General features: G+C 46.1%; 2 protein-coding genes and 1 pseudogene across 2 annotated transcripts; all 3 read right to left on the reverse strand.

Moving 5' to 3' along the window:
- Window positions 1-717: 717 nt before the first annotated feature.
- Window positions 718-49,639, reverse strand: LOC144168175 (phospholipid-transporting ATPase ABCA3-like). Its single transcript, XM_077697211.1, has 10 exons — window positions 49,379-49,639; window positions 48,259-48,412; window positions 45,181-45,306; window positions 35,307-35,567; window positions 31,117-31,361; window positions 16,747-16,905; window positions 15,972-16,153; window positions 5,170-5,343; window positions 3,825-4,047; window positions 718-1,002 (listed from the first exon to the last, which is right to left on the reverse strand). The coding sequence occupies exons 1-10, from the start codon at window positions 49,637-49,639 to the stop codon at window positions 754-756; spliced, it is 2,034 nt and encodes a 677-aa protein (XP_077553337.1). The 3' UTR covers window positions 718-753.
- LOC144170910 (uncharacterized) lies at window positions 37,797-42,069 on the reverse strand (annotated as a pseudogene).
- A 2,453-nt stretch (window positions 49,640-52,092) lies between the features above and the next one.
- LOC144168177 (phospholipid-transporting ATPase ABCA3-like) lies at window positions 52,093-94,419 on the reverse strand. The gene is made up of 8 exons (XM_077697212.1): window positions 94,306-94,419; window positions 90,996-91,150; window positions 89,471-89,626; window positions 85,285-85,457; window positions 82,921-83,131; window positions 59,882-60,044; window positions 55,448-55,707; window positions 52,093-52,293 (listed from the first exon to the last, which is right to left on the reverse strand). Exons 1-8 carry the CDS (start codon window positions 94,313-94,315, stop codon window positions 52,093-52,095), a joined length of 1,329 nt encoding a protein of 442 aa, XP_077553338.1. The 5' UTR covers window positions 94,316-94,419.
- Between the last annotated feature and the right edge of the window lie 49,760 nt (window positions 94,420-144,179).

Raw genomic sequence — 144,179 nt, forward strand, 5'->3', positions numbered from 1 at the left:
CTCCGGTTTTTATGAGTTATCGCACTCCTCAAAATGAATGATTGCTTTATACCACCGCACGCACTTGCGTGCAAACAATATTATTATTCTGCTCACCTCACGTAATGCACACATACACATGAACCACGTACCTGGCTTGAGAAGCATCATAACGCCTCCAGCTTTAGAAGGGGCGCCGTCGCATTCACAATCTGCGAACCAGCCCCATTCGACACTGAGTAGACAAAGGAAACTGTTGTTAGAGCGTTGTATACTATCCTTGTTCTCGCCTGTGCCTCGAAACATTATACATATTTTATCATTCAGCTTTTTTCGACACACTATTAAACGGTCATTTTTTCTTGTTAAATAGAAAACAGTCAGCAGGCCTGTTAACTGTGTTATCCATAAAGCTAAATAATAGCATGTGCTCCACACCGTTCTTCGCTTCCCTGTCTTTTACTCCCATTTATAAATAGCATCTCTATTCCTGCCAACGATTGCTTGTTTTAATCTACCTCTGTGCTCACCTAAATTCTTCCTTGGATCTTAAACGAACCAAGCTGTCGAAATGAACTGGTGGAAACGCTTCCCAGCTTCGAAAGCGTGTCGTCTACTCTGGGGCTCCCGTCTTTTTGTGTGTAATTGCATACGCGCGCATGTACCAAGAATTGAACGCCAAAAACATCGTCCCATAGAATGCTTTATTATCGAGGCAAACTACGACACACTCCGAGTGAAAGTCCAGAGGGTCAATGTGACCGAAATGCAAGCCTATATTCCAAGAGTGGCGGCCATAATTGGCCGCAGGGAACCAGCTCGCGCAGAAGCGGCACCGGCGGCTGTGGTGGCTGCGGCTTTGTCGCTGGCCTTTTTCCGCGAGACGCTCAGGAAGATCTGCTCGAGAGAAGTATCCGTGATGAAGAAATCCTGGAGCTTGAAGCGCTTCTTTATGCACGCCATCCGCGTGAACATTATGCTCCAGGGAACCCGCACAACTGTCACGCGGAACTCCAGCAAGTCCTGCGTAAGCGGCCAGCAATACCGACCATGGAGCACCAGTGCGCCTTGTTCTAGTTATCTCGTGATAGCTTCGCACGAGCCAAAAAGCGTGAAGAAGCTCACTAGTTAGACTCCATAGGGCTTAGAAAGCAGAAAAGCGCAATCACTTTGTTCACTTTCGCTCTTAAGGTATCGTTGCACATAACCCCTTAACAGCAAACCCGTAACGCTGCTCTTAGACAGACATTAAGTGATTCGGAAACACTGCACTATTAACAGTTCAGATTAGACTCACATGTCCTATTTCGCGTTTCCAACCCTGTGGGCGAGTTTTTGTGGGTTTATCAAAAACCAATTCCACAGCGTTGTTGATCTGTTCTTATATTCCTTCGAGATTTCGTGTTATTTTCTGTGACGCTCCAAAATTTATTTTTATTACGTTCCCGCGGCCCGTGGAATCGGCACGCCAGCTGTCGGCTGACCGGTGGTGAAATAATAACTGAGCCCCGACTGGATTAGTGACGTGATACATGTGGCTCTACGTTGTTAGTTTGTTGAAAGTGTTAGGCTTAGTAAGGTCAGTACACCTAAAATACCTCCTCTTTAGTGCATACGCAAACCGTAAATTGACTTACCCCGCTTCATGACATTGAGCCATTGGAGTGGTAGTCTGCACGTGCGTGTACTGCTCGTACGCTTGCAGAAATTATAAAATTTTTAGCGCAGGAGAAAAGCTACCGAAGTTATTCTACGCACTAAAGAATTAAAATAAACTGAAGCTTTTCACATATAACGAATTCGATAGAAGCACTTGCTGCACTGGGTTGGTTTTCTGGCCGTATGCATGGCGACCACCCATTTTTCAGTCGCTCATTCTGTCTTCAGGAACGCAACCCCCGGTGATGAGTAATATGTGAGGTCTCAGGAAAAGCGGGAACGTTGCTTCACCAGCGTTATTCAGGAAATAGTCAGATAAGGACCCCAGAATGCTGCAATCTCAAGTGGAAACAGCAATCCGAAGCAGCAGTGTTTGTTCTTGGAATATTACCTTGGCGAGGTATTCACTAAAGTAAATACTCTTCCTTGCGAAACAAACTAAGAAAGGCCACTGAAATACAAGAGTAATGGCGCCAAAGCGATGGAAATCCGAGCGTAGGTAACAAAGCACTCTGCGTTTGCGCGGACGTCTTAATTTGGCTGCATGACGCTTCTACAGCGATCCTGGTGCAACTGCGTGAATACAAGGACCGACGCAGCCTACATAGAATAACTAACAGCGTGGCATACAACAGCAGCAAAATTCGAGCCATTCCGAAAGGCACTCTGCTTCCGCAAGCGCTAATTCATCGCAAGCAGCGTCTAAGGCAATAACCGTTGTATACTTTTGTGCCGCTAGTACAGGGTCACTCAAAGACATGTGCTGGGGAGATGTAGCCCTACTCACTGTATCGATAACGCGTGAAAACGGCCACTGAAGAAAACTGGCATACAAAAAAAACACCAGTTTCATTCATTCGATAAATTGACACCAAAAAATACCGATCACACCAACTATATTATAATTATTCATATAATTAGGCCAAACAATTAAAAGAGCAAGTGAATGGTTGACGAATCACGGGCAGCGTTCTTGATGCTCATCTATGATGTAACAAGAAATTGTTTTGTGCATTGACAACCGCTGATTGCGATATGACTCAGACGTGTGCATATCCGCTCTCTTGCCGTTGAAGCGTTTTATCTTTTATTTCTTTTGTCTCCAGCTGCAGTCTTCTCCACGTACTCTTAAGGAGCTGATTAGGAGCACTGTATCAGTAGGCTCCACCAGCTTCTCTCTCTCAACGGTGGCTTCATCGTTTCTTGTAGCATGCCCACGTATGATGCCCGCAACATTGGTAACCTGTCGTCCATGTAGCTCGACAGATTACAATTGCGGCCCTGCATCACCAGCCACTCCCTACCACGACAACTTCATGCATGCTCACGAGCATTCAAATATTTGTTCACTCGCCGCAGTTACTCAGTGGCAAAGGCGTTGTGCTGCTCAGCCCAGGGCCGTGAGTGCGATTCGGCGAAAAGCGAAAACGCCCACGTGTTCGAGATTTCGGTGCACGGTAAAGAACCCCGGTACTCAAAATTATTCCGGAGCCCTCCACAATGGCGCGCGTCATTGCTTGTGTAGCGTCAGTGCGTTAAACCCCACAATCAAAATCAATAAATAATTCTGTGTTGATATATTTGCGTGGAATATATTTACGCCAGAAAGCAGGGAAGCGTCTTACGTTTCAAAACCACTGTGCTACTTTAGCTTGATGGCCTTTACTATGGGCTAGAAATTGCATGCTTTCTTTGATTACGCTACACTCTGTCAAAAAAGAAGCTTGTACAAACGAATCCGCACCCACAACCATTTGATCATTGTACAGTGCACAAGAAAATAGCAATTTTAGGGCAGCAACATTGTGCACCGAGCGCCAATGACACCTGATTGAATTTGTTCTATAAATAATTATTTGAAGGAAAGTTTGACATCCACCTAAATGCAGCCATACGGCTACAAAGGAAAGCTATACAGCTTTCTCAGAAACTTCGCAGTTGAAGAAAAATTCGTCCTGGTCCAGGACGAATTTTTCTCCAACTGCGAAGTTTCTGAGGAAGCTGTATAGCTTTCCTTTCTAGCCGTATGGCTGCATTTAGGTGGATGTCAAACTTTCCTTCACAGAATCTTACTCCACCTTGGGGATTTCCCCTAAATCTGGTCGATAAATAATTCTTGTGCAACACAACAAAAGGGGTTTCATGAAACTGACTTTTTTAACTGCTCGCAAAGAATTAACAAGCACCTCGTATGCATGAACGAGCTCAGCAGTGCGGAAACGTCGACACACAGCGTCCACCAACTGTAGCTGGTATAAGCCGTCTCCCCTGCGGTCAGGAAGCGTCTTGACGGTGATGGTGTAGCCCTTCCCGAACTTCCTCTTCAGGTGCGCCAACGTCCCGAGACAGTGCAGCCGGCCCTCAGCCATGATGGCGATGCGATCGCACTGGAACTCGACATCGTGCAGACTGCACGCCCCCAAATGAGCGTGTAATGTGGTCAGGGGACAGATACCCACTACGAACACATTTGATTTCACAATTCGCACCGTTATCGAGCCCCTGCAGTAGAATGAACCACGCTAAGCTTTAAGGCATCTAAATTTTTAAGAATTCAATCATACGTTTACAATACCTTCCCCTTCTCCAGTTACCTAAATCACTAAAGCACACACAGCCGCTCATTAGCATCAACCGTACCAATGTAGATGTTTAAAAACTTTAGCTTCATGCGTTAACTTTTTTTCAAGCACTTAGGATGCATTTTTGCCCCCAGCGTGTGCACCATTTACAGAATATTGTTACGTGGCGACAAGACAAAGATGAGACGAACATTGGACTATGGTACAGCGATGTATTTACAAGGATGATCTTTGTACAAGCGGCCATGAAAGAGCTCGGGCAAGCCACCCCCTCTTCGTCGTCTTCGGTGACGGGTTATGGCGCTATGTACTGTGTCCAGGTAGATGTTCCGTGATGTTCCGTCCTGCCACCACGGAACTAACTTTAACTTGAAACGAACTATGACACATCATGTGTTTCATTACTGACTAAGCGTTTTTCAAAAATATAAACGGTGAAATAATCTAGACACAAACCACTGCGTGTTGTGCGTGTGTAGTTTAGTTAGGTAACCATTTCATTCATAGAACTTAGTGTTAGCTTCCCTCTCAGACTCTTTAAACACAGCGAATAACTTGCCGCAAACTACTACAAGTGCGCGAAATCAGAAAGCTCATTAAATCTGGGTAAATGATATCCGTTTTTACGTGCTTCTGCTGTGTATTATACGACCAAAAAGTAGTATGTTCACGATTCTATTTTATCATATCGCTTTCTTCTACCTCCACCTACACGACCAAAAAGGTATACTAAGGGCGACCTATTGCACCACCGGCTCTGTCAATCTTTTTCAAGTTTTTACTTTATATATACTATTTGCGCACGCCCCAATGAATGAGCTGAACCATCTTTTTCTGGAAACAGCATCGCGAAAGCTGCTCAGTAAGTCATATCCTACGCGGGACTCAACTTAAGAACTCAATAAAAAACAACGGATAAAGCCTTACTTTAAAGCCTTATGAAATTTACCTTTGCGAGCTCATCAAGATGGACATTTTGGAAACCTTCTGGAGGGCGCTGATGTAGTTGGCTATGCGTTGACGTGCGGTGGCTCCGATGCCGACGTACGGCTCGTCAAGCAGCAGCATCTCGGGCTGTCCAAGCATTGCGACGCACAGCGATAGCTTGCGTTTGTTGCCGTCACTGCACGTTGCAAACAGACCGGCTCACTAAAAGCCTGATTTCCTATACGCAATCTGAAAGGCTGAACAAATTCACCTGTCAATAGTGGAACTTTATCTACAAGTATAATTGGTAGAGCTATGTTTGTAACTATCTACATTGACGTTAAATGCGCAATACATGGCAGCCAGCCAAGAAACTCTTTAAAACTAGCACTTGTATTGCTCTGAAAATAAAAGTCCCTCAAACTGCCAAACTGTACGAAAAATACGCGCTTGCTGTTCTATCGGCATCACTTACGAACGGCATCAGGGTTTGAAGGATATTGTCAAAAGATGTGAACGTGTAAGCCACAATGCGGATTTCATTCTTTACTTCGCAGTCAACTCCGAACGTGCTGCGTTTGTCCATACATCCACGCTAACAAAACACCGTCGACACCCCACTCCATGTTTTAACGGAAGAAGCTTACCTGAATTACATTTGCTGAACGGTAACTATCTGTAGACTTCAGCATGACTCCCTTAGGATTGGTTTCTTGCCACTACACGCGTGTTGGTCAAACGTAAACGAATGGAGTCTCTATTAGAGAGAAACAGATAGGTGTTCTGACAGAGCTTAACCCCGTACATGCTTCTTGGCGGGAATGTGACGCGGGTTTAAAAACACCAGACAAAATATGGCGGACGAGAGTGATATTACACTCGTCGATATTAATACCAGAACGAGTTCGCTATTTAAGTCTTTCAGAGACGGTGTTTGCAAACACAATGTAAATTGCACCCTCCTAATAACAAAAAAAATACAAAATGAATTATGGAAGCTTATAAAATGGCAAGCAAGAAACAAAAATGTGTATTCCTGACTTGTGTCTCTCTAAAGTGTAAATAAATTTGCTATCTTGACTGTTTGTATAGGGACCGCGCAGCTGGACAGGTGGCGCCACCACTCGGCGCTCCCCTCTTCAGTGGAATGAGCCGGTGCATTGGACTACACAGCCTCCCGTTGTTCTTGCCGTGTTTGCTTCGGTGCTTTGACTGTTTTGGTGGTGTTGTGAGTGGACATGTGAGATGAAACGAAGTCTAGACAGATGTGTTTGGTTCTTAGATGCAGTAACGACTATGTAAAGTTGTCGGACGCTTCTAAAGCGGGGTGTCAGCTGCAATGGCATGAGCGCTTTTTGCAGCGATCTGCGCTTGGCTTCACCCATTCGGAGTACGAATAAAACTACTATTATTAGTATTCATTTCTTCTTAAATGCACTAACAGCTACGCAAACGTATTGGATGATTCTAAGGTTGCGAATGGGCTACATCGACATGAGCGCTTCTTGCAGCTCTCTGCACCCATGGCTTCGCGCGATCTGAGTAGGAATAAAACTATTAGGAATATTAGTATTCATTTCTACCACTTTAAATTATCTTCGCTGGTTTCAGTGACTACGGTTTCCGCGCCAGCCTTAGCGCTGGGATACCTCGACACGTGTGCTTTGAAGAGAAAGGCACTTGCGTATGATATGGATTACCGTGTAGCCGTAGAAAGTTTGCGGTAGTTTACACTTTTTGTAACCGGGCGCTTTGTGCCTTCGGCTTTGGTGAGCGATTCTGTGACAGAATGGGAGCCTGAAAGCCGAAGTGGAACTCCCACGTTGGTGGTGGTCATTTTATCAAGTGCCAAAGTTATTCACCCACCCAACAGCCCACGCCACAAACCATCCCTCCTGCTCTTCCCGTTTTATCACCTGCGTGGAATAAAGGCTGGCACCGATAGCTAAAAAATGTGGCAGTGTTAGCGTCAGCCAGTGTTTAATGCTTAAGCATTCTTTACAGAGTACCTTAAAAATCGTGCAATGCCTTGTGAAGCCACCAAAAACGCGTGATTAGTTGCCTCAAATATGCGTGCATGAATCCGAGTCCTCCAGCACAGACATTTTCGACAAGCTGGAAAAAGTTTATATTTGGAGATGGGTGCATGGACGTTCAAAATTAAACAGCAAAATCATCTAACCCCTCGTCTGATGATTACGATGGTTGAACGCGAAGCTTTTTTCGTGCGAATGAATGGGAAATGGTCAAAGTCAAAGACGACGCGATCAGAAAACCAAACTGCGTGCTGGTCAAATTAGAAGTTAACCTAGTTAAAGTTTAAATCCAGGAGGCAACCAAGGAAACCCATACGAAAAAGCTTTGCGATAAACCATCATCGTCGTTAGACGGAGGAGTGCATAATTTTTCAAGCATAGGTGGCAGCTTGTAAACCGACCGCAGCATTCAGTTGTGAAGCTTAGTACAGGCTTCGGGCACCCTCCTCTCTTGCGTCCTTCAGCCACGCAGGAGTTGGTTTTTGAAAAACCATTCTAGCCAGCACCCATTGCAATTCTTGTAAATCAGTGCTTCTCCACGACAAGCAATAACGTTCTACTATCATGCGGTATTTATTCTATCAACTATTTCCTATGACTGTAGTAAGAACATTTCTGTGAAATTAAACACGTTTCAGACGTAGGTAATGAAGTTACGGAAGCGTCGTCCATCACAATTTCTGTTTTGAGGTGAATCTTAGAAGGCACCCCCCAACTTTGTCTTTCGCTTGTGCACGACGTCGACTCCGTTTCGTCATCAACTGGCAAAGGCCAGCGCCGCAGCATTCCTGGATCGGTTGCACACACCGGCTTTGTGGGACCATTAAACTGCAATATACTCCTGGATACGCAAAACTGCATGCAGGCATGAAAAAAATTGCATGAAGGAAAGGACTTTCACTTCCAACTTGAATTCCAGCTTGGCGCATTGAGCGTCGTCTGCTATTTGTAAATACTGAGTATGGGCGTAAATCACACACATGGCATGCCTTGTAAAGGTCACATCCACGCTCAAGTTTTACCTATCTGAAAAGTCCTTGTGGTTATGTACGCTTTGCAAGCTGCGCCGCAGAAAAACGACAGTAAGCCATGCACAATAACGCTCCGCTGACCGCCACCGGCATTCCACTGACGAGCGGTTCGCCACGGGCGGCGCTGTTCGCTGTAGCGACGGTGGTGCCATACAATGGCCGGCCGGTCCCTATGGAAGCTGTGCCAGCGTTGTTATGGCAGTTTTTTGTTGTCGCGTGCATTGTTTTCCTTTCATTACTATTACTTCAGTTGACAGTCAGCGCCTGTGTGTCTCGTTCTCCCTTTCGTAATTTTGGGTGTGCTGTATATTTAACAATAAAAAGGAACTATAAAAAAGACGAAATGGCAATAAAAGAAAACGTATTTATAGCTTTGACCATGCGACATCAAATGTCCTAGCGGCATGACTATATTCACTATAGGAAGTTATAAGCGACATTGATTTCTTGAGGAAAATCAAATAAGGTTCTTCCGCTCTAGGGTTTCTAAGTTCAATTTACTACAGAACACAAGTGAGCATTCAAGCGGAGGCGTAATAAAGATGGCCATAAAAGTGCGTCCGCAGGCACGCGCTACGCCTCAAAAATAGACCCTAACAATAGCAGTGCGTTGTGTTGCTAGGCAACGCAGGGCAACGCAGAGTGCACTATAGAAGCGGTGAATGTGGCGCTGACAGCGGCTGGTATGCCGAGTTAAGGTTCTGGAAGAGACAACGTTGTTCACCCACCACTCCTCTCGATAGCACACCTGGTCAGCCGGTTTCGCCGGGCTAGGTTGGGTTCTGAGCGAGAACGAAGGTTTAGAGCGGAAGCCCTGCATGAGAAACTTGCAAGGTTCCCGCGCCAAACCACGGGGAATATCCGCGAAAGCGCAGTCGCAGCACCTGATAGCTCTTTGTGCATGTAAAACACGATGAGGCACTACTCAGAGAAACTGCATCTTCAGGAACAGAATGCTTGGCAGTACTCCACCTTAGGACACGTAAGTATTTCTGCCAAACTCACTTTTGATTTTTTGTGCGCTACTTTAACGGTCGTAGCCGTTTGAGCGCTAAAGGGTATTTGTAATTTTCTCAACATTTTTCCTCTGGATAAGAATAACGGAACAAATAACACAACAGGGTGCGGCCAAACGCTGTTTGCAAACATAAAGCTTATCTCAAAGCATAGTTTGTGGCACTACGCCTTTCTAACAGCGCATCGACCAGACGCAAAATTAAAGCAGATTTTGCAATAGAAAGTCTTGTATTGCGCGGCATGGCTTGGAGGGAACTACAAGGTGGACCTCGGTGTGCGGACGTCGTCAAGATGTTTCGCGGTCGCCGTCCAGGACGACGTCGTATATAAGTTTGCCAGAACGCCTTTGAATTCTTTGTGGTCCGAAATACTGCCACTGAAGCATCTCGCGCATGCTGCGTTGTCCAACGCTTCACCCAATTACAAGGATGATACTCGTTGATTTCGGTATCAAATGTTGTAGCGTTCGGCGTCCAGCCGCTGCTGGTCCATTATACTGGTCCGTTATACTCTGGTGAGCACAGGTGGTAAAGTAAGGTAGGTCTGGCGCCCTATTTGGTGGTAATTCGCACTTTGGAAGACGCAGCGTTTGGAATACCTTCCAAGACGACGATCTACAGTACGCTGTGACGGCGCAGCAAAAGTATTTTCCTTCCTAGAGCCATTGCGCGTTTGCTGGGGAAAAATCTGATGCTTGATTACTGATTTCCCTGAGGAGTATTAGCATTTAAAAAGGCCACATATTCACGTTTCCCGACTAAATACAGCAAGCTAGTGATATGATCGCTGTAGCCTACATTTAATGGGAACATGACGACCCCTCCAGGCGTGAAGATCCCTTCACTGTAAACCAGACGGTAGTGGAAGTAGAGCACTGCACGGGCCTGATTTTAAAGCCCGGGCCCTGCCCGAGGCCGCTTTATGAAGCCCCAGCCCGACCCAGGCCCGTAACACCAAGCCCGGGCCCCGCCCTGGCCCGGGCGTTTGTCAGTGAGCCTGGCCCGGGCCCAGCGCGGGCCCGTGTCTCAAGCCCCGGCCTGGCCTGGTCCCGGACATTTATTTTTAAGCCTAGGGAGGGCCCGCGTGTGCGTGACCTTGTCAGGGCTTAGATGCGAAGAAAATTTATTTGGTTGAGCGTCATTGTAGCGGGCAATCACACCGAGCATCTAGTCTGTACGAGCTCGTCATGAACTGAAATGCAAAACATTTCGGTTCAGAAGTGCAGGTACCTTAGCTTATAGCTGTGATGCACGAGTGTTTGAATGGGCATTTGAGTTGAGTGCCCTTGGGAACTTCAAAAGCCATTTGAACTGGAAGGAGTTCCGCCTATTTACATGGCAATTGTCGAAGGCAGTTGAAAGTTTCCGCGTTCACCCGCCTTGTTTTGGTGTCGCCACTAATGCATTTCCATTCCCGCAAAATCCCCCACAGTTTAATTTTAGTGTTAAAATGGGAAAAAAAGTTATTAGTGATAAAATTGATTATAACCTACACACACGAGCAAAGCATGGGCAACGCGGCTGTTTTTTTCTTTTTTTGCACCGCTGGTGGTAGGAGTACTTTGTAATCGTAGACCAAGTGATAGTAAACAAAAACAAAACAAAAGTGATTAACAGTAAGCCCGAAAGTGGCACATGAGTCAAATTACATTCCGTTCAAAGGCCTTCTAAACGCTCGTGTAGCACGGGTATTACGCCGCCTGCAGTTCATGTCACTGTGGCGTAATATTAGCTCGTATTCTTACGCGAGGGACACCACCTTTGATGACAATATTCTTGGCAACTTCACGTAGTTGTCTCTGCGACAAGTTCGCATCGCTGGAAGCGAATATTTCAAGTGACCACTAAGAAAGCACGGTACATTTAAATATTTTACCAGGCGTGGTTGCTTAGCGGTTGTGTTTGTCTAGCACGCGAGTTCGATTTCCGGCCATGGCAGCTGTATTTCGATGAGTGTGACACCTAAAACGCATATTTACGAAGACATAGTTGCAGCAGGTTGTCTGAATTAACCCCTTCTCCGTTAAGGCTTTCCTTGTAAACGTCTTTTGGCATGTCATACCCCAAAATATAAAATCTTGATGCAGTATATGAAATGTCATTCAAATGAAGGTATAGCGAATACAAGACCTAGAAAAACACGTTTTTAAAACACTGCCTACAACTAACATCAAGAAGCGCGTAACAATAAACTCAGAACATTACTTTTAATGCTCTTTTCTACAGTTCCCGTCACAACTTTTAACAGCCAGGCCAATAAATTCAAGCCCGAGCCCGGCCCGGGCACATGGAGTCGATCCTGGGAACGCAGTACGAAGCCCCGGCCCGGGCCTGACGCGCCAATATTCAAGCTCGGCTGCCCAGGCCACCCCACGGGCCAGGCCGGGCCTGGGTTTACGGGTTAACCCGGGTCCGTGCAGTGGTCTAAGCGGGAGACAAACAGGAACATTTAAGGGCACGGATTAACCCTATTTTATGGGCAGCCGGAGGATAGGCATAATACAATGTAACATCTTTTTGCAGAATTCAAAAGACCACATCAGGCATTATATTGTCAGAATGCCTGTAAAATTCATAATATTACAACAGACCGATTTCAAATTTAACCCTTCGCCGAAAATTGCGTCAAAAGACGATGGCCTTCCGCCGCCCCTGCCACGTAAATGCCTGCCTTTTCTACTCCGCCCTCCTCTCATGCTTTTCCCCTCTATTTTTTCTCTCCCTTGGTAAACACTACGGGACATTTGTTAGTTTATTTTCTCGCGTTCCACGGCTCGAAGCATCTACCCAACCTTTTGTTACTGATGAACTTGGTACACTGCACGAGGACCGGGCTGGGACGATCACTCTGTATTTCGGGGTCAAAACATTGCTTTCAACGCACATTTTTCGATTTGCTATCAAAAAAATCTAATTTTGTGCCTCAAATATGGCAAATATGTTCTTTTTCCCGATCAAGGTTGGCAAGTATGAAGTGGTATTCCAGATTTACTTGTTTGGAATTGTTTTGCCTATGTAAACCTGTCATTGAAGTATTCTTCTAACTTTCGCCGGAAGGCTGATTCGCCGGACTGACGGACGGACGGATGGGCTGACAGACAGACAGACAGACAGACAGACAGACAGACAGACAGACAGACAGACAGACAGACAGACAGACAGACAGACAGACAAACAGACAGACAGAGAAAAAGGCAGGCAGGCAGGCCGGCAGAAAGTCAGACAGGCAGACAGGCAGACAGAGAGATATGCACAGCAAAATTTTAGGGTTTATGACAAGAAAGACTGCCGTCTTCAAATCAAAATATATAAGCGACGGTATTTCAAGCCTGAACGAAATTAGGCATGCGCAATCGAGGATTTGAAAAGCAGAAGACTCCAGCACGTATTCGCAAACGAGAATTGTAATATCATTAGGTCAGGCAATGTATCTGTAAAGAAGTAGAGATCAGCCGGTTCTTAATGAAAAAGCCGCCTCTCAAGACACGAACTTACTTTCTCCGGTCACTTAAAGCAACTCGGAAGCATTTGAAATAGCGATTGCACTCCATTTCAAGCCGGGAAGCACGGCGAAAAGTACAGTTCTTGCTGAATGGAGCGGCACTGCCTGATTTACGCGCCGTAGCGTATTCTTGTTTCTGCTTTTGTTTATGCTTTGCTTTTGTGGCTTCCTTTACCAGCAGATCTGTTGAAGCTCTTGGTTTAGCCGTCAATGAACATAAAAAAATACCAAGAAAATTCTCAGCGCACCTGAGGATGCCTCTCATGATGTTCCTTGTAACATGACCCACACCCGCGTGAAGAACTGGCGAGGAATAGGCTGCAATTAAGGAAGGCTAATATGCCCGCTACACAAAACGAAATTAGAAGCTTGAGCATTTGAATGCAGGAAGAGCATATAATCGCAATCGGGAATTGGTTGCGCTCTCATACGATCGAAACACGCGCGGCACCTGTCGTCTGCTACTAACGTCACAGAGCACGCTAAATAGCCGAGAGTTATTAGTTGGTACCACCGCCAAACGGACCTCTCTCTTTAAAATCAGAGTGTCTCGGCCTACTCCGCTGTGTGGGCTTCATTTTTATCCTTCCGGTTCTTCTGCGTGAATCTTCTCTTTTAAAGAAGTTCCTTCCGCAAGGAAACGCCTCATTCTTGCGAGAGTTGGCGGTGGCAGAACTCTTCGACGCTGTGCCGCACACATAGGATATGGGCCGCCCAAAGAAGAACCCGACTCCAGAAGAAGACGTGGTTGATCAGGAAGCGCGCTGCGCTGAGATGCGAGAATGTAATCAGCGACGACGAGCGGAGGACGACTTACTGATGCGGACAAGTCTGCGTTTGAGCAAACAACGTCTCCGGAAACCAACCCCACCTGCTCAGTCATGGAGAACTTTTGGCGTCAGGTCCGCCGATCCAGGGGCGGCGCTACGAGTACAGGCAACAGCCACATGGAAAAGTTGTCCAATCTACCCGTAAGCATATGCGTTCACGCCGGTGTCAGCGGTCAGCGGAAGACGACCGCAGGAAACGCTTTTGGGCGTTATATCGGCCATCATCTGGAGGCTCAATTCCACGGTCATCGCTCGTTTCACCTTTCGCCCGTAAACAAATCCCCTAAACCATATTATATATATATATATATATGTATACATATACATACAGAAAGAAATGACGGCAATCTACAACGCCAAAGAAGGCATAGGGCGTTGTAGACTGCCGGTATTTCTTTCTGTATTTCCTAACGAGCCCCTCATTTCCAAACCCTATATATATATATATAAATAAATATATATATATATATATATATATATATATATATATATATATATATATATATATATATATATATATATATATATATATATATATACATACAGGATAAATAATTCTCCGTCATTTATAAGGCGCTCGTACAGTTTACTTTCGTGATTCGAACACAGCTCTGCTGTGACATCAACATTGCACCGTTATGCAAGCTGGTTTACATTTTTGAGAGGGGCAATGGGATGCGCTCATTCCTGCAACTAAAATGAAGCCGGCCAATACCCGCTACAAAGCTGAAATGACGTAATTCCAGCGGTCGAAGAACACCAAGACCGGGAAAGATTGAAAAAAATTTTTAGAAGGTTTTTAAGTAGTGTGATTAGAATACAGCAGTGGTTTGTGGCTGAGATACTTTGCGACCCTCTAGTTTAAATACTGAATGTGTTGGTTGATTCCGTTGTGCAAGCATTTAAGGTTTCCAAAAAGGTGAAAAAAGTGCTGCAGTAGTGTATTTTAAGTCTGCTTACATGCTTTGAAGGGGAAAGCCTTACTGGAGTTATCACGCCCAATCCACGGGAAGGCTCATGTTCTTTCTGTATTACTGTAACCGGCGCATTATACTACACGTAAACTTGCCGGCACAGCATCCACGGAGTTTTACCCTCTCATTATTTTACCGTTTCAGTTGATATTACCCCCCTCGCACCTTTGTTCCGCCATGATCGACCTTAATCCTTTTTTAAATATATTAGTGGAAATTATTCCATGCTAATCCGTACAAATGTCAGCTTACTATAGTTCAATTGTAAATTTATCGTAATTTATCTAAACCCTCCATAATCAGCCGTAATTCGCCAGCATTTGTTTTATTCAGGCGTTACTAAGCATTAGCATCAATTACTAATAAATTATTGGTGTACTTTGGTAATTAATTATTCATTATTTTGTAACACAGTTCCCTGCTTCGGTTTCTTTTCGGCATTGGTTGGGTCACGTGGCAATTTTTCCTATTGGTATGAATGCCGGGGTCATTCAAGGTTACATTTCAATGAGTTATAAAACTTTCGTAATAAAAGAACGAGGTAAGGTGACTTCATGCTTTAAAGTGGAGATGTAAAGCGGGGCGCAATTAGGATAGTTCATTAACTGTGAACGCAGCATCGGGAGTGCTGCTCATTGGACCATTTCGCTGCAAATAGAGAAAAATCAGCAAAATCACCCATCAATTCTTAGAAATTCAGACGTAGGGCCTTCGTTTGTCTCGTCATTCCGTACCCTCGTTTCGTCCTTTTAATGTTACTTGTCCAGAATTCATTCTTAGTGTTACTCTACTTGATGATATATATTAAACAAATTCGGATACTTTGGGTCCGATCCCAGGAGTTGAAACTAAGCGCCTGTCTTTGGCATTATGTCCTCACATCCGTGTTCAGTAGAGGCTTCCTATTCATTGTAGCTGTGCGGATAGTATAACGCCGAAAGTTGGGAGACAATTTTTATTGCCCGCTTAGATTGTGTCTCCGCATGCTTTTCTCGTAACGCGAAGGTATACTACCTCGCACATTCACGCTCTCGACTTGCTTGTCAGGTTCATTGCTTGTCAGGATCGTTGCTTGTCTGGTTCATGGTTGGCTTGTCAGGCTTAGATGTTCATGAGGTTTATCAGGCTTTTTGCAAGCGCGGATAATGCACCACGGAAGAAGACTGTTCAAATGAACCTTTAGTACCACGATTTTATTTCCTACGTGTTTTGCTTTTGTGTTCCCGTGATTTTTTGTAAGTAACTGCAATCTTGCTAAGCCATTCACAAAAATATTCACTAAGCTCCTGATAGGAACCACCAGGCTATAACTTTTATGCGGCCCAAAGAGACGCGAAGAATTCCCTACCGCAGATTTCCACATGCGAGCGCAGTTTCAATTATTACACATTGTTCCGCGAAAGAAGTGCCTCATGCACCTAAAACACTACCTCACCTGTACGCAGCGATTAGCTGGTCCGCGATTTCCCGCAGCAGGAAGATGTCAAGTACAACGTCAATGTATTGGGACGTCATAGGCACACCCTTGAGGCGACCGAAGAGCCACAGCGTCTCCGTGCCTGTCATCATATCCAGCAGGCCATCCTTCTGAGGACAGTAGCTCAGGTACCGTTGGAACTGAGAAGTATGCAGGATATACCACAATTTTATGTTGAAACAGAGAGAAACCACTTGTTTAAGAAAGTACGATATGCAAGTATCAGCTCTCTAATCGCCTTAGCGGCTCTGGGTTAGTAGCATTGCGCTGCACACCATATTACCGAGGGTTTCACTCGTCAAGCTCTACTTTGATGAAGACAAAATACCAAAACAATAGTTTGTGTATGATTTTTTCTGTTGCGCTAAAATGATTCATTTACTCTGCAACAGTATTTCTCATACCCCAAATACGGCTTCGAGAAACTTTGAAGTCAGTATTCATTCGCATAAGCCTCGTTAAGTGCAAAGCCGATTATCAAATCATGTCCTTCCGGACAGCTGTGATATGGTACCTCACTCTGTGTCGCGCATTGCTCTCAAATGGTAATGAATCAAACACTTTAGCAAGTACAGTTTACAAAGTACGCGGTAGAAAACCCGCTTACCCGACCGGGCTGGAAAAGTGCGTGTTGAACAGGTCTACAGGCGCTGCAGCTACGCTGCACCTACCCCTATGCTTAAGCGAGAAGTGCAAATTAAGCAAGAAGGACCCATTTATCGGTGAAACCTACACCTCGAAGAGACTGGGTGAGAGAGATGCCGGCAATGAAGGCGTCGCCCTCGTGAGGCAGCACCTCTCCCGTCAAAATGCGGAACACGGTTGTCTTTCCCATGAGGCTCGCTCCAAGCAACCCGAAACACTCGCCCTTGCGCACGCTGAAGGTCACGCCCTGTTGAAAATGGAAAAATAATAAACTTAAGTAACACAATACACAAATAAACAATTTAAAAAGATAAAGAACCCCCCGCTTCACAAACTATTGAACGGGAAAAACCTCTGACCTGTGGCAGCAAATCCTAGTGAGGCGTACACCAACTATGAGAAGTGTAAAGCATTCTTCTTTCGCGATTGGCTTGAAGAAATAAAGCGCACGAATCTAGTGGGATGCCAACAGTTTGCGCACTTAATATGTAGTCTGCCGATGCATAAGAAACTTAAGAAGGCAAAAGGAATATATCACTTTGAGACCTGCAAGCTAAGGTGGCATTACCTTAACAACCACGCAGGAGGGGTTTATACAAGAATGCGCAAATGCAGTGCTGTTTCTGCAGCGTAAAATAAATATTTTTCTCAAAATCTGCGTGATTTTTTGGCGTGGGTATGCGCACAATTGGGCTCCTCATTGGTCTTATCGTATTTGATAAAATACACAAATGCGCTATTAAGTATTAAAAATTAGGAAGCATATAAGCGTACAAATATCTGTCCTCCTAAACTGTCTGAGGCTCACACCTACATAATTCTTGAATATAGCACTAAGCGAATGATAACTGCCTAAGAAAGAAAAACACACGCTCTATAATGTAATCTTGCCGCCTTTCAACCAAATTATGAGCTCAACGGTTCGTTGGGCTTGCATTATATATCTAGAAAGTGTATCAAGTGCTTCTAACAGTCCAAATTCTGGGCATATTTTAAGGGTACCTAGCAAACTATTCAACGTTTTTTAAAATCATAAATGATCTCGCAACATACTCAACAAACCCATCTAGTGCTTAGAATAGGGTTCACAACGTACCTCAGCCACATATCACTGCTCTATGCCCATCAGGTAACTTAGAAACTCGCTAAAAACGTTTTTCTCTTTTTCTCTGGCCTGGCGTTCTTCAAGCGCTTGAAATAAGTCGTTACAGCAGGGCAGGAAGTTTTGCTGACTTCTTTTCAGTAGCAGAAATAAACGCTATCGATAGCCACTTTAGAAAAAAAGCCACAAAATCAAAGAAGAAATGAAAGGCGGCTCTACTTCGACGGGCAAATCCCCCGGTTCCGCTCCGTGCTGGCGATAAATAAAGCTATCACAATGCCTCCAGAGAAGAAGGAAACAGTAAAAGCAATTACTAGAAATGTTGCAGAGTAAGCGCCTTATTTATTTATTTGGGTAGGTTGAAAAACATGTAAGCGCTCGGTGCAATACCTTTATCTTTTGTCAAAAGAGGTATTTACTGATTGTTCTTGTAAACCTTTCTATCCGTTAATCGTTATCAAGATCCGGACATGTTCTCGGCTGTGTCGCACATGCCTAGTTATCCACCGCGCCAATTATAGGGCCGTTAAAACAAGCCCACTGATAAAATGGCAGCTCCCATGGCGAGGACATTAAAGCTCTATCGGACGCAATTATACTGCCACATCGAAATAAAGTAAGTGGTATTGCAAAAACCTTAGAATGTTTACGTATGAAGGCTATATAACGCCTTTGCGTGTTTTAAGGCGATAGCGTTATTAGGCTCATTTTTCGATTTCGTCGTGACTCCTAGCCGTCAACTATTAGCCGTACTCATCAGGCATCTACGGAACTAAGTCACCGCTGCCACCCGGAAGCTCCGACTGAGGCAGCATGATTTGACGTCTACGCTGAACCGGTAATGTGGCGCTACGGCAACAGAAGTTTGTAAAGGAGGACAATAATACAATGTCGGACACTACAGAAAGGACACGCGTTTTCACCAGGGGCCGTGCTAGCGCAATGAAGTTTGTTGTCTGCCCAGTCGGTGGTAGCATGTTCTGCAGACACGGTCTCCAGCCGTGCCCGCAATTTACGCCATCACAGCAAAGCGTGTTTCCACCTGAGAATGAAACATAAATTTCCGGTAATTCATGCCCCGAACCTACCGGAGGACTACAAGGTATGCCGTAGTGGAAGCCTCCGGGAAAAGTTTGACCACTTGAGGGGCGCTATTCTCGGCGCCACAAATTCCCAGGGAAACTGGGAATGTGGCAGAAGTTTTTTTCTGTTTGGCTTTAAATGTTGGTCACGTGCTTCCTGTTGACAAAGCGGTTGTGTGTGCTTTTGTCATTTTGACGTTTCATGACGTTTACGGCCACCAGTTCTAAAGTTCCCGCTATTTCTCTTTACTGAAAGCGCATAATTATTGGCCGGCAATGAAAAACTAGACAGAATGCACCAAACTTGACAACGTAGGTCTCTCTTTGCTATTCAACAACAATACTGCTTGTAGAACGCGCCCTTTCTGAGATTGGCTGGGAAGGCGTGACGTTATTGAAACAGTTGGTGGGAACGACACGACACACATTAGCAACTTCATGCTGCGTAAAAGTGACGTCACATTTCGGAACAGCTTACAAAAGGCGGCTGCTTTTGCCGTGAAAGAGGGCAAAACATTTCCCCGACCTTCGGCGCCGCCAAATGTCCGTGAATTTGCAGCAGGCAAAGATTCGCATGACGCGTGATTTAAAGCATGTTTTCTACCGAATAAAATAGTAGTTTTATCTGTTTCCAAGTTAGCGATAACGGTCATACAAATAACGTGCTGTAGTGTGCTTTTATGTTTGACAATAAAATAAGAATAATTTGTTTAGCGCAACAGCTACATTAGAGGGCAGTACGAGCCTCTCCATGACAGAGAACCCAATGCATGGTATTTCTCCACACTCCTCCTAGTTAGCTGCTCGTCACATGATCGAACTCAAAAGAAAAATAACAAAAAGTGACTCTTTGGTTCATTACAGCTCTCACTGAAGTCGAGATTGACCAATGAGTTCCTCTGCAAAATTGGTACGCTATGCGGTTATCAGGCGTAGCGCTTCGTTGCCCTGATGCGTCCTACAAGCGATGGTCGCTAGTGTTCTTTTTATGTGATCACGCCATTAACTTGAAACATGGCAGCAGACGATTTCGTCGCGGCGGTGGTGGCCGGGAAAGTGAAAACCCAACGACGCACGTATTGAAGCAGAGATCTCAACTATGTAACTAAAATTTATTGATAGAAATTGATAGATACGGTAAAAAAGATTGTGTGATGTTATTTAGCTCAACATTCCCCTTTCTCTCGCTTTTGGATCAACGTTACTCGATCGCCGTGGGGTGTTGACGCCAATTTTGACCTGCAGAAATGCGTTTCTCTTGCCAACCTCAGCTACCTGTCTTACTTGTATAATACACGCCAAGGGTTTTTAATCTCGTATGCGCAATATTTGATACTTTAGTTGTGATCTTTATGAGTGAAGCGTACACTTACACTGCATGTCGTCAGAGCTATACGTGCATCTCGTCACTGATTCTTTACGTTGTTTACGCAAGAAAACATGGCGAATTCCCTGGGAATTTGTGCAGTCAAGAATAGGTCCCTAGGATCTTTAACAAGTGCCGAAATCTCGACATACTGGTGGTTTTCTTTGCTGCTTCCATCAGAAAAACAGCTGCTTCCATCAGAAAAAGGAACCAGTGTCCTTGGGCTCAGCAACGCAACGCCTGATCCACTGAGCTACTGCGCTCAGGTTTCCACCGGGACGTATGCCGGTGGGTGACTTAACTAAAACAGGGGACAAAAAGTTAACGCCGGTCCCCTCAGAAATCAATTAAGGCATATATTATAAGCCGAAAATAGCTAAAATAAAGCCCACTATATAGCGTGCAATCGCAAAGGTTTTCAAAATACTTTTCACTATTCGCAAGGTTATGTGTCCGCTCCCACCTCGGTTTGGTAAACGACAGATAGGCCGCCAAGTAAAAATCACCCTAAAAATAGGTACGAATATCCTCCCTGAGAAGATCCACATAAGAATGCTCGGCGGGATTCTAGACAAGCGTGCAGTTACCAACTCACAATCGCCAAAAACAGAAAGTCTTTAAGCAACTTTTGCCGACACACAAACCATCCAACCAAGAAAAGAGCAAGAAAAGGAGAAAAGAAACCATAAGACTCACGCAACCACTGATAATGACCAGAATACTGCACAGCCTGCCACACCACAAATTTACCCGCACCAAAGAAATTGAAAGAAACGGCATCATTAGGACAGCATACAGGGAAGTTCTCAATCTTGTAACTTTGACCGTGAGACGAACTAACAAAGGGTGACCACCGGGTAGCAGAGGGAACATTCTTTCACGAGGCTTGAAGATGGAGACAGCAATTAACTCGATACAGGGACGAAATAACAAATTTCGGAGCAAAGATTGGACCCCAGAAGCGGCGGAAACAGTGAGTGAAGGTCAATGGGAGATGCCTTCCCGGTGCAGTCATCCTAAATAGGATGTTAGTTATAATGGGAAGGAATTGGTCCACAACATGTGTCTTCCTAGCGCATTTCAAAATATTGGAGAAGCCACTCGCCTAGCACTAAGAAAGCGAATGTAAGAACCAAATCGGGAAGGGCCAACTTATACCCTTTGAAGAGAAACAGGCACCCCCAAACAGAAAATATAAGACAGGCACCCCCCGCCATTTGAAAGAAAACCACTGCACGCAATGATTAACACGGCACCGATTCAGCGAACCCGCACAAAAACTCTCCTCTAGCAAAAAATATGGATACAATCCTACTGAAGAAGGGGCGATATGGCAGGCTCAAGTTCATTCGGGGAAAGGTTCATTATCATGAGACCACAATATACACTGACTTTGGGATGTGCGGAAGCACAAGGCCCCAATTGTCGTAGTTGACTTCTCTGGCGAGCTTTGTGCATGCATTACCCTCCAACATACAGGAACAAAGAAGGGGAAGTTGGATCCATCCTCTTGGCGATCCGAATAACAGGATCGTAACTCACACAGAACATTATATAGTTTTCTGGGGGCAGCATACCAAGCGCTTCGGTAAGATATTTCCATTCATAATACAGAAACTTAACGTCACCTGTACAGCCGGATCCAATGCTCTGAAAGGGAACGACGAACTATATATGCGGCACACGAATTCGCAAACCGCACTCATTGTGACTACGACTACCACACAACCTATGAGAAACGTTAAGAACGAATTTTCATCCTATGCCTACAAAGCAGCGATGGCGTAGAGGTAGAACACCCGCCTCGCGTGCAGAAGGACCGTGGTTCGAATCCCGGTGCTGGACAATTCCCGCCGGAAAAAAAAACCGCGTATTGATGGAATTGCACAAAGGGGCTTCGGGTGCGGCCTGACCCTGGCGACCATTGCCGGTAATGCACTCCCACACCAGAGCAGGATTGGCCACCCTGGTGTAGTAACGGCCACAACCTCCCATGAATACGCCAATTAACCCTCGGCCCTCAGTCCCCAGCGACTGCGAAGCAACTGACCACGGCGGCGGTCGGACCTGTGACGCAGCAGAGGGTGCTAAGATCCCTGGATCCGGACAGGCCGCCAATGGAATCTGAACCTGGCAACGTTTAACGCGCGAACCTTATCTAGCGAAGCAAGTCTAGAGGTGTTGTTCGAGGAATTAGAGGGCTATAAATGGGATGTAATAGGGCTTAGCGAGGTTAGGAGGGCAGGTGAAGCCTTTGCGGTGCTGAGAAATGGACACGTCCTATGTTACCGGGGCCTAGAGGACAGAAGAGAGCTGGAAGTGGGATTTCTAGTCAATAAAAGCATAGCTGGCAACATAGACGAATACAATAGCATTAACAAAAGGGCAGCAGGTCTTGTAATTAGGCTCAATAAGAGGTACAAGCTCAAGGTGGTGCAGGGCTACGCGCCCACATCCAGCAACGACGACCAAGCAGTGGAACGCCTCTATGAAGATGTGGAATCGGCAATGGCTAAAGTAAAAACACAGTATACCGTAGTTATGGGGGACTTCAATGCTAAAGTAGGCAAGAATCAGGCTGGAGACAAGGCAGTTGGGAACTACGGTCTGGGCTGTAGAAATAGCAGGGGGGACCTACTAGTTGAGTTTGCAGAACGGAATAACCTACGCATAATGAACACCTTCTTCTGTAAACAAGAGAGTTGGAAGTGGACCTGGAGGAGCCCGAATGGGGAGCACAAAAATGAAATAGACCTCATATTATGCGATAACCCTGGCGTCGTGCAGGATGTTGAAGTGCTCGGAAGGGTAAGGTGTAGTGACCACCGTATGGTAAGATCTCGAATTAGACTAGATTTGAGGAGGGACCGCAACAAGCTAGTACAAAAGAAGCCGATAAATGAGCTAAGAGTAAGACGTAAAGTAGAAGAATTCAGGATCGCGCTGCAGAACCGATATTCCGCTATTAACGAGGAAGCCGAGCTTACGACACAGGAAGCCAGCGACAACCTTACACGCATTATCACGGAGTGTGCAGTAGAAGTCGGGGGCACTATGGCTAGACAGGATACTGGTAAACGCTCACGGTAGACGAAAGATCTAATTAGGAAACGGCAAACTATGAGAATCTCTACCGCTGCTGACAGAATAACACCAGCCGAGCTCTCGAAGTTAATCACTACGCGTAGGACAGCTGACATTATGGAGAAGATCGAATACGCTGTAAAGAACGGAGGTAGCCTGAAAGCAGTGAAGAGACGTCTTGGCGTGGGGAAAAATCAGATGTATGCACCTAAGGATAAGCAAGGCAATGTCATCACAAATAGGGATAAAATAGTCACAGTGGCCGAGGAGCTCTATAGGGATATCCACAGTAGCCGGGACATACAGGATAATGCCGAACGAGACAGTAGTTCAGAGGAGATAGATATCCCACCAGTAACGACCGAAGAAGTAAGGAAGGCTTTGAAAGAAATGAAAGGGGGCAAAGCACCTGGTGAGGATCAGATAACAGCAGACCTCTTGAAGGATGGCGGAGAAATTGTACTTGAAAAACTGGCAAACCTGTATACGCAATGCCTAATGACCACAATGGTACCAGAATCTTGGAAAAACGCGAACATCATCCTAATCCATAAGAAAGGCGACATGAAGGACTTGAAAAATTATAGGCCGATCAGCTTACTGTCAGTCGTCTACAAGGTATTTACCAAGGTAATCGCCAACCGAATCTCTGCAACCTTCGATTTCAGTCAACCTAAAGAACAAGCAGGGTTCCGTAAAGGTTATTCAACAATGGACCATATTCACACGATCAATCAGGTGATAGAAAAGTGCGCTGAATATACCAAACCCCTGTATATAGCCTTCATAGATTATGAGAAAGCATTTGACTCGGTCGAAACTCTAGCAGTCATTCAGGCATTACGGAACCAGGGGGTAGATGAGCATTATGTAAGAATACTAGAGGATATCCAATATGTTTCTACAGCTACCATCATTCTCCATAGGGAGAGCAGCAAAATACCTATAAGGAAGGGTATCAGACAGGGAGACACAATCTCTCCAATGTTATTCACAGCATGCTTACAAGAAGTATTCAGAACGTTGGATTGGGAACAGGTGGGAGTAAGTGTTAATGGAGAATACCTCAGTAACCTCAGATTTGCTGATGACGTTGCCTTGCCAAGGAACTCGGGGGACAAATTGCAAAGCATGCTTTCCGCACTGGGCGAACAGAGTAGAACCGTGGGCCTGAAAATTAATATGCAGAAAACTAAAGTAATGATCAATAACCTCGGGACAGCACAGCAGTTTGAGATAGGTGGTGAGGCAGTGGAAGTGGTAAGCGAATATATCTACTGAGGCCAAGTTGTGACCCCAGATCCCAACCATGAGGCAGAGATAATTATAAGGATCAGAATGGGGTGGGGTGCATATGGCAGACATTCTCAAATAATGAATGGCAGCCTACCATTGTCGCTGAAGAAGAAAGTGTATGACAGCTGCATCTTACCGGTACTCACCTACGGGGCAGAAACTTGGAGGCTCACCAAGAGGGTTCAACTTAAATTGAAAACGACTCAGCGGGCAATGGAGCGGAAAATGATAGGTGTAACATTAGGGACAAGAAGAGAGCGGAGTGGGTCAGGGAGCAAACTGGTGTTAAAGACATATTAGTAGAAATTAAGAAGCAGAAATGGACGTGGGCAGGGCATGTAATGCGAAGGCAAGATAACCGCTGGTCATTAAGGGTAACAGAGTGGATCCCTAGAGAAGGCAAGCGTAGCAGGGGGCGGAAAAAAGTTAGATGGGCAGATGAGATCAAAAATTTTGCGGGGATAAATTGGGCACAGTAGGCACAGGACCGAGATAATTGGAGAATAATGGGAGAGGCCTTTGCCCTGCAGTGGGTGTAGATAGGCTGGTGATGATGATGATGATGATGATGATGATGATGATGATGATGATGCCTAGAAACTGAATTTTTCCCCCTGCTACAAGGAGGTAAGGGGGTTTCAATGCCTACGAATCGCAAACTCTGTGGACGAAAAACCAATAAAGTTATCTGAAAATCAATGGACGTTAAGGTGTTCGATGGGAACATTAAATAGATATTTAGAACTGTTAAAATAGGGGAAACATCCACCCTCTTGCCGGCGACCTAGCCATATGCAATGGTATGGCCAGGGGAGGACAACTCAAATATAACATATTCCACTTCTTTGAGCCATAGGAGGTAGATTTGACCAACTAGTTACCTCAAGATCAGTGCGAGCTGATTGAGAGGGCAGGAAAAGAATCTGCTGCATCTGGTAATGTAGACTCAGGTTCCACCTTTAATCTCCCTGCCGTCTCTACCCCATTTTCCTACACCACAACTATTTCTTCCTGTACAAAGATCTCTCTCTCTGTCTCTTTCTCTTTCTCTCCCTCTGAAAAAAACAAAGTTGTTCAGCCCTGCCTAGACATCACATAATATACATTTTGATTCATTTACACTGACCCCTCCTCGCACAAACTGACTAACACCTCGCCTTAGCAATCTTGCAGGCTCACATTTTCTCCCACAGAAGCGCATTGAGCTTATGTCTCTCTTCGTACACGGCGATTAAAAACCCTGGTGGCTAGTTTTTGTCGTGTTGATAACCTTTCCCGCTCGGGAAGAATAGATCGTAAATGCAGAAGCTGCGTACGGAAACGCTCCGTAGGAGTCGAAGTATCGCTATCGCGCCTTACATCTTCGGATAAAAACGTGGATTCCTCCGCAACGTTTTGTTTGTTATTTTTTGCAGAAGCTACTGGGAGCCCGCGATCTTTACACATTCCCGCCCCATCACCCATACCGATGTACAAGGTTCCGAAAACAGACCCTTGATGCACATTGTATTTTAATCGACACTGGCTAAATATTTCAGGCGATTGATAAAAACACGCTTTAAAGCTTTTGTGCGCATGTGCCGTTTTTTTAACAGCAGTAACAAAGTCACTCTCCTGAAGCTATAGAAGAAATTTTAATAATGTAGCTCACATTTCCCAACATGAATAACGCCATCCGCATTTACCTTTTCAGACATAATTCAGAGTTCCACGCAATTCGTACAAAAACTAAGCTGGGAGAATACGTTGGGGCAATTTTACCCGGCGGGTGAAATTAAACCGCAAGTTCGATACAGTCATCGCGTCAGTTTTGTCGATTTGCCTTGTAGTCTCTGCCAATTTATGCTCTCTTCAAACAAAGAAATTACGACTTAGACTTATTCAAGCGCTTGTGCTGCGATTACCAGTTCCCCCTTAACATTATGTATGGCAGAGAAACCCTAAAAAATACCCAAAACGAAAGAAACGGCATCTTTCGAACTGACTTCAATGAAGAGAGCTGTGATAGCTGTGGCGCATCGGCCTTGGCTTGCTAGAAAAAATGCAGTTAAACTAGATTCCAAAATAGTGAGGTGCAAAGGAAGCTTTCGCACCCACATTGAATGGGCAGAATTTTGTTCTGGCATTTGTAAGGTCAATAAATATTGCGCCACTGAAAACTTCGCTGCAGCCCTACCTCGCTACTGCAAATTAGGCGAAACCCTTATCTTCTGCACTAGTGTGTTGCAACTACTCTATATGCGGCTCTTATGGTGAAAGTGAGGACAAAGACAAAGTGTCGATGAGGCGCGCCTTGCTCCTCTACGCGTTCTTTGTATGGTTTGCAAGTTAGGTCCCGTGCTGGTGTTTTATCAAAATCGGTGAGTAGCACATTCTTCGTCCGAAAATCTCTGAGGCTTAAGCATAGCTGCTGTAAAAGACTTTTAAGTGTCCTCACCACCTAGCGCATTTATGTTCTTCATCATAGCACATCACTTCCAAGCCCATTTGCGACAATGCTGCTGACTACAGATCAACCGCTGAGTCCCTCCAAAAATAGCGGGAAGTGCCTTCTCGGAAATGTCTGGCCTCTCTGCGCCAGATAACGTAACACTATTTCCACCCTCCTTCGCTGCTTTGCTTTGTTCCCGCTTCACGAAAGAAGCGCAGGGAGTGAAAAACCAGAAAAACGTTGATTTTTGGGCTTTGTTTTTTATACACGTGTCAATCATAATGCTATACGGGTTCACGCTTACCGAACAATTTTTTCTTGGTTCTATATACGTGCAAAATGAAACACTAGGCGGAGAACCTCCCCAGCTTAATTCGATCATTTAAACCACAACCTCATCTTATTGTTTGAAAGAGATGAAACCTGCAAGTGTAAAAACATCGTAATTCCCATATAGTAACTCCCAGCCCAAATGCACGGTAAAAAGTTACAGAGCCATAATCTTAGGTTACGCGACCTGTATCGGTTTTGGAAGTATCCCAAAACTGTTGTTCTGAGACCTGTTATGTGAAAATATTTTCGCGTTGGTTCTGACCTAAAGCCAGTAAAACTGCATTAGGCAATTAAAACTGCAACCTATAGTGCGTTCTTCCATATTGTATATCACACTTCCTTGGGTCTCGCCTGCTCAATGCTTTCCGGTTACAAACATTCATATGACGATTCCTGTCGACATGAGAATTGTTTGTTTTCTTAAACAGCGCAAACTCAACGTCGGCATACGGGGTTTTTGTATTTGGGACACGTGCCTTAACGCCATTCGAGTGGCTCGTGTATTCGTAGGATTTGGTGAGTCCATGAACCATCATGAAGGGAGAAGATGGTGATGGCGCGGCTCGGCCGGCCAACAGATCCGCAACCAGCTGTTCTTCACGAACAACTTCGGTGTCCTCCGACTTTCGAATTATCTGCATGGTCCAAGAATCAATAGGCAGAATGTTATCTCAGCGATTTGCCGGTCACCACCAAGCGAAAAAAGCTGTTATTTCTGACTTCCGTTCCTTGTCTGTTGAAGTACAACACAGAAGTGGGATTTTGCGCTCCCAACTGAAAGAACAAGGCCGGGATCCGATGGCGATTATGGTCATAGAAATTGGCAGCTATTACGCTTTTCAACTTTAAAGCAGGTTTGGCGTCATAGGAATTTAGGCGTTGAATAATACAAGTAAGTAAGAACTTAACATTTCGCATTTATGAAATACAGGAAAGCCGATCTCTTCAGCAGCACGTAACTGTCACGTGGTAAATGCGCCTTGAGAGCGGAGGTTTTTTTTTTTTTTTGTAAAACCCAACTTTCTGCATTATTTCTCATTTGCGGTGCCACTGCGTGAGATTTGTTCAGCAATTGCTTCTCTCATTTAGCGCAGTTGTTGCAAAGATACGCATGCATAACGCGAAATCCAGCTTTTAACCAACAAGTTTTTTTATTGCACTCGAATGACCAAACTGGAGTTCCTAGAAGAACGGACGCCAAAACTGAATAGAAAGATACGTCGGTGCTCCGCGGAGTAAAATTTTCAATTTTTTTGCAGTAATTCTACAGAACTATTCGATAAAAAAGCAAACGCAGATGTTTCTTTAATATTTTTTTTGCCTTGTACGCCCAGCAATATAATGATGTCTGCTAGCTTTAGCAAAACTGGTATATAAACACAGCCTATAGGCTTGAAATGGTTAAAACGATAAAAGAAACGAGACAACTCCCGATAAGTACACGCAAATTTAGGTAGCCAATCGTCGAAAGAAAATATTTATGGACTTACTGAGTTGTTCATAAAGCGTGCAATGAAAATGAAGTTGCCTGTCCCTCTTCGCAGGCACTAGAGCCCATAAATATAAGTTCAGAATTGGCACCGCTGCCATTGAAATGGAACCGTGGTCTAATATGTATTAGCCGTAGTTTGTTGAAAGAAGCCTCGGAATGTTTTTATGAGGTGCAATCATTGTTCGCGAATGAAAGAAATGACTTTCCCGTACTTCCGGGACATCCATTAGTTCTTTTGGAGTGGTCGTTTCGTGCCAACTCCGTCTGTTCAAAGTGAATATTACATGCAGTATTTTACAAAATGCATCGAAAAAGTGCAATGCCCTAAACATGCAATAGGCATTTGTGTGTGTGGGAAGAGGCAGGCAGCACGAAACTTAACGGAAATATTCTCTAGTAGTGGCACCCCACTATTGACGCTTTTAAAATGCAGGATATCATCACCGCTCACTTCATAAACCAGCGTGTCTATGACCCTGCAAGGAGTATGGCATACCGAAAAGACATGAGGCATATTTGAGAAAAATCATGAATACACAATTGGTACTTGCAGTGTTTCGTTAATTATAAGTAGATGTGTGCTCCATACAAGACACAAAAAAGGCTCGTTCCCAAGTCCTGTGCTCGTCGCTTGAGCGTGCCAAGTCCCAAAAGTCCCGAAAGATGTCGCACCGGCCGCGCCAAAGCGATAAAATTCAATTCAGAAACGTCCAATGGGTGAACCGAGACGACAGGAGAACAACGTGATAGGCGTGTGAATGAAACAGGAAAAGAAGTTACACATCAGCGGCGTTAGAAGGCTATCATATTTCCACAATATTTGCCGCGGCGCGAGTAGATATGCAGACCAGTTTTCTAAGATACTTCGCCACAGTTACATGTGCAGAGAATTAGGACGGCCGAGGAGGAAATGGAATTGCTACTGAGTTGAACTCGGACAAGCGAGACGCTGTTGCATCAGAGATCCACCAATGCGTACTTCTTGCAAGACGTTCCTTCAACGAGATTGGCTTGGAAGGTCACAAGCAGTCTTGCAGTTCGGCGAAAAGGGTTCTTGGAATCCTATTTCTTAAGTACAATTTTCAGTAATTGCTCGCGCGCATAATTATAAGCAATTGATCCTATGAGCTTATGTGGGCATTAGAATAAGGAAAAGCAGGGCCGTCGGTGTGGGGATTATTACAAGTTTTGCGTACAGATCGGACCCCTTAGCAAGTGCCTAATTAAATTACCCTTTGAAATCGGGCTGGCTTGTAATATATCTCTTGGCGCTATATGTATTTTTAAAATATTGATTGTAAGTTACATCGTGGCAAACGTCTTTTACGTTTCCTGATACAGATACTAGGGTTGCGTTGGAGTTGGCTTGTGGAATGTATAGCATGTCAGGTCAGCGAGGACAATGATTTGAGAGACACGAAGTTTTCTACTCATTTTTTTCACTGAAAGAGCTCAGAACAAATTTCTACGTTTTCTGGCCTAAATTTTCTACATTCTTGTGAAACGTATGTTGGTATGGTTTCATGCAATTTCGTGTAAGAGAACAAAAACTTGCCGGTGTATCAGGTGGGTTTAAAGCACAATGTTTTAGTAGAAACAAGCCGGTTTGGGTGCTATATTAGCACGAGGGTACCACCAAAATCGCGCACTGCAAAGAACATGGTTTTCTCAAACTCACACATCTCATTAATTCGACATGCATTTTGATTAGACTATCCAATAATAGGCCTCATTTTGAACATCAAATCACAACATACACCTCAGTCCTAAGCGTCCTATCATTTGGATATGAATTTTGAGTAGGTTAGTTAGCAACAGGCATCATTTACAACATCAGTCGAGTAAAAAAATTTTGTCTATGTATGTTTTTTAGGGGTGATTACCATCGATGCAAACGAGAAATAAAATTTGCTCGTATACTTTTCATAAGTTCCGTATCACATCAATGCCGTGTTTAAAAGAAGCTTCGTTGGTCGTTAAATTTAGAGTGGAATTACTCATCATCATCGATGACTTCAGGGGCATACGAATTTTGCTGCCGGGAAAAAAGGCCTTCCCGGCGCCATTAAACTGTGTCGGGAGGTGGTGGTAATAGAATGCACTACAATTATCTGTTGACAATGGTAGTACAAGGTTGTGCAAATAACTGTGCGTTACCATTATCTTTTGATACATCAAAAATTCTACAATAGACCCAAATAGTAAATGCATCATTTTCTGTAAAATGGGAAACATTAAGAAACAATTAGTCGAAGCATGCAAAAGTCCAAACCTTCGTTGTGTTTAAAACACTTTCTGACGGGTTATTGACGGTTTTGTCGTAGTCCTGGCCGTCAGGCATCACCGACGGAGCCGTCCTGTAATGGGTGACCTTTGGAATCAACCACTCGAGCATGAGAAGGAGGGCGAATGCCACAGCACCCTCAATAGACAGGGTCACCACTTCGTAGTAAGCTGAGTAAGGGTTCACGTCTAGGGGACGGACTGCGTACTGCGCGGGGTCCGGTGATCCAATGTCTGCAAGAAAAACGAACAGTGAGTGTTGGACGAATTGCTCCCTGCAAAAAATCAACAGACACAGTTGTTCACATTAATTACAATTTTTTAATCTGCATCTTAGCAAACCTCTAGAAATGCGGGTAAACATTCACCAAGACAAAAAAACAAGTGAACACCTTAGATGCAGTGTGGTTTTACAACTTTTTGTGATACGCAGCCCTTGAAAAACATCCCCCTCGCGAGGGGCACGATCAAATGCAGAGCATTTCCTCGGGGGGCGTGCCTGCAAGTCTTATGGATTACGTAATGGTTGTTGTTGTTGTAATTGTTGTCTTCTAGCATAGACATTGTCGATGAAGTCGATGGTGAAACGTGAAACGTGCCGTGAACCCCCTGCCGCGGCTATTACGCAACGTGGAGAGGCTACGACGCAACGTGGCGCGGCTATGACGCAACACAATCCAACACAATCCACTTTAATCCAACCCAATCCAAATCCAAGCCAAGCCAAGCCAAGCCAAGCCAATCCAATCGAATCCAATCCAATGCCCTTCGCGAGAGAGTGTTATAGCGCCGAAATTGCGCCACCACATGAACGCGAACCGAACGCGGCGAGAGAGGGTGTTGCGAGCGGAGAGAAGGCGAGGAGGACGCGGGGGAGAGGGCGCACCTGTGGCCGACGGTTGAATGAGTCAAGGATATAAGGCGCGTGCGTAACGTTACATTCTGTGTCAGCTCCGTGGAGCAGTCGGTAAAGTGCCGTGTACCTTGCGTTCTGCCCGCAGAGTCGTGGGATCGAAACCTGGCGCCGGAAGGTATTATTTCTTTATATAGTGTAGGGTGCGGACTGCGTAGTGATGCGGACTACGGACGCCAACGCGGGTGACATCGTGAGTTACTAAAATGCTCTGCATTTAAAACATGGAACTGCCTATCTGCCTACAAAAAGCCTTCGCCAACCTTTTGAACGGCTGCTGAAGTAGGAAACAGGTCAAATCTAAAAGAAATAACAAAATAAAAAAGACACGACACATCAGTCGTTCGCTCGAATGGTACAGGTTGATTGATCGTAGGGTTCAACGCACCGACGCAAGGCAGGCGATGAGGCGCTCCGTAGTGGAGCGCTCCGGATTAATTTTGACCACCTGGGGATCTTTAACGTGCGCCGACATCTCGTACACATGGCGTTTTTGCTGCCGCGGACGGGAATCTAACCCGCGACCTCGTGCTCAGCAGCGCAACGCTTTAGCCACTTAATTGCTTAATTGCTAAGCATTGGTTTCGGAGTACCCGTCTCCCCCCCCCCCCCCCCAACGCGTACCGCCGTGCATCTCCACAACAATGCGTTGGCGTAGTTAACGCATTTAATCATTTCATCCACAAAATGGAGATAATGAATCGAAGAAAAATTTAAAAACAAAAAATATAAATAAAATTAAGAAACAAGAAACAAATGGACGCCATCCCGCCCTGACAAAGTGCATGTCCAGCGCAGCTGTTTTAAACCATTACCACTGCTGATGGGGCGGGTACGAAACGTAAATCGTTGTCTCGGCGAGCTCGTCGCTTGCAATTTGCTTCTCTGAGAGCAAGTTCTGGGCCCTGAGGCATGCGCTCAGCGTCTTGGGTGAGGAACACCTTACTGAGGTTTGCTTAGCCTGACGCGTGGGATGGTATTCGAATGACGTCAGCATCATGTCCCTTCGAGTGCAGCTGCAAACCTAATCTTTACAAAGGCACGTAAAGGGCGGAGTATTCCATTGTTCACCAGCGCCTTATTAATCATGCGGTTTCCATGCATCATGCGGTTTCGATGCTCGTTTTGTGTTCTTTCCTTTGCAGGAATACTGAGCTCATGCTGCACGCCTGATTAGCCAGACGCAACCATTCGGCGCCTTTGGCGAAAACTGCTGTGTACCGCCGGGTTTTTTGTTTACGACAAAAAATTTTCCGACAAACGGGAATTGAAAGCTTTGCTGCAAGATGGGTTAACGAGATCACACACCGCCATCGCAGGATGAAGACAAAAATAAAAGGCCCTGAAGAAACAAACCAATAGATGTATTAAAAATAAACTAAAAATAAACCCACCATGAATACATATGATGCATACTTGGCTAAGTTAACGCGATTAAGTGTTGCGATACTGCAACTAATGTACAATATTTGGCAACTGAAGTAAACATAGTATGAAGAGAAGCGGCGCAGTAATGCTTGGTGTATCTTTTCTGTTGCATGCTGACAGGCAAACATTCAGCACGCGCGAATCTTTATCGTGGAGTTGCTACGACGCCAATAGTCAGTACAGCCAACAAAACCATAATAACCGAGCTCGTGACGCAAGTATCGGTTTTTCGGTTTTTCGCAAGTATCTTTTTTTTTCGTGAGGCAAGTATCGCAAGTATCGGTTTTGGTACCGTGTATTGGTACCGCAAGTATCGGCACCATTACACAGCTTTTGTAAATACTGCAGGCTTCCGGCCACTGCAAATCATTGTCTTTGCGTGCGGCACAAGGCATGGATGGGTCTCTGTTCCCTCGAAGCTAGGCGCTTCCACTGAAATGAAGAAAAACTGGCACAAAGTGACTTACTACCGAAGGACCCGCATCCGCACTCAGCTACTCGACAGCAGGCGCTCGCTCTTAATGCGCCACGTTTATAGTTTTATTACGAGCTAGCTTGGTTCGTTTTATTTCGTGGCCACCTGTGCCATGTATTTTTCACTTTTTCTTTGCAGGACCTGTTAGCCCTACCGACCTTGCATGCCGTCTGGCGACGGTTGCTAACATCGCTAGTGCAAGCAATTGCAACCGCCTGTAGGGCCCTGAGCTCAAAAGTAAAGGAAGCTTAGATAATAAGGGAATGCCACCTCAGTTCAGGTAAATTTAAGTATCACCAGATACTCCTTACATGTAACAAACAAGCTGTTCATAGGAAGCCGAGTTACATCCTCTGAAGATTAACACAAATTGTGTCTTGATGGAACAGAGCGAGGTTGAATAAATATGTAAATTTCAGTATTTGAACTTTCATCGGTCACCGCCCATCATAATCTGGGTCCTCCGCCATTTTCCGCGCATGCCATGGCTGTGACAGGAGCGTTCATATTCAAGTTTTATGGTCTTGTTCACTCACCCTTCTCCATAAATATTTGTTTTGCTGGGAATGTACGCATTAAAAGTGCAATAATGATTTCCTTGCTCCTGGTGAATTTTTAACGAGCAACATTGAAGAAGCATGGGTGAAGCGATGGCGCAGTTCTTCTTCTTCAAGTTAGTGATGAAAACGCGTGAAATAGATGTATAAAGGCCACCGGTACGTATAGCTGGTAGCAAGTAGAGGGATGTGGTCATTAATGTCAGTTGGGGATTATGTTTCTGAAACAATTGAGATGAATAGATATCAGTAAGCAACAAAATGAAGGTTACTTGGAATTTAGACTTTTTTTGTCAGAAATATTACGTCCTCTTTATGAAGTCTCGCACCTCGATAGTTTGTAGATATTGGACCGAACAAGGCATTGAAATTATCATACGAATCAGTTTTTACGTGTTCCAATGGTGTAAAAAATACACAGCTGTACATACTTATCAGATGGCCGTGTAAGAAAGAATTTAAGAAATACATACTAAATTTTTCTCTTTTTTGTGATTCCTAATTACGAAATTCCCAATGCTGATTTCAAAGAAAATGCATGCTAAACCTACAATTTTAATGTCGGGTCCCTTGCCGAAGAAAGCAACTGCAGGGCTCAGGTTGAGGCACGTGGCATTCAGATAATGCAACTACATTCTGCCGTTTACCACCCACATGAAGGACGCACACAAGTCATGATCGGCAAGGATGTGTACACGAAGAATTTTACGCTGGTGCTTTGGACGACTGCTTGCTATGCTGGCACCCTGAACGCGTGCTAATGCGAGTGTATTTCCAATCACAAAACGGAAGCCGGCTGGACTCACGCTGGCAGCACCGCAGGAGGGACTTCCTATGTTGATGCCGCAGGACGCTGGAGCAGCGGCTCTCCAGTTCTTCGGGCGCGCTGCTGCAGATGGCGTTCTCCTCGGCAAGTTGGAGAATCTTGATCATGCCTAGGGAATAGGAGTGAGATGGCAGGAACCTCACCACGTCGAGGGCAGTCTCGGCCACCCCCGACAGGCTCGTATTGCGCACGTCTTCGGCGTAGTGCTCCAGAAACACCGAGCCGAGACAACCTGCGGACGCTGTTGGAGGTTTGTGCAAAAACTGCGTAAAATGCCCGTAGCTGGACGCATTAAACGATAGTATTTGCCTCAAGCAAGATTGATGTTTTTAAATAGAGATCTATCCTTTATTTTGAATGCTAAACAATAAAGCCACACCACACTCGAAAAAATGCAAAGCGTAACATAATTCGAAAGGCGACAACGGCCCCCATTAAGTCCCTAGCATAACTTTGCAGCAACCGTTACTATTTAGCAGCAAATTATAAGTGCGTGAAAGTCTGTAGTCCCCGTATTTATGCTTTCCATTCTGAACGGAAACCCGGCAAGAAAATACCAGTTGCTGATTGCGGCTTACATTGGAGAATTTCAGTAATTTTAGGCTCCCGAGGCTGACCAACCTTGATCACATGTCCCATAGAGCTCAACGAGAAAATATGAACTTGTTCGACTACTTCCCAAACATCAATACAGCAGTGCATCTGATGTTGAGGGCTGTTATTATAGCAGCCTTCAATACTTCTGCCAGTTCGATGTCGATAAATATGTTGAAGCCATTTTTTAAAAAATTGGACGTTTTTTTGTTTCTTTACTTATGCAAACCTATAGCTCCAGAACCCCCATTCTCAACACTCACACAGAAAGTGATTAGAGTTTGAAACTTCAGTGCACAGGGAGCTCATTAGACACAAGTTGTTTCCGCTGTGGGTGAGGTTTCACCTCCTATTCAAGTGATAATTTTACTACAGTTGTAGAAGTTCCTTATTTACAACCAGAAAGCAAAAATTTAGCCAGAGAATATACAAGTTAAGGCACTGGTTGAAATTAATTGTGAAATGATTTTACGGTCCAGCCCTTCATATCACAGAACCACTGAGGCCTAAACAGCAGCTTTTTCACGTCAGTAACGTCTCTTTAAGTTCAGAATAATTTATTGTTCGAGGCATGAACGCCCAAGGAGCGCTGAAGTCTCTGTTGTCCAAAACACTTCCTAGAGGTAGCACTTTGCAGCATCGCGTTATTTAGGCCTTCTCTTAAAGCCTTCTTTTTCGTTTTATACCTCCTTTAAAAAGCGACTGAATGGCGATTTTGCGTATCCTCTAAGCCCTGTCCTAGGAGCGTCTAGGTCTCTCACCCAGGACTTCAGCTTTACATTTGGCGTGAATCAAAAAGGCTACTTTCGACGCTGCTTCCAAGGTCACTTCTAAATCACCCTACTACGAGTAGAATAATTCAGGACCGCCAAATAACTATTCATCCTTGATAATGCTTGCAGTTCCTCAAAAGAATAACAACGCTGTACATTTAAACCTGAATACAACGAAGTTGACAAAAATTCGCAAAATTTTCTTACATGCAGGTTTTCGTTACATACAGGTTTTGAGTTCAGGCTCGGGTGAATGAATCATAAACGAAACAACAATGCTAACGGCAGTGAAGGTGAACTGTCTTCACAGTGAAAAACTGCGCGATTTGCTACTGCTGCTTTCGCACAAGCTTAAGCATTACTCGTTACCCCAATAAAGCAACGTCAGTTAACCCGTATTCGCGAACGTAACTACAGTATGACTTTCGCCTTTACACATTTTTGAGTGTCTGAACGCATTCAAAGAAATAAACAAATTCTGAAAGGGCGTGTTTCCGGGAAGTTGATGCTCTTTAGCGCACTCTAAATTTCTGAGAGGGTGTTGGCTGGGTGGAGACAGCATTCAAAATTGTCATCTTGTCCCGAAAAGACAAAGCTTCATCCTTCCTGGCAACAGAAATCGCCGACGAACCGACACCACAGTCCGCATTGGAGACAGGCGACTAAACGCCCCCCTGCCATCCTAGCATCTAACCAAAACTGCACTCACACGTGGAAGCGTACGGTAGTTCGCCGTGACGGCGAAATAAGCTAAATTAGGGCATTTCTGTAGCTAATGTTAGAGAAAAAAGTGCAAGGTACAATCACTGATAAGCGTAGTGAATTTTTTACGTCACGGTTAACAATCTAAACGACTTGGTATAGAGGTCGCCAACTTAAATGCTTCAATGGGGGTGCCATAACCAGTTAAAACACTTCGTCACATCCAGGAATTCACGAGTACGGATTTCTGGGCTAGTTGGTGATGCTTAGACGAAAAATTCATAGCGCATAAAAACAAGGACAGAGAAGAGGAGAGACAACACGGAGCGCACTTTCAACTAACTTTATTTGTAAGTCACGTACAAATATATACCCCCATACTTATCGCATCCCCCTCCCCTCTAACGCCCACGTGTTGCAGCCTTGCCAAGGAATTCTGACTCCTTATCAGACAGATTTAGAGACGCCACGCTCACACACGTGGAACCAGCCCTAAGAATCATTTCTGCCTCCATAATCTCGCGTACAAGCTGTTCCCTATGCCTGGCTCGGACAACGCAAGATTCGAACAGTGGCACGCAGCCGCAGTCATGACAATGAACCGACAGATGGCCATCCCGGTGGTTGCTAACATTTAATCTATGCTCCCTTAACCTGTCGTTAAGGCAACGTCCGGTCTGGCCGATATACTGTCTCCCGCATGACAACGGCACCTCGTACACAACTCCCACCGCGCATTCCACAAAGGGCGTGCGATGCTGTTTTCCACACAACACCGGCCCTTTGCGGTACGGGTTAGTCATACTGCACAGTCGATTCATTTTGTTAGGAGCACATAGTACCACTCTCACATTTATCCGACCGGCTATCTTCTTGAGACGGTGCGATGTGTTGTGCAAGTACGGAATTACGGCTACTTTTTTCTTTTCTGTATTCCCCTACATGCACTTTTCAACGTTTAAGTTCTTGAGAGAACCCTCAGCTACAGAAACAAGAACAGCCGCAGGGTACCCAGCTGCCAGTAGGCGTTCCGATTGTTCCTTAAAACTACTCTGTATGGTGTGACAGCAGGATCTACTCAGGGCGTTCTTAAAACACATACTGGCAATGCCTCGTTTCGTCAATTTAGAATGCGCCGAATGAAAGGGTAGCAGAGGCTTGTTTGCCCGGGGATGATAAGACCAACACACATGCTGCTCAGATAGCGTTAGGGAGATATCAAGAAATTGTAGCACCTTGTTATGTGGAACTTCGTGCGTTAATTCCAACGGGTTAAAACATTGCCGAAACACGTTTAAAAGCTTATCAACTGCCTCAGGGAATTTAGCAACGTTGTTGTCAAAGAGAACTAAAAAATCATCAACGTACCTAAAAATCTTTACAACGTGCAGACCCTCTAGGCGGTCTTCGAGGCATCTGTCAAGGTGGGATAGAAACAAATTGCTTAAAACCGGCGCCAAACATGACCCTATGCATACCCCTTGTTTCTGAACATAATATTTTTCATCCCATTCGGCGATGGTTGACTGCAAATAGAAGCCTAACAACTCCAAAAATCCAACAACCGTGACATTTGCAGAATTCTGAAATCGCACGGCTCCAAAACAATCAATGCTTTCCTCAACGCAATTCATGAGCATCTCTTGAGGCAACGAATAGTACAAGTCTTTGATATCAACCGAGCAAGCTAAGAAGCCTTTGTCAAAATTCTGTTTTAGGAAATCTATGATTTCATCCGAATTCTTAACCATGAAAGGGTCGTTAATATTTAAAAGGTTAAGTTTCTCCTGCAGAAACAGTGCGACTGTCTTCTGCCAGGTACCATTTTCCGAAATGATCACTCTCAACGGGCACCCTTCCTTGTGGCTTTTAGCAGTGAACATGACTCTTAGAGAACCCGACTTGCTTTTCTCGACGCTTTTTGCTAGCCGACTCAGATTCAATTTGCTGCACAATCTCTGGCCCTCTGATTTCAGCTTACTCAACGAAACATTATCGCGCGGACGTAAAACAGAAGTGATAGCCTCAAGGGCTTTTTCTCCAAAATGCGCTTTCGTCAGTACAACAAACCCACCTTCCTTGTCAGCTGGGAGCACTGCAAGGCTACGTTCCCTCAGCGAAGCCGCCACTTTCGCTATAGGCACACTCGACACAACACTACTGTTCCTCATTAGCACATCTACGCCTTCTGAAATGCATCTGTCCACCTCCGCTTCTGGGGCATATCTTGAGACCTGCCGAACGAGTGACAGCAGCTCCGGAGCTTTCATTTTCGGCTCCACGGCAAACTTCGGTCCCAGGCTTAGCAGCTGCTCCGGAGCTGCTAAGCTCCGGAGCGGCTGTCACTCGTTCGGCAGGTCTCAAGATATGCCCCAGAAGCGGAGGTGGACAGATGCATTTCAGAAGGCGTAGATGTGCTAATGAGGAACAGTAGTGTTGTGTCGAGTGTGCCTATAGCGAAAGTGGCGGCTTCGCTGAGGGAACGTAGCCTTGCAGTGCTCCCAGCTGACAAGGAAGGTGGGTTTGTTGTACTGACGAAAGCGCATTTTGGAGAAAAAAGCCCTTGAGGCTATCACTTCTGTTTTACGTCCGCGCGATAATGTTTCGTTGAGTAAGCTGAAATCAGAGGGCCAGAGATTGTGCAGCAAATTGAATCTGAGTCGGCTAGCAAAAAGCGTCGAGAAAAGCAAGTCGGGTTCTCTAAGAGTCATGTTCACTGCTAAAAGCCACAAGGAAGGGTGCCCGTTGAGAGTGATCATTTCGGAAAATGGTACCTGGCAGAAGACAGTCGCACTGTTTCTGCAGGAGAAACTTAACCTTTTAAATATTAACGACCCTTTCATGGTTAAGAATTCGGATGAAATCATAGATTTCCTAAAACAGAATTTTGACAAAGGCTTCTTAGCTTGCTCAGTTGATATCAAAAACTTGTACTATTCGTTGCCTCAAGAGATGCTCATGAATTGCGTTGAGGAAAGCATTGATTGTTTTGGAGCCGTGCGATTTCAGAATTCTGCAAATGTCACGGTTGTTGGATTTTTGGAGTTGTTAGGCTTCTATTTGCAGTCAACCATCGCCGAATGGGATGAAAAATATTATGTTCAGAAACAAGGGGTATGCATAGGGTCATGTTTGGCGCCGGTTTTAAGCAATTTGTTTCTATCCCACCTTGACAGATGCCTCGCAGACCGCCTAGAGGGTCTGCACGTTGTAAAGATTTTTAGGTACGTTGATGATTTTTTAGTTCTCTTTGACAACAACGTTGCTAAATTCCCTGAGGCAGTTGATAAGCTTTTAAACGTGTTTCGGCAATGTTTTAACCCGTTGGAATTAACGCACGAAGTTCCACATAACAAGGTGCTACAATTTCTTGATATCTCCCTAACGCTATCTGAGCAGCATGTGTGTTGGTCTTATCATCCCCGGGCAAACAAGCCTCTGCTACCCTTTCATTCGGCGCATTCTAAATTGACGAAACGAGGCATTGCCAGTATGTGTTTTAAGAACGCCCTGAGTAGATCCTGCTGTCACACCATACAGAGTAGTTTTAAGGAACAATCGGAACGCCTACTGGCAGCTGGGTACCCTGCGGCTGTTCTTGTTTCTGTAGCTGAGGGTTCTCTCAAGAACTTAAACGTTGAAAAGTGCATGTCGGGGAATACAGAAAAGAAAAAAGTAGCCGTTATTCCGTACTTGCACAACACATCGCACCGTCTCAAGAAGATAGCCGGTCGGATAAATGTGAGAGTGGTACTATGTGCTCCTAACAAAATGAATCGACTGTGCAGTATGACTAACCCGTACCGCAAAGGGCCGGTGTTGTGTGGAAAACAGCATCGCACGCCCTTTGTGGAATGCGCGGTGGGAGTTGTGTACGAGGTGCCGTTGTCATGCGGGAGACAGTATATCGGCCAGACCGGACGTTGCCTTAACGACAGGTTAAGGGAGCATAGATTAAATGTTAGCAACCACCGGGATGGCCAACTGTCGGTTCATTGTCATGACTGCGGCTGCGTGCCACTGTTCGAATCTTGCGTTGTCCGAGCCAGGCATAGGGAACAGCTTGTACGCGAGATTATGGAGGCAGAAATGATTCTTAGGGCTGGTTCCACGTGTGTGAGCGTGGCGTCTCTAAATCTGTCTGATAAGGAGTCAGAATTCCTTGGCAAGGCTGCAACACGTGGGCGTTAGAGGGGAGGGGGATGCGATAAGTATGGGGGTATATATTTGTACGTGACTTCCAAATAAAGTTAGTTGAAAGTGCGCTCCGTGTTGTCTCTCCTCTTCTCTGTCCTTGTTTTTATGCGCTATGAATTTTTCGTCTAAGCATCACCAACTAGCCCAGAAATCCGTACTCGTGAACTATATTTCTTATACATCGGGCTCTTTGTGTTCCTCCAGTGACCCATGCTACATCGCCTCCCTCGTTGCCAACGCCAACTGCCGAGCTCGGGCACTGTCGTTTTGTATCCGACACAGACTCGTTCCACAAGAAGTGAAATGGGCGTTAGGTGGTGTCGCACCTTCTACGGGACATTGTGCGCGAATGAGCAGAATACTCAGGTCAGAATGGCTACATCGTGCACGCATCTACAGACGTCTTCTGACCACAAGCCTTCAAGATCCAATGGAGACACCGGGTGGGAACAGGGCCTTGCGCTCGTTCTTCGCCATTGTGGACAGCAGCACGGAATTCCTTTGGCAGCAGGTGCTGCAGCAGCTACGTGCGGACCTACCCAAGAGACCCACAGGACAAAGGTGCGTCGTGAAGACTGTCGGGGATGCGGAACTGTCGGATGACCTCCGGGACGTGCTAAGCCTGGGACCGAAGTTTGCCGTGGAGCCGAAAATGAAAGCTCCGGAGCTGCTGTCACTCGTTCGGCAGGTCTCAAGATATGCCCCAGAAGCGGAGGTGGACAGATGCATTTCAGAAGGCGTAGATGTGCTAATGAGGAACAGTAGTGTTGTGTCGAGTGTGCCTATAGCGAAAGTGGCGGCTTCGCTGAGGGAACGTAGCCTTGCAGTGCTCCCAGCTGACAAGGAAGGTGGGTTTGTTGTACTGACGAAAGCGCATTTTGGAGAAAAAGCCCTTGAGGCTATCACTTCTGTTTTACGTCCGCGCGATAATGTTTCGTTGAGTAAGCTGAAATCAGAGGGCCAGAGATTGTGCAGCAAATTGAATCTGAGTCGGCTAGCAAAAAGCGTCGAGAAAAGCAAGTCGGGTTCTCTAAGAGTCATGTTCACTGCTAAAAGCCACAAGGAAGGGTGCCCGTTGAGAGTGATCATTTCGGAAAATGGTACCTGGCAGAAGACAGTCGCACTGTTTCTGCAGGAGAAACTTAACCTTTTAAATATTAACGACCCTTTCATGGTTAAGAATTCGGATGAAATCATAGATTTCCTAAAACAGAATTTTGACAAAGGCTTCTTAGCTTGCTCGGTTGATATCAAAGACTTGTACTATTCGTTGCCTCAAGAGATGCTCATGAATTGCGTTGAGGAAAGCATTGATTGTTTTGGAGCCGTGCGATTTCAGAATTCTGCAAATGTCACGGTTGTTGGATTTTTAGAGTTGTTAGGCTTCTATTTGCAGTCAACCATCGCCGAATGGGATGAAAAATATTATGTTCAGAAACAAGGGGTATGCATAGGGTCATGTTTGGCGCCGGTTTTAAGCAATTTGTTTCTATCCCACCTTGACAGATGCCTCGCAGACCGCCTAGAGGGTCTGCACGTTGTAAAGATTTTTAGGTACGTTGATGATTTTTTAGTTCTCTTTGACAACAACGTTGCTAAATTCCCTGAGGCAGTTGATAAGCTTTTAAACGTGTTTCGGCAATGTTTAACCCGTTGGAATTAACGCACGAAGTTCCACATAACAAGGTGCTACAATTTCTTGATATCTCCCTAACGCTATCTGAGCAGCATGTGTGTTGGTCTTATCATCCCCGGGCAAACAAGCCTCTGCTACCCTTTCATTCGGCGCATTCTAAATTGACGAAACGAGGCATTGCCAGTATGTGTTTTAAGAACGCCCTGAGTAGATCCTGCTGTCACACCATACAGAGTAGTTTTAAGGAACAATCGGAACGCCTACTGGCAGCTGGGTACCCTGCGGCTGTTCTTGTTTCTGTAGCTGAGGGTTCTCTCAAGAACTTAAACGTTGAAAAGTGCATGTCGGGGAATACAGAAAAGAAAAAAGTAGCCGTAATTCCGTACTTGCACAACACATCGCACCGTCTCAAGAAGATAGCCGGTCGGATAAATGTGAGAGTGGTACTATCTGCTCCTAACAAAATGAATCGACTGTGCAGTATGACTAACCCGTACCGCAAAGGGCCGGTGTTGTGTGGAAAACAGCATCGCACGCCCTTTGTGGAATGCGCGGTGGGAGTTGTGTACGAGGTGCCGTTGTCATGCGGGAGACAGTATATCGGCCAGACCGGACGTTGCCTTAACGACAGGTTAAGGGAGCATAGATTAAATGTTAGCAACCACCGGGATGGCCATCTGTCGGTTCATTGTCATGACTGCGGCTGCGTGCCACTGTTCGAATCTTGCGTTGTCCGAGCCAGGCATAGGGAACAGCTTGTACGCGAGATTATGGAGGCAGAAATGATTCTTAGGGCTGGTTCCACGTGTGTGAGCGTGGCGTCTCTAAATCTGTCTGATAAGGAGTCAGAATTCCTTGGCAAGGCTGCAACACGTGGGCGTTAGAGGGGAGGGGGATGCGATAAGTATGGGGGTATATATTTGTACGTGACTTCCAAATAAAGTTAGTTGAAAGTGCGCTCCGTGTTGTCTCTCCTCTTCTCTGTCCTTGTTTTTATGCGCTATAAATTTTTCATCCAGGAATTCGTTACATGAAGGTTCGCTACATCCACGTTTAACTGTATACAAAGTATATCCTTTCATATCTGTTTTCACACTGTGCCTTGTGAGGTTCACAACATTGCTTTACCCCCTTCTGCGATAAGCTTGGAGGCGCTTTAGAGGCGCGTTGCTGCACATGTTTACATATTTTTAAACCACGACTCGCAGTCGGCTGCACTATGGCTCCATGTGTCTGACGAGTACACCTGCATGTGCACGCTGCTCTTTTTCTTTGAAAGCAGTTCTGTAAGCGTTTATTAATGTATAATATACGGGCTCTACGTTGCAACTTTGTCCATGTAGTAACGAGAAAACGGGCATTTGACTAATCATTTATTCAACGAAATCGACATTCTTCACAGCACGCCGATGTTATTGTTTCCCCTGTCCGACAATATGGATAGCACGCAGGTAATTTCACTTCAGACTTCCTGGCTGTCCTGAAATGGGGTTAGCCGCCTCACTACTGCGGCAGTCAAATAAAAAAAAGGCGGCAGTCGTGTCGTGAGTTAATGTTCTGTCGTGTGTCGTATGCCTGTCCTGATTTTGTTGTTCCGTCCTGTAGAATTCTTGTCCTGTCGTAATCCTGATGTCATCAGTAGTTGCCCATGGACAGAATGTTATTGCATATTGTGAAGAGTAGCGTAAATGCCAGTTCTGCAGTCACTACGGGAACGTTTGTTATTTAGAAAATTCACTTTAACGTTACGACTTAAATGTTTGACGTAACAGATGGCTCTATTGTAGCAACAGGACGTCTGTTGTCACAGCAATTTTTCGTAGCACAACGAAAATTCTTGTTAGGTTTTTTCGGTATTCCTGTTGTGATTTTAGACTGGGAGGTTTTATTTAGTTGAACATCACAGCCACATTTTCTAGTAACGACCACTTGCTGTCGAAGAAAACACTCACATATTACGAAGGACGACATGGCGAGTAGAGAGAAACCCGCCGCCGGTTTCTCAAAGCACAATGAGGTGATGTACACGGTTGGGAGAGCAGCGTAGCCGTGGAGGCAGTTAAGCGTAAATATTAAATCTGCAAAGGAAGCCGTTCTAAGAATTAGGTGTTGCTCTTTCCCGCTACCCTGTTTGCGACACCCTGAGGCCAATGCCCCGACACTGTGAACCACTGTGAACAGACCACTGTGAAAAGACTTCTGTGAGCAGAGGTTGGTCGACGAAAAAACTTTTTAGGTCGAAGCGACCTGCTTTCGTTTCTTCACGCATTTTTCTTTTATACTCCAGTTATGGTCAATCTTTCGCTTCTTTTTTCAAAGACTGTGTTAGTTGCACTTGCCGCTCATTTGAGGCGTTCCTTTTAATAGTGGGCTATTTTGCATTGCAGGGGCGGATTTCCTAGGATGCACCAAATCAGGTGCAACAAGTTGTCCCGAAAAGTTCAGATGAGTGCACTAGGGTAAAACGAGCCCGTAGTATAAGCAGTCCTAAGTGTTGTGTAACTCATCAACAGAAATTGGTTATACAGTCAAACCCGTTTATATCGAATTGCAATGTGCACAGCGATTAGTTCGATATATCCAATATTTCGATATAGCCGAACCCACCTATAACGAACTCATTGTTACAAGTTCGCAATCCCCGGGACCCCCCCTACCCCAGCCCAACACCACCACCACCAAATGCAAAAACGAACACAGTAAATTAGCCATTACCATACCCAAAATAATCTATTTATTGGAAGTATTAAAGCTACTTTCCTCCTGAACTGCCTACTTTGCAAAAAAAAACGGTGCTTTTTGTTTTCACTTTTGTTTAGGCGGCTTCAACTAGCATAGCATTCCCTACACGCAACATTGTTAGCACCAGTTCAAGTCCGCGTCCTCCAAAGTTCGAGCCCGCGTCCTCCAAAATCTAAGAAGCATTGGTGGAGCACATCGACTGCCGAAAGCGTTCCTTTATAAGCATCAGACGGCTTTCACTCGCGACATCATCGGGAACGTGGGGGAGCTCTTCCCACAGTAAACCGATGCTGCTGTCTTGGTCCGGAGTCGCTGACTGCGCGGGTTCCGACGTGAGTCCCGCGCATCGGAAACAGTAGTTACGGAAAGTGTCTGGCGTCAGGTCGTCCGTGCGAGGCGCAGTGTCTCAGTCGCAACTCTTGCTCCGTGGTCGCGGCCAATCCACATCTCAATCGCCGCTCTGAGGCCATGCATTACTGCGGTCATTCTAGGCGCGCAGAGTTCGATATATCGCATGTGAACTTCGTTATAACGAATATGTTTCCCATGTATTTCGCAAACTGAATTATTTTTGTTCGATATATAGCATAATTCACTCTTCCGGGTTCGTTATAGCCGGGTTTGACTGTAGATAAGATAATTTAGCGCTGCGGTTTTGTTCACACCTGCTGTACACAATCCAGTACATGTGAAGGTATCTTGAATTCACTTAATTTAAAATAGCTTTTTAACCATGCCACTCCGACTGTGCAGTGGGAGTGGCATCGTTGATAGGCATCGGTTCCCCAAGCGAGAGAAAAGGGTTAATAGCACTATTTTTCGACGTTAACGAGAATAGATGACCTGTTAAGAGCAGTTTATCTGCCTTACCCTTGAAGGAGTACTTCGCGTGAACTGTGGACTTTTTTTATTTTGGGTCCTCTGCATACAATAATTAAATAGGCCATGGAAACAAAACAAACGTTCGGGCAATTAAAAACTGCTTTCTCCAGGTACAAAGAAAGACACAATTTTATCGTAAACCTAAAGCAAACAGATCTATAAGAAAACAGGCGAAGCAGTGGTAATACCCCAGGAGCCTTGTGGTGGTGTCTCGATCACGTCACAATACCTTGTTTTGTTTGATGGGTGATCACCGAGTAAAACACCCTTCAAGGACAGAGCGATTATAGTGAGGCCCATGGATTTCATGTATGATGAGGCGAGGTAAATTTTATTTCATTTTGTCGTTTGTACCTCGAAGGGCCGACGATAAAAGCTGCATAGAAGCATCTTGGCAAGGCTGTCAGCCCAATTCAAACTCAATCAACACAAAACACATCAAGCATTTTGTGACCCATACAGGAAGCTCGAGACACGTTGAAAGGATTTTCAACAATGGGGGATCTGTTCCGTGCATTTCTTACGCCTCCCCTGGTCGTCAAACATTTATTGTTATATAAGTGTGATATTGGTTATTTTTAACACTCCAAAAGACAAGGTGTTCGATATTATACTGCTTAGAATTTAGTTCATGCCTCGTCAGCTAACAGTATCAACCCCTGTTCGTGGTGCTGAGGGCTGCAATTCCTGAAAATTCCGCCATTAGACACGCTAAAAGCATCCGGCCATACCGTTACAATAGGCTAACGTGTGCGTTTACGTCAGTGAGGATAACTTTGCGACGTTGACGACAGCCACCTAAACTTAGAATCAGTGCGGGTGCGCTGCACTATTCCAACAGAGTGATTACGCTGTGGAAAGATTACACTTATTGGCGGAAGATATCCAGTTTTTGATTTCACAGCAGAGCAGTGTTTATGAGAGAAGCATTGTGGCGGCAAAAATGAAAAATAAATTATCTAGAAAATGTGTTTCCCATCACCGCTAACTGTTTCTAAAGTGTCTACTGTCTTTCAAGGTATAGCTGTAGTCGTCTTTACGTAGCTAATATTTACGCTTTCAGTGGCGGAAAGAACTGTGCATTAACGAGTTATTCTTCTTCACTACAGTTTATAATTTTTGTTCGGAGGCTGCTTGCAAGTTTTGGGAGTGTAAGTGGCCCGTGCTATTCTACCAGCCGTAAAACAGCCGACTTAAGAATGGGTGTATCATGACGCGCAGTCGCCATTGATAGAGTAGTGAAGTTTTGGGGCATTTATTATAGGCCTTTCCTCTCATCAAATGCAGTCATAACAGTTAACCATCAAAGATCACACGGCTTCAAGAAAGCCTCAGTGAAATGCTCCTAATAATTAGCAGTACAATTTTCCATCAGCATAAAAGACAATAGTAGATATAATACGTACAAATGTCGCTGCTTGTCAGGTGGTATAGCTCGTTGAATATCATTGGTGGCAGCACCAGCAAAGCCGTGCCCATATAGAACAAGAAGTCAAAGACGTAGTTTGTGAGCCAGTAGAGCCATGTGCTCATGCCCGAGATAATGTGCAGGTGTTTAACCTGTGGACAGATGTTGCACCATTACACTATCAATAAGTTTTACAAACCGAATTCATGCACAGCAGCACTTCACAGCTGCTCATCGCGCAACAACTCATTTTGGGATGTAAGTGTAAAATTTATTTGGCATATTTCTTCACTCAATCCTAACCAAAGTCATAAATTGTAGAACATTGGCGGGACTGAAACGGGTCGTCGTAAACGCTGTGCCGCTGGTTTTTCACCTTACCTTCCTTCCTCCATTACTTGTCTTGATACGCATTCTTATGGATCAGGGAACGATTAATTTCTTATTAAAGCGAAAGCAGAGATCTCCCATAGGGAAATAAATCATGAAACATTTTCTGTTCTTGCAATTCCCAAATTGCTGTCTCAGACATGGATCGAAAATTAACCATCTCATTCAAGTATTCCGCCTGTTTCCTTCGCGATTTAATGATATACGAGGACAAGCCCAGCAAATGAAGACTAACGCATTTGTTTCTGTCACTTTCTCCACTGGCCCTACTTTAGGACGCAGTGCTGCTGCCAACTTAGAAGCTTATCACAGAAAACATTTCACAGTAAGAACTTTCAACACCTTTGTGTAACTAACTCCTGCGGTGTTTTATTATTTCTAAACATTTACACCCATCTAACATCGATTTGCGTTTTATAATTTGGCATACTCAACCAGCGGCCTCAAAAATTAATACATATCATTTAGATCGGCACAACAGTTTGAGAACCCAACCTTGAAATATGAAACATAACATCCTGATTGTAGTACACTACTTTGAGAAATGCAGCCGCGTGTTAGGCACTACAATGTGGCACCTGGATTCATAGTATGCCTGAGGTTTTTTTTGCTGTGGCGTTGCTCACGCAATGAAGTAAATGTTTCTATTCACAAAAATTACGGATGTTAGTTTGAATATTTTGAGCCTGTTTTGTTACCGCCTAGATGCAACAATGCAAAAAACGCACCTGCAGAGCTCTCTCAGCGGTGGGGAAGAGCACAAAGTTGCTGCACATCAAGCTCGAGCATAGTGGAAAGAAGATCGACTGGAGAACCTTTGGAAGCAGGTCTTGATACACCCTCTCCCTTGCATACGAGTCCGTAGTCGCCGTAGAAGCAGCGTCTGTCGTGCCATAAGACGACACGTCGAAACTGAACTGGGCCTGCTTCATTTTGGTGACGTTCTGTAGTCGGGCGTTGTTGTACAAAGTTGTGAGCAGAACAGCCATGTGCTGGATCTCCCCATTGTACCACAGAATTGTCCTGCAAGGCAGCGTGGTTTTACGGCCGAATAAGCATGGTCCCAAAGCTTTTTTTTAGATTAAAAAGACGAAACTCTAAACAAAAGTAAGGGAATGTAAAGAGCCTGTGTGTTCAAAACTGAGGCGTTATTTTGTGTGAAAATATGTGACGAAAAGCATTAGGCTCAGCAAAAAATGCGGCTGGAAAAGTAATCTCCATTTTCAAGATGTATACCTTACCAAATATTTATACAACTAAGTTGAAGACCGATTATTTGGACTCGCACGGGGCAAGAAAATGTCCAACAAATGAGGCAGTCCGAAAAATGAAATGTGCACCCTAAAGGTTTATTGTCCTGTCGCCGAGAAGTACGCCTTATAGGTATTTTCGAAAAATTAGGCATCCGAAAAGTCGGTCGTCAGTTGTATGAGTATCTACTTGTGCAGAATTGGCACTAAGAATAGCGGATAGGCGTTTAATCGCCTTTTATGCAATGTCCAATTGAACATCTCCGCACACCTGTTAGTGAGAAATTCCGAGATGTAGTTTTTCTTATTTTTCATGAAATAAAATCAAAGATACCTGGCCGCTGTCGCGCTCAGTTTGCTGGTACCGGAGCACTACGGCACGGGACCGCCCAAGTTCAGGAAGAACTTAGCACTGTCTCCACCAGGCTTCTTTTGGGAAGGTACTCCTGAACCTAGTTCGCCATGCACGCCAAGTGACTGTCAGATACCCTCACCCCCTGGCATTCACGAATGTCAGCTTACTGGAGAAATATGCTAATGGACTATACTAAGCATATTTTGTGACATACACTGCGATTACCAAACCGAGTTTAATGTCTTCTGTAGCCATGGGGTCAAAGAGCGGGGGGTTTTGTTGTGACGGAAGTCCAGCCTGTTGGATGGGTACACCTGCTGATCGTCACATAAAGCACATGGAGGAAGCAAGATTCGATTCGGTATCGTTTTGAATCTTAAACAAATGAACTATCATTGCTCTAAGCATAGAAAATGCGTGCATGATGGAGTAACTAATAATGGTTATGTCATGGGCCAGGCTACGAACACATGTTGCAGTATGATAACAAGTGCCATCTCAAACGCTTAATAAACAGTTAAATAAATCACTCGTACATTCTCAAGTTTCTGAGGATCGAACATTCGGCCAACTAACCAATTACGACTGATAAGACTAACATGAATGATGCTGGTGTTTATTTTCAGAGAACAATATTCGTCGTCAGCCAATTAGGAAACTGTGACTAATCTCTGCCGTTGTAGTAGAATATCTGTTTTACCAGGATAAAATAGAAAATCAAGTAATGATCAAACGGTAAAATCATCTGAATGAAGCTAAAACCATTAGATATGAGATTATATGTAAGCGCGCCGGGATCGCATACGGGAGCAGAAATTTTATTTTTAAAAATAGCGTCCCTGCATGGTAATGGCCTAGCTACCAGCTGTATTTTTGAAGGTGGCCTTTCCCCGGATAATAGCAACTTCGTATGAGATGTTATGAACCCCACCACGAAAACAGCATTGGATACGAGATGGCACGTTGCCGGGAGAGAGATGCTGCAACTTGAAATGTTCATAATACAAACATCTAAGGAAGTGTCGAGGGAAGGTTACCAAATATCAGCTTACTTATTCACTTCTAATAAACCCATCCTCCGCTTCACAATCACTTCCAGCATATTCAAGTAGCTTGAGCTTGTAATTCGAGGTAGAACATTTTTGTAACTTAAAGTAGTTCTAACAGCTATTGTGGAAATGAATACCGTGAGTTCTTGCTCGTCTGTTTGGATACATTTATTCTAATTCAAATTGTACTAATGCAGACTGAGCTATCACCTTAAATGATAACATTGCACGCATCCAGACAATATAATGGGAAGGATGGGTATAAGCACACGTTCATGGGTGGTAATATTTCTTTACATTGTTTTGTTGATATTGGGCAATAAGCGCTGAAATACGAAATGCATCGAACTTTTACGCCATGAAATAACTTGTCACGTTTACGTTAGTTTTGATACTACCACTTTTCTACTAGACCTTTCAATATAATTAGCTGAGAGACGCTGACGTAAAACAAATATGCTAGAATTTTTTAGCAGGTAAGGTCCACTTGCCTTTAATTCGAACAAATTAGGGTAAAAAATGGGTTTGTGGAAATCAGATATCCACGTTCCCAAAGATTAAAATCTTGTATCGGTGGCGCGGTTTTCTTAATCATTAGTATTATGGCCATATGTATGGTACTGTTTGAAATTAAATCAGCAAGAAAGGCGGGTTGGCAAAGTAACTGCAAATTTTGCCGCAAGAATACAGAGGTATTCAAAGAACGAGCATAGATTGTACAGCACTTAAAGGCCGCCATATGGACTTAGCTACTCAAACAATGTCAATTCGCTTGATTGAATGTTGCGTTACCCGGTTTTCTTGGTAATCTGGACACCAAAATGCGTGTGGAACACGTAGGTCCGAAGCGTCTCCCTGCCCATATCGAGCAATCGCGTCATGATGTTGACGCCAGTATCCCAAGCCTTTACATCGAAGTAATTCTTGGCAAAGATAGGCTCCAGATGCTCGTCCACAAAGAACTGTTCAGTGTCGATCTGCTCGAAGCCCTGCAGAATATCGCGACTCACATTACAAGGTATTTGAAACACTCACGCAACACGAAAACATATAAAAGTAGGTTTTCAACATCAATTTTTTCATGCAAATATTACACGCCTGAGGGCTGCGGGAATGAAATTTATAGGTCTTCACCCGTGGATACAAAACCAGCCCAAGCTACCCACTCTCCTAACACCATTACTTCTCAGTTTCATTCTCGAAGCCATTTAGTTTCTCGGAGTAAAGTCAAAGTAAGAAAACAAAAACACAAATTATGAGTTCTGCGGTGCGTTTATGATGTCCCAACATTTTTTTCTGCAGACTGCATCGACTCTGTGTTCCACGTTTTTGTATTTTTGTACTTGTTTCCCCTTACCAGGAGTTGCACGGCCCACAGATCGCAGGTGAGTTGTACTCGCGTCTTTTCTTTCTCCTAGATTCTTTATATTTCTCATATTCCCCAGCAGCACAAATTTACACTTAAAACACGGCTGCAAGCGCGACTTCCACACCTCCCAGTGTTCTAGAACTCCGATGTTACGGGTGACTCTCTATGGTGAATTTTGTGCCACAATCACAATACACCTGGATCGCTAAACAGATGTCGAGAAAATGGCTACCGAGCTACTTTCTTCACAACAGTTTGGGTACTGGGCACGACACGCTTTGCAGACCAAGTGTACAAGACAGTGTAATATTTTACACTTGCGTAGATAAAGTTTGAAATATTCTTTATCGCGAAATTATTGTGGTCAATACACAAATAGGTGTATAGACAGCCATGCGCATTGCGACATCTTTAGGATTTATGTTTTAGCTTAAGTAAATGGCAAAAACTTTCACAAACAACATGTTTAATACTTCAAAACGTAGTCGGGTATGGACACGTGGTGTTAAGTTGCGCCATCACATTATTCTGTGCGTGTGGTTGACTAGCGGGATTAACCTGTGATTGCAGAGTTTTTATTGCATTAACGGCATTGACATATATTGAGAACTTTATTAAAATGTGTTATTTCTATCAAAATCCGCATGGGCCTTGAATCCTCTATGTAGACATTATCCATTCTTCCAATATGCCCCAAAATCAGTTTGAAATGTAACAGGCTTCAAAGTTAGGAAATCCTTTCTAGAAATCTCTTTCAGCATATTTCACTCATTCAATGCATTTTTAAGATTAGCTAAAAATCTACTCATATAATTGTACTCCCAAAACTTCGATTCTCTGGGAAAAGCCGTGTAGCTGCGCGGTTTTAGCAACTTTGGGCCTTTGCACTAAATTAGGGGTGTAATTGAAAACACTCTCGCACCACCTTTAAAGGAGCCATGGAGCAAAAACACAAGTTCGGTTCAGTCAAAATATTGCCTAGTTAGAATCATACTGACACCACTTTTATTGCACACTTCACTCACATAAGCTGTATAATTAGGAAAAAAGGTAATGGTTATGCCACCGACCAGCTTATTTTCCGCAATAGAACCTGCGACTGGCTAAGACTGGCAAACGCAAACTAAAATTATGCAGGGCTTATAAGATTGCCGCACAGGCTGTTTGAGCTGGAATGTAGAAAGCTACGAGAATGCTCGTAAACATAGAAGCACCGATGTGAACTTATGTTTGTACTGGGCGTGCTATGCTAGTTTTAGCTCCACATGCGTCCGCCGCTATGGAGTTGTCTTGTATGAAGCTGGCCGGTTGGCGCAAGCGACCTTGTCTTACGTGACACTGTTTGTCGAACGCACTCAATCTTTCACGGAACGATTAATTTCTCTGCGACAAAAAACAAGCCACGTGGAAAGGCGGTTCAAAACGAAGCAACGGCGGACAACGGTGTGCTGCTGAGTATCGCCGCGCCATCTGGGAGGACTCACGGTAAGCAAGGCTACAGAGTCGCGCCCGGGCTGAAGCGAGCAGCCTGGCGCTCTAGCCCGGCCTTGGCACAGTCTAACGGAACACTGGAAGTTCGTTTGAATACCCGCCCTTGTGGCTTCATCACAGACCTCACTAAAACACAATATTTGGCGGTAAAATAAAAATTTTGACCTAAATTGATTATTTTTTTTGGTGAATACGCCATTGTTCGAAGCCGGACAAGCACAGGGACAGTATAAAACAAAATCTTTCGGATAGAAAAACTTGTATTTTGTCTACATGGACGCTTTAAGGGGGTTCTGATGCGGAAATTCTTACATATATTGAAAATCGGAGAGAAAACTAAATAAGAGAAAGAAGTACGATCGTATAAGTAGTTGAACTTGAATCGCGAAATTATTTCGGTCAACACAAAGTACGGATTTAGACAGCCATGTGCATAGCGACTTCTGTTTCAATCCCGATTTTGCATAAAGAAGTTGGAGCCACAAATAAACGGGGAAATCGGCGTATTCTATGTGACATTTTCACACTGAAGTTTCCATAAACTCAATCATAATGCCAAGCAGAAGCACAATTATGTGCCGCTAATGCACTCTCCGCCCTTATTCGTAATATTGAACGCACCTAAACTCTTTCGAGGCACGGTGTTCCTGCTTGTATGGGTATTTTAATGTGCCAAAACAGTATAGGCGAACTTCCCCAACAATGTGTTTCACTTACGTGCTGGAAAAATATGTTGCAGGGGCCGTACAGATATGCTCCTATACAAAAGCTACAAGGCACCGGAAGAATGGGAACCGGAAGTACAGGCTTCTAAGGAAGGCTGCCCGGTTTCACCACCGTCGCGAACAAAAATGTGAATGCTGAGCCCCAGGTCACTTAAGGTATTCTAATTTTTTTGCGCCCTTGCAAAGTTAGGGCTGGTGTCGAAGTTTACTTGAAGAAATAACTGGCGTCATTTCTGGGGCAAGTAATATTGAGTTACAAGACAACCTCGCTGTAACTTAACAGGCACATATTGAGAAGCAGCTCTTAGTACACACACTCCGTGCATTTTTAATAATTTTTTCTCGAACAAATACTCCCTGAAAACACATGGACAATTGCTAAATAGGGCATAGACATTCTGCAGCTCATAAAGGCAAATATAGTTTCTAAAACAGCTCCCCCTTCAAGGTTCTGGCCATTCTATAATTTTGATCGGCGTCAAATGATCCTATGTCACCAGTATATACCAGGAAGCTGTGAAAGGAAAGAAGAAACACTTCGGAATTCAGTGGGGATACCATCGCCAACTCGACGACATCCGAGAAAAAGTAGTTGAGAGTGTCGCCGGTGTGCTCGACCGCTCCGCCACTTCCCATCACGGCCAGGTACTCCAGGAAGAAGAGGAGAGAGAGGAGGAGCGGTGGCATGACCCAGCTGAACAGCACCATCTTCTTCTCGCGGCAGACGTGGATGGCGCGCTTCACCATCACTGCTCTCACGCGCGAGTGCCAGGACGGCTCGCTTGCCGTTGTACGCGCCAACATACGAATCACGGCATCTGCGGTAAGATACACAAACGTGTCTCATGTTCACTCCTAGGCACCGAAAAAGTGAGATCGTAATCAGGAACCTCGTAGCTGGTGTGCTAGGGTAATAAAGCTTCCACACTTGTGTGGAAACAAGGAGGAGTCCTGTATAAATTCAATGGCTTATAACCGCAAGGGCACCCAAATGCCATTCAATCGTTTTAACATCGAAGATCTAATTAAGCTTGTTTCGACGTGGAGCGTTGCCAGAAAACTCAGAGCAGCTGTGCGCCGTCTCGCGTTGCTTAGCAGCCACCTGCGAGAGCACGGAGCCACGTAACCTCATCGAATCCCCTCGCGCCTTCCAGTGTCTGAGGCACGTGTCTGCTCCACTCTCCTCTCCCCGAGCCACGGGCGACAAGCGTGACGGCGGAGCTTCGCCGTCACGTCACAGGCGAGTAATAGCTCGGAACAGCGGGCACGGCGACAGATTTCTGGCCTCCTCTACTCCGTGCATACGTGCTGCTCTGTGCGCACGTATGTAAAAAATGTGCGCAAATTGGAGTAGTGGTGCCAGGCTACTCAACAGCTAAACTTGTGATCACTTAGCTTCCCCTAACCTAGCTTTGCCCTGAATCAGATTGACACGGTAGACAATAACATGTGCGTCCACATTGTTGCCGCTGTGATGTCTAGAGGCGCGACCGGAACGGAAATGAGATTTTCCCAGCCACGCATAAACTATCCAAGACTGAATACAACTTTTCAAACTCTACCATAACCTCGTAAAACCTAGAAACGACTTCGTCGACGCTAGGATTACCTCGGAAAACTATGAAAAAATTCAGCCAAGCTTAGCATAACCTCGAAAAATCCAGAAACAACATAGCCAATCCCCCATAAATTCGCAAAATGTAGAAACGACTTAGCCAAGCCTACCAACACATTCTCAATACCAAGCATTACCTCGCAAAACCTACAAACTCATCCAAGCCACGTAAAAGCGAGATGATCACTAGCTCGTCTGTTGACTGCAGCCTTCCACCACCACTGCAAGTTGCCAACATTTTTTTAGATATGACGCATCTCTTGCTCTGAGGCATGTCCCTCCTGCGTCGTCGTTGTCGCGCCGTCCATCCGCATCACTCCTCCGTTCTTCTCTCCGACAGTTGTGCACAACAGCTGTGCGCAACACTCTCACTCCGTCTCATTATCACAAACATCAGCTGCGTGCGCGCTTCGCTCGCTTCGCTCTGCTGCCGTCGCGCGGCGACGCGTGGTGTGCGCAAGTGCGCGCATGCGCGACTCTCCTCCGTTGTCTCCTCTCCTTCAAGCGCTATGAATATAAAGCGGGTATCGCGCTGCGGCGGTTGAGTCAAGCGCTCGCTCTCGTTCGACTCGGTGGGGGCCAGTGCCGGTAAAACACGTGTACACTTTCCTTTCGCGTATGCATGTGCATGAAGAATAAAATTACGCCCACCTTCCCGCGTATGAGAACACTCACATGTGATGGAAATGCATCATACGCGTTCACAACACGTTTCACCCGATTTAGAGAATCAACCCAACGAAAACACCAATTGAACCCCTCGATGCGTCGCATCACACCAAGGTTCCCTCGTGGGAAGATGGGCGTAATTTTGTCATTCGAAAAACCCCTAACATTGCATGATAAGAGGTACCATTTAGTTATGGCCTCATGTTAAAAGTTATTACAAAATTTGTACATAGTGAGATACACTTACTAAGCAGCACAGGTCTCGGCAAACTTGCTCTTGGCATTTTCATTAAAAGAGTGCGTGAGACAATTAGGCATGGCAAGCCAGCAATGTCGAAACTAAAGTAGCATGGATATAAACAGCATTCACGCTATGGGGCACGTGCACTTTAATAAACTTTTCCATACACTGTGTCATAATGTGCTGCTATGGCAGAGCCAACTTGTGTTGTTGAAACAAGAAATCCCTAGAAATCCCTCTTCATTTAGATTGTAGGTTTACTGGGGCAGCGCTCCAGCCTATGCACTCATTTGGAATGGGACTGCCCGCTGTAAGGCTACTAACAGTGTCTACGACAACTGGAAACACCTTCAATGACTTTCCCATTTAGTTCTTTGTTAATCCCTATCATGGGAGCTTTTCTTATGCCTGTAGGGGCTACGCCCCGCACATATTTCTGGAATAAAATCACCTTCATATTTCTATATAGACGACCTCCATTCTGAGGAGGATTGTCCTTCGGGCAGAGAGAAGAGGGAAAAATTCGGCCTGGCTGTATATTATTAAATAAACAAGAATGGGTAATAGTGATCCCAGGTATTACCGGATTACTGATGCTTTAGGAATTGGTCAGGGGAGAATAAGTGTAAAGGTGGGAAGAGTCCACGGAGAAGTTGGTTGTACATAGTGATCAGAGCATTGAAGAAAGGAGACAGAAAGTTGCTAAAATATCGTAGCAAGACTGAGCGTGCGAAACTTGGAAGAGAATGGTGAAGCGTAGTTGGATATAATAAGTGGAGGGCGGTGGAAAAGGGTATGCGAAATTTGGTATTGACTGGTTTGGAGAATAAGGTGGGAATAATTGTAGAGAAAGAGTGAGGTAGACGGATGAAGAGGAGCGAGAACGATGAGAACAGTAGATGGGACATCTTTAAGGTAGCGCACTTAAACACAGAAACTAGTGAAAGAAACGACAAACCACAGCGCTGACTCACAACTGATTTTTATTACAACAGACGCACACTTAAATACTACAACCCAAACCAATGTGACAAGACATCATACATACATAAAACATGACAGGCATGAAACAGGCTGTGTGGATGAAGGCGCGTGATATATTTTACGTTACAAAGCGATTTAAAAATCCAAACTCACTCTCATGTAAATGGATCGACGGCACACTAATTTTGCTCGAGAACAGTAGAACAGCGGTGCTGGGATCTGGAGCACTACTTGGGAGGGGCTAAACGGGTAGAGAAAGAGTGTCATTGAAGTGGGGAAGTTGGTAAACAGAGATAGGGAGAGTGCAGAAAATAGGGGATGGTGATTGGTGATGGTGCAAAGATTACTACATGGGCGGCGACAGTAAGCCTTCGCGTCGGCGACGCAAACTGCATTCTTCCCGGCAATGGCGCATATTTGCTGCTTCCGAAGCACGCATCTCTCGATTCTGGCATCGGCACCGCTAAGCCTCTGCTCGGGCAGCTCCTTTACATGCAGCGGAAGTCGCAGGGTATCGTTCGTCTCAGGAAATGATCGCTTCATCGTCGAACGCACGACAGCACGCACTACTCTGGAGTGCACTTCCAGCGCGTCGCCATCGCCCAGCATGTTTCCCGCAGCCTCGGCATACCCCCTGCCCCTCCCCATATGCCATACTTCCCTGCTCTGATTTCCTGCTCTCTCTATTTCGTCTATTATGGTTGGTTTACTAGATTCAATGATGCAGACGGCGACGTTGAACCACTGGAGCGGGCGCTTAAGGGCTGCGCTCTCAACGAATAGAGCAAGAGAGCACAAGAGACCGCGGGCTGACTGTCAGCAGCAACATAGGCGTGCTCTTTGCAGACCAGTGTAAGGGCTGTGTTTGTATGCGACATCTGGATCTCAACATTTCTTCAGAAAGCAAACAACAAAACGGAATGGAAGAACACTTAGGCGAACTAAAAAAAAGCAGGTGCTACGTTCATTTGCACGCCAGTACTACAATTAACTATTTCAGGCGCTTCAACAAAGATAGCGTGTAATTATTCTGTTTAAGAAGTGCTCCAGCCCCTGTTTTTTATCTTCGGCACTTTTGCGCATGAGTCATCACGCTAATACTTCAGTGCACGTTTTTGTTTTCTTTTCTTTATTATGCAGGTGTTCTTTGGAAACGCGACTGGGCTAGTAATTTCTACTCTTTTTAATATTGCTTGGCATATCATTATCCGTAATCCGCTGCCCATTACGAACAGTCGAGTAAAGAAAGGAACAATTGCAATTTGGCGATTGATATTTCCTTGCTTCATCTTGGACATTTGCGTTGAGCGTATAATTTTTCGCGTTAATCTTTCATTTCTTCCTTCCATATTGCTTGTAGAGTTTCCAGGGCTTCATTTTTGGGCGTGTAGGGTTGAACATTCATTCTTACACTACGCGAAAATTCACCCCTTCCCACAACTTTCTTCAACAAAAGTATAATGCTTTGCAAGGTGCCACCTACCGTCCGGAGAGAACGTGGATCCCTCACTGTAGCCGGTTTTAAACTTGCTGACGTGGTGGTGCACGTGGTGCTCTTCCCCTACGCGGACGAGGACGTCCTCCAGAGAAGTCATGCTCACGCCCACGGACTCGATGTGGAGGCCTGCACTGCTATCTTCCAGCTCCTGCATTCAGTTGTAAACCGCAACGAAGTTGACACCGCGTAAAAGATAAACACTCCTGACAAGTTTAACCTTGTTACATACATCAGAAAAGACAACAAGTTCCGTGCTACATACGCCACCAAATGGTCGCTATGAATGTAAACAATGTAAAACCGTGGACGAGGTAACAATCTCACAAGCAGCATTTTAATCCAAATGCTCAATATTGTTGTGTATGTTTCATGCGGAATGATTACGGCACAATGACTGCGATGGCTTCCCCATACATACATAAATATATATATATATATATATATATATATATATATATATATATATATATATATATATATATATATATATATATATATATATATATATATATATATATATATATATATATATATATCGAGCGGCCCTGGCTACCACCCCCAAGTGCAGGAAACAAGAAATACTGTAACATAAATACACGAAAAAGTGGTGGGGAAAAAGCCCCACCGTTAGCGTAGTGGTCCTCGCACCAGACCGGTGGTTGGAGGTCGTGGGTTCGGATACCACCCTGCGGGAATTTTTCACGACTTTCTTTTTGACTAAAAAAAATCTTCATCTGTTTCTACCATCAACCACATTCCCCCCTTTGCTTTCCGAGGTTTTCTTGACTGCCAACCCTTATGCCATATATATATATATATATATATATATATATATATATATATATATATATATAGAAATAAGGGTTGGCAGTCGAGAAAACCTCGGAAAGCAAAGGGGAGGATGTGGTAGATCATTGAAACAGATTAAGAATTTGGAAAGAAAGAAAGAAAGTGAAGAAAAAATGCCCGCCAGGTGGGATCCGAACCCACGACTTCCAGAATACCGGTCTGGTGCGATAACCACTACGCTACCGGCGGGGCGATTTTCCCATTCACCTTCTGGGGTATTTATGTTAGGTATGTTTGTTTCCTGTGCTTGGGGGTGGTAGCCAGCGCCATTCGGACTAATCGGGGTGAAGGGGACCTTCTTTTTAACCCCCGGGTCGTGACTCGAGTGTCTACGACATGTCCAGAGTGGTCGACCAGCTTTGAACCCTCTTAAGCTCCCTTTGGCAACAAGACTGCCAGAACAGAGGCCCTCGCTATGCATGTAGCGAATCAGAATAGGAAATGAGGGGCTCGTTGAAAATAACACAGAAATAAGGGTTGGCAGTCGAGAAAACCTCGGAAAGCAAAGGGGAGGATGTGGTAGATCATTGAAACAGATTAAGAATTTGGAAAGAAAGAAAGAAAGTGAAGAAAAAATGCCCGCCAGGTGGGATCCGAACCCACGACCTCCAGAATACCGGTCTGGTGCGATAACCACTACGCTACCGGCGGGGCGATTTTCCCATTCACCTTCTGGGGTATTTATGTTAGGTATGTTTGTTTCCTGTGCTTGGGGGTGGTAGCCAGCGCCATTCGGACTAATCGGGGTGAAGGGGACCTTCTTTTTAACCCCCGGGTCGTGACTCGAGTGTCTACGACATGTCCAGAGTGGTCGACCAGCTTTGAACCCTCTTAAGCTCCCTTTGGCAACAAGACTGCCAGAACAGAGGCCCTCGCTATGCATGTAGCGAATCAGAATAGGAAATGAGGGGCTCGTTGAAAATAACACAGAAATAAGGGTTGGCAGTCGAGAAAACCTCGGAAAGCAAAGGGGAGGATGTGGTAGATCATTGAAACAGATTAAGAATTTGGAAAGAAAGAAAGAAAGTGAAGAAAAAATGCCCGCCAGGTGGGATCCGAACCCACGACCTCCAGAATACCGGTCTGGTGCGATAACCACTACGCTACCGGCGGGGCGATTTTCCCATTCACCTTCTGGGGTATTTATGTTAGGTATGTTTGTTTCCTGTGCTTGGGGGTGGTAGCCAGCGCCATTCGGACTAATCGGGGTGAAGGGGACCTTCTTTTTAACCCCCGGGTCGTGACTCGAGTGTCTACGACATGTCCAGAGTGGTCGACCAGCTTTGAACCCTCTTAAGCTCCCTTTGGCAACAAGACTGCCAGAACAGAGGCCCTCGCTATGCATGTAGCGAATCAGAATAGGAAATGAGGGGCTCGTTGAAAATAACACAGAAATAAGGGTTGGCAGTCGAGAAAACCTCGGAAAGCAAAGGGGAGGATGTGGTAGATCATTGAAACAGATTAAGAATTTGGAAAGAAAGAAAGAAAGTGAAGAAAAAATGCCCGCCAGGTGGGATCCGAACCCACGACCTCCAGAATACCGGTCTGGTGCGATAACCACTACGCTACCGGCGGGGCGATTTTCCCATTCACCTTCTGGGGTATTTATGTTAGGTATGTTTGTTTCCTGTGCTTGGGGGTGGTAGCCAGCGAATGGCGCTGGCTACCACCCCCGAATGGCGCTGGCTACCACCCCCAAGCACAGGAAACAAACATACCTAACATAAATACCCCAGAAGGTGAATGGGAAAATCGCCCCGCCGGTAGCGTAGTGGTTATCGCACCAGACCGGTATTCTGGAGGTCGTGGGTTCGGATCCCACCTGGCGGGCATTTTTTCTTCACTTTCTTTCTTTCTTTCCAAATTCTTAATCTGTTTCAATGATCTACCACATCCTCCCCTTTGCTTTCCGAGGTTTTCTCGACTGCCAACCCTTATTTCTGTGTTATTTTCAACGAGCCCCTCATTTCCTATTCTGATTCGCTACATGCATAGCGAGGGCCTCTGTTCTGGCAGTCTTGTTGCCAAAGGGAGCTTAAGAGGGTTCAAAGCTGGTCGACCACTCTGGACATGTCGTAGACACTCGAGTCACGACCCGGGGGTTAAAAAGAAGGTCCCCTTCACCCCGATTAGTCCGAATGGTGCTGGCTACCACCCCCAAGCACAGGAAACAAACATACCTAACATAAATACCCCAGAAGGTGAATGGGAAAATCGCCCCGCCGGTAGCGTAGTGGTTATCGCACCAGACCGGTATTCTGGAGGTCGTGGGTTCGGATCCCACCTGGCGAGCATTTTTTCTTCACTTTCTTTCTTTCTTTCCAAATTCTTAATCTGTTTCAATGATCTACCACATCCTCCCTTTTGCTTTCCGAGGTTTTCTCGACTGCCAACCCTTATTTCTGTGTTATTTTCAACGAGCCCCTCATTTCCTATATATATATATATATATATTGAAAGGTGATTTATTGCCGAAGATCGTTCTGAAGGCGAGAGGTCAGGAATCGCGGACCAGGGAAGCAGACACGAGCCGAGCGAAGCAGTCCGAGTGAACCCCGTCGTTCTAGGCGATGGCGATGAGGATTTCCGACAGTCTGTTTGCTGATGATGACGCTGCTCGTACTGGTCAAATATGACCTATTGTGGGTAATGACGCCTCCGATGCTTTTGCGGAGCATAGCTGCTAATCTTCACTACAATCACCCCCCGGAAAAGAGGGTAGCCATCCTGGCGACTCAAGGTGATGGCGAGACGAGCGGGTCATAATAATGCTTGAGACGAGCAACATGCACTGTGTCTCGTCCATGGCGTCGGAGGTCCTGAGAAGGTGTTAGCGGCTCGACGACGTAGTTCACCGGGGAAGTGCGTTCAACAACACGGTACGGCCCCTGGTAGTTCGACAGGAATTTCGAGCACAGGCCAGGAGTCCTGGTGGGTACCCAGAGCCACACGAGAGAACCGGGACCGAAGACGGGTGCGGGCTCGCCAGTCGTGATGGACTTTTGTCGCTCCTGCTCTTCAGTGGTGAAACAACGGGCAAGCTGGCGGCATTCCTCGGCGTGTTTGGCAGCCTCAGAAATCGGCGTGCACTCGGATACATCAGGGCGGTAGGGAAGGATCGTGTCCAGCATGCACGATGGCTCCCGCCCATATAGGAGGAAAAACGGAGAAAAACCCGTCGTCGCTTGTATGGCGGTGTTGTAGGCGTACGTCACGTAAGGGAGTACAAGGTCCCAGTTTCCATGGTCAGACGCAACGTACTTGGACAACATGTCCCCGAGGGTACGGTTGAAGCGCTCCGTGAGGCCATTCGTTTGCGGATGGTAGGCAGTGCTCGTTCGATGGATGACGCTGCATGCCTTAAGAAGCTCCGCGACGACGTCAGACAGAAAGACGCGGCCCCTGTCGCTGAGCAGCTCCTTAGGCGCACCGTGACGGAGTATAAAACGCCGCAGGAGAAACGAGGCGACGTCCCGTGCGGTAGCAGCTGGTAGAGCGGCGGTCTCAGCATAGCGCGTCAAGTGGTCGATGGCAACTATAGCCCAGCGGTTGCCGGCGGTTGTGCAGGGTAACGGTCCGTACAGATCAATGCCCACACGGTCAAATGGTTTCACTGGGCAAGGCAGCGGCTGTAACGGACCACAGAGGTGAGGTACCGGCGAGTTTCGGCGTTGGCAATCTTGGCAGGATCGAACGTATTTTCGCACGAAGTTGTACATCCCGCGCCAAAAGTAACGAAGACGCAAACGTTCATAGGTTTTGAGTAGGCCGACATGACCACATGTGGGATCAGAGTGGAACAAGGCACAAACATCGGACCGCAAATGCCGTGGAATCACTAGCAACCATTTGCGGCCATCCAAGTAGTAGTTGCGTCGATAAAGCAGCTGATCGCGTACTGCAAAGTGAGATGCTTGCCTACGGAGAGCGCGTGTCGTTACAGCTTGGGAAGGATTGGTGAGCGAGGTGACAAGGGGAACAATCCATGGGTCCTTCCATTGCTCAGCTGCCATGTCAGTCACAGCAAGGGAAGCCAGGTCACCCGGAGAGTCTGATAGATTAGCAGGTACGGGTGAACGGGAGAGAGCGTCGGCGTCCGAATGCTTCTTACCAGACCTGTATTTTACTCGTATGTCATATTCTTGGAGGCGAAGCGCCCATCGCCCCAGACGACCGGCCGGATCTTTCAAAGAAGACAGCCAACAGAGGGCGTGGTGGTCAGTGACCACATCAAATGGGCGGCCGTACAGATATGGTCGAAATTTAGCAAGCGCCCAGATGATGGCCAAGCACTCCTTCTCGGTAACTGTATAGTTGGATTCTGGCTTCGTTAGGGTTCGGCTGGCATAGGCGACGACATATTCGTCGAAACCTTGTTTACGTTGGCAAAGCACAGCCCCAAGGCCAACTCCGCTGGCGTCAGTATGAAGTTCGGTGGGCGCTGTAGGGTCGAAGTGTCGAAGTATGGGTGGCGATGTAAGGAGACGGCGCAAAGTATGGAACGCGTGGTCGCAGGCCGGAGACCAGGCAGGCAAGTCACGGGCACCACCGAGGAGCTTCGTCAATGGCTCAATGATGGAAGCAAAGTTGCGAATGAAGCGCCGGAAGTACGAGCAAAGCCCGATGAAGCTCCGAAGGAATTTTATGTTGTTTGGCTTCGGGAATTCGGCGACAGCGCGAAGCTTGGCTGGGTCGGGGAGCACGCCGTCCTTGGATACAACGTGACCCAAGATGGTAAGTTTCGTGGCGGCAAAACGACACTTTTTCAGGTTAAGTTGGAGCCCAGCTCGTGAAAGGCATGTTAAAACTTGCTCCAAACGGTGAAGGTGCGTCTGAAAATCGGCGGAAAAGATGACAATGTCGTCTAGATAGCAAAGACAGATCTTCCACTTGAGGCCGCGCAAAACATTGTCCATCATGCGTTCAAATGTTGCAGGGGCGTTGCACAGCCCGAACGGCATGACATTAAATTCGTACAACCCATCAGGTGTGACAAATGCCGTTTTCGAGCGATCACCGTCTGCCATAGGAACCTGCCAATACCCGGACCTTAAATCAAGTGACGAGAAAAATTCTGCCCCCTGCAAGCAGTCCAGAGCATCATCTATGCGAGGGAGAGGATAGACGTCCCTGCGCGTGATTTTGTTGAGGCGGCGATAGTCTACACAAAATCGAATAGAGACATCTTTTTTTCGAACGAGAACGACAGGAGATGCCCAGGGACTGCTTGAGGGTCGAACAACGCCACGCTGGAGCATGTCATCGACGTGTTGCTCGATGGTGCGACGCTCGGTTGGGGAGACGCGATACGGCCGTTGCCGAAGGGGAGCATGGCTTCCAGTGTCGATGGTGTGCTCCACGGTGGACGTACGACCAAGGGCGTTGTGCGACAAATCGAAAGACGAACGGAATCGCTGAAGTAGAGCCATAAGTTGAGCTTGTTGGGTGCTGTCTAGAGCATCATCCACGGAGGCACGAAACACGTCAGTCGCTGAGTTTGGATCTGACGAACACGGATCCAGTCCGTCGATGCCAATGTGTGACACGCCATCCGCAACGTTGAAAATAAGGCCAGGGTCGATATGTTCTAGACTTCCAAGAGTTTCGCCTTCTAGGAGTGCGCACGGTACGGTCGATGTGTTCGTGATGAACATGGCGCTTCCCCCGGAGTGGAAATCCAGAACGGAAAACGGCAGTGGAAAAAGGTTGCGGCGGTGAAACGTGTCAGATGGTGTAAACAGCGCCGTGGCGTCGGTCACAGACACACAGCATATAGGCACACATACAGAAGAACAGGGCGGAATGTGAGTGTCTTCTGCCACGACAAGTTTAGCAGCGTGGATGGGATGGTCGTCGTCAAACAATGCGTCAGAAGAGGCTGAAAGTTCCACTTGTGCGCGTGCGCAGTCAATCACTGCGTTATTACGGGAAAGAAAGTCCCATCCTAATATTACTTCGTGGGAGCAATCCGGAGGCACTATAAACTCAACGTGGTGCACGACGTCCTGAATAACAACCCGAGCCGTGCATGCAGCCACTGGCTCGATATGTTGTGCACTTGCGGTTCGGAGTGATAGTCCATCCAGAGGCGTCTTTACTTTGCGAAGGGAACGGCAGAGATCAGCGTGAATAACGGAAATGGCGGCTCCTGTGTCGACCAGAGCTAATGTGCGAATGCCTTCAACAACAACATCGATGACATTGGTAGGGAACGGAAGGGGATGAGGCCTTGGACTTTTCGACGTGGACGCAGTTCGTGCCTCAGGAACTGCGGCAACTAGTTTTCCGTATCTCCGGGACCAGGACGGCGCCGCATCGGGGAGAGCGAGCGACGGCGTGGTGACGGCCAACGGTGGTCGGTAAAGGTGGCGCGGTTCGAAGAGGAGGTCGGGAACGACGAGCGTGGCGTCACATGGACTTGAGGCGACTGAGTGAAGTCTGCAGGCGCAGAGTTCCAGGTTGACGGCGGACAACGACGACAATAGCGTGCAACGTGCCCAGGCATCCTGCACGCAAAGCAGATAGGGCGATTGTCCGGTGTACGCCATACACTCCGGGGTTGCGGCACGAACTGAGGTTGAGGAAGCACCGAGGGCGGAACCCGAGGTCGAACTGGGAATGTCGGCTGGAACGTCACGGCAGGCGGCTGCAATGGTCTGGTGACGACTTCGGCATAAGTGACTGGCGCAGCTACTGGCACGTACTGCGGAGGCGGCGGCGGAAGTGCTTCAGCAATTTGACCCCGGATGACATCTCTGAGGGCAGGCTCTAGCGCGGACACTGACGTCGTCGTGGAGGGTAGGAGGGACAGCTGTCGCGCCACTTCCTCACGCACGAAGTCTTTAAGTTGCGTAAGGAGCACGGAATCGGCGGAAATCGCTGCCAAACTCAACCCAGAGCCATCCCGTGCAAGAGATTTTCGAGTGAGGGCCCGTTGCTTCCTCAGCTCATCAAAGCTTAAGCACAGCTTGACGACATCGGCAACCGTGCTCAAGTCCTTGGACAAAAGCATTTGGAAGGCGTCGTCATCTATGCCTTTTAAAATATGTTTGATTTTATCAGCTTCCGCCATAGATGGTTCGGCGCGCTTACATAGGTCCACGACGTCTTCAATATAACTAATAAAGTTCTCGCCAGCCTGCTGTGCTCGAACACGCAGACGCTGCTCCGCTTCAAGCTTGCGCACCGCTGAACGGCCAAAGGCCGCAAGGAACTTTACCTTGAAATCAGACCAGGTCCGGCAGTCGCGCTTGTTGTTCCCATACCATAACTCGGCGGCGCCCTTCAGAGAGAAGCCGACGTCATTCAGTTTCATGGCGTCGTCTCATCGGTTATGAGTGCTTACGCGTTCATACACGGACAGCCAATCCTCGGCGTCGTTATTATCGGTTCCGTTGAAGAATGGAGGTTCTCGCTGCATAGCACCGTAGCACATCACCGTCGGCGATGAGGGCGTAGCACTCTGGTTCGGTTGGTTGTTCATGGCCGAGGGTAACTTCCGGCTCCGGAGTTCCAGGATTAAGGCGTGACCCCGGCTCCTGCACCACTTGAAAGGTGATTTATTGCCGAAGATCGTTCTGAAGGCGAGAGGTCAGGAATCGCGGACCAGGGAAGCAGACACGAGCCGAGCGAAGCAGTCCGAGTGAACCCCGTCGTTCTAGGCGATGGCGATGAGGATTTCCGACAGTCTGTTTGCTGATGATGACGCTGCTCGTACTGGTCAACATGACCTATTGTGGGTTATGACGCCTCCGATGCTTTTGCGGAGCATAGCTGCTAATCTTCACTACAATATATATATATATATATATTTATATATATATATATAGATAGATATATATATGTAGTGTGGAACGATAAAAACTCACACAGAGCGCGAAAAAATAAGGTTAGTAGAGACAGAGACACACGAGAAAGACGTAGAAAATAGAAATAAGTTTACTGACGTTTCAGGAAGAGGACTTCCTTTCTTTAGAGTCAGAAGAAAGGAAGTCCTCTTCCTGAAACATCAGTAAACCTATTTCTTTTTTCTACGCCTTTCTCGTGTGTCTCTGTCTCTACTAACCTTATATATATATATATATATATATATATATATATATATATATATATATATATATATATATATATAGTCCTGGAACAATCGCCGTGCTGCGCTCGGACGCACAATCGTCGTCGCTTCATCTTCATAATCTCGGCTGCTCACATCATCATCACCGCTTCCTGGCAGGGTTTTCCTGGGTCCTCGGCTCTCGGAATGAACCGTTTCCCTTCACGAGTACCCGACGGTGACAAGTTGTGGAAAGTGCCTTAGATCCTGCCGTCTACCTCTCCCGATCGCACAGCTGAAGCTTCGATCAGGACGGCGCGTACCAACTAGCCCAATGCAGCGCGAGAGCAGCAATGATGGGAGCAACGTTGCAGTTCCTGTCCAGCCCACCTTTTCTGTCACCACCCCCCAACGCGAACCGCTTTTTTTTGCTGGCCTTCGGGGCGAAGACGTTGAGGAATGGCTTGACCAGTTTGAGCGAGTGAGCGCGTTCAACCAGTGGAACGACGCATTCAAACTGAAGAATGTTTTCTGGTTACTGAATGAGGTGGCGAAGACGTGGTTCCTTAACCAGGACGGTTTCGCTAATTGGGCGAGCTTCAAGGGGGAATCACGTAATATCTTCGGAACATCCTTCGCCCGCTGTGATGAAGCCAAAAAGAAACTTGATGCCCGTGTGCAACGCCTGGAGGAGACCTACGCTACATACATTGAGGATGCCTTCGTGCTAAGCCACCGCTTCGACAAGGACATGACTGAAACGGAGTAGGTGCGCCACATACTGAAAGGAATCCTCGATTTCGCCTTTAATGCTCTGGCGATTCAGAATCCCACTACCGTTGCCGATGTGCGAACGATGTGTCAGCGGCGCGACCATCTACAGTCCATCCGTATTCAACACGGCACCTTGCCTGCCTGCCCCTCTGGCTATGGCGAGCTCCGTACTCTGATTCGCGACATCATCCGTGAAGAGTTGTATCCTCGCGACACACCCTGCGCTCAGAACAACCACAGTCGCGCACCTGGCCTGCGTGACATTATCAGAGAGGAGCTGCTGTCGATGACAACTTTTCCTCAGCCATGTCATATTGCTCCTCTGCACATGCCGACTTACTCCGAGACCGTATCCCGATCACCTGTGCCCATGGAGCAGTTCCTACCCCGCCCTCGCACGGCCACTTGACCGCCCTTTCTGCGCCTCCGGCCGGGTGAACACTTTCAAAGAGGGGCGGATAAGTGCGAGCACTAGCAGAATCTACAGCCCTGGGACAATATACTGTGCTGGGACAATTTCCGTGCTCCGATTGGACACACTATGGTCATCGATTCATCTTCATCATGTCGGCTACTCAAGTCATCACTGCTTCTTGATTGGGTCTTCCTCGGAATAAACCGTTCCCCTCTACGCTACCCGGACTCCCTCAATATATATATATATATATATATATATATATATATATATATATATATATATATATATATATATATATATATATATATATATATATATATATATATATATATATATAGCAGAACAGAAGAAAGATACGGGACGAGGGACTCGGTAAAGATACATATCAAGGTTGCAGTCGTCATTGCCAGTGCTATTCGGCTTTTTTTTCGAAATATTTAATAGGGCCGAATGACGTGTGCTTGTCACGTTTCTTTTATACATTGATAAATACGCGAAAATATAAGTCGAGAAAAAATCCGCCGTTTTTCCGCCGTCCCGCTCCCGGAAAAACGGCGGATTTTTTCTCGACCTATATTTTCGCTTTTTATCAATGTATAAAAGAAACGTGACAAGCACACGTCATTCGGACCTATTAAATATTTCGAAAAAAAAGCCGAATAGCACTGGCAATGACGACTGCAACCTTGATATATATATATATACAAAAATATAGGTCGGCAGTCTACAATGCCAAAGGAGGCATAGGGGTGTGGTTAGGCTCTTTTATTTTTCGCTACGGTTAATTAAGTAAACATTTTTTTTTTAAATATACAGAAGAAAGAAAGAAAAACACGCGCCCAGAGTGGGGACCGAACCCGCGCCTTTCGATTACATGTCGAATGCCTTACCAATTCGGCTATCTGGGCGAATGTGTTCTCCTTCACTTTCTGGGCTATTTATATTTACTAGAAGTGTATCTGACGCTTGAGGGTGGTAGCCAGCACCACTCTGACTACACGGGGAGAAGGGGACCTTCTTTATAACCCCCGGGGCGTGTCTCGAACGTCTACAGCCTGTCATGAGCGGGTTACTGGCGGGAAGCCCTCTTATGTTACCCAGGCATCAAGGCTGCCATAAACCGAGACCCTCGCTAGGTTTTTGCAGAATAACATAGTAAGGAAATGAGGGGCTCGTTGAGGAAATACAGAAATATAGGTCGGCAGTCTACAATGCCAAAGGAGGCATAGGGGTGTGGTTAGTCTCTTTTATTTTTCACTATGGTTAATTGTAGTCAGAGTGGTGCTGGCTACCACCCTCAAGCGTCAAATACACTTCTAGTAAATATAAATAGCCCAGAAAGTGAAGGAGAACACAGTCGCCCAGATAGCTGAATTGGTAAGGCATTCGACATGTAATCGAAAGGCGTGGGTTCGGTCCCCACTCTGGGCGCGTGTTTTTCTTTCTTTCTTCTGTATATTTAAAAAAAATGTTTACTTAATTAACCATAGTGAAAAATAAAAGAGCCTAACCACACCCCTATGCCTCCTTTGGCATTGTAGACTGCCGACCTATATTTCTGTATTTCCTCAACGAGCCCCTCATTTCCTCACAATATATATATATATATATATATATATATATATATATATATACATATGTTTTTTAGTGCTCCGCTTATATTTAACTCAGTGTTGCGTTTTCCCGGCTGCTACGTTAATTTTTCGTCTAGTCCCGGCGCAGCTCACAGAGAGTCCCACGTATAAAAATCCTCACTATTACGTCGTGGCTCAGAGTACGATCCCGGATCATTCGTCGCAATCTGACACAACGAACCCCACAAGGCAACATGCACGGACCCCCATTTTGGCGTTTGACGACGCTTGGCCAGGCTTGGCTACGGAACTGACTGCATGAAGCCGCACGTGGGTGCGCTTCGTCAACTCTAGATGGCTAACAGAAAGTTAGATAGGCGGATGAAATCAAGCAGTTTCCGGGAATAAATTAGTCACAGTTAGCACAGCACCAAGATAATTGGAGATGCATGGGAGGGGCCTTTGCCCTTCAGTAGGCGTAGATAGGCTGATGAAGATGATGAGATTGAGTGCAGGTAAGATTTAGGTGTGTGTATACATGCACGGCGACGAAGGATATTTATTCCAATAATTATACTAAGAATACATCTTCTATGTTTCGACTGGAGACCGGTCTTTTTTCGCTGTGACTACTCCATCGTATAGTTCACGTTATAGCTAGGGGCGTCTTTTTGCGAACGTTCCATCCACAGCCGGACAAGGGCCTTTCCCATTGACTTCCAACAGCTCCGGTCCCGTGCTGGTAGAGTCCATGCTTTGCCTCCGAACTTCCTTATTTTGCCTTTCATTGATTTATCGGCCTTTCCGTTCTCATATACCCGTGCCGCGTTATCCAGACTTACCCTGGTAGTCCAACGGTTTTCATTCCAACTCACTAAAGTGGCGCTAGCCCTAGGCCGCTTCTTTTTATTTATTTCAGATTTGACATCATCTACTCGAGTTTGTTCCCTAATCTAAGGAGCTCATTTCATGCCCCTAAGGGCTGCTCCAATCTGCTCGTTTCATAGTCCGATGAGTCGACCTTACTTGGCTTTCCAGTTGGTTAGTAATGACCCAGTTTCAGCTCGCCGTGCCATTACCGGCAGGATGCCTTGGTTTTATATTGTTCTTTTAGGTGTTAAAAGCTGCTTTTTTATTGCGTGGGACTGTTTGCCTTCCGCACCCTAGCCCATTGCTCTTCTGCGCCGGATATCTGTGTAGTGGCTTGTGTGATTGCCGACAAATTGTACCAGGCAGTTGTATGTTTTCCTCTACTTGATCTGCTTTACACACACACATACTGCCCTGTTCCCTATATCTATATATATAGGGAGCAATATACCTTAGAAGATAGGAGGAAACACAAGCGAAAACTTTGAACAAGACAGCGACCAGGATTGGTGCCAACGTTTCAGCATGAGACGTGGCTTCACCAGGGCGCCGGGAAACGTTGGCTGCAATCGCGGTCGCTGACTTGTTCGAGGTTTTCTTATTTTGTATATACATGTGCGGGTTTGTGTGTATGTGTTTATACATATATATATATATATATATATATATATATTGTTGCGCTGTCTACGGACGGTCCACAAGGTCAAGTGACCCAAGGAATTAAGCAACGAATTCAAGCGAAGGTGCTTGAGGGTGAGGCAGACGAGGTTGCTAGCGTTCGCGGCTGCAGTCGGCCATACTGAGCTACCCCTTGTTTACTTTGCACTCCACCATCCTTCCCCGCACGTAACAATTGTGGTGGAGGGTGCTTCACCAGGGTGCTTCACCAGGTTCTTCACCAGAGCGGACGAGTCACTGGTCTGTCACCATCACTGCCGGAGATGCCCACCGAAACAGCTCAGCGCGTGGCTCCAGACCACCCTGCAACATTCACGAAGACCCTTCTCTGGCGAGTCCGGTGAGGATGCCGACGATTGGCTACGGCACTACGAAAGAGTAAGCCGATACAATCGATGGGACGCGACCATGCATCTCTCCAATTTTCTTTTTTTCCTGACTCACACGTCGTTGGTTTGATTCAAAAATAACGCACAAACCGTCACCAGTTGGTGCCGTTTTGTAACGGAAATCAGCCAAGGTTTTGGGGACTCCGCAGCAAAAAAGAAATAAGCCAACAGACATTACTATAAAAAGCTCAACTCCCGGGGGAAACAGGCACGGCATACATTGTAGGCATGCTGCAGCTGTGACGAATTGTAAATTCGGCGATGTCTGAAAAAGACAAAATGGGTAACATTCTTAAAGGCATCGCCCAAGATGTTTACAACTTTCTGATAAGCAAAGATCAGCTCAACACTACGGCCGATATGATCCAGCACTGCAGGACGTTTGGAGGTTTGAAAATGCGGCGCGTTACGGCCAAGTTTGGACGTCTTGCCAATGTTACCGCTGTCGCTGCAGTTGATGTGCCCCTGTCAGCCGACCTCGCTGAGATTGTGCGTCGTATCGTGCGAGAAGAACTCGTACGGCATGCAGAGTTAACTCAGCGGACTGACGCCGTGCGCGATGGCTGTGCAATACAAGAAGAGCCCTTGAACGCTTTCCCAACCAGGAACACGCGTTACAATTCAATGACACTCGGGGATCCCCTCCAGCTGGCACCTCACGTGTGCCGGGATAGGAGCAGCCACAACGAGCACCTCAACCCTCCATACCTGTCCCAGTACCCAAGCTATGTCGGACGCCCTACCCTCGAGTACAGAGAGGGTCAGGCCGAGTTTCGGAGTGAACCTATTTTGCGGATGCGTTGGACACATTGCGCGTTATTGCCGCTGCCGTTGCCAAACACCGAGATTCGTACAGTCCGTGTTCGCGCTTACTACCTACGCTCGCGATTTTTGGGGGGCTACGGACAACCGCAGTCAGCACTTCCTCCTAGACAGGACGGATTCAGCAAGCTCGTCGCGACAACTCTCCGGCCTCTGACAGGTAGGTCACACCCCCGATTCAGCACGTACGCTGTTCTTCTCCACGACGTCGCTCGCCCCCGCCGCGAAACTAGCCGGCGTGGACGATGAGGGTGAGGTCGCGGGACCGTCTTCTTGAGGAATAACTCTGCCTGTCCTAATGTTAAAGGATAAAGTGGACGTTATAATTGATGGCATTGTAAGCGCTCTAGTGGACGCTGGATCTACGGTTTCGGTTATGAGTTTGAAATTTAAACAGAGTTTACGGGGAAAGGTGATGTTCCGTTAGGATCAACCGGTTGCATTTTATGTTTTTGGGGGGCGAAGTGTTGTGTCCGCTTGGGACCTGTTTAGCAGGTGTGCACCTCGGTGGAAAGGTGTTCAAGCCAGAATTCACTGTGCTTTCCCGTTGCGCACACGATGTCATATTAGTGGATGCGACTGCATCTCATTCACTCACCTTGTCCCGGCATCCGACGTAGGCGTTGCTGTCGGCGTCCGCCCCTCCCCCATTCTCCTCGCAGCGTGAGCTGCGCTCTCCGCCGCTCACCCCCTCTCCTCTCCGATAGCGCACACTCTCTCGCGAGGGGCATTGGATTGGTTTAGAATGCATTGGCTTGGATGGGCTTCGCTTGGCTTGGCTTGGCTTGGATTGGATTGGATTTGGATTGGATTGGATTAAAGTGGATTGTGTTGGATTGTGTTGCGTCATTGCCGCGGCAGACACACTCGCGCCGGCGCGTCCCCTCACCGTTATGCGCGCTATAAAACGCGGTGCCTGCGCCGCTCCACTCCATCGTTCCAGCGCCGTTCCTCCCCTGTCCAACGCTGGAACGTGAACCCCCTATGCGTCGCATCTACACAGGGGTTCCCGCGAGGGGAAGTGGGAGATTTTTGGCTATTGACGGCCTCAAAAAGAGTGGTGCTCCTGTTAATTGCGCAAATGGAAAAATTCACCTACCAGACTATGTTTCTTCACCCATAATGGACGATTCGAATGATATCGCAGCTTTTTCTGTAATGGAAGACTATGTCGTACAGCGCTTTCGGCAAGATTTATTGTTCTCACTTCGCCGAGGATCCGTTCAGGCCCGTTCAAAGCCTTGCGGAGCCAGTACACGAACGCTGTGCCAAAAAAATTGCGCCCACCTCCCCGCGAGGGGCACTGTGTAGATGCGACGCATGGTGGGGTTCACATGGTGATTCCGTTGGATTGATTCTGAAATCGCGTGAAACGTGTCGGGAACACGTATTATTATTATGTTTTATGATTATTAATATGTCTTATTGGCCAATCTTGGTCAATCTCTCTAAGTGGTATGCTTGGGGCTTCGCTGTCGCAACGACCTTTACTCCATCATTTTTGCTCCAAGTGGGAGCTTCTTTTCTTTTATTGCAATTGTTAATCATTGCCCCATCATGCGTTGTATCAGAACTTTTCTTGACGTAGTTTTAATGAGTTAAGGATATAAGGCGCGTTCGTAGCATTTGATTCTGTCTCGGCTTTGTGGCGCAGTGGGAAGAGCACCATGTACCTCGCGTTCCGCCCACAGGGTCGTGGGCTCGAAACCGGGCGCCGCTAACTATTATTTTTTTCTAGTGTAGGGGGAGGGGTGTGGACGGACAACGCCGTATGGAGGGACAAGGCGAGTGAATGAGGTGCAGTCGCATCTAAAAGAACCTACTGGTTCCGCGCCGTGTCGTCTCAGTTGCTAATGGCCGTTCCAGAGTGTAGGTAATGAACTGCTCAAACAAAACCGCCGTGCTCCCCCAGGGCATGAAAATTGCCTCGTACGACGAATATACCCCAGGCGCAATTTTAGGACTGACGAATGCCCCAGTTCATTCTCTCGATGCTTCTCCCCAGGAAGCAAAGTTCGTTGGAATGATTGATAGATCTCTCCGCACTGACGAACGCCGGTGTCTGTTGAGGATTCTTTCCCGGTACTCTGCTGTATTTGATTTTCCCCAGACGCGCTCCACGCTGTCGTTTCCAAAATCCCGGGCGCATCACGTCATATGTACCTGATCAGCAACACCAATTCGGCATAAACCTTAACGAGTGTCACCATCTCAAAGCAAAGTTATTAACGACCACCTTCGGCGAAATTTTGAAGTAAGGCGTGATTCAGGAGACGAGCCCTTGGGGAGCCCCCGTTATTCTGGTGAAGAAGAAAGACGGCTCCTGGCGGTTTTGTTTTGACTGTCGCCGCCTGAATGCTGTCACAAAAGACGATGTATATGTTTACCACAGGTTAAGAACGCTATTGACTGCCTCCACTCAACTTCTTACTTTTCTTCCGTCGACTTACGATCCGGATACTGGCAGATTCCTACGCATCCAATTGACAAAGAAAAGACGGCTTGGGTCACACCAGATAGGCTATACGAGTTAATGTTATGCCCTTTGGCTTGTGTAATGCGCCTGCCGCCTTCGAACGGTTCATGGACCCAGTTTTGCGTGGTCTGAAGTGGAACGTAGGCATGTGCTATCTGGATGATGTCGTCATTTTCGGTGGCACTTTTGAAGAGTATAATGCCAGCCCAGCTGTTGTGCTTGACTGCATACAGAACGCAGGCCTCGTATTGAACTAAAGAAATGTCCCTTCGGCAAGCGCCAAGCCCTTGTTTTAGGCCTTTTGGTTGACAATGATAATGTGCAACCAGGTCCGCGCAAGACTGCGTCTTTCGCATCATTTAAGGAACCCCAGTCTAAATGATTTAAGATGTTTTCTTGGCCCCTGCTTGTATTTTCGATGCTTCGTGCCCACATTTGGTAACAATGCGTCACCCCTAACGCGCCTGCTTCAAAACGACGTCCTTTCCATTTAGACTCAAGAATGTGAAGAAGCTTTCCGCCAGTTGAACTTTCTGCTTACATGGGAGCCAATCCTGCGTCATTTCTACCAGCTGGCCCCTATTGAAGTTCACAAGGATGCTAGTGGAGTCGGGAATTTGTACCGTGGTAGTTCAACGTCATGATGGCCGTGAACACGTTATTGCTTATGACAGTCGTTCGCTGAGCAAAGTAAAGCCTATTTACACGGTCAAGGAACAAGAGTGCCTGGCAGTCATATTCGCGACGCAACGTTTTTGTTCTTACCTGTACGGACACAGCTTTACTGAAGTTACGGATCGTCATTATCTGTGTTGGCTTGTGAGCGTCCGCGACCCTTCAGGCCGTCTTGCAGGATGGTCTTTGCGCCTTCAGGAATTCAACTTCACGGACATTTACACGAGCGGCCGCAAACATTGACACAGACTGTCTTTCAAGTCTCCCAATGGAAACAACAGACGGCGATTCTGATAACCTCGACGGCTACCTTGCGGGTGTGAACACAGAATTTCCCGACCTCAGTACGTTTAAGAAAGCACAACTGCAAGATCCGCACCTAGCATCACTGTTCGATTCAGCACGTCAGAGTCCAACGCGCAGCTCCATCTTTGTGCACCACGGCTTACTCTACAAAAAGAACTACTCGTCAACCGGTTCCCGATTGGTTCTTGTGGTTCCTCATAGCTTACTTCGGTTCTCCATGCTATGCATGACGATGCGACTGCGAGCCGAATGGGACTTTCTTGGACGCTTGACCGCACGTGCCAGCGCTTTTACTGGCTCACAATGCGTCAGGTAACAGTACGATACGTCGCCAGTTGCCCCGAATGTCCACACCACAAAACTCCTGCGTCACGGCCACTTGGCCAACTGCACCCGGAAACACACCGCACTCTCCATTCGAGAAGGTTGGTATCGACCTGCTCGGTCCATTCCCACGGTCAACGCACGGTAACCATTGGATAATTGTCTGCGTGGACTACCTTTCTCGTTACACTGAGACAGCTGCAATCCCATCATCTACTGCCACCGAGTACTCAAACTTTCTTTTGCACCGTATTCTGCTCTGCCACGGTCCGCCTCGCGTCATCATCAGCTATCGTGGGCGCCAATTCACCGCTGATGTTGTCGAAGAAATGCTCCGGCATTTATTTCTCGCAGCTTGGGCACTCAACTCCTTATCATCCACAAACGAACGGCCTCATTGAGCGATTCTCACCACTTCTCGGCGGCGGCGCTTCGCGGAGCCCCTCGGCCACGCGCACGCCGTTTTCCTTTAACAGTGGACCGCACTGTACATGCATAGATGCATACATACATACATACATACATACATACATACATACATACATACATACATACATACATACATACATACATACATACATACATACATACATACATACATACATACATACATACATACATACATACATACATACATACATACATACATACATACATACATACATACATTCCCGCATTAGTGCCCACATTCCTAGGATACCTATTATAGCAATGACTGATCTATATATTTAATTATTTGTAAATTCGTTTACCCTCGAACTGTACGCATTTGGGAAATCTCACCAGCTCGTCAACGGGATTCTTCGTGGGGCGTGTGGTGACAGAAAGCTGCTGGAACATATTATAACTGTCCCCAAAGACATCTCGCAAAGTTGGTCTGCTCAAATGACAACATATCAATTGGATGTGTATGTCAGCAGGCATTCAAGCTTCTCAAGATGCATGCACGAGTTATCATGCGTATGAACTCGAGGACCAAATTATGTTTGGAACTGAACCGCACGCTACTTTCGTTCCGACCGCGTACTATTACCACTCATACTGGGACGCTCTTCTTTCGAAGTTTCGCTCGATAGGACGAATGGTGCTTGAAAGACAGGTACAGTCTCGGGAGTTTTGTTTCGCTGATATAAAACATACAGAAACCTTAGCCTTGTAAGTTTCCCTTAAAATAAATCAAGTTGGGTGACTGCACAGATGTAATATTTGGTTCACAGCAATAGAGTTGCGATAACGCATACTGGACGGACAACTGGAAACGGAGTTATGAAAACCTGGCAAGCAACTCGCAGAAGTCACCGTCACCGTCACCGACGGTGACGGTGACTTCTGTGAGTTGCTTAGGGACAACGGTGACTTCTGTGAGTTGCTTAGGGGTGAGTTGCTTAGGGGCAAGAAGTCACCGTCGCAGAACTACGGAACCTACCAGAATCTTCCTTACACCTTCTGGTAGACGGGATTAACTTGGTTTGGAAGACCGGCACGTTTCCAGATGCCTGGCGCGACTCCCTTGTCAAACCCATTCCAAAGCCTGGAAAACCACCGTACGACCTTGCCAATCTCAGACTCATATCCCTCACGAGCAACCTCTGTAAACTGGTTGAACGCATGGTTCTAGAGCGCCTCAATTGGCACCTTGAGAAAACTTCTACGTTTCACTCGCATCAAATCGGCTTCCGTCAAGGCCTAAGCACGCAGGATATCCTGCTGATGCTGCATCACCAGGTCCTCAGTGCTCAGTCAGCGGTACAGAAACGGACTGTGGTGGCGGTGGATGTCCGTAAGGCCTACGACTCCGTACCACACAGAGCTGTGATACAAAGCGCAGAAGTTGCTGGAGTACGGGGTCGCATGCTTACATTAATCAAAAAATTGCTTGTACAATCGAACGTAAAGAGTGCAAGTAGGAGAATACACCGGACCATCCTGCTCAAACAGGGTTGGAGTACCCCAGGGTGCAGTCCTGTCACCTACTCTCTTCAATCTCGTAATGGCACACCTCCCGCCATTGCTTGAGAAAATTCCGTCATTAAATTTCGCCATCTACGCAGATGACATCACCATTTGGGCTACAACTGGAGCACCTGGGGAACAGGAACAAACATTACAGCTTGGCCTATATGTCATTAACACGTACCTTCAGACTATGGGAATGACTGTGTCTGCTGAGAAAAACAGAATATGTGGCAGTTCTCAATGGCCCATTCACGAAAACCGAGGCTATCCGCAACTATTTTTCCCTCTCCATGGCAGGCCAACGGATACTCAGGAAACCCTCCATCAGGGTTCTCGGAGCATATACTGACTAAGACGGTAAAAGCACGACATGGGTAAAGAAAGTCACCACGCAGTGCAAGTCCTTGCTGCATCTCGTTCGCCGAGTTACAAGTATAAATTGGGGTACGAGAGAGAAGCAGACGCGGCAGCTCGTACGAGCTATAATCAATTCCCGCATTCTCTACGCTTACAACTACCATGTCCTTACCCGCCGGCAGCAAGAGCAACTAGAGAAGATTAACCGGGAGGCCATACGGGTTGTTACCAGGTTGCCGAAATACAGACCCCTAAGTGAGCTTTATGCGCATGGTGGGATGAATTTCCTGACGGAATTACCCGAGCAAGCCCTCTCAGCCCAGAGGGACCGCCTTAGCAGCACTAACTCGGGACTTTCCATCTTAGACGAGCTTGAGATATTACCCACTATGGCTGTTGGGATACCCTCCTCTCTCCCTCCATGTGCTTTCAGCATTCCCTTGACGAATGGCAAGCCGCTTCCTCGTGGCATGGGATCTCTGCCTCGAAATTCAGCAACCCGGCTTCGAATTGCCAAGGCCCACAATTTCAGCGTCGTGCACAAATCGCCGGTCACTCACGCCATCGTATATACCGGCATAGCGGTGACTTCGGTGCCTCCACGAAATGATACTGGTGAGGAGGACGATAGTGGCCTAGCGAACGTTTGTGCGGTGGCCTGGGTTGACACCACCCATTGCGTCGCTAATGCGGGTCTCCTTACCAGTACCGCCAGCGCCGACACGACGTACCTTCCGTTACTTGCCCTCCTCCATGCTGCACAGTGGGCGAGGAACACTTTCGAACCGAGGGACGTACCCCACAAGCTTTTGCTCTTCACTGATTCGGCTCGCGCATACAACATCTGTACGCGAGTGAGCGAAGCTTCGTCTTCGTATCCGGGAATCCTCGCCGACTTGGTCGCACTTTTCCTGGAGTTACATTCTAACCTCAACATAGCCGCCTCCATTGCTTGGGTACCCACCCATTCGGGTATTGAGGGCAATGAGTGGGCTCGCAGCGAGGCGCGAGCTGCGGCTGGACAGCAAACCTCCCTGATGGTATTGCCCATCAGTAATGCAAGCCCGCCCGAGGTAACTGTAAGGAAAGCACTCGCACAACAGCAACGCCGACAGATACTCCGGTGTCTTCGTGAGGTTAGGTAAGACCGCACCGAAGAGCATGAGCGCCCTGTTCCTCCCATGCCGGAGAAGTTACCGCGGGCTACACAGACGTTGGTTCGCCGCCTTGCCACCAACACCGCATTCTCACCTGCGCTCCGCCACAAATTCTACGGCAATGACCCCGGCGAAGGACTCTGTCTGCAGTGTTGCGTGCCTGCAACGGCCGAACATTTGGTGTGGGACTGCCAGTGTTACGCTCTCTTCCGTGCTCGCACGCTCCATACACTCCCCGAGGACATTCGCCCGACGACGTACTTCGACTGGGTGCTACCATTAACACGAAACATTACCACGCTCACTTTCTTATGGACCTCTCTTGCCACGTTTGTCTATGCCGACGAGGGTCCAAGAGGCGTATTGGGTACCTACCACAGACACTCCTACCATCCCACCCGCCCTCCCTGATGACTCAACCACCCTCACAGGCCAGCACTGATGCAGACAGCAAGAGTGCTCTCGCACAGGCCTCAAATAAAGCACGTCTTTCTCTCTCTCTCTCTCACAGAAGGATTATTTATTTCGCAGTCGCTGCCCGAATTCAAGTAAATAAGAATTTACCGCATGATGTTACGAAATGTCACATATCCCGTGCTATACACAATGTCTTGGTGCAGCCTAAATTTGCCCCTAAGGCCCTTTCTCTTTTCGTACACCCTTGAAATTGAATCTACCATTTGATGAAGGCGAAAACTTCATCTTCAAGAAATTATGTTTTTTTTTCAGCATATGACCTGTATGTTTTTTTTTCAGCATATGACCTGAACTTTTGCCAGCATTGATGCTCAAAATCCCCAGGTGGAATTTCTTCAGCCACAGACCCTTAATACTGAGCGGAACAAGTTTTACCCAATTAAGTCGTAATCACGGGCTGGTTGTAAACCCGCGCGAGTTCTGAATACGCATAAATTTTCGCGCATTATCAGTTCATAGCACAAATGAGTTCTGAAAGTTATGTACCTAAACTAGCCGTGAGTCATTGGGAATGCAAGTTAGCGGTGGGGGCAGTTAAGTCGGTCTAGGTCGAAGAACGCGAGGTCTTGCAATGGTAGGCAAGCCGAATGATCGCACATGTCCGCAAGTTTGCATGGGAACATTGCTTTACCAAGATTTACGCACGTAAGTAACGCAGTCTGTTGATGTAACCAGCGAAGGTTATCACCTTGTATTTGAAGACCGTTATTCGTCGCCCTTTTCTTCCCATCACACCACCTCAAACATCCTGGTGAGCTACTTTCGTCTAAAAAATTGTGTGCACTGTTGTACATTTCATGTGGCAGTAGATACGCTAAGAACGCTGACACCGAATAGAAACAGCTGATATATTAGTGCATCGACGAATGTACCTTGAACATGGCGATGATGTGTCGTGAGGAGAACATTTGGCCCAGGATGAACACTGCCTCGGAGCCTTTGTCGCTCCGCAACTTCACCTTAGGAGAATGCTTTCGCAGAAGTTTTTCAATAGCCCGTGTCTTGCAACCCGGTAACTTGTTGATCAGCAGATGGTAGCCGGAGCCAAATCTGTTTTTTAAGAACGTCGGGGAGCCGAGGCACCTGCGTAAAAAATTGCAAGATATGTTTTCTGCTACTATGGAGCATTTTCTGTGGTGATAAGAGGTACTTTGGGGAAAAGGTTTTCCGTGCCCAGATAATTTCTAGTGCGTGTGCGTCGCGCGAAGCTAAAAACGCTGGAAGCATTTTTACTTGATGTGCGGTACGCCTCCACTTATTCGATAGAAAGAGGCCGCTGCTATTTCCAAGGCTTTCTGTGGATATGTTTGTGCCTATACAAAAAAGGGCTGCTGTATCGTCTTCTGCACTGATTCTCAAGCAAGGCAATGAAGTACAGACGTCCACTTGGCTGCAATTCGCCAAAACTTTGCAAACCGATACGCTTTAAAAAAACTAGGTTATTCACAACTGGAACTTATCTGCATACAAAACTTTGTTTTGTGTCATATAAGCCCTAATAAGAGTAGCTGCTTACCGATAAGGAACGAAGAGGCAGCGACGTATTTGTCAAAGATGAAGGAACGGCCCCACGCACATTATGGAGGCGGGGACTACATGTCAGGACTGGATTAAAAGGAGCATGCTGGTTCTGGGAAAAACATCCTCCCGGAATACTGCAACGGCCACCTTACGTGCGCACCAATAAATATGAAACGTAGGCTGCGGGTGTACAGCAACAAGCTTGTATGTAGGTTGCGGACACATACACAGGACCATGAAAGTTAAGCATACATAGATACGCGTATTTTGAGGAAGTATGGCGGTAATACACTGGCTCCCGGCACACAGACAAGGCCATGCCAATGGGGGTCAACTGCAGATGCATTTAGATCGCCTGCATCTAGGGAGGTAGATGAATGAATGAATTAATTAATGAATGATTGAATGAATGAATAAATGAATGAATGCTAAGCTCACTAAATAAACTCCAACCCCTTTTCCAACCATTAGGGCACCTCGGAGGGCTCTAGGAGAAAACTTTCAGAGGAAATCTGTAAGGCAGCATTGGGTGTGTAAGCTAGTAATTTGTTTGTTTTCTCTTTAGGAATAAGGGTGCGGCTTTTGAGGATGTTTCGTTGAAGCACTGAACTATATTGCCACGGTAAGGGGCTCCTGCTTCTTGTAGAGGACCACGCTGGCTGTGGTGACCAAAAGTATTTCTTCCTGTTTTTGGGGAACTAAGAATCAGCACGTTCGCATGTGCTACGGTGAAAACCAAGGTATGAAGAGCAGCAAGTGTTGGAGGCATAGGTTGCGATCCTGTTTGACCTCACATTACCATTAGGCATAACATGAGTAGGTGCCCCTTCCAGGGCAGTTACCAATGGCGGTTAGGAATGTACTGGCAGCGAATTCACTGATAAGCGTGCATAGGCCGCCGCATCATGGCCAGCGCCAAGTTGACTGCGCAAAAACATGAACATGTTGAATCCATCGACGAGAAGAATATGATTTTAGCCGCCGACGCAGGATCTTCAGCGTCTACTTTGCGGTGCACACACCTGGCCTACTAAGTCACTGGCGGTCGTGCAGTCGGGGGTTAGGTTAATGTATGGTGTTTAATTTATACGTGGTCGGTTAAATCAAATTGCGCTACTACGCGGTGCTAATTGCATTTTTGTTGTGTGCCCTTTAAATGAATTCTCGTGATCCTAACGCTTCGCGGACGATTTCACTTTATGAGTGACTTTCCAGCTTTACAGCCACCATTAATTTTCCTGGGTTCTTAATGTAAAAATGTCTAAAGTGTAAGTTTGGACGAGTCGTATTTTATGATGTGCGTTCACTTGCACAGAAAGACGAACACACTGGTCAGAACACGCAAAAAAGTTGGGTCTTGTTTCTGGTGTAGTCGCTCACATAGGTAACGCGCGGTTGGATCGGGTTGTTGAGGCTCCGACACCCAAACGTGAATGCAAATTATGGTCAAACCTATTTTGAGACATCAGATTCATTCCCTCAAACGTGGAGTCCTGCGGCCTTTCAACAATAATAATTTTTCATTTACGGCGGCTTTTCTGCAAAGTGAATGTTGTTTAAGGAGCAATGAAAATCGCAGGCACTGTCATCGACACCTTTAGCAGTCGAAGCTAAATGGTCTGAGGACTTGGTTGCCGCATTAAGCATACCAGCTTTCTGTTTCAGCCGACCGATAAAGTAATTCGAGGTAACCGTGGTATTTGTTGGTGCTGTACCTGATCTGGCCATTGGCCATTACCGCGATGCGATCTCCCAGCACGTCGGCTTCTTCTAAGTATTGTGTTGTCAGAAGAATCGTGCGACCTCGGCGGACCTCAAGCAGGAGCTCCCACATACTGCGGCGTTCGTCAGGATCCATGTTCGCCGTTGGTTCATCCATGACGATTACCTGAAAGATGCACGGTGATTTTTTAACGTTAGTTGTGTCTTCATCCATTATGATTACCTGAATGATACATGGCGACTTTTTTAGTCTCCTGTGCACTTACGACCCTGGAGGATTTTGGCTGTCTTTTTTCTTACCAAAATGCGCTACACGTGATACTTCTTGCCCTTTACGAATGTTCTTTACCTATTTGAAATGAGCCTAAAGTAAGGAGCTTTCTGTTTCTGAATCCTGAACACGGGTACGTTTTTACTTTAGGCTCCCCTAAATAAAAGCTACTGTTCAATCACTCCTGCAATGCAAAAAAATTAGGTAGCTTAATCGGCTGAAGGCAAATTTACTAGGAAAAGGACTCCGACGATAAAAGTAAACCCTTAGAATTATGGTTGTTATGTTTTGGGAATGTTATAAAGGCACTGCTACAAAATATTTCAACTTTCGCTTCAGAAAATTTTGACAATTCAAAACTGTAGCCATCACTAACGACAAGACGGTGAACGAAAATTCCAAATAAAAGGAAAAACAGTTGCAAGCCGCGAACGAAAGCGCGATAAAGGTTTGCACCATCACTAGTCTTTCTCGCTCCTGAAGCTTTAGCAACAAGGCTAGAGCCACATACACCACCAATGCTTCACGCTTCTTTTCCACGTCTAAACTGCTTTTGTTCGTCTCTGTGATTACAACTGTCATCGTTCTTGGGTCCCTAGTAGTGATTTTTGAGGCTGTGTTTCAGCAAAACTACCCTACGCCGTTGGCTGTGCCCACACATTCAACAGCCGAACAACTTTCAACAGTAGAGCTGTTTATGTTTTTACTTCGGCCATTCATTGTTACCAGAATACTCAGTCCAGCCGAGCTCACGTACAAAAGACGCTTCGTGAGGAGCCCCGTCGTCGTTCAGGCTTCCGCATGTGCTTGACCCGCGTGATGAGCTCACGAAAATACCCAAAAATACCGAGCTCAACTGAGCGTGTGCCTCATGAGGAGCTCCCGCTTTCGGCCAGCTCTGTCTTCGAGAACCCCCTTCCCCGCGTTCGTGACATGATCTGTCACCTGCTGTTCTTCTCGCCTGTTTGCGTGCGCTCACGCTTGAAGTAGGGAGCGCAGACGCCGAGTTTGCGAGGTCGGTTGCCCCAGATTCTAGCGCGTGCTAAAGCGGTCCACTTTGGGTACATGTGAAAGCCTGCGGATAAAACGATCCGGTGAACAACTTTCAGCACCAATTTCCGAAATCTATGTGAAGTGCAAACGTAGTGTTTCCGATTAAGGGACAGGGTACGCTTGCTCTGCTGTTGCTCCTGCCTTGAACAACTACTGCAATCTCTGCAAATTTTTTTTGCACTGCTTTATGGCTTTTATCGCGTAGCTGAAAAAAGGAACGAGTCAGCGAAAATGGAGCCACACAGGTGAAGGCTGGCTGACTCCAGCGTGGTTGTATGAGCTCGACTCTATTTTATATCTCAGTAAAAGGCACAAAAACAGCGGAGATATACTATATCCTGCTGAGCAGAAACAGTGCGTGCGGAGACATTAACACGGTTCTTTACTTGTATACAGTTCCGTTTGCAACGGCTGCGAGAATGCGCTCCTGGTGTTTCGGAGCAGGTATTACCTTTTAGCGCAGCTGTATTGAATCCACTTATGCCAGATACCATTTAGCATATCAGGGTGATCCCAGATACGACAAAACTCTCCTCTTATTGCAGAAGATGAATCAACAAAGCCACCCTAAAAATAAAATAACGTAGCCATTTAATTGAATCTTGAATACAGCATGTCGAGTAAATGTGCAAGGTGACTTTTTGTAACGGACGCTCTTCAAACGCGACCCGGCTTTTGTACCACCCACGTGGGAAAATTTTGGAAGTTGAATCACCGCCATTAATCTCCATGTACTAAGCTTTCTTGTAGGGGAAATAGGGTGGTAGCAAGCTGCACTAATTTTATCACCCGAGAGTTTCTGAGAACTTAGCTGAACGCTGGACATTCATTGGCGCTTATCTTTTTGCCCTAATAAGTTCCCCTAAAAACTGCCATAACTGATGAATTAACCGCAAAGGTGCCGCAACTGATGAACTGGAGGGTTCTGGAGGCGGCTACAAACTTTCAACCAAAAACATTTTTTGCGAACATAATTATTTTATCGGAAAGCTTTCTAAACAGCTCTGAGAAAGTAGCGCAGCAACTGGATATTGTGCCGTAGTCGTAAAAGTGGTATTCATTGAAAAGTTTAGCGGGTAATTTCGTAGCTTGGCAACACTGAAAACTGCCATGTCCATGGCCACTGTGCCTGCGCATGCGCTTTGCACCCGTATCTCGCAGAAAGCAAAAACAGCTTCCTTCGACTCCTGTGTTTCAACCCGATTATCCGTAGTGGCATATAATGATATATTATGATCGCACACACATTATGTGTTGGCGATCTACGTACCCTCGAGCACTTTGCATCACCGGAGGATGAAACCGCTACTGCGAACGGCGCCCATAACTCCGACACTGCAGTTGGCTGACGCCGCGTATGTCGAAGCAATTGCGCCCGCACCGTATCCACGACTTTATATCTGGTAAGTGCACTGTAATACGTGGTTGAATACAAACACCGAATAATTTCTTTGGACAAATGTTTAACGCCTACGACCACTTAGCGATAGCTTTCTCGAGCGCTGAATGTTTCCCGCTAAGCAAAACGACTCACCTCCGACATTACAGCGCGGCGGCTGGCAATAAGCTTATCTGCGGCGGCGACTTCATACGCGTCTGACGATAGGTATATAGTACTGTGCTGCTCTCAACAGTACTTGGCATCGAGGTATAACTTTGCGTTCAGTGGGCAACAATTTGGAAACGGTGCAGTTCCTACTTTCAAACGGACACTGCACTCAAGTTGCAACCTCTGTGCCACGACCAACTCCCACTCGCTCGTAGGTGTGCGCGGAACTTGGGGTTGAATTGCAGATAAAGTTGTCACACTGACGGGCGGAACTATGACTTTTCGAAACAACCGACTGTCGAATCACTCGCACACGCCTTGCACGCAAACGCAAGCTCGCGTCACAGCTCACGACCTGCCTGACCACCATGAAGGCATGGAAGAGAAGAGGGGTGCCTGATCTGCAGGCCATGCGCACAAATTCGCCTAGCAACAGACGCTTTCCCATGGATATGGCGGCGGACACACATGGTTTCCCGCGAGCATTCCACTCCAATAAATACCTCCTACAGGCATTCCACTCCAATAAATACCTCCAATAAATACCTCCGTAGCATGTTACTGTATGAGGCATCTGTAAGTTCATTGAACGCACGCCGTTCGTAGCTTACACAGCTGCAAAGTGATTGTACATTGGTGAAATATAAGAACGCCGGATACCAACTGAAGTCAACCGCCTTCCGCTAAGGCTCCTCTGAAAAGTTTCTAAAGTAAACCGAATTATAGGTGCCGTGAATTCCGACAGGCGAAATTACTTCGCGGTACTTGTGGGCAGCTTTTATTGGGTTCCTCTCTAGCGGCTTTACTTAATAAATCAGCATCCTCAGTGTATGTACTAGTGTGTAAAATCTTTATTTTGGCTGAGGCATCTTTGAAGAGAACAAGGTTTTTTTTTCATGTTCACCCAAAAACAATGCCTAAGGTTTTGCCTGACAGTGCAGACTGACAGGGTTTCTTAGATTACACAACTGTTTTTTAGCAGGATACGTACGTCATTCAATGGCACTTCGACAGTTCTAGAAATGAAAACGAGAAAACGAGGACTTGCAGCGCACACCAGCCACGTCTTCCGGTCAGTTTTTTTATCTTCTTACTTAGGTTAAGTCACTACCATAATAACATTCAAACATTTGCATTGTCTCGACCGAGCAGCACTTTTTTTTATAGCCCCGCTGCTGGAACCCCTTTCATACACTTTTGTGCCACTCTGCACTTCCTCATGAGTGCATCTTCCTCGCCCTTATACAAAATATGCGCTATGTATGTTCGCGTGCCATTTCAAATGGCCCCTGGTCCTATCTCCCACCTTTGGTGAACCAATGACGGCCAACAAGGCGCTGAGGCGCCTCTGCTGGCCCACCGAAAGGGTAGAGACGATCCTTTTCCGGTGCCTGTTGAGGTCCAGGTCAGAAAGGAGTGAGTCCAATTCGCCGCAAACTTTAGACCTCGGGATCCCCTTCACCTGCACGAAGATTGTAGTGAGACTTCTCGCAAGCCGTCGAGTAAGGTCAAGGTCAAAATTGTCAATTCTCACTCCTTTGGTTTCCTTTCATCATGCCACAAAAGAAATTATGTTCAAAGCAGCCCCATCTCTTCTTACACAGCGCCACCAATCAAATTTCATACCGTGCAGGCCATAAAAGGCACTATCCTGTTATGGCGTTTGATGCCCAAATTATTCCCTCTGCGCGAAGCAACTTGGGCAAGTGCAAAATAAGAGACGGCCATGGCCTAACACCAGTTGGAAAACGTAATCTTTGACCACGACGTGACTGTTGGTGAGAGTGGTAATCAACAGACAACTCAAGAAGGCCAGTATGTGGCTAAAGCGGCGTTACACTTTTGTGGTACTTGCAAAAGCAAGCCGTAAGAAAATAGGTCTCGTTACTTTGCGGTAGGAGAAAATTAGTCGTGGCGTACACTATAACAGTAGGACGTACGGTGCGCGCCAGCCTTGGCTAGTGCAAGCGAGCGCGTGGCTTCGGAGAGTGCTGACGGCATCTGCTGATAGCGGCTGGGTTGGAGATAGCTTTCAGTGCGCGTCCCGGCATCTCGGACAGGCTCAGGCTAGTCGTCATTTCGCATGTGCCACTGTGATGTCCAGACGCCCCCACCCTCATCGCGTGATTTTCTTCCACAGGGCCAACAGTGAGCGTTGAACAGACGCGTCGTTCGAGCAGTGCACTATCCCCGCAGGTGCTTACGCAATCATGCAAAACGGCCTGCGCCAATATTCTGAATCTTACGTTTAGCAAACTAAGAGCACAAAACAATAGGGCACTGCACCACTTTCGATTAAACCCCTTGTGCCATTACGTAACGCCTCCGCTAATAATGCATCACCTCCAATTACGCGCTTATCCCCAAATCACCGCCTATGGTTGGCACTGCAGAACATAAGCGCCCCTTTCGGTGGGTGGCGTCTGTAAGTTTGAGTTGCCCATGCGAAAGGGCGACCCGCCCGAGCCTGTCCGAAATCCACTCGCGTGCAATGGCATGTTATCTCCAACCCAGCCGCTATCAGCTGATGTCGCCAGCATGCTCCGAAGCCGCGCGCGCACTTACCCATGACAAGCCTGACGCGCACTGTACATGCATATTCGTTTTATTTTTTATAATTTTGTCGTACATCATATGTCATTTCAGAACACGGAAAGGAGCCTCAAAAGAGTTTTGCGCCCCCGTAGCAGCAATCTGAAAGTCGAAAGAGCAATCGTAACAGGCACTCTTAAATGAGCGTATGACGCGTCTTACCGGTTTCGGCGGAGAGATATACACGGGCAGCGAGCGAAATATTAAAGTGACGTGTTCAAGCAGGAGTAATCACGTACAATGGCGAAGAACATGGCGTGCTGCTCGACCGTCAGCTCGTCGAAAAGGATGTTGTTCTGAGGGCAGTAGCCAGTGCTCTCGCGGGCATCCCTGGTGCAGACGTTGATGTCGTAGCCGCCCACCAGAACTTTACCTGTGCTGCAGTCTACGAACCCTGCACGCAATAACATGGAACGCTATCATTAGCCTTTCCGCCCTTTGAAAACTGATGACTAAGGATGTTTTCTGTAATACACGACATTCGAGTGACACTGAATTGATGTGAAAGCTTCGAGCAAATTTTGTTTGTCTCGAACATTCACGGCTGTCATCCGTAAGAGCATTTAAAGTTCCGTCTGCTGGTCTGCTAATCTACTCAGGGTGCCTAAAAAAAGGGACGATACTTATAAGCTTGAGGTCCCAAGTACTACCATGTCGTAATTGGCGTGCTACTTTGGTGGTGACGGTGGTACAGCACACACACCGGAACGCTCGTTTCTTAGCATTAGTGCTATAGAAGGCCTATCGCCTCAAAGACACGCGGAGACTCGCGTGTTTTACGTTTTGGACATTACAGGCACATGAAGACTTAGCCATATACGCTTCGTTGAAGAGTCATAAACCTTTCCATTTTGTGCAGAAGGACGAACAGCGTAATATTTAGCCACGATATCTGTTGAGAGCGGCGCACTTCAAGCAGTGCACGGTATAAAAAAACGATTGTCAATTGCTATTGACCACATTCTAGGTATGCATAGCTGTAGGCAAATTGCAAGGACTAGAGTGTTATTCTTGTGAACAGATATGGGGTCGTCTGTGTCCTCCCGTAGAAATCCAGGGATTAAGAGAAGACGACAATTTTACAATAATGAAATCTTCACTCTCAAAATTGCACTTGTAAAAAGTTTTTGAAACTGGGCCTCAGGCAACAGTCGTCGTTGTGGCTAACTCTCATAGCGGTTATTTTGCGGAGTTTTATTAGAACTAGTCACAGCCGCTTTCAGTAAACAAGTTTCCTACGTTGACTGGCACATATTGATAGAAGCCACGAATTGTGTAATTCTCACAACTTCTCTGCGGACTAATTGCGACACTGGAATGAATGTGCGTGCAATGATGGAGTCGTCCTAGCAGCGAATTTCAGTATAATATTTTTCAACCTACCTACATTATGCTGAGAGGTACAGTGCATTCAGAAGGAAGTTGGAATTGCGGAAAGATTCAAATTTCGTACACTACTTCTCACGACACGGTTTCTTACACACCCTGTCGACACACGCAGTGTTGGTCAGAACCTAGCCTATAACGGCTCCCCTGGAAACGATACTGAGGCACGTAAACATCCCTGTATGGCGCCGGGTTGCCGTCGCTGTGAACGAGAATTGGAGAACCAGTTTTACCGTAGTCAATAGGCGCAGCTAGTGAGTAGGTATGCTAGAATCAGAGATGGAATGGATGTCTTGTGAATACACGGGGAGAGCTGAAGCCATCTAATGGTTGCGGATTACATTGTCTTGTTGAATGGGTTAAAGCAGTGTCTAAACAACACTTGAATAAACTTTACTTGGAAAACGCGCCTGCAGAAATAAAAATTACGGCGCGAAAATAAAAGCGAGAAATAGGCAGGCAAGAAAAAAACTTCAAATAATGCAAAATAAATTTGGCCCAGTGATTATAAGTGTTGTGCGCAAGTTATCAGTGATGATGCAAATGCTAAACTTTATGCGCAGAATTTGGAGGGTGAGCCTTCATTTAAAAGGTATTCCAAAAATACAGAGCAGCAAATCATTGTGGCTGCTGAAAACATTAGTAAAGAATTATTCTGCGCTTTCGTTCATGGCTTATGAAGCGGAAACTTGGGGCATTATCAGGTACCCTGAAAGAAAGCCTAGGTCGACCCAACGAGACTGGAAAAGATGAGAGCTAGAGTTCACACTTAAGGATAAGTAAACTGCATAAAAGTTTAGGTCCGGGTCGAACAAATTTTAGCTCCAATTAGGCGCAAAAACTAGGACAGGGCTTGTCGTGGGATATGAACACCTGACCATACGTGGATCATGCGTTTAACAGGACATCTGCTGAGGGGCTGTAAACAAATTTGGAACGACAAGAGGACCGATTTAGGGACGAAGTATAGAACTTTCAGAGTATAGAATGAAATGGGATTCTATAAATGCCATGTACAACCGCGTATTAACCTTTCTTGATTTCCTGATTGATAGCGTGAATACGGTCTAAATTTGAGAAACATTTCCTCAGTCGGGCCTGTTCTCGTGGTCGTACCAGCGACATAAAAATTTCTCAATCTGACACGCGCACCCTTCTGACTACTGCTGTCAACGTAACTAGCCAATATACTCTATGTTGGGCTTGGAGACAGTCATGGAATGATGACACCAGTAATGTTCGAAGGTAACAAAACGCACGCTCCTGCTCGTTACTGCAAATGACGAGGAAGAGGAGGCTAAGGATACTAAGAGGTGTAACGCTCACCACCCACTGCTTGTCTGCTTCTACAGTTACTAGCACTTCGGGAGCATTTGGATGCTGTTGAATCGGGCCTGAGCTTTTAACTCCAGCTGCAATCCTCACTGGCCAATGCACCGAAAAGGCGGCCAGAGCCAGGGAGATATTCCATTACGGGTTTTTGACAACATAAAGCCAATGTAAGGTTTGCTGACAAGGTTCGGACAGAACATGTGGTGATGGTGCCGGCTGGACACAATATGCAACAAATCGCCGAAGAAACTGGACTACGTGCATGCTAAAGGGCTAATCCGGTTGTGTAGATGGCTAGGCATAGTCTACAAAATGAAATGTCAACAGGAAGACAGCACGCCGCACCTTGTTCATAACAGTTCTATACCCACAATATTATTCAGTTATCATACACCTAAAATTAGAATTTTAATATGCGAACAGCACCTTGCCGCTTGTTGAGAACATGTGCATACTCGCAACGAAGTTACGAAAAATAGGAAAAATAGCGAACAAAGGTGCATGGCCGCCCAACAGTTACCTGTTGAATTCAGTGAAAGTCATTAGTTCCATAACCAGAGAACCCTGGTGCAATGAGCCATGTAATGTCGAGATTGAAACGTTCGTGAAGTCTCATTCCCTTCCGTATTTAACAAATTAGCCTCGGCATTCGGCTCTATGCCACAGTGCTGGCCCGAAAACCTGTTGGGCAAGGGCAGGGAAACGGGCAACATTTGGAGACACATGCTCAACTTTATACAATATTGGAACTGGGCACTTGGATCCCGGCAAACACTCCCGGACTTCTGAGAGTACAACGTGGTATAAATACCCTTACCATCGTCCACTCACCCGTTATCATGTTTAGCACAGTTGTCTTTCCTGCCCCGTTGTGTCCAAGCAACACGGTGATCTGGTTCTCGTATATGCGCAGGCTTACGTCGTGCACGGCGACCACGCCGTCATAAATCTGTGCACACGATGACGAGCTTACATCAATTCCATGGGCTGCTTAATTCTGTCGCAAGCGGACGTGAAGGAACTGCAAAGCTCGTCTAGGACCCCCAACACACTATTACCCTTTGCTTGAAAGAGGCGATAAAATATTCGTCAGCCCTATGTGGGCTGGCATACACCGTATGGGTAAAATAACGCCCGAAATAGGTAAGATACAGCAGACGTCAATATAGCACGACAAACTCAGCGTAAGTTCGTCGAGCGAAAACACCCAAGGAAATCTTAATTGTTTTCTTGGAAATCGCGGACGTTCCATCAAAAGCACAGTATTTTCTTAGAGCATTTGGCCTACAAAGGAAAATTAACAACCTAGAAAACTAATGCCACGTCACTGCAGATCTCAAGTTAAAAAAACTAGAAATGCGAAAGTGCGGTATTTTAACTGTTTTTATGGACCGTCGCTTCTTTTTTCTCCACGACTTTGCCTTCAACAGTCTCCTAATCGACTTTCGGTGTAACGTGCTTTTTATTTCCACATATATGTATATATATAGAAATGTATCCTCTCTCTGTCTCCCCATATATATGGTCACGGGACCGGTGGACAATGCCCCACGGCGGCATAGCTCGGTGTGGATGACGACGAGGAAGAGGGGCGCGTGTATACCTGAGCGGGCTCGTCCATGGCCGCTTGTAAATAATGTAAATAGATCGTTCCTCATTCTTAGCCATGGTTCGCGTCATGCGTCCTGCGTCCTGCCAGCTCGTTACAATACTATATATATATATATATATATATAAATATACACATAAGCAGAAATACCGTTTATCCTAAAGCAGGCTTTTGTTCCCGCTAATTGTTTCTTAAATTTGCACGACAAACTAAAAGTATTCTATTCGCTAATTTTAAGTTATTTTCCCCGGCGTGCCGCGTCATTTGAACATATCTCTTTCCAATTGAAACAAGTGCAAAGGGTAAAAACCGTACAAAGTATATTTGCTTTGTAGTGTAGTGTTCGCCAATCAATGAAAGTGGGTAAATGTTTCTTTTCGGTGGATGCATTTTTACGATCCAGCCAGTAGCGAGCCAACACGAGCCCAACTGTTCTTGTTTGGCTTAAACATTTGGTAAAAACAAGATATGTAACCTATCGCACCTGAAGTTCTCGGACAAAACATGGGGGACTGTAAACTGTGTGCACACTTTAAAATCTTTAAACAATCCGATTACTTTTTTTTTGAAGCAGAATGAACACCCAGGCTAGCTGGCATGCCAGTAATTTTCTAAACATAACAAGCTAGCAATATACATGACACGAGAGGGCTACCAGAGGGTGGGAACTGTCGGTACAAGCTGAGCAATAAACTGGAAACAGCGCAGGAAATGTTAGTTTAATATAACTAGCATAAAACTAATACACAGGTAATCACCGTTAGGTTCCGTAGTATGTAGGTTCTCCAGTTTTTGTGCTCCAGACCATATGTTTTGTAATTATCATCGTTTTCGTTGCCAACGGCTGTCTGATATCCGGTTTTTATGTGTCAGCAGTACTCAACACAACTAAAAAAATACATTTTTCAGTTAACCTGCGAAGCGCGATGATAAGCCTTTCACTGATTAATGAGTATTTAGTACATAGCAAAAGGCAGAGAAGCTTTCATCGTTTCGTACCAATGCGTGAAAGAATGCATAAACTTTACGATACAGAATCTTTTCCACTAGTTTATCAAGTATGAGAATGCAGAAATCTCCGTAAATACCTTGCTTGCGTGGATGAGCTCAATGGTGGCTAGTTTCTCTGTGGGATCATGCTCGAAGTTCTCGATTTCCTGAAATGACCGGGCTGGTTCCTCAACCAAAGTCATTCTCGGAATCCAGTAGCTCCACTGAAACCAGAAAAGAGAAATGTAACAACAACTGCCAACGTTATCAAAATTTCTCAAATTTTTGTCCATGTAAGAAACAATATTCTTGGAAAGTGTAATAAGGCGTGGCTCACAGGTTCCAAGATAACTACTGGACCGTGAATGACTTTCGGGATAGTGACACAAAAATAACATGAATGTCGTGACTACAAATTCAGAACATGATTCGCCAATAAATATTATATTATTGGAGCCTACGTTTGCACTAAATTGTGTATTGGAGCCTACGTTTGCACTAAAACTAGGAGGCTACAAATCTACAAATCTACATTGGAATTCTACAAAGCCATAAACGTTTGCTTTGACATGCTGTCGTCTCTTTCGGATCGTCTGTCGTCGGCTGTGCAAGATCACCCTGTCGTTCAACATCAGACTCGCGGCCCTTTCTTTACACTTGTTGGATTGTTCTCGCTTCACTTTTATTAATGTGTGCGCCATTGTCGGCGCTTCTGACGTGCCGTTATAAGACCATAGACTACAGACGAACAGGCCTGCTTTTTTTCTGCAATTAAAATTTTCAATATGTCCCCACCAGCACAGACACGGACGTACACACTAGAAGTAGAAAAAAAATTATAAAGAAAAATTCGCATCTAATTTCAGAAAGTTTGGTAATCTCATACAGCAGACGACGGACGATTCGAACGCTTTTGAAAAAGAACATTTTTTTGGTATTGTTAGCGATGACACGCGGGAATAATTTTGTTTCATGTGCACTGTTGTGTAACTATTTGTGACCATCTTAAACCAGCGACAAAAGTGGTTTTTGATCTCCTACAGCCTGACTGGCTCCTTCCTGACGCGAACCGCCTGAGCGGGTTTCGTTCTGTATACACCAGCTGGCGCTACAGTTGTCATTAACCTAGAGAGGGCAATCGCTCTCCTAGAGGCAAAGGTCGTTTTAGAAGAGAGCTTTTAAGCGCCAGTTCCTGTGGCTTTGCGTCGCTGTCTGCCTCTTCGCAACCTAAGCGAACCAAGAGGACACCAAAAATAGACGAGTTAAAGCGAGCACGAAAGCGGCGGAGGAAAGGATGGCGACAGTGTGAGGGTAAGAGTAGTATGCCGAAGCCCAGAAAGACGTGTGAGAAAACCGCGCCTCGAAGCCAGTGGCACCCGTGAAAGGGACTCAAAACCAGGCATCCATGAAAGCAAGCATCTTGTTCTTTCGTGTACACCAAAAGCACAAAAGACTTGCCCGGGGCTCGTGCTGCACGTAAATCGGTCCCTCTTCGTCCCCTTCGTCGGGTGGCTCATCAGAATCACGTGACATTTTCGGGTGAGGTTCAAACACAATTTCCAACATGCTGGGCGGCGGCCACGTGCTGCGAGTTAACGCCGAAGTAAGGTGCCCCATCATGAGTTCACTGATGACACGACCACTTCCTGAGACGCAGAAGCTATGCGCCGTGTCCGAGAAAGCTCCTCGGTGCCGTCCTTGTACGTAGGGTTAAACAATAGATACTACAAAATGCGACCTTCGTGTTACGTTTCACAACAAATGAAGAAGTGGTTTGTTCTGGAATTTGTTTTAAAGACGCTCATTTATCGATGTAACAGCATGTGTGATGGAATTATCCAAACCTGCCAAAGCGGACAGTTAGTATGCTTACAAGATACACACAGGTGTCAATATATAAATACATGTATATTGTCCCGAGGCGCTTGAAAAAAAAGCAAGCAGAAAGATAGAGCCCGTCCACAAGCTTAGCGCAAGAAAGACCGCAGGACTGCGCGCCTGGGCCATGCCAGCCACGCTGCAAGCGCTTGCACCGCCGGGGGGGGGGGGGGGGGGCGAGTCACAAGAGACATGGTGGACAATGCCCCATTACGCAAAGGCCCACCATCGACGACGACAATGACGCCGAGGCAGTAACTGGCGTGCAGCCGGTGCAGACTGCTTACTATTTTGACTGGGGACTTTTAGCGTATCACCTAATGATCGGCAGACGAGCGCTGGGGCCACCGCAATTACGATGTCATGGGAGCTGCTGGGATGCGAGTCCTTCAAACATCGAATTTATAAAATCAGCTGCTTGCAAAATGACAGTCCCGATTTTGCGAAAGTCTGTAAATAACGCAATAATTTGCGGTTCCCGGTGAATTCATTAGGTCGGGTTTTAACTGTATTTTACTTTTATACGTAGCACAGAAAACGAAAGTTTGTTATGAAAAATTTTAACCCATTATATGCTTTGTTAGCAGGGCAGTGGTGCCCGGTGTATTAGCAGCCTAATAAATTAGTTAATAAAACCTTAATTTTGTCGACATACGGGCAAGGGATAGTGCGTTATTGGTCACAGGAGCCACGCGACCATGGCTTCTAGCGTCATCCATCGCTCTTCTCACGGCCCAAGCCTGCCTGAACGTCGCGGTCTAGAGCATCCCGCCCTTCCACTGCGCTGAATTGAGTAATGTCAAACCGCTAGGACGGGGTCGTCAGGGGTCCTTGGGGCAGTCGAACCTGGTTATAACTAACACTGATATAGCGAGTTATCGGCCGTAGCGAACTAAATATAGGCTTTGGTTGATCGCGCTATTTTTTAATGACAATTATTCTCTTGTAACAAAACTGAAACCGTGAGGGCCGCTTGATATCGGATATAACAAAGAAATATTTGACCACGAGGCTGACAAGCTAATTGAAAAAAAAAACCATAGTCCTAAAATGCAGAAGTATAACGTCCCTTTTGTTCGTGGACAGTGTGGAAAACTTCATCCTGCTCAGTGCTGTGAGTATCCACCAGACGAAGATCACATCCTTCATGAAATACAGAAGGATGCAGGTTCCTGTTTTGTCAAGTGAACTCTGTTCTGTTGTTATTTCACGTACTCATGTTCCGGTTAATTGAGCTCGAACTGCACCATGGAGAAAGGTATAGAGTGGTTTCGAAAACTAAAAAAATGGTGCGCTCCCAAAGCGTGGTGTGTTCCCATGGTTAAAAAATAGTGTGTTCCCATGGTTTAAAAAAATGTGCTGACATTACTCTTGGTAAGATGTCGTCCCACCAATTCACTTCTGTATTGTCGTGAAGCCCGCTTATAGAGTCTCGTTATATAACAGTGCGGCCGGAAAGAATGTTTACGCCTTAGTAGAGAACGGCCGAAATTTTCGCAACGACTTTTTTGCAGGTTAGTGGCATAAAATTGCAGGGTGCATTCCCTTTTTCTGGGCAGGGAAAGCAGTTGTGCCTACTTACACGCTCTTCATTCGACGTAAACGCAACCATGCCAACAAAAGAAACAGCGAATTTTTCTTTGCATTTTTTCAAAGAAGCACCTATTACTCGCTCTACGATAACCCGGATCCCGAGGATGTTGTTCCCACAAAAAGATACTATAATTATTGAGACACCCTAAATATTGACCCAACGTCAGAAGTGAAGTATTGTGGGAAAACAGATTTATAAATCGGTTACTTCATATTTGCAATCACGAGGTGCGGTAAGACAAGGCTGGAGGCGTTACAAAATCTCGCAGACCTGACCTTTGGCGGTACCTTTAATCGGCGGCTGCCAATCGCATAAATATATGTCCCTGTGTCGTCATAACGGCTGGGGAAGGAAATTGTTAGTGAACGGCAACAAATGAATTTCTTTTCCTGATCATCTAGCCCGGTTTCCCGTAAGATCGACATCATTGCCATTGTGTCACAGATATTTTTTGAATGAGTTTAACCTGTATTTTTTGGTTTGGTCCTTTTGAACTACCAAGTTACATTTTTTTTCGGACTTGTTAAAATTATTGTTCCTGAACCACTTCGCGCACCAATTCAGGCCAGCGAACCGATTCGGTGTGTAATTCAATAGAAGCTGGACGGCGCCAGAACGAAAATATTTCAGCCGAACCCGAACTCTAACCGAACCGTTATTGTTTCCGGTTCGACACACTGACTATATATATATATATATATATATATATATATATATATATATATATATATATATATATATATATATATATATATATATATATATATATATATATATAAGAAAAGAAAACTTTGAACAAGGTAAAAGCACGATTGTTGCCAACTTTTCAGCAAAGAGACTTGCTTTTGTCAGGCGAAAGCAAGTCTCTTTGCTGAAACGTTGGCAGCAATCGTGCTTTTACCTTGTTCAAAGTTTTCTTTTCTTGTGTTCTCTACCATCTTCAAAAGTTCTACTGTTACATATATATATATATCACAGTGCACATTATCAGTTTCACATCCCATTATAATAGTATCAGTTGCCTGCTTATGTCAGCATAAAGGTAATACAGTTCGTCCTTTCAAGTGCCTCACTAGCGGATAAATACAAATGACAAGAATATCATGAATATATGCGAGTCTTCCACCATGCGTTTCTCGTGTCTTTTTAATGCCGACGATAGTCCGTCTCGTACTAGCTCACAGAAACTCTATGACAGCTGTCTGCCACGCTATGTATGTATTGATTAAGTGTAAAGTTTACCCGCCGACGGAACGCAGGTGATGAGGCGCGACGTAGTGAAGGGCTCCGGATTACTTCTGACCCCCTGGAGATCTTTAACGTGCGCCGAAATCTTCTACACACGGGTGTTTTTGCTTTTCCCATCCACCAGAAAAGCGGCCGCCACGGCCGGCAATTAAACCCCTGACCTCGTGCTCAGCAGGCGATGTATGTATCTGGCTGTGTCTCTGTCTGGCTGTATGTAACCCTAATGAAACGGGAAGTGTTACTGGTAAGCCTGCTCGCAATTGGACCACGGGCCTGCTGTGAACTGCTGGGCAACTGTGTCTACAGCAGGGAGGAACGAGAAGTGGCATACTGAGACAAGAGCACAAAGAAGAGAGAGGGAAAGAGGTTGCAAGAAAGAGTACCCGCCGCGGTGGCTGAGTGGCTAAGGCGTTGCGCTGCTGAGCACGAGGTCGCGGGTTCGATTCCCGGCCGCGGCGGCCGCTTTTCTGATGCAGGCGAAAAGCAAAAACGCCCGTGTGTACGAGATTTCGGCGCACGTTAAAGATCCCCAGGTGGTCAAAATTAATCCGGAGCCCTCCACTACGGAGCGCCTCATCGCCTGCGTTGCGTCGGCGCGTTAAAATCCTACAATCAATCAATCAATCAATGCAAGAAAGAGTACGGGGGAGGGGGACGGTAACGGGAGGATAGGCAAGGAAGAGTGAAGCACAGTGGCAGGAGTGCATTGCGGTGGGTAATATGAGGGATAAGGTGGAATATTTCAAGAGTCTACTGTCAATCGCGAAGCTGATGGTATGCGAGTTATGAAAGTAATAGAGCAAGAGGAGCATAATAGACGCCGAAATAGCGGAAGGAAAAGGAACGTGTTGCGAAAAACGGAACCACGGGAGAGATGAGGAAAAAGGTAAATCAAGAAGATGGGGAGGGGACTCAAAGAGGGAAAGATGATGGTGGGGGAAGGAAGTGCAATCCTCTTAACACCCCAAATTGGAGGTGGTGGAGGGGGATGGCAGTGGGGTATTGTGAGGGAAAAATATAGGAAGGAGTGGTGATGGTGATAGCAATAGGAATGCAAACGGGGAAAGAGAGGAGGATTTTGATAGAGTGTAAAAAAGAGAGGCCAAACAAGGGTCAATCAGTGTATCGTTTGAATTGGGATTGAAATAGGAGGGAAGGTTGAAAGGTCGGGATTGAAATAGGAGGGAAGGTTATGTTCTGAAGATGGGAGAGTGGGTACGGTTAGGTGGAATATATGATATATGAGGGCGGCTTGGTGTGGAGGAGATGAACGAGATTGGGCCGGGGTGAAGGAACTCGAAGCCAGGGGACAAAACGAGAGGGAAGATACGGGGAAATGTTTGAGATGGAGAATTGCTGCCGGCGAATGATGCACAGCGCGCAGGAACAGGACACAAAAAAGCTACGCGGACACAGCGCTGCGGACCTTTAGCGCTGTCTGTGTCGCCGTTTCTTCTTTGTGTGAGGTTCCAGTGAGCTGTGCATGAAGATTGTCGAAATACCAAATAGCACGCCAATCAACGATCGTTGGGAGGAGCCAAAACAGAGCACGAACAGAGCGGTGGCTCAAATGTGAATATCTTTTCTTCAAAACGCTAAATATAAACGAAACCGACAATATGAAACGTCAAACCGAGATTGAACGCTTGGGCGAGTAATGTGTCAGTGTAGCTTCTACTCGCGTAGAAAAAGTTGGACTACCGTTAATTGAAGGTTAATAATGACTCTTAAGTAATTAAAGATTGGTTGGTGATAGACAGTATTTATATATAGGGCGATATTGCTGAAATGTTTGAGAATAATGTAGCTGAAAATGGTAGAACTTAGTGCTTGATAGCAAAAATTAGTGAATTCGTGAATTAACATGTATTAATTAAGAACGTAAAAAACTCGTAGCTGCTGTGTCGACCGAGGGGATGTGGATATAAAATGTACCGGTCGCGAGTAGACCAGGCTTTCGCCTCCATAGCACATAGGTTCACCTACATGTCGCAAGTAGTTTTCCTGTTAATAAGACTCACTCCCGAAAGCTTGGTTACCATCATGTGATTGAAATTCGGGAATCGTGGTCCAAATATCTTTGATGATTCAATTTAATTACCGTTCTCCGGAACCGTTTCAGGTATATACAAAGAAATTAAATCATTCAATTTTTCGTTGATGTGCAGTATTTGTAATTGTACTTACCACCCGCCTATTTAAACTAGTTCGTATCTAATCACAGTGCGACCGACTCGATTTATAAAATTATAACCACCTGACAAGCGCTGTCTCTATTGCTCCTTTTTGTTTGTCTCGTCTGTCGTTCTGCGATTAGATATGCATACCAACAACTAGAACAGGTTGCAACTCTCCTGTTTAGAGCAAAGAGTACCAAATAGTCGAACACAAGTGCAAATGGGCTTACCCTAAAAGGAAACAGATATGACTTTGGTACCCCTGAACCATGTGGGAACACGTTGTCAATGTACCAGACCAGCAGAAGGATAGTGCAGTCGGTGAAGACGCCGACCAGCACAAGCTCGGCCAGCGTCACATTGTCGGGCGTAGAGTCGGGGTCGTAGAAATTTCCCCAGTTTGCGCCGCGCTCCACTGAAGTGAAAACAAATTTAAGTGTGAATGATTATTATTCCTGAGGCTGTTCCTCGGTACCTTTCTGCGAAGTCATGCACAGCCTTTGTAAAGAGATAAAAAAACTTACAGTATACACTAAATCTCGCACCCCTCTGTCTGACGAAGGTGATGGTTGAACGCGAAGCTTTCTCGTGATGTTTTCATGAATTTTCACGAAGCTTTCATGATGTTTTGGTTGTCGTTTAGGTTTCCCAAGCCGCTCGACTACTTTGAAATGGAGCAGTCGGATAGACGCCGGCTTTATGATGCGAGGGACCGAAGTTCGTTTCGGGCCACGGAGCGTTTTTTTTTCTTTCACTTCGACGTTTTCGCGTCACAAACGCCATCAGTAAGAACACTTAAGCTTCGCTTTAATATGTGCGAATGCAAATCAAATATTCAGCTTTGGTCGTTTTTAGACCTTCTGCCATCTCTCACGCGTCTTTCACAATCGGTCTATGCAATTCAAAAAAAATTATGCGTATGTTTATAATAAACGCGTTATCGTCCCGGTGTGGCAGCCGTAACTAATTAGATCTACATGGGCAGAGTTACGTTGGGCAGCCGGCATAATCCACGTGCCAGCAAACGCTGTGCAAGAAAAAACTGGCTGCTATCTAAATGTTTCGTTACAAATGGCGCCCGAAGACGTCTTCTCAACCTCCTTCAAAACCTATTTTACTCTGAGCTTCTCGATCTTCAAACGAAGCACCGCCTGTATCTCCTTGTACGGCATCATTAGTCGTTTTACCATGCGGTCAAACGGCCTACCGCTCACTGGTTCAGTTCAAGGAATGATAGAGCATCTGATTTTCAGCAGATTACTGCATCGCAAATGTGAGGCCCGTAGCCATTATTACTCATTTTCAGATTTCTTTCACTACTTCATATTTGTTATACCCCCTCAGAGCTACATGCTTCATGATAGCTGCGTTTCGCTGCCGTTATTCGTAAGTTGCTCCTCGCGAGTTCTTCAGTATTGCCCCCTTCTTTTATTTACAGTCCGAGATATGTATATTCGTTGGCTCTGGGTAACAACCCATGCTGGAATGACACTGCGTCAGTGCTACTTTCGTTGCAAACCATTATTCCGTATTTTTGAATGCTAAAACCTAACCCTGGGTATGTTGCTTCCTCGCCACTAATATGTATAGCCGTTGCATATCGCTCTGGTTATCTCATGAAAAGCAATGTCATCTGCGCTTAACATTCCCAGAATACGTTGCTGACCACTTCTCCTTCCCTAATCCGTAAGGGGTCTATTCTGAGCTTTTGCAATTTTATTGCACTGTGTTATCAGGAACAAATTATTATACAAGCGCCTGTCGTGTCTAAATGAAATCTAGAGTTCCCCAAGGATTTCCCTTTCCGCAAACTCCTATGGCGCTGATGTTATCGGTGTACGCTTCACTTCCTCTACTTCCCTAAACCCCTAAGCTTCTCACTAATCGCTCCTTAAATAAGAAACTCCTGCTCTGCTTCGAAACGTTTCTCGTCATCATCAATCAAGCATTTTTATGGATATCTTTATTGAGCCTAGTGATTTTACATGATTCCAAAACTTGGATGCGCTTTTGTCCTTCTTCCGTATTTCTGCCATCCATTGTTCGCTTTTCTGGTCGATCTTGCACAATTTTCTCCAGTTCTTGTTTCTTCTCCCGGCAGCTATCACATTTTTCCGTCACTACCTCCGTTTCAATATTCCTTCTTTTGGCCTCTCTATGTTCTCTCGACACCTCTTCCGCTAAATAATAGCTTCATATTTCCTGATTCCACCAGCACCTCGGCTTTCTCTTCCCTTTCCATCGGCTTCTTTGCTTGGCTCCATGCATGTTACGCTGTATGAACCCGATCATTTTGTCATACTAGCAATCTTTGTCTGGGTAGCAACTGATTTTGTCTTGCATCATATCAGCGATAATCTTTAACCGCTCGTTGTTCGAAGTAGTTCCTCCGGTTCCACCAATTTTTAAATTTCAAGTGGCTGCACCGTTAAAGTGCGAGGTGAACCTCTTGTGGTCGCTTCCTAAGCTGTCCCGTTTTCATCTATCCTCATTTCCCGCAACCGTTCGTATAGTGTCTCGGTGACAGGACGATAGTTGATACTGGACTGTCTGTCACCGCTTTCCCAAGTTATTGCTTCGTCACAATTGTGGTCTGTATTTACTATTACTAGCCGGTTTTCCTGATATAGAGATCTATTACTACAAAACAATTGTGATCTGTGTATCCAACCAAATTTTCAATTTGGGCATTCAGATATCTGACTGAGGTTATTTCACCTGAATTTTTGAACCCCTTTATATCTGTTCTCAGACAGTTTACCATTTTCACTCTTTCCTCCCCAGCTCCACAGATACACAATTACTAACCATGAGTTTTCACCTTATCGTGCCTTTAACCAATAAACAGTTTTACACATTTCATGCAGTCTGTGCCAGTGGCTCTCTTGTTTAAGAAGCATTGTTTAAGAAGCATGCCCACGACTACCCCTCTGCTCATTTCTGGGGTCGTGTTGCATCCTACCCAGACATTATTGTCTGTGACAGGTGGGACTTCTAGGTCTCGGAGGTGCGTCTCCGCGAAAGGGTGCACATTTATTTCTTCCCAAACAAGGATTTGTAATTTCCGGCCAGTTATCACGCTTTCTTCCACACTGCATATTTACGTAGCTGATTAAATGTTTATTGCATTTTTTTTCCTTTCGCTTTCCACCTACGGGGTTTATTTTTGTCTCTTTCTAAATTCATCGTTCTATTGCTTCCAATTATATCTCCTTTGTATACGTTTACAGCTGTGTCTATAGGTACTTCGGTTAGCTCTAGCCCTGGCTGCCTCCATGCGTTGAGTGTGCATGCCTCCCTCGCTTCCCCTTTGTCGCCTGTTTTGCTTTCCTTAGCTTCGCGGGGCCCCCTAAAATACTACTGCTTGGCCATTTAAGCGCCACCCTATCTTGTTTCCTAGCCTGGGGCTGAAGTTAATCCTGTCCCACTAAAAAACTTGCCTGCGTCCAATTCTGCCCATTACCCAGTTTACGTGTATCAGTTCAAACCCAAGTTCCTCTTCGCTCCTCGAGATCTTGGTGCTAGCAGAGAGTACTGCCCGTTCGGTGCGCACGCCCTGCTTTGTCACCTCCGGCACGGTGCAGACTGCAATCAGCAGACTTGAGGCCGTCGCCCGCGAGTCGTTTACCCCCTTCGCTATCTCCTGGCCACGTTTTTCCTGCTTCCCCATGATAACATCGTTAAGCCCGCGGCAATCACCACATGGTTTCTAGCTTTACTGGACAAAGCCAGCTGCCCCTTCGCTTTTGACCATCACTATCTGCATCGTCTGACCGGGCAAACACCTGACCTCCACACGCTTATCTGCCTCTCCGTCACCCCTTCTCTCCTCCCCAAGCCTTCATAATTTCCTACACCAACCGCAGGCCACCTCTTCACTTTCTCACCTTCACAGACCGTCTTTCCATAGCCTTTACGTTAAACTCTTTCCCTATAGACCAGTAACCCGCCTTCTTCTCCAGATAGCACCAATTTGTGTCGCTTTTTTTCATCCTCCTTTCCAGCTCTCTGCTCTTCTCCCCTAAATACACCTAATTCCACCTCATTCTTTTACACCATCGGGTAAACTACTCTGCCCTACTGTCATCTTCCTCCTCTTTTCCCTTGATTTTCGCCCCCTCCAATCTGTCTCCTCTCCGTCCACTTCACCATTCTCTCTCGAGTAGTCCCCTACGCGTCCCCTTCCAGCTGTAAGGATTTTGCGCCACTTACTTTCCCTTTACCCTCTCCACTTCTGTAAGGCTCACTAAACCTTTACGCATCCTCATGAAGTGGATATTGATTGACTCACGGAAAAACTGTCCGTACCTGTAAAAACGGCATCCTGAAAACACCATGCATGTGAAATCATGGATGAACGTCACTTCCTAAATCTCGTGACGGGCAGTGTTGAAGCTACACGGCGCCTATTCTACAGAAGTTTTTAAAGCAAAGCTTTACTGATCTCCTCAAGCGGTTTCGCCGTCGCAGGTAATTTGGCCTTCATTTGACCGAAGCTTCGTCGCACCCCTGGCAATGCATCACGTGACACGCAGAGTCGAGCTCCGCCGACGGCCGCGTTGGCTAGCCGCCGCTGCCGGAATGGCGCATGCGCTTTCCGCAGCTTGGTTGCCGCCTGATCACGCAACTCGCTGCACGCAATCGAGCTTCGCCATGGATCAGAAGGAAGCCGGAACGTATTCTCTGAACGTGAGGCGAGAGGTGAAGGCCTTGAGCCATCGCCGTCAAGCGGCGTCTGGCCACACCGCGGATATCGCTCAGCGAGCCGTTTGGTAAAAAAACGCTGGACGACAACCATTGGAAAAGGCAGGTTTTGGACTAATAGTATAATAATTACGGTAAACCGAAGGCTAAACAAGTGGTACCAAGACATGACCAAGCTAAGCCAAGCTTATTATGTGTATTTCCAGGGTTAGCTCAGCTAAGCCGCAGTAATGTTTAACCACTTCAGGGCAGCATTGTACATGAACATGACACACCAACGGCAGATACTCTCGCAGTCAAGGTGGTGATAAAACAGAAAGCACACTTCTATGCGATAGCCAACGACTATCTCATTTAATCCACTCGAGAAAAAGACGGTGACATGGGTATGAATCGGGGCCGTTCAGAAAAACGAGAGCGTCATCTCTTAGTCGCCTTAAGTAGGTAACCTCTGGTGTTGGGCAAACCAAAGGAGATGACACCTACTCTAACAGGGGATGGACTATGGCGGATAATGCCGACAGGTCATTGTCAGTGAAATGACCCGACCACTGGAGGCTAAAACGAACAGAAAATCCTCGTTCTCGTCCTGCCAATGAATCATTAAAAATGATGGTGTAGTTACTAGATGTACAAGTAGGATATCCACAGTTTCGGTGATACTTTCAGCACCCGAAGGTACTGGTTATGCTAATGGAATTGGACGCTTGCCTGAGGTACAACACACTTGAAATGTAGTACTGAATTCTGCTCAATATTGCTGTACCCGGAAATTTCGAAACGAATTACGTACATTGCCATTAAAAGGTTAGTCACACAAAGAGGAATGCATTGTGGATTGATCAATGAATTAGTGGGGGTGGAATTGCTAAAACATTTACTATGGTACTTCCCAGAGCATTTTACGTGGATCGTGTTCGCTTCAAACATTCAGCTGGCTGCATTTCTACAGCTGCAGCCAGCCTTCAGCTGGCTGCAGCTGGTGACTTTCCAGAGTACACGAGTCACACCGTATTTAGTACTTGAGAGTAAGGAATATCAATGATGACGACGACGAGGCGCAAAATGAATACATACTGATTCACAGTCCCTGTGAAAATTTATTACAGCTCCTCATGACGATAACAATAACAATACTAAAGCCGAACTACGGACAAACGAATAAAAGTGAAACTTCGCTTAGTGAAAGAGGCGTGAAGTTGCACGAGAATGCGACCGGGAGGTAAACATGCAACGGTAACCCTTAGAGGCGAACGAACTCATTTTGTCACCTTCAAATAACAAGAAACCGAAAAACTATCAGCTGACAAGCTTTCAAGTACGCTGTCGCCCGCACCTATCACCACAAGAGCATATCTTGTTTCTGAGAAAACGTACCAAACTTCTCGAAGCGTTCCAGGACGCGGAAGTTCCAGTGCAGGTTCATCCCCGGGAAGACGGATGTGAGAAGCTTGTACTTCCGCTCGATGTAATGGTAACCCTGGCCATCACTGTTTTCCAGCGACAGGAAGGGCACGGTGCAGCAGAAGGTCCAGTAGAGCATGGCGCCTGCCACGGCCGACTGGGCTGCGGGTGCAACACGCCACGAATACGACGATGAGCAAGTGTCGCTCGCTGTCGTTTTGAAGGGAACGCTGAGAGAGTTGATGTTGCTGTTGCAGTGTCATCTCTGCGCTTGTTGTCCACATACAACTTTAAAGACCATCGTGCAAATAGTCAGAAAGGGCCATTATAAAGACGCTGAACTCAAGTTCGCAAAGGAAATTGGTGCACAGCCCCCGTTACTCCCAAAACGCAACGACATCGTTCAGTTTGTCATGGTACGATACATAAAGATTAGTCGTCACCCAGACACACTTGATGTAGAACCCTGCTTTACCTCCCTTTCTAAGGTAATGTGTCAATATAGAATTGTTTCGGTAATGAGGTTTAGTTAGGTTAACACTTGTGCACGGCGGCGCGTTATTAACGTTGAGCACCTAGAATAAGCCCTGCATTTTCACCGAAGCAAATGGCCAGGGCACCTTCCCCCCCGTGTGCGTCTTCTAGCACGGCGCTGACTACCGTGAATCGAAACCGTGTTATTTGGAGAAATAAAATTCGTGTAATGCTTTGATACAAGGAAAAGAACTGCTCGTGCATACAAATAATTCTTTCCAAAAAATAGCTTTCCAGAAGCTTTGCAAGCTTTCAGCAGGTTTAACTTGGAAGCACACTTGGAATTGTCGAACTTAATAACCGGGTTCATCGAAGGAGGAACAGTGTGTTTATATCCCCATAGCTCTTCCGATTACTCTTTACATCTTACGCACGTTCGGAAGTGATCGTGTATTAACTGCAGAGCACTTTGGTGTCGTAGCTCGCTCGCTGTACCCAAGTATAGCCGGCGTTCCATCGTAGCCGCTTTCGTCGCGACATAACCGAGGGGCTTCGAAAACCAAGCGGTTTATATAGTCATAAGCGTTCTACACTCGTGAACCGCTGGCGCTTGTCATACATCTCCCGGTTGTTTACCGCAAAGAAAACTGTCGGTACATTTGAGGCAAAATTTATGTCATTAACCGGGAGCGCCGGCATTCATTGAGTTACGAATGCTCGTTGGGTTGTTTCTTACGATAGTATCGAAAACAACTGGCAGTGCAACGCCGGCACGAGCGAAAGCAAGCACAAAAAGAGCAGAAGTCCAGCTGCCGCAATTTCTGGCAGGGGACGCGCGAGCACTGCAAAGGTGGGAAATTTGATTTGCAATGGGTGGCAGCAGTGAGCGGGTAACGGCGCTACAGCCCATTATGGCGAATCACTGCTCTTCAACTTCCGACAGCTTTCACATTTAGTGGAACGGTTAATTTTTTTTTGTTAGATACGTCATCACCCTTACAAATGGATGTAATATTGTTAAAGATGATAACACGGAATCCACTTTTTATGTTCGTACATACATACATGCCTAAAGAGGCGTTACCTTTGACACCATAAAGAGGGAAAGCTCTTAACGATCATGATTAGTTGCCGGTCACCAGCACCGTAATCGTCATCCCCGTGAATTAAGGCTTTCTTAGAGGCCTGTCGAAAACGTCTCCCTTTTAATCCCTTACCAGAACTTTTCAGGTGTAAGAGAATCAGATTTGGCGTTTCTATGCCAAATGTGCGGAACCAGAAGTGCAAAATGTTTAGAGGCTCATATTTGCTTATAATGTTGTATATTGAGTCAAGAATTCACTAGCAAGAATCGCTTAAGCATTCATTTCCTCATGTAGACAGTCTTATTACACGATATTCTTTTTTTAGTTGCCTAGCAACAAAAGGGCGACATCGACAAACGGTTTGTCTTGGTGGTGCAAGGATACATTGTCGAAAGAATGTGCAACCCGGTACTACCCCGGATTTGAAGAAGTGCGGTGTAGACACCTACGTGCTTCAGGGTTATGAAGAGTAAAATAATCGTCTGCGGGAAATGCACGCAGTTCATTTTTTTAAAGCTTCTTAAGAATGTTAGGCGATTTAGATTGTTAAAATAAGGGCAACAGTCCGCAACAAAAGTAGTGTTTCTCCCTTCGCAACTCCTAAGTTTTAAATCATTGTTAGCTCCGCGGACATCGGACGGCGGTGCAGTGCTGTAAGGTAAGTACATCACACGTATTTGTGGCAGGGTTTATCATAGAAAAGCGGTAAAATTGTCTAACGCTACGGACCTAGATTCTGGATCCAAAGGCAAGCCTTAGAATTGTCTGCACACTCGCGGTAGATAAACGGTAATTTCTTATTGTCAGATATTTCAGCCAGTACATTCGTACGGAACGAAATTTCATCAATGGATTCCGCTCACTATATATGTGCGCTAGTACTTGCTCAATAGTGTTTACGTTAAGGTGAGCTAGAGCACGTTTTAGTCTCGTGCGCACGTTATCCAGCCAATCTTCAGAAATCGCACCCGTTCACTACAACCCGCTCTGCCATCATGATGGGGCACCATGTACGCTCTTTTACATTGTATGGGGAGGACAAGCAAATATCCCATTAGGTTTAATTCCCAATCCATGGTTTGACATAATCTGTGATCCATTGCAGGGAAAAGAAACTGAGCAGCTCCGAACGTGTGATCACGCTCTTGCCGGTCGCACGCGCTGTAGTAGCAGAAACATCTATTCGGGTCCTGGAACAAAGATTTTCCCGACATCACATTTTTCATATCATGAAAGTTTTCTCTCTCTCTCGGTCCACTCCCGCACCCACTCAAAGAAAATCGTATTCGACCACTGGAAACAGGCTACATACAAATCTTCGCGCAATTCGTTCTTTTAGGCGCAGGCCTTTGGCGGCCGTCTATGGTCAGAGCCGCATTGTCGGCGCAACTGAGAGAACGATGGCAACATCGACGAGTAAAAGAAAAAAGTGAACGATGAAAGAAAGAAAAGGAGGGGAGTGTAGCGAAATTGGCAGGGGAGGGCGGTTCGCCGTGGCGGCGCAAGCCAGAGCATTCCGAAAATGTGCGGTGGGGAAGAGCAGTGGGTAGTATGCTGTGCCCGCTCCAGGCGCTCGACCGCGCGACGCTTGGCCTTCGACTAAGCGTTCGTTTAAGACGCAGTTCGCGGTCCCGTCCTGAGGCCCACTTCGCGCCTCCGATGTAGAGGCTATTCATCGCGCTACCGTGGAGAGAAGCCACGAGTGGGTGCTGCCTCAGCGCACTGCTGTCGTACCAAAATATCGCATTAGGGAGTATCGTAATCGTGCGAAGCACCGACGCACCTAATTTATATTTTCAGTACAGCCTGGAATTTTAAATTGTGATGTTTTCACTGATAAAATCAGGCACCGGTAAGAACTCTCGTGAAACTATTCTCTTAAAAAATTACGCGTCGTTGTAGCATGTATAATTCAGACGATTAGCAAACTTACGGCTGGAGAAGAACAGCGACACAAGTATGGCGTGCATCAGACACGAATGGCTGAAGTGCATCAGGATCCAGAAGAGTAGGAAGGGGTGGCTGTAGTAGATGAACGGCCTGCCCTCGCGGTTCCTCTTGACGCTCACGAACAGCATCATGAGCGTCGAGATGACCACGTGCATGTAGTATTCGCTCAGGTAGTGGCCGATCCAGTAGACCAAATCGTTGAGCCCGATTACGCGCAGCATCTCCTTCATCCCTGCGAAAGTAGTGGCACGTAGTCGGGGGAAAAGAAAACTTTATGAGTGCGCGCTAGAAAATACGTGTCCTTAGCAGCTGCAAAAATATAAGATCAGTCTATCTCCGAGCGGAGAAAAAAATGCGCAAGAAAAGAAGCACATTTCTATTTGAAAAAGAAGCTGTTACAGGACAAAATAAAATTAAGAAAAAAAAATGCGCCCACCTCCCCGCGAGGGGAACCCTGTGTAGATGTGACGCATCGTGGGGTTCACTTGCTGTTTCCGTTGGATTGATTCTGAAATCGCGTGAAACGTGTCGGGAACGCGTATGATTATTATGTTTTATGATTATTATTATGTTTTATTGGCCAATCTTGGTCAATCTCTCTAAGTGGTATGCTTGGGGCTTCGCTATCGCAACGACCTTTACTCCATCCTTGTTGCTGTAAGTGGGAGCTTATTTCTTTTATTGCAAGTGTTAATCATTGCCCCATCATGCGTTGTATCGGTAGCATATTGACGTAGTTTGAATGAGTCAAGGATATAAGGCGCGTTCATAGCAATTCAGTCTGTCTCGGTTTTGTGGCGCAGTGGGAAGAGCACCATGTACCTCACGTTCCGCCCACAGGATCGTGGGATCGAAACCGGGCGCCGCTAACTATTATTTTTTTTTATAGTGTAGGGGGAGGGGTGTGGACGGACAACGCCGTATGGAGGGACAAGGCGAGTGAATGAGATGCAGTCCGATCTAAAATAGAATCCACATAGTACAAACCAGTTATAGAGGAGCATTTTGTACCAACGCTAATCAGGGCTCCCTATGTTGCTTTCCCGCTATGAACTATTATACTGGAGCAAAGGCCTTCCTCGCTTGTGCATTTCGAAATCTGTACTGATACGCGCTAAGGTGTTGGCCTTTGCACATGCGAAAACAAAATGTTACATATAAGTAAGCTTTTTTCAAATCGCCACAATCAATATTCGGGTTTACCCAGTCCTACGCCGTTTAAAGTTGTACTAAAAGGGCCCTGAAATAGCACCCACCGGTGCTATGCTGGACGCCTGTAGGAGATAGCAAAGGGGCTCTGCTACGCAGTGCACCGACGTTACGGTCTACGAGGCGTCGGATCGTAGTGATACCATTCTTCCCGTAATCTCCACTGGCTACGTACTTCTGAAAGCGGTTTGGGCGAACGGAGACAATGAAAACGGAAAAATCCTGTTCTCGGCGTGCTTGTCCCTCGTCTGAATATTCTTACCGCAATGAGCGTACGGGTTCGTTATGCAGGGAACTTGTCCCCGGTGCATCGTCGCTGAGTGGACAATCCCTAACCAAACTTCCCGCAGTTCTTCGCAAGTTCTATTTGCTGGGATTTCACCGTTGCCTGCGCTGTGAAATTTCCCTTAACTTTTAAAAAAGTAGGCGTGAAAATTGCCGGGAAATTTGTAGTGATAAATTGCTTCCATTTGAGCTGAGCAAAAGGATAATTGTTGGAATTGCCTTCAGACCAGGATAACAAGCCTCCAGGGGAAGGCCCGCAGGAACCAAGTGGCCCTGGGAAGCTGGAAGCGCGCTGATTTCGACAAGATACGCAGGTTTCTCGACGAGGGAACACACACAGAGGAATTGCACGAGCCGTATAGCGCGAAAGGGTCCTCCACTCAATTCAAGTTAACTAACGGAGCTAGCATTGACGGAGCTGGCCAATGGTGGGCGCATCCGACACAAAAACAACGCGCCCCACAACCCTGGTGCGCGTCGATTGAACAAGCGTGGATGAAAAAACTGTCCAATGGCAGAAATACTTAGTTCGCTACCGCAAAAGCGACGACGGAGCCAGTCGACGCTAAGCATCCCACGCCCAAAGTCGCGAGTACGATCCCCGCCACGGTTGTCTCATGTCAATTGAACGTGATAAGAGAAGACATCCGTGGGTAGAAGTTTTTGAGAACGTTAAAGACCCCCAGAAGGTCAAAATTAATCCGCTACGGCACGTTGCGGCACTCCTCATAGCCGAGGTGTCACGTCGGCGCTTTGAATTCCCTCATTTTAAATTGACATTCAAACGAAACGCAGGCAATGACGACGTACCCCAACACGTTACGTGGGCGAAAAAAAAAAACTCTCCAATGGCAGATATCTGTGGTTGGTTACCCGCAAAAGCGACGATGGCGCTTTAAACGGTGTATGATTGTGAAAATTTAACATAAAAACAGAGAAGGCATCACAAACAGCGCTGCCAATGTGTGGGCCCCCGCTTGTGCGTAATCAAAGCTATATTTGTCAAAAGTACCCTTCCCAATCTATTACTACAATCGCGCTAGCTCAGTGGATATGTAAAGATTGGCGGACCCCTTTAATGTCAGGGTGGAAATTGCTTTACTATAGCCTAGCGGATAATAATAAACAGCTGTCTTTATGAAGACATACATATACGTGCTGAATGTAGGTTCAAACATTGAATAATGTTATTTCAATGGCAAAATCTTCTTGATATTTTTTTTCAGGCAGCCCTACCATCGTGTTAACTTTCTAGAGGATTGTTCAGGCAAACACAAAATGGGACGAATTTCTCTTAAGTAATTTCAACACGGCCCAACTCATCAATGTTAAGAGATATCGGCACATTCAATGTAAAGTGAGATCGGCACATAAAACTACAGCAATAATTGTCCGACTTCGGAAGCGTCCGGCGTAAAATAATTGGTGTCCACATCGCACGTTCAACGGAGATAATTGAGGGCGGTTCTTACATTTAAGTTTTACTTGTTTTCTAGCAACAGTAACTGTGCATATTCTCTTTTTGGCTGCCTCACACAGGCGTGTATCCACATGGAGTATTCATCTTAACACATCTTAATGTTAAAGGAACATGTGTAAGGCTTGTGTTTTCAACTCAAAAATAGCGTTTGGTGGCTCTTTAGGCTTGTTCTCGAAGGCCAACGACGCTATTCTTAATTAGAAATAAATAATTAAAGCTGGCATTTCTCCGTACTGGTTCCCTTCTATTTTTTGCGACATTTGAGTGCATGTCACGAAGTGCACACAATGAGGCTGCTCCGATTTTCCTCTACAGGGCTCCTGCGCTACCCAGTTGGCGCTGCGAAACCGACTTCTGTGCAGTACTTCCGGGTTGCCCCGTAGGATCCCGTGTTTGCACAAGCAAAAATAACCTACAGTAAAGCCCGCTTGTATCGAACAGCGCGAGTATTGTAAAATGGTTCGATATAGCAAAAATTCGATATAGAAAGTGAAGCAAGAAAACTTATATGAGAGCGATCTTGCCGACGGAGTCACGACCTAACGCTGAGCTCTTACCAGCCTGCAGTTCACTATTGATACGACTCTTTCTCCAAAAGAAAACATTAATTTAATGGGGCGGAAGAACTGCGTCTGCTTTTTGGAGCAACACGCGTTGCTGGTGGCTGCTTGCTCCACGGGTATCAACACAGTCGACAAGCACAAGACCACCGCCATCAATGGCACTGCAGTATCGCCGCAGCAGCGCCACGGCACCGACGGCTTCGCTCGGGCTCGGAAGCGGTACAGAGTCATCTGCGCCTTCGAAAGAGCGGAGACAAGCATGGATACCAGCGAATAACGGCGAACCCACCGAACCGAGCAAGTGCGGGCTGCGGGTGGCGCGGACTAGAAGTTCGGTGACACCGCAGCCCGCAGCGCCCAATGTGGCGCTTTCTGCTCCAACAGCACGCATGCGTGGAGCTGGTCCAGTCTGCCACGGCAGGTTTGGACGCGCCCGAGCTCGCGCGGGAGTATCAAGCGACACCCACGCAACTGCTGCGCGCCGATGTATTGCGGGAAAGCCTGCCGCATGCCTACGGAGAGCAGAAAATTCCGCGTGGGAGAGTTCGATATATCCATGATGAGCAAAATGGTGTTCAATATAAAAAGTTTTAAATGGATGTACTTTTTACCAGATATATACAAGGGTTCGATATATCCGTGTTCGATATAACTGGGCTTTACTGTAGATAATCCCGATTGTTTTTCGACATGGCCTCCAACCCACCCCTACGTGTTCGATCTCTTCCGGCGATCAACTTGGCTTTAGAAAAAAAGCTTTGCACCGCTAAGTACTTTTACAGCGTCGCCAAAAGTGCTGGGACGGTGACGGCGCTCTGTCACTTGCAGGCTCACCGATCGATGGTCGCATGAAGTGAAATTTGCAGTGAAAGCTTCTTGTTTAAACTAACACAGTTGTTGACAAGGACGTTTCAACACCAGGCGATCAAAAAAAAAGATGTAACGCAATCGGCGGTAATCGTGCGTAAACCTTTGCGATTCCACCGGACTAAAGGTTCGTCTGCAGCGGTGCCCGGCGCTTTTGCGTACGTGCATGCGCACTATGTGTGTACTTTCATTAAACACTGCTGGTTTGCGTCGCCGTTATGACTGCATGGTGCAGCGCTAGCTTGCCGTTTCATTGCGCGGCTCAGTGACAAAATGCAGCGAGCGTCAGAAGTGTGAAATCTGTTTTGTGATTCCAAAAGTAGTGGCTGTAAAACAACGTGGTCGGGAGAACTAAGTGGCCGTCCCGTTTCCTTGTTCGCTCTCACTTTATTTAATTACGGTCTTCAATCATATATCCCCAGTTCGCAATTAGCAGACTACAATAAGGGTCGGCAGCTTATTCAGGGGTAGTGCCGTGTTGCATGAAGTCGACACAGCGGAGGGCTGGATGGCAAATCAGGTGGGAGCGGGAGGGGTGCTTTGAAGGCAATGCGAGTAAATTCAGCGGATTGCCAATAATTTACAATAATCTGGCAAAGTGTGAATAAGGGGAACAATGCAGATGGAAGCGATCAATTTTCGGTCTTTGTCTCTCCGTCAAACACTATTTAAGGTCAAAACTGGCGTGTCGGCGTTGAGATTGTTAGTGACAGGGGGGGTTCGGAAGACGTGCTGGGGCAGCACAATACAGCGCCGGTGGCCACATTCGGCCCTCGGGCTGTAGGTTGCCGACCCCTGCAGTATATATAACCAACACATTCAGTGACGATCGCATGAAAATATTTGGGCCGCGCACCGTGTATGTTGCCGTCTTATGTTATGTAAATCTAGAGTTACACATCTCTGCAATAGCAGACTTGCGATTTGGTGCTTGTTTTGCGTCCTTTAATTGCGCTTGATTTGTTTATTTGACGCTATTGCCTCTCCAACCCACTAGTATACACGTACCCTGCCGTTCGTAAATCGTATGGCGTAAAATGTTAAGCAAGAATCAATTAGTTTGCTAAAATACAAAATAAAATTTACACTCGTTTTCGAGGCGGTTCCAGGCCAGCAGTGTTAGCTGCGTCGGCTGCGCTTCTCGCGTCGTCTTGCATGTGCTGCCGCTGAAGCAACCATTTACACTAGCAGCATTCTCTGTTTATGGTGTGCTTGAGAACTGTTTCTTTGTCAACGGCACGCAAGAAAAAAGAACGATAAGGATAGTAAGGAAGTTAGACAACCCGACTGGGGGATACCGTTCCACGTCGCTAAGATCGCGACAGCTCGCTCAAAAGAAAGCCGATAAATCGGCTTGTTGTAGCGGCTATTATTTTGTTTAGCGCCTGCAACTCCTTTAAGGGCGTTTTATTCAGTTTGCAGTCCCTTCAACGCACCACAATGTGATTAAATTAAGCACAACCAGCTTTGGCTCTGGCGTGTAATTGAAAACGCGTGGAGGGGGGTGAGAGCCGTGAGGCTCTCTGCTTTTGTACTACCCAGAGGGGTTGGCCACTAGGGGCGCTGCATGGCGCCAAAACCCCAGCGCAGGAACCCTATCGTCGACATCTCCCGGGAAGGCTGTTCTCATTGGGTTTCATTTTTGACACAGCCGAGCTGAAAGAATCTTTTTAATGCCATCTTGGTGTTGGGGCGTACACAAATATAGCCACCAGACCTGGCGCTTAATGGGTGTGACTTGGTTACGCCACGCAGCTTCTAGAGGAATTCCGGGAAAGTTGTGCCACATGGGAGCAAGTGTTGAAAACGTATGAGCAGTGAACCGAATATGTTGACGGCCGTCTTGTTTTAAGTACACTGCGATAATACTATCTGCTTTACCAGCGGCGCTGCTCTAGGGCTGTGTTTGGTGGCAGTTTCTTCAACACGAAAGTGTTTTATGCCCCGTTACACCTGTATCTCACCTGGCGTCATAGCCGTCACGGAAATAAATTACGCGGGAACCCAGGTGCGATGCAACGCATCTCATAGGGGGTTCCATTGGCGTTTTCCATCGTATTGATTACGCTTATAGCAGGGATTCTCACGCGAAGGGGAGGTGGGCGTAATTTTCCATTTTCACCATGCAATGCACATGCAGTACACGTATGCTCAGGTACGGTCTTTATCGCAGACGAGAATGAGTGCCTTGTGGTCCGTAGAGTGCAAGCGTAACGCGGACGACCGTCGACTGAGACCGTCGGAGCGCGGCATGCCGCTTTATATTCACAGCGCCCCAATGAGAGGAGAGCGCGGAGAGAGAGAGTACTGCACATGCGCAGCGCCGAGCGCAGTGCCGCCCACCGGCGCCTAGCAACGGAGTGAGAGCGCTCTGCGCCAACCCGCAGCTGTTTGGGAGAGAGTGTTCGCTATCGGAGAGAGGAGAGGAGGAGAGGCAAAGCTCTGCGGACAACGCCGGACGAAAGCAGGAAGGACAGAGGGGCGAGCATGAGATGCGTTGCATTAAACGTCCCCAGAAAATGTTCCATTGACGCGGCTGCGTCCGGATTCGAGCCACGAACTCTCTCGCCGCAACGGGAGTTACACAGTGCTCAGACCGGCGCGCCACGAATTCAAGCGCTAGTACGTCTACGAACGGCCTTTCACACTACCTCCTTCATTCAGATGCCGTCTAGGAGATGCTGCCGTCTAGGATAAGTGAAGCGAAGTAGTTTTCATCGTGACACAAATGGGCGCCGAAAGTTGGCGCCTCGATGCCAGCGTCTTCGTGTATGCGGGAAGCGGGGGAACTGAGGCACCCTCTGCCACCTACTGCTTTCGGTTTCGGTTTCGGTTCCGTTTCCTTCACACGGTTTTTCAGGGCCTGTTGTTACAGTCGGATTTACGCTATGTTCCGGCGCGTGCAATGCAGTTTCTAACATTGATGCGACTAACAATGCCATACCGACGTAATATAAATAGCGATGTGCAAGTTCATTTGGATTCAAAATAAATGCCTCTGTGAAGGCACGTTTCACTTTCATATTCTAACGATTTCTATGAAAGAGGCAGTAACCACATTTTTTGGTATCGTGTCACGCTCCCTCGGTAGCAGGTTTCCCCGCCCCGAAAAACCGGATTCCAGAGTGAAAAAGATTCATAAACAATTAGAATGGTCCTATGGCCTTCATATCTTTTACAAAAGAATCCATATATATTGTTTTTCAAAAATGGCTCCCCGACAATGCATACATGTTTAGATGTGAGGCCGAGATAAGGAGGTCGGTGTAAGCTTGTTCTCTGTGAGCTGGCTTTTCCGCATTGCGTGTTGCTCAGTTAAGCATGGCCACCTACGAAGAGAGTACGATTACAGGAAACGGCTCTTATGAAAAGTATAGCGAAGTAAATTACACGGCAATTATACCCGCTAAGACGGCTCTGGGATTACGCCGAGTATTCTTTACTTGTGAGCATTAGTTCACAGTAGAGATGCAGACGTTACAAAATTACTCTGGGCTGTCAGTACGTGAACATCTCCGGAGGGAGTATGGGTTACACAAAACGGCTATAACTGCTGTTTTACGGGAACTTTCCCTAAACCAATTGCATGAACATGAGCCGCTACGACGGCTCTAACGCTATTTACCACAGCTTCGCTGGTCGCCCTTCATAACAGGGGTGAAAGAAACTACATTTTTGCGCCACTGGCTGCTTCAGATATAGGCGCTGGTCTAGTGGCCAATAGGTAAGGCAGAGTTTCGGCTTCTCCTCCATGCCTGCGTCTTCTGATTGCGCTACCTTCAAGGCATCCCTTCGTTTCGCATAAGACTGAACATTGAACAACGTCATCCCTTCATAGAAGCTGACTAAATCGGCGTGGGAACCATTCGTGGAAGATTTGTGCTCCAAGTTTCCGTTGCGCAAAATAGAAGACTCGCTTGCGCAATGGCTACAATGCTACGCTTATACCTGTGATTAGTGTTCGAAAACTTGTATGTATCGTTAGCCACCCGGCGCACCAGCTAAGCGCAGCCAGATACTGTAAGCATAATAGAGGCTGTTTCGGGGCTTCCCGCAAAGTGTCGTCTGCTCCATCGCCGCTTTCGGCGGTACCTTTCATGGCAGACAAGTCGTCACCAAAGCTGGTGGGCAGCCGAAAGAAAACCAACGGTTTCTGATTGGTAGCTTCTGGGATAGCTTATTTCTTCTCTCACTCGAGGGCGCTGTCAGCGCCGGGCTCAGTGGCTCTATTTTCGAGACTTCAGTTCAACTACACAGCATCGATGTTTCCCGAGGTGTGCGCTGAGATAACTATACCTCACGCATTCGCTGGCAACAACCCATTATACATTCGTGATACTTCTAAAATAACGGCGTCTCATTTTACTCGACAGTTTGATTGATTGATTGTGAGGTTTAACCCGTCGACGCAAAGCAGGCGATGGGGTGCGCCGTAGTGGAGGGCTCCGGATTAATTTTGACCACCTTGGCATCTTTAACGTGCGCCGAAATCTAGTGCACACGGGCGTTTTTGCTTTTCGCTCCCATCAGAAAAGCGGCCGCCGCAGCCGGGAATCGAACCCACAACCTTGTGCTCACCAGCACAACGCCTTAGCCACTGAGCCACCGCGGCGGTTTACTCGACGGTTTGATCGTTCGCCACTGTACGCAGAGCCACTGCTACGAACATGCGGGATCGTAACCCCTCACTTCGAACATCCCGAAATAGGAGCAATTCTTGATGACACGTCTTGTTGATGCACGCATGGTATACTGGCAGAGTACGTGCTTGTTCCATCTGCGGACTCACCGGTCGCCTTCTCATCGGCGAGACGTCCGACGAACCGCGAGAAGGGGATCAGCATCCCGATGCAGAAGCGCACCAGGACCAAGGCGTAGTTCTTGGTGTCTTTGTACTCGATGTGCGCCGGATACGGGAAGCGCTGCAGAGTCAGCGGAGGAAGTGGGTGGGTGTAGTTGAAGCGGCGCGCCATCGACAGCAAGTGTTGCTGCTGCAGCGACGCCATGATGGGAAGCAGGGTGTTCATCTCCGGAAACCGCTCCTCAGCCGCCGGACCCTCCGGCTGGGAGATGAGTCGCCGAGGGTAGCGCACCTGCCGTACGGATGGGCAGATTGTGCATGCATGAAGGAGGGTGCACCAATACGTCAGGGTATACAATGATTATTTCGTAACCAGACGCACTGTTGCTACGTAAGCACGCAAAATTACACGTTTTTTAAACTGAAAAAGTTAAGGTCCTGTCGCTCGCAATGGTAGCTTTCCGTCATGTGCAGCTTTCCGGCTCATCGCAGTTCTTTCCGAAGTAATTACTCTGCAGTTATTCAGCGTAATTTAAAGAATTTAGGCACTGCTGATGCTGAGGGCGACAGCGTCCATTGTGTGGAGATTGAAGGTGTACACTTAAATATACTATGTTCCAGAGCCAAGGAAACTATCCCATTGAAATGTATGGGTGGTAACCTTTGACAGCGCGTGAGGCAAACACTATTCAGAGTTCTGGAAAGTCCTTTCACAGTGTTCATGTCCAAGCCGACTCCCTGCTCCATGCGAAATATTACTTTCCTGCAGTGGTTCCACTATGTTCCTGAGAATTAGGAATTTCGAGCGAGAAAGCTGGACCTGTTTGGAACGAATGTTTAGTGCCATCCGTTACTGCAATGAACATAAGCTTCGCTGGTAGCTGCTTCGATAGGGTAATTTCCAATTTAATGGTATTATTTTGTTTCACTTCTGCCTAAATAGCCGCTGATGATGGACATCAGGATTTCACGTAGCTGTTATCCGCACCGAATAGAAGAACCAAATTACAGTATAGTCACAATAATTTAAACTCTGATAATTCGTACTTTACGTTAATTCAAACAAAATCCAAATTTTTGTTTGGCCCGCTGTTTGTTCACCGTATTTAAAAGCCGCCTAATTCAGACTCCTTCATTCGGTTAATTCGTAATTTTTGCGTGTCCATATTAGAAAGTATGCACTGCTTTCCCACAACCATTTGAAAATTTGCGTGCTTAAATAATCATATCAGTCCAAAAATCAAAAATGGGCGCCTCTAGCCTTCAATGAAAAGGGCGTTGCTTGTAAGCAAACGTTTGAAACGAAGCACAAGTCAAGTAGACCGAGATCTTTCTCAACTTTCTAGCCTTATGCACTGTTTTCACGATGCACTGTTTTCACTGTTTATGCACTGTTTTCAGGAACCAAAGCAACGAACAGGCCTCAAAAAACGTCTGAACATGGTTGACTGCCTACACCTGTCGAAGAGGTAAAAACCACGTGGGCCACTGTTGCAAAAACAAAAAGGAAAACGCACAATCATGCATCCGCGTGTCACGTGTCAGCAAAAGCAGAAAAACGACACGGCGGTTATGTTAGTGACGCGCGTGGAATTTTTATGGGCCTTATACGCCTCTGCTCTTTGTTTATTTTGTGCAGTGAGGGTTTGAAAATGCCTAGGAAATAGGAAAATGTGAATAAAATCAATGTCTATTTATAATGCGTGCTATCACCTTGCCTAGAGTCATATATACGAGAACTTTTCATAATTAAAACTTGAGATAATTCAAACAAAATCCTGAGGTCCCTTCGAGTCTGACGCATACGAGAAAACTAAAATTAGGCGGTTGATTTTGTTTTTGTCATGTGGTAATACAAGGAGCGAGGCAGCATTCTAAGCCTGTTCCACACACAATTATATTGCGTACGCTTTCAACTACAGGTCAACTACCCCTTCTAACTACGTATCGCAATAAAGTTTACTTCTCTCTCTCTCGCTCACCGGCGGCAGTTATGATATCATGTATTGGTTCGACAGCTGTCTTGGCAAATTCTTCTCACCCGCCGCGGTGGCCCACTGGCTCAGGCGTGGCGCTGCTGAGCACGAGGTGGCGGGTTCGATTCCCGGCCACGGCGGCCGCTTTTCTGATGGAGGCGAAAAGCAAAAACGCCCGTGTGTACTAGATTTCGGCGCACGTTAAATATCCCGAGGTGGTCAAAATTATTCCGGAGCCGCCCACTACGGCGTCCCTCATCGCCTGCGTTGCGTCGGCGCGTTAAACCCTACAACCCTAAAATCAATCATCAAGCAACTACTACTCAGCCTTGTACCCCCCTTGCTACGTCGAAAAGCCGTTTGCGCAAAGTTGAGCGAACGAATCGGAAGTTTCTCGTCGAACTTCACAGATTTTACAAACAGGTGGACCTATTGTCTGTTGCATGCAGTAAACTCTACTCTACTCTACACAATGGTAATTAAAATTGTATGATAATCTCCAGGACCTTTGATGTAATTATGAGACCATTTGCGCTCTTTCTGCCCCTTACTTTAGACGACTTTCTCGCGTACTATACGAATGCACTGATTTTGTTATCGCAAACAGTCCTATGCATGGCCGGTTAAGATGCGGTCAGTTGACCCACGCGAGAAATTCGCATGACGGACCTACTTTTGGCGACGCGCGTGACTGTGATGCTCCACCCGCCTATGTTTCTCCCCGTGAGTTGTTCCCGACCAAGCTATAACAAGATCGGAAAACTCAAGCAATATTTACATAAAAAAATACCATGGCTTGATACCCAACTAGCAGAAGTTTGACGCGTCAGGCCTTCAAGCAATTTTTACAGTCCCAGATGACCATTGGGTGACCCCGTGATAGCAACATGTTTCGGTGCTACGCCATCAAGATTCTTGGTGTGCCCGAACTAACAGCGGTGTCGATACCTACATGAACTCGGCTGGCCTTTGGGCGATATTTGAGTGCCCGTCCATCGAGTGTTGGGGCATTTTCACTCTGCTGAGCTTTTTAACTGAAGGTACATAAGGTAGTCATTGTATATTGCAATCTGGACTGCTGAGTTCGACTCTGTATGGACACCCCACCTACAGCAGACCCTCGTACTCAAGAACACCGCACTTACAGCAGACCCTCGTACCCAAGAAACTTCTGCTTGCTAGGAACAAATGCTTGGTGAGATTTAAACTGCCCTCCAAGTGTTCCTCCAAGTGATCCAACTAACACGCTTGCTCTAGCTGACACTTTGGGGGTAAGGTTCGCGCACCTTGACATCGAAGGGCAATCGTCCTCCGTAGAAGGAAACGTGCAGGTTGACCACATCCGTGTGCGTGTCGTTGGGACCGATGCCCCGGTAGTGTAACAGCACGGCATCCACTGGAAGCGTGCCGTTGCTTAACCTGCGGGCATGATATGCCACCTGCTTCCTGTGGAGGGCTACGTAGTTGCTGACGCCCAGGCCCGAAAACGCTCGGCGTGTCAGGTCGGCGATGTACTTGTTCCTCGGTGAGTAGTACACCTGCGTTCCATATGAACGATTGGTTGCATCCATCGAGCCAAATCTCTTCTTCTAATGCCACAGGCACAACGTCTCCTCACTTCCCTACTAAAAAGAGTATGCGAACTGGGTTTTCAGGTCTTTTATACGTTACCGAGAGATTATTTCTGCAATTTGTGAAACAGTGTTGTGCGCATCAAATGACGTCACCCCATACAAAATAACATGTCCACTGACACCGCTGTGTCAGCGGACATGTAAATTCATCACGTACAATCACCACACAGCTTTAGCGCTTCGATCTCGTCCTACCACCTACATGAAGAGCTGGAAATGTGACACGTCTCTCGCACCCACATTCAATACAAGCTCATCCTGTAACAACAGGCGTGGAAAGAAAAAAAATGTGGATGTTCAGACTGCCTTTTACGCTACTGCCTTACTCCGGTGTTTGTGGCGGTGCATGCAAGTTTCTGCGCACCTGTGTACCGAGGAGGTACTCAAACGTGTACTTGTAATGTGCATTCAGGCGCTTTTCCTGGAATATTCAATTGCGTGAAGCGCCGGTTGATATCGCGTGTATGCGTCCCTTAAATGTTCCATTTGTTTGCGCTTATTATTTCTTTAATGTTCCATGCAAAGGATCAGACCCATCAGTCTTTGCTCTTGCATATAAATCAGGTTGAAAGCACGACTGACTCGGCCCTTTGATAACATTCTGTTGTCGCATTCCCACACCTCCAGCTGCCGTGAAGTCTTTGTAAGATTATTTGAACGTCTATATTTCAAGTGCAGAGCACTTCAGGGGCCCGGCTTGGCATCGTAGCTCGTCCGGTGTCACGGCGTCACGTACCCAACGAGAGGCTACGAAAAGAAAACCGCTGCCCCTGGTAGAGATCGATCCTGGGTATCTGGCGTTACGAAGCTAATATCTATCCCACTACTGCGCAGAGCCGCACGATACTCATATGCACAATGATGGGGGTGACCTTTGCGCTGAGCTGTTGCCACGGACGCTGCCTTGGCTATAGGCCCCAAATAAGTACACATAAATATAATATAAGGAAAACATCAATTAGTGCATTCATTACCCCCCAAAAAATGAAAGTGTCACTATATAGGCCTTTCCAAGGGCTGCCGCACCCGCTCTTGACTACTTTCGGTATAAACGCAAGGATGATAATAAAACTAGTCCAGAGAGGGCAGCACATCCCCTCTTGGCGGGAGAGTAGGAGCAACATCACCCGCGTCAGGCAGTGCTATAGAGGCGGCTTTGGAAAATACAACATAACAAAAGGCAATCACCAGAATAAAACAATGAAAACACTGGCGAATCACTGCTCCGCACTTCCGACAGCTTTCATATTGAGTGAAACTTCTTCGATATTTAGTATACTTGTGGGTTGTTATAAACACTTCTCCCAACGCTAAACCCAGATGGCTTACCCTTCGAATAACGTGCTATATTCGCCCATACTTCAAGCCACTCCGTCAAGGCTACTCTCAAAAATTTTGTTGTCATAAACTTGAAATATTTATATAAAATGCCGTGTGTAGCAAAGACCACCTACAGCTACCTTTGTGAGGCAGTTGTTACAGAATACGCATTGTGCATCTATAACGGTACCTAAAGATTAGTTTCGTTGCCAGCCTCTACAAACAACCGGTAGCCATTTCCCTCGCCGGGAGCTGGTCGGCGTTAGCTAGCGGGCACCATTATCCAATGTTTATTGTGTTTTTGTTATGCACCTCAATGTCGGAGTTACCCCATTCGTACAAGCATTCCTCCCTCCATATTTTATATTTTTACAGGGTAAGTCAGTGCGACCATTGAGGAAGCTTGCCGAACCAGATAAATAATCTAATTACAGCGAAAGACCGACGTCGCTGTGTCTCATAAGTTTCTTCATTGCGTCGCAATGACCTTGAACCGCTGAAGCGCAATGGTGGGACGGGTGATGTCAGGCCACGTGATCCGCTGGGAAGAGGTTTCGCTCCTGCACTCGCTCGGAGCCTAGCCACTGCGGTGACGTTAATAGGCGATTGTTTCATGGCTACTTTGCGGCCGCTTGGTCGAACAGTCCCGTCAAGGATGGCACACTGACTCTGCCGTCTGTGCGTGCGGGTTACCCTACTCTCGTTGTAGCTCCGTTTAGAAGTGATACACGTGACGTATTTTTGAGGGGAAGATTAACCGTTGTCGCATTGTGATGAGCTCTTGTGTATGGTCAACCTAGAGACTACTGCATCAGCCATTCGACTATCACTCCCTTTCAGTGCTGTTTCGTTGCCCCGTTTTACGTGTGCGGTTCGTTGTCACCAGAGGCAAATTTTTCAGTGATTTTTTGCTGAATATAATCCTTTAAACCAGGGAACCTCACAATCGGTGCTAGAAAGTGGCTATTTTTTCTACTTTCCTTACAGCATGCATGCGCTTTTCAAGCTCACGTGCGAAGGTAAAAAGAATAATGCAGTAGTTCCGCACCGCGTTGGCTTCTTTTTTATCTAAGTTTCAAGAAAAGCAAACTTGGCGGCTGCCTGTTCTAACTCACTGGGAAATTTTTAGGCCACACAGGAAAATAAATTACGAGCCTTCCCATGAAAACATGGGGACACCGCCGTTGTGACAGATTGTAAGCCCAAAACGTTTTGTGCGAAAGCGGCAATTTATTTAGAGATTCTCAGTGATCAGGGAAGTCTGCTACTGGTATCCGCCACAAATATGAAATCTTTACCACGAGGTCACGGTGAGAAAGAAGCCGTAAACAGCTCCACCCATCGGAATGATCAGGAACGAAGTACCATTTTTATAGTCCTGACTGAAATTGGAGCACTTGTACTGGTCTCATCTACTGCATAACGTGTCTGAATGCCACTTTGCTTTTCTTTTTGTTTTGATATCATACTCCGTAAATACAACGCAAAAATTACCTTGCGGTTTTAGCCGCGGTAGATACTCAGCTATGAGGCGAGCCTTATTGAAGAACTCTGCAATAATTACAACCGCCTCAGTTGTTTAACGTGCCCCGACATCTCGACACATGAGAGGTTTTCTTCTATAAGAAAAACGGCCGTAGCAGCAGGTATCGAATCTACATCCTTGGGATCAGTAGCGGAACTCCTCAGCCATTGAGTCACCGAGGTGGGTTGCCGAAGTAATTTTTCTTACTTTATTTGGGCTCAACCAATGTTTACGTGTCTTTTTTTTTTCAAACCAAACCAAGTCAATTTAAGATGCCACAAATTACGTGTGCACAGGGACCTATTTGTTGTCGCTCTTATTAATCGGGTAACCACCCTCAATGCTATTTGTAGTAACTGTTGCACTAAGTTGTAACATCAGCTGCTTTTTTAAAACCCACCCTGCTTTTGGTATGTTTGCAATGCGGATGGCGATGACGGATGAAAAAGACGACCATTCATGCTAACAATTGCTATGAGAGGTTCAGGGTAAACAAAAGTGGCGGCCAAGTACTCCAGACAATGGCCGTATTGTTACGAAGGATCCGCATGCTACAGTTCTTCCCCGTGTACTTGCATGTACGTCTACCGCGCACCAGTCAAATATGTAACCACCGCATGTGTAACCATAACGAAAGCTGGTTTGGCTGAAATAAACTGCTACAACATCTAGAGGTATTCCCACAAATCCCTTTGCGGGTTCTAAATTACTATACAAGAAGTATGCATTGTTCTATGTTTTCTTTATGCTTTGTTAGCAAAGCTTGGCCGACCCCCGTCATTTAATCCAGTGTTTAAATCTCAGCTTGTACTTTGATCGCGTTCTCACGCCGGGAAATCTTGTTTTGTAAGGCAAGAGTACCACCTTGTCGTCACTCACGCAGACTATTGGTATTTAATTGCCAGTGTTCTGTAGTGCCTCGCCAAAATGTAAAATCTATTCACATGAGGCAGTTTCCGCTGCACTCAGGATTTGGGCCTCCTCTTAAGCTGGCTTAGACATCCTCCCTACGTCTCGGAGCTCAATTGTGCGGGACACAGTTAGGGTATTTGCAAGCATCGTAAACCTATCATACGACGAATATTACGGAAACCTTCGGATCCACTTAACGCTAACACGGGCCAACTCATACTGGTAAACCGCAGCCACACTTCCTCGGAGAGTAGCAGACCATAACTTGGGTAATTTTATAAGTAACGTCATGAGATAGGACATTACCTCCATTACCAGCCTTGTTCGTCTTCAAATATTATAGCTAAAAAGGCAAAATACAACTTTTTCTTTAAATTTGAAGCTTCTAGTATTTAGTTGTTCAATCAACTACATAGCAACAAAGACGGAGGTAATTAAACAATAAATATAATATCCAGCAACTTTCGCTGAACACATCAACACTGACACAGCGGGGTTATTATAAGGGTTATAAGGGCTGTTGAAGACTATCTAAGGGGTATTAAAACATAACTAGATGCTGTGATACCATCTCACAGTGATGCTTATTGGCAGTGGCTTTGATGGAGCCCCAATAAGAGGAACAAGACCGTAAACCGTGTTTCGTCATAACGTCAAAACCAACAATGCTGCAGTGAGACGCCTCTTCTTGAACTTTTTTTTATTATTGTCAATCTTCGTTGTTAAAACTGTGTACTATAAGTGGTTCCAGTGTTGTTGGGACAAAGCAAGTCTTGAATAAACCAAGTTTGCTATTCGTCTTACTGGCATCTAGAAACGGCGCTGACTGCAGTCACCGCCGTCTTCCGGCCGGATGAAAATAACCAGATTTGGCGAAATAGCAAATGACGTTCGCCCAACATCCAGATTTGCATGATTTCCACTATGCTTGTGATAACCCGCCTCAGTATCCTTGCGGGGCAATCTCAAAACCGGCAAGAACTGACCTCAGTTTGAAGTAGTTGGTGACTACCAAATTGAATGGTCTGACCCGCGGGTGGCTCTTGCTGCCCTCTCCGCGTGGCCATAAGTGTGTCTAGCCACAGGTATATAAATATAGAATAGGCGCATCGATAATCCCGCATAGTGGCGTTTCTGCGTTCGCGTCCCAGGAGTCCATGGAGCGCTCACCGTGCGTATTGCTGCCATATCCGGTTGCGTATTCCAGTAGGCTCGTGGCCGTATGGGCCCGTACACGGTGTCCTTCCTGCGAACGAGCGGCTCCCGCACAACGGTCTCTTCCTGGATGCCGTACAGGAGGAAGACCATGAGCATGATTTCCAAAATGGTGGCCGTGTAATGGCGGCAGATGCGGCGCACGTAGTTGTTCTTCCATATGATCACGTGCAGCTGGTGGGCCCACAGGAACGAGCACCCAGCAGCACGCTGGCTCAGGCCGTCTGGATACAAAGATATAATCGAAATTTTTAGTTCCAACATTACTTTCCAAAATAATATTGTTGCGTCCCGATAGACGCAGGCAAAATCGGCTGTGCGGTGTTGCACCTCTTTATTAGGCGCGGTTTAAAATGGAAAGACGAGACAGCACGTTAAATCTCAGCGAAAAAGGCTGAACGACTCAAGCGCACGGGCCCCGGGGCACGCGTTTATGTCATCGTCTTCGTACTAGCCGGCTGACCAGTGAACACGGCATGTATCCATCAATCAGAGATTGTACCAAGCGGAACAACCGGTACACACCTTAAACAGGGGATTGCCCTGCTTAACGCACAATCCACGCGACAATATTGATGCTTGAGGTGCCAAATGAAGCCGTGTGCGTATTAGTGCAATGTGTTGGCAGTAATTATGTCTGTACTTTGTTTTACGTCCCGTTTATGTAGCTCATTTTGACGTGGTCACACATCTTCATTTTCAATTTGCCCCCTCTACAAATTTCCGACAAGGCATTCTGCTTTCAGGAAAGACACGTTAGGACAATTTCAATATTGCGACAGTTCTCATATGCGACGTTCCGGCCCAATACAAACTCGACAAGGAGAATCAAACACCTAAGGTCATTTATGTATTAGTAGTTAAAAGTTTCTGACTACACAGCACTTAAACCTCGTAGAGCCACATCACGCACGTTGCTCTCTCAGTATGCAAAATTGCGCACAGCACGCATATTTGCTCATGAATTAATGGTCCTGTATTCGTTCTATATTCCTCCTATATTCGAAGGTAGTCCTATATTCGAAACAGTTCTCCAGTTCGAAGGCATTGGTGGGGTCTACACCACGTATTTAGGGCGATAGCACTATTGCACTAGCTCCGCTGGTTTGTCGAACGTCACCCATCTTTCGCACCGTGAAAGATTTAGTAATTTCTAGAGTATAATAAGTACTTAGAAAAGTTAATGCGAAGCAACGGGGCAGGTGGTGCCGGTATGAGACGCCCCTACGTTAGGCCTAAGGCCACGCTTTGAAGTCTAACGGCGTCTACTGGCCCCCGCAGCTCTACGCACAATGAGTATGACGTTGCTTTACGCAATCTTAGCCTCAAATTCAATGTTCCCTAACGCCTAGGCCTACAAATAGGAGTTTGGGCCTAGCTACTTGCTTTGATGCGGAAAGTCGTCTGGTGCCCACTTGAAAGAATACTTATGGTACTGATTGTTCTTCAAACTGCGGGTGCCTGTTGTCATAAGACCTCCCAAGAAAACGTTAGGACTAAGCTGGGGCCATACCCGGCAGAAGAGAGCAAGAATATGTATAGGAGGGGAAACGCTCATTGTGGCGGGCGCTTTTCTGATGGGGGCGAAAAGCGAAAACGCTGGTGTGATCGAGATTTTGGTGCACGTTAAACTTCAGGTGGTCAATGTCCGGAGCACTCTACGGCGCACCTCATCGACTGTGTAGCAATGGCGTGGTAAACCTCATAATCAATCAATCAATCAATCAATCAATCAATCAATCAATCAATCAATCAATCAATCAATCAATCAATCAATCAATCAATCAATCAATTAATCAATCAAGCAAGCAATCAAGCAAGCAAGCAAGCAATCAATCAATCAAGACAGCAATCAATCAAGACAGCAATCAATCAAGCAAGCAATAGAGATTTCACTGTCGTAACTCTTTCGTGACTGCGGGAAAATTGACCGATGTTAGGGCTCCAAGAAAACATTTTTTTGGTTAAAAATTGGTTATATTCTAAAAAATGGATAGTTACAGGAAAACGAAATGCAGATTATTTAATTGCCTTTCCAATAACACCAGTTTAAAATTTTTTCATGCATCATAGTGGCAGATCGAAATTTTTGTCGTGTTGTCGAAGAAAATGATAAAAGGAGTTGTGCATGACAAACCACCGGTAGTAGAAAAAAATTAGAATATGCATTTTGCAGGTGAAAATTCCAAAAACACGTACTAGAAAAAATGTCTACCTGCGCGGAACAGTTGGTCAGATATAGAAAAATGTTAGCACAGGTTGTGCTCGTGCCATGCGACATAGCCCAACCTTCATTTGAAAACTTGCAATTTTGGGTGGTTTCTTGGAAGAAATGTGGCAGTTTGACATTACCAGAGGCACCAATTTACCCCCACATAAAGTAAAAATATCTTGTCAATGGCTGATTTCGCATTTAAAAACCAGGACAGTATTTGAGGTAAGCACACGATGCGGAAAAACACATGCATAAAGTTGAAAACGGAACTCCGTAGTTGATGCTTGGTGACGTTCACTGTTAGTTATCTCTCACAACATTAAGTTGAGCTTTATTAGAATCTTCTGACTCACTATTCTGACTCGCAAGAATGAGGTGGGATGTGCTAGAATCGTGCCCTGCGAACATTGGCCGAGTTCCGCGGTAAGAAGAATCAGCATTACCAACCCCCTGCAGTGTAGCGCCACCTAACAGTTTTGAAATGAAACAGTACAAAACAAATTTGAGATTCCGTCAGAATAGACAGTTCAACTAAGAAGCAAAACTGGACGCCGGGGATACCCTCGTATGGAAACGAAACTGGCAGACGAACCGATGGCCCTGCGTAAGGCCGGTTTGAAGCGCTCTCCTCGTACGAACTGATATCTGGCTACTGGGTGTTATCTTTTGACTTGCATCGTAATTTTTTATCACAGAAAGCTGGTTAGTGTTGGGTGAAATTAGGTGCGTCATGCTTTTTTCGAGGATCAGTCGCGGATGCCCAAGGCACCATGGCAGGTAGGCTTGAATTTGGGTAACTGCGTAGTAGCGCCAAATATTAATTTTAAAAGGCCATTTTCTCAGCTAACTCCGAATAGCTTTACTTGTTCCAGCAACGCCTGGAACGCTATGAAAAGGGGCTCTGAAGGTATCGTTCAAATTGAACGATTTTGAATAGGCGCGGTGACACCTCCGCCAAGTGCTCCTGAAGTTATCTGTCCACCCTACGAAGCGACCGTGCCCAACAGTTTCTGAAGTCATTGTGGAAAAGTGGTAAAAACCCACCATGCAGCCCGTACCGCAGTGGTATATTGGACTACGCTCTGTAAGCATGGTGCATGCTGGTGCATGCTTCAAGAAGTGAATCAATCAATCAATCGATCAATCAATCAATCAATCAATCATTCAATCAATCAATCAATCAATCGATCAATCGATCAATTGATCAATCAATCAATCAATCAATCAATCGATCAATCAATCAATCGATCAATCGATCAATCGATCAATCAATCAATCGATCGATCGATCAATCGATCAATCAATCATTCAATTGATCAATCGATCAATCAATCAATCAAATAATTAATTAATTAATTAATTAATTAATTAATCAATTAATTAATCAATCAAATAATCACTTAATCAACAATTCCATAATTAATCAATCAATCAATTAATCAATCAATTAATCAATCACTTAATCGAATAATTGCTATGAGTACCAGCTCTTAAGGCCCGCGCACAAGAAATACGTTGCCGTAGGCTGCATGCCGGTGGTCTATTCTGAAGCCTACCAAAGTGTAATCCCCAAAGCAGCACATAATTGCGCTGCGGCAATGGACATCGTTTTAAAACCAGGAGTCTATGCGGCGCAGGTGCATTTTTACATACGCTGCTGCCCGTGGCGCACCTGGGCATGTATCAAGTAATCGCAAGGAGTCTGCGAGAAATCTGTGCCCGTACTGAATTTTATGTGCGTACCCTAAAGGCTGTAGGCGTATTGCATATCACTGGAAATGTACAGACCAACAGTAACGCATTGGAGAAAGACGTTTAAGAAGAAATGTAAGCTGATTTCGCGCGGGTTCTTTTTGCTTCCAAACAGTCCGATAATTTTGTTTTTGGCGTGCCCGTGATTAGAGCTTATAAAATCAATTAGTTCAAGGGGTATATGTTTGCGTGAACAAATATTTTCTGGGGTGTGGTACGTGTTTTTTTTTTTTTTTTTTTTGAACTTTCAAAATTATCGATGCGGCATTGCAACGAACAGATTGGTTTCTTTCTTTAAGAACACCTTTAAATGAGTCATTAAAGAAAAAAAATTATATCACCATTGATCTCTTCTCAAGACTTCGCTTTCTTGCCAAATGAAAGTGTTCTCTTGGCGACCCGATTGCATCCTGTGCTTTTAATTTGCCTCAATCTGTACCCTATGCGCCGCACCGCTGATCGCCCCTGCCGCCATGTATTGGGAGAGTCGAGTTTGCTGCCAGTTACACAAAACAAAATAGCGAGCGGAACAAGGCCGTACAGTTGAAGTAGCCACCAGCGCGTTGGCAGCTCCAGACGATCCCTGTGAAGAGAATCCCCTTAGCTTAGGAGCCACTGAGCATTACGTAATTTTTTGTTAAGAGGTAACCGATCACCGAGGCACCACTGTATGGCTGAAATCAAGGTTTGGTACCAGCGCAAACAACACGACCCAAGAAGTACCGTGCTGCTCGCGCTGTTACTATGCATGATGTACCAACTCGCGCAATCGCCCGATTTAGCTTGAACGTGAAGCGGTTTAATTCTAGGTTTTCGATGTTTACAACCAAACGCTCATAATATCGCAACGTAAACCACCACCAATATCACTCTTAAGGCTTCCTTTTCGTTCCGGCTCGAGCAGCAACGGAGACTATGGAGTTCAATCTCCGGGTGCGTCTAATCTCATGGCAGCCGTGAAAATTACCCCCGGGAAATTCTCACGGCACTTTCCATAAAAGCTGGTTGGCCTAAAATTCACTGAATAATATCACGCCTCAACGTAACCTAAAATAACATGACCTCACCGAACCTAACGTAACATAACCTAATCGAACGCATCATAGCTTACCCAAATCCAGCCCAACTGAAAGTAACCTAATCGACCAGATTTAGGGGAATCCCCAAGGTGGAGTGCGAGAAACCTAGTCTAACCCAGCCAAGCTACACAGAACACAACCTGTACTAAACGTAACCCAACACATTCTAGAAGTCCTGTGAGTCGATCTCTTGATATACTAAAAACCAAAGCATTACAAAATTACGATGACGGAAAAATTTCGAGAGCAAAAAAGGAAAGCCCTGAATATGCCGGACTCGAACCTAAGCCTTCTCGTTCGAAAACCAGTGCTATACTAAAGCACTACAGGGGCAACTGCAAACACGGCTTTTTAGGGAATATGTATCCCATAGAATCTCCGGGTAGCGGGCTTTGCCAATGAGAGGCGACTGCCGTGGGAAATTTCTGACGGCAATTCTCACGGTTGCCGCGATAATAGTTACTACATTTACCTCCAAGCCTCTTCATGCGCGTGCGCTCCCATTTGCGGGATCGATTTTTTTCTCACGCAAGATGAACTCTGACTCTAGCGCATACGATGCAGTTCTAGGCTCCGAATGCAAGGAAATCTACGCTTACCTGCTTGGACTGCTTCAGGTTTTCGTGACCACATGTTCGGCGAAAGAATAGGTGACCTCAGAGAACCAGCCATGGCGCCTGACGAGTCCTGCTTCTTCTCCCTTCGAGGGGTGCGCTTGAAACGGAGGATGCCGGGAAAAGCTTGGCAAGCAGCTCGTCAACAAAATAGGTGGCGCTGATGACCGTCCAGCACGACTGAGATGTCTCGCTTCAAAGATTAAGATGATTGAACTTGCCCCGGCCTTACGAAACACGTGAAAAGTGTATTCTAACAGATAAATCTAATCTTAGTCCTGCTACGACAGTGGATAGTTAATCTACGGCGAAATAATAATTACTGTTCAAAAGAGACGGATGTGCCATAAAACCTTATGTTTTTGTTTTGTAATTGCGGAGACTTGTATTGATGAGCAACCAAATCTGTGGCCCGTATTTTTCTTTATCACTGGTTATGTCCACACCTTCACAAGTGTTGCAATTGTCGCAAGTATCATCAGAATTCCGATGAAGAAGATGATGATGACATCGTGAAAACTTTTGAGCGTGCCTGTGATATGAGAAAATTTGGCAAGGTTAAATTTCTACTTCCAGGATCAGGGTATCCCGTACTAAAGGAAACCCCTCACCAGGCGGGTGCTCAGACATCAGCACCTAAGGCTCGCCTAAATAAAGTTTATTTCCCCTCCCCCTCTGGGGCGAAGCCTCTTAAGGACGCGATGTGTCAGGGTCTCCTGTCGTTGTCGTCGTCGTCGTTTCATGTAGCCAGGGTACAAAAACACAGGGACACTCGTTTTCCAACGTCTCGTGCTAGAACGTTTCATCTCCGTGGTCAAAGATGCCGAATAAAAGAACACACCGTGGCAATCATTCTCGAACACTTTGCGCTAGAACGTTTCGTGCTTCACAGACACGAGATTTTTTCACCAAAGCTGTCCAGCCGACTGACCCCTACGGTTTTGTCGCCCTGGGAAAAGCTCCAAGGCGCCAAGGAAACATTTATACACTGCATGCTTCGCCCCTCCCCAGGTTTCACGTTTGTGGAGATGGCCCGCGATTTGGCGCACCTTATAGGTCAAATATAACTGGTCAGAAAAGGAAGAGCAGAAAGAAATTACAGTAGCTGCGATGTGAATATGACGGCCCAAATCGCCAATAATTTTAAAATATTAGCAATCCCACCGGCACCAGCCGATAAGTATGACCGAATGCCCAAAACACCGCCATGTACCCCACAGTCCGGTGGCTCAAACAACAAGAAATTCCTTTACCCCTTAAGTATGCTTACGCGCTTTAAAGCGAAAGCCCGTTATACTTATCAGCGACATCTTTACAGCTACATTGTATTTTCGTCTTCTTCTTCGTTTTTGTTTCTTTGGGTTTTGGCGGGGATTACTTCGACGGGCTTCCTTGCTGCAACATCGTGGTGGCGCTTCATACTTCGCTTTCCTCACTTCGTGCTTTGGCGGAACTTATTTTAATGAGCGGACTGGCATACGCCAAAGCTTGCCTAAAATAAGAGTTCATCTCATTCCGGCGACACGCTGCACGAACTCTGCATAACTTTTACGTTCGCAATCCCTAATTTGTGACGCGGGCACACTACTCCCTCATGACAGTTCTTTGCCAATCCCCCAGTGGATATGTGGTACGAAGAAAGGAACAAGAACCACTTTTCTCCACTTAAGCAAATGTGTGAACAATGTGCACGAGTGTGCACCGTGTACACTTACCGTAGGGGTTTGAAATTGTTTCACATGTTTAATGCATGTGTGGATCTTCCGGAAACTTGATGCGAGGTTATGAAGGGCGGACATTCGTTTCTACTGTAAATACCAACTTTCCCAAGGAGGATATTTTGAGATTGCGAAGTAGAATTTAAATGAACAAAAAATTAGCTAACAAAAAATGTAAAATCATTGAAGCATACGTGCCACCTACTCTAGAGACAACGGTTCAAAAAACATGCCCTCTGAAATGTGCTGTTGATTTATTCCTACGGCCGCTGACAATTCCTGTACGGGAAACTACAGTAGCGGTTTATCGTCCTATGGCGCATTTAAAGGAGCCATGAAGAGAAAACAAAAGTTTCTATTATTCGAAAGATTAGGTGTTTCATAGTACCCTAAGCGCTTTCCCAGAATCAAATGATGCTTTATTCGCTGAGAAATAAGGCAATTTAAGCCAAAATTTTAAATATCCCACTAAATTGCACACTTCGTGACGTGAAAAATGGCGTCATACGAGCCGGTCCATGAAACAGATACTTAGTATGTCGACTCCATAGAGCACCCACACGCGGGAATCAAACAGGAACCGGAAATCGTGCCGAAACCGAGACGGCGGCCATTTTAAAAATACTAGTAAAACCTGGTGCACCCGCAGCCCTAGTCATGGAATCGCCTGATCCGGAGAACAAAACTCTCGCCGAGAAGCTCGGGCTTGCATTTAACAACCTCACACCACTTGAACGCTCAATGCTTCTAAGTACACGAGCGGCAGGAGTTGTGGGATACGCGGATGGACCGGAAAGCGACCATTCCGCGATAGCCACAACAGACGAACGCCCAGCCGTCGGCACCACTGCCTCGTGAGCCCCGTCGCGACGGACGAATACAGACTGGTACGTATGTGCCGTATTTTTATTACGGTTAATAATAGTTCAATTTCAGTAGCAGTATCGCTTATGCCAGTTGGCCGGTGTCGTATATGGAAAGCCGTTCGCGCGCGCTCTCTGCTTCGACCAGAAAGATACGAGCGTCAATGCGCGGTGTGTACGGCATTTTTTTACCCCAAGGTCAGAGCGCTTTGACGGCGATTTGACGAAGTCGGCGACGAGCGCCAGCGTGTCCCAGAAGTGAGCTAACGTAAGGGTCTCTGCCGTAATCACTTCCTCTGAAATGAAGCGAGCACACTCGTACTTCCTTTAGCTCTCTTTCTCCTCCGTTTGCAAAGTTCACAAAACGTAGCCACTTGCTTCGCCGAGGGCAGCACATGAAAGGAGATCTCCTCACCGGCGGGGATGTCGCACTCCCTCGACGATTTGCCCGTACTACATGGGCATTTCAAAACGTAGCAACGAAATTTCATTGTAAAGTACTCGAACAAACTGAAGTTTTCAGTGGTTGTAAACTGGAAACGAGCTCCTAACAATAGCAGCAAGCCAACACCATTCCGAAACTGCGACGACTGTCACTATTTCGTCGCTGCTTGCTGTTCCTTACTCCCCTCGTTTCTATTTTTACATTTGCTGGTTGGAGATATGACGGCCAACTTCCTGTGAAGGGATTACGATACCAAGAAATGTCGCGGCTGTGCGTGCTGGGACGGTTTGTTAGCCCCGAAGAGCCTCGAACCCGAAAATTCGTCTGCGCGACGGTGGCGGCGGCGAGATGTCGAGTTCGGCTGGCGGTAGTTTCGTACGCACTGGCGTACACGCTTGCGTGTTTATTCGGAACTTCAACCGTTTACTCCACCGTTGTTAGTGTCATAAAAGGAATGTGCAGTATGTTTAACGGGCATATAGCTCACTATGCAAACTGGTAAGCCCTGCCTAACTTGCGTTTGCTTTTGCCGGCCTCCGCCAATCGCAGAGCATTCTCGTGTCACATCATAGGTTCTCTTGCGGGAAATGAGCTGATGGGTCGCATGGTCATTCCCTTTTTTCCTAATTATGTAGCTTATTTGAGTGAAGTTTGTGTTAAAAGGGGTGTCAGTATGGTTCTAACGAGGCAATCTTTCAAAGTCAAAGTCAAAGTCAAAATCAAATTTATTTTTGAGTACAGGTATACAAGCATATTAATATACAGAAGAGGGTCCCAGAGTCCGCAGACTGTAACCGGACCCTCTATAAAAAGGCACAAAGTGAGTTTGTCGGAGCAGTGATTAAGAAATAAACATGAGCAAACCTACGGAAGAGAGAAGAGAAGTACATATAACTGCATAGTATTATGATTAGCAAACATTGGTTTAAACTAAGTTACATATAAATGCACAATATTTGAAGCAACAAAACACAATGTAGTGCAAAGCCGTAAATGTAGACGTATAGACAAGTGAATGGCAATAATAACAAAAAAAATACAGTGGAAGTCGGTACTTGAAGTTAATTACAACAAAAAAATTTTCAAGGAAGTTTTAAAGCTTGTTATAGACGATAATGATTTTACGGCAAAAGGGAGGCTATTCCAAAATGATATTGCAGCGAAGCAAGAAGTTTTCTTGCCGTAATTAGTATGTACAGTCGGTAATAAGAAGTTGTTATTTGCGGCAAACCTGGTGAAATTTTTAGTCCTGAAACTATTGAGATCAATGGAATCGTATGAAATATAACTGTGAAATACATTTGTAAAAAAAGAGGCCTAAATTGTAGTGAAATAAATTGTTTATGCATAGAATTTTATTCTCATAAAGCAGAGCTGAAGCTGAGGAACGATGTGAACTACGAGTGATAATGCGAACACATTGATTTTGAATGTGTTGAACTGATGAAACGTGGGAAGAGTAGGAGTTACCCCAAGAGGCAATGCCATAATTAATATGACTGTGAACGAAAGCAAAATACAGTGATAATAGTGCTTGATGTGGAAAAAAGGAAGGGTCCCGCCTTTAACAATGCACGGATGCCAAATGCGGTTTTTTGTTTAAGATGAGAGAAATGAAAACAAAACGTGAGACTAGGGCCCAGCACAATGCCAAGAAATGTGGTATGGTCACATGGAGCAATGGGGTAAGTTCCGAGCATTAGGTAGGGGACGATTGTGACCTGTTTCTTAGAAGTCCTGAAAATCATAATTTTTTTTTCTGGTTAATAAATAAGTAATTGTCATGACACCACTTAACGACGCTATTGAGCGCAGTATTTAATTTCGAGGTGAGAGAAATTATTGATTTATCAGATAAGGATATCGTGGTGTCATCTGCATATAATACGCAATGAAAAGATTGAAGTAAGTTAGGAAGGTCATTAATATATAAATTGAAGAGCAGGGGACCTAAAATAGAACCCTGGGGTACACCTTGGTTAAATGTTTTAGTTTCAGAAAACGTATCCGCTACATATACTATAAACTGTCTGTTGAATAGATAGCTTTTTAGGAATGTTAGTGCTGGCCCTGTTACCCCGTATGCTTCTAATTTCTGGAACAAAACGTCGTGATTGATCGTGTCAAAGGCTTTGCTGAAATCTAAAAAAACTGAACCCACGAAATTCCCAGTGTCAAAAGATTTTTTTACGTAGTCAGTTAAGGAAAGCAAAGCTAGGTTAGTAGAACGCCCTGATCTGAAACCAAACTGGCATTCATTCAAGAGATTAAATTTAGATAAATAGGTGTTAAGACGTTTAGCAAATAAGTGCTCAATTATTTTACTAATTGTGGGAAGAATTGAAATTGGACGATAATTGGAGATTAATAGTCGGTCGCCTTTTTTGAAGACAGGTATGACCTTTGCTTTTTTGAGAAAGGAAGGAAAAACACCGGAATTGAAGATAAGGTTGATTATTTTACTGAGTGTGTCAGAGATGAGATGTGCCACCAATTTTAAATGACGTATGGAAATCTTATCAAGGCCAGCACTTGTATTATTGAGCGAAGAACTCGTGGCGAATACTTCGTTCGCTGTGACAGGGAAAAGGAAAAATGACTGGCTAGCACGCCGGATGTTGTGACGCACGTTTGTATTATGAGAGGTTTGGGTATAGCTGGAGGAAAATAATCGCTAAAAGCATTAGCAATGTGAATGGGTTGGTTCAGATTTATGCCATTATGAGTCATTTTGGATACAGCAAAGTTATTTTTGGTTGTACTAAGGAAGGCATTTATTAGGTTCCATTGTTGTTTTGGGTTGTTTTTATTTTTCGTTTTCGTAGTAATGTTTCTTCGCCTGTTTTAGTAGAAGGTTTAAAAGGGAGCAGTACCTTTTATAACGCCGAACGAGGCTGGAATTTCGAATGAACCAAACTTGTGTTTTCTCTTCATGGCTCCTTGAAGGCTTGCGCTTTACTAAGTCGCCCGGGAAGCGTAAGCCGTCGGCTTGCACCCAGGGGAGGCCTCCGGAGAGAGTACATGTTTCGCTTCGCATGTGCCGCCTCCAGAGTGTACACGAAAAAAGAAACCTGGTTTCCAAAAGCTCGTTCCCGAATTTTTCTATCTCTGCCGTAGCCCTATCTGTCAAATAGCGAAACTCGCAAGGCGACCGGTGATAATGCCTCCGACTAAGCACACCAGAAGCAAGAACCTGCCCGGAGCCTTCGCGCAACTCACTGGCAACCACTTCGGCGGCGGAAACCGGTAGCGTCAGGGTTGAAGCACCTCTGGATGACTTCGCGCCCAATAGAAACTTTGCGCCTTTCCACGTCACTCCCTATCGACTAACCATGTCATGATTTTCGCGTACCGGCAAACGCCCCCACCTGTTCTTCTCTGCCAGGTTTTTGATGCTCTCCAATAGAGTTCATGAGTCAATATAAGCGACGGGCGCTGCTTTTATTTCAGTACCTTGCTTTTGAAGGGGGAAGTTTTGCTTGGTATGCTCAAAGGGAGAAACAGGAAAAACCTATCTTCTCCTCTTCTCACCAAATTGCACGCTTTTTTCCTTCGTTTGTCTCTGTGAGCATACCAAGCGAAACTTCCCTTCGAACACATGTTACAACAACTAGCTCGACATGAAGCTTTTCTGAATTCCAGTACCTTCATTTCTGAAGGTGCTGAGCCACAGGACGTGGGAATAAAATTCTCCAAAATTATCCGCTACTGATCCCTATTTTCCACCAACATTAACTGAAGCATTTTTTCTTACTCTCGATTCGCTCATGCTGGTATCCGATTTGACTTTCTTCTTGAATACATAAAAGTAAAATAACTCAGCCTTTATAACAGAATAAGGTAGGAACAAAAAACTGAGTCTTTTTGGCACCTAAATCGACTAAACATGCTCACCCGTCTATATGTACCCCGTCCTCACTTGTTTGCCCCTTTTAGTAGTACCTTTAGCAGTTCCTAGCGGGAAACGTTTTTTCAATTTCAATTCCAATTTATTTCGGATTCAAATACATAGATGCAGTTCTGTTCACGACGTGTGGCAAAAGGGAACTCGTTTGTCTCCTAACAAGGCCTCGCCCCGGTAGTACAAATCGGAAAGCGGAGGATATATTGGATCGGATGTAGTGGATCGGAAGTATTGCTACACATTTGTAGTAATGTCATAATCGCGCGTGTGCTTGTCATAGTTATGAAGTGAGCCATTAGGTAGGAAGAAAGCGCTGGAAAGCCCGGTGGAACTCTGCACTCGGCCGTTTACCGGCAGCTTTTGTACGCCGTAAGAGCGCACCCGCACCTCTCAATGTCTTTGTCGAGATGGCCGCTAGCTGCGGAACCTGCGAAAAACACCGTAACGAGGGCGAAGGCAACCTCAGCGAATTAGAACTGCATGAGCGAGTATTCCGCTGCCGCGAACACTCGCCTCTGTTGCCACGGCTAGGTCATCGAAAGACTGGTGACACAACAAGGTGAGCTGCGCAACGCCCATCCACGTTAAGGCCTTGTTCAACTGCCCGGGCCCGCTGCTGTTGATAGAGTGTGAAAAGTGCGATGCCGCGTTTCAGGGCGCGCGCAACATGGAGGAAAGAAAAGGTTGGGCGCAAGCACTGGGGCGGCCGCTACGGTGTCGGCGACGGCGGCTTATGCCGTCATCTCGAGCATTGCCTCCCTCACCTCCTTAGTGCGTGGCTACTCATCCGTGGTACTCCTGCCATACAGTTTCACACTAATATATACTATGAAACTCTATGACTCCTCCTACTCCTCCGTGCGTGGCTTATTCGAACCACGTGACATCTGCACGGGTGGTTCAAACACGATTTGCAACAACACACTCGCCGGCCGCGGCGACGCGCTTTGAGATAAGGTCACAATATCGCGCGCCGCTCTGCGCGCGCTGATCATGCGGTTATTTCCTGAGGCGCTACAGGTGTGCGCCGTGACGGAGAAGACTGCAGTTCGCGCTGCGCACAAATTTGGCATGATGGAGTATACTAACCGTGAGTGCATTTCTTGGGCTGCTTCTCTGCTTTTTGCTGAATGCACGCGCTGACGTCGGTACTCCAAGGGTTACACTCAAGCCCGCGTATATAAGCTTTGTTCAGAGAGCGCAACCACCCGAATG

The sequence above is a fragment of the Haemaphysalis longicornis genome, unplaced genomic scaffold (assembly GCF_048455015.1).
Source record: "Haemaphysalis longicornis isolate Haplotype H1 unplaced genomic scaffold, Haemaphysalis longicornis Haplotype H1 scaffold_2, whole genome shotgun sequence".
NCBI lineage: Eukaryota > Metazoa > Arthropoda > Arachnida > Ixodida > Ixodidae > Haemaphysalis > Haemaphysalis longicornis.

Excerpts from the sequence above, each read along its gene's own strand:
- LOC144168175 (XM_077697211.1), bottom strand. The coding sequence starts at position 49,639 with ATGGCTGTTCTGCTCACAACTTTGTACAACAACGCCCGACTACAGAAC. Across the intron at positions 35,568-45,180 it reads CATGTCGTCCTTCGTAATAT|CGTCCGCAGGTTGTCTCGGC; the intron begins GTGAGTGTTTTC and ends AACCTCCAACAG. Across the intron at positions 16,154-16,746 it reads TCACCCAGTCTCTTCGAGGT|TTCCAACGGTACCTGAGCTA; the intron begins GTAGGTTTCACC and ends CATACTTCTCAG.
- LOC144168177 (XM_077697212.1), bottom strand. Across the intron at positions 89,627-90,995 it reads ACGCCATGTTCTTCGCCATT|GTGAAGGGGATCCCGAGGTC; the intron begins GTACGTGATTAC and ends ATCTTCGTGCAG. Across the intron at positions 60,045-82,920 it reads ACATCATCGCCATGTTCAAG|GAGCTGGAAGATAGCAGTGC; the intron begins GTACATTCGTCG and ends AACTGAATGCAG.